Source organism: Triticum urartu, chromosome 7A, assembly GCF_056163025.1.
Source record: "Triticum urartu cultivar PI428250 chromosome 7A, HENAU_Tu73, whole genome shotgun sequence".
NCBI lineage: Eukaryota > Viridiplantae > Streptophyta > Magnoliopsida > Poales > Poaceae > Triticum > Triticum urartu.
Genome location: NC_141879.1, coordinates 90320337 through 90463898, shown reverse-complemented (window position 1 = coordinate 90463898; position 143562 = coordinate 90320337).

Genomic DNA, 143562 nt, shown 5'->3' with positions numbered 1-143562 from the left:
TCCGAAAAATTCCATCTACGCGGATTGCCCTTCGCGCGTCTACGGCTGTGGCCGGCGGCCTCCGGGGGCTAGCATGCCACCAAATCTTGCGTAGGCGGCCTCTCGCAAGTCTGGAAGTGTTGTGGCGGTTGCAAACGCCCGGCACGCGTGTCCGGGGTGTGCCCCCCCTCACGGACGGCGCCGCCGCCGGCACCTGGAGGGGGGTAACGGACGCGTGGGGTCTACACGGAGGGGATCTTGCTATGGGTCTGGCCCGGATGTTGCTCCAAAGTGTTCCTATGGGCTGACCTAACACAACCGGGTGGGGAGGTCCACTGGTCAAAGCCCGTCCGTGCAAAGTCAAAGGGCTAGATCCCGTGGTCAAACGCTACAGGGTTAGGCGGGACGGGGGCACTGGGGGGTAGCAATGCCACCGGAGCATCGCACCGGGCCCTCATACATGCGGGGTGGTGTGGTGGCATGTCCGAAGAGGCGGGACGCGTCTCCGGGGCGTGGCCCCCCCTCACAGACGGCGATGACACGGTAGTAGACGTTCTGTAGTAACGATGCGGCGTCAATATTACTAAATACTCGAAGCGCGATAAAATCATGAGTTTTTTTGCACGAAGTGGGCACATGTGCTATAGGGATGATGGTATTTTTTCATAATTTTTGGTGATGGAAAAGTATCCGAAAAATTCCCTCTACGCGGATTGCCCTTCGTGCGTCTACGGCTGTGGCCGGCGGCCTCCGGGGGCTAGCATGCCGCCAAATCTTGCGTAGGCGGCCTCTCGCAAGTCTGGAAGTGTTGTGGCTGTTGCAAACGCCCGACACGCGTGTCCGGGGTGTGCCCCCCCTCACGGACGGCGCCGCCGCCGGCACCTGGAGGGGGTGAACGGACGCGTGGGGTCTACACGGAGGGGATCTTGCTATGGGTCTGTCCCGGATGTTGCTCCAAAGTGTTCCTATGGGCTGACCTAACACAACCGGGTGGGGAGGTCCACTGGTCAAATCCCATCCGTGCAAAGTCAAAGGACTAGATCCCGTGGTCAAACGCTACAGGGTTAGGCGGGACGTGGGCACTGGGGGGTAGCAATGCCACCGGAGCATCGCACCGGGCCCTCATACATGCGGGATGGTGTGGTGGCATGTCCGAAGAGGCGGGACGCGTCTCCGGGGCGTGGCCCCCCCTCACAGACGGCGATGACACGGTAGTAGACGTTCTGTAGTAACGATGCGGCGTCAATATTACTAAATACTCGAAGCGCGATAAAATCATGAGTTTTTTTGCACGAAGTGGGCACATGTGCTATAGGGATGATGGTATTTTTTCATAATTTTTGGTGATGGAAAAGTATCCGAAAAATTCCCTCTACGCGGATTGCCCTTCGTGCGTCTACGGCTGTGGCCGGCGGCCTCCGGGGGCTAGCATGCCGCCAAATCTTGCGTAGGCGGCCTCTCGCAAGTCTGGAAGTGTTGTGGCGGTTGCAAACGCCCGACACGCGTGTCCGGGGTGTGCCCCCCCTCACGGACGGCGCCGCCGCCGGCACCTGGAGGGGGTGAACGGACGCGTGGGGTCTACACGGAGGGGATCTTGCTATGGGTCTGTCCCGGATGTTGCTCCAAAGTGTTCCTATGGGCTGACCTAACACAACCGGGTGGGGAGGTCCACTGGTCAAATCCCATCCGTGCAAAGTCAAAGGACTAGATCCCGTGGTCAAACGCTACAGGGTTAGGCGGGACGTGGGCACTGGGGGGTAGCAATGCCACCGGAGCATCGCACCGGGCCCTCATACATGCGGGATGGTGTGGTGGCATGTCCGAAGAGGCGGGACGCGTCTCCGGGGCGTGGCCCCCCCTCACAGACGGCGATGACACGGTAGTAGACGTTCTGTAGTAACGATGCGGCGTCAATATTACTAAATACTCGAAGCGCGATAAAATCATGAGTTTTTTTGCACGAAGTGGGCACATGTGCTATAGGGATGATGGTATTTTTTCATAATTTTTGGTGATGGAAAAGTATCCGAAAAATTCCCTCTACGCGGATTGCCCTTCGTGCGTCTACGGCTGTGGCCGGCGGCCTCCGGGGGCTAGCATGCCGCCAAATCTTGCGTAGGCGGCCTCTCGCAAGTCTGGAAGTGTTGTGGCGGTTGCAAACGCCCGACACGCGTGTCCGGGGTGTGCCCCCCCTCACGGACGGCGCCGCCGCCGGCACCTGGAGGGGGTGAACGGACGCGTGGGGTCTACACGGAGGGGATCTTGCTATGGGTCTGTCCCGGATGTTGCTCCAAAGTGTTCCTATGGGCTGACCTAACACAACCGGGTGGGGAGGTCCACTGGTCAAATCCCATCCGTGCAAAGTCAAAGGACTAGATCCCGTGGTCAAACGCTACAGGGTTAGGCGGGACGTGGGCACTGGGGGGTAGCAATGCCACCGGAGCATCGCACCGGGCCCTCATACATGCGGGATGGTGTGGTTGCATGTCCGAAGAGGCGGGACGCGTCTCCGGGGCGTGGCCCCCCCTCACGGACGGCGATGACACGGTAGTAGATGTTCTGCGGTAACGATGCGGCGTCAATATTACTAAATACTTGGAGCGCGATAAAATCATGAGTTTTTTTGCACGACATGGGCACATGTGCTATAGGGACGATGGTATTTTTTCATAATTTTTGGTGATGGAGAAGTATCCGAAAAATTCCCTCTACGCGGATTGCCCTTCGCGCGTCTACGGCTGTGGCCGGCGGCCTCCGGGGGCTAGCATGCCACCAAATCTTGCGTAGGCGGCCTCTCGCAAGTCTGGAAGTGTTGTGGCGGTTGCAAACGCCCGGCACGCGTGTCCGGGGTGTGCCCCCCCTCACGGACGGCGCCGCCGCCGGCACCTGGAGGGGGGTAACGGACGCGTGGGGTCTACACGGAGGGGATCTTGCTGTGGGTCTGTCCCGGATGTTGCTCCAAAGTGTTCCTATGGGCTGACCTAACACAACCGGGTGGGGAGGTCCACTGGTCAAAGCCCGTCCGTGCAAAGTCAAAGGGCTAGATCCCGTGGTCAAACGCTACAGGGTTAGGCGGGACGGGGGCACTGGGGGGTAGCAATGCCACCGGAGCATCGAACCGGGCCCTCATACATGCGGGGTGGTGTGGTGGCATGTCCAAAGAGGCGGGACGCGTCTCCGGGGCGTGGCCCCCCCTCACAGACGGCGATGACACAGTAGTAGACGTTCTGTAGTAACGATGCGGCGTCAATATTACTAAATACTCGAAGCGCGATAAAATCATGAGTTTTTTTGCACGAAGTGGGCACATGTGCTATAGGGATGATGGTATTTTTTCATAATTTTTGGTGATGGAAAAGTATCCGAAAAATTCCCTCTACGCGGATTGCCCTTCGTGCGTCTACGGCTGTGGCTGGCGGCCTCCGGGGGCTAGCATGCCGCCAAATCTTGCGTAGGCGGCCTCTCGCAAGTCTGGAAGTGTTGTGGCGGTTGCAAACGCCCGGCACGCGTGTCCGGGGTGTGCCCCCCCTCACGGACGGCGCCGCCGCCGGCACCTGGAGGGGGGTAACGGACGCGTGGGGTCTACACGGAGGGGATCTTGCTGTGGGTCTGGCCCGGATGTTGCTCCAAAGTGTTCCTATGGGCTGACCTAACACAACCGGGTGGGGAGGTCCACTGGTCAAAGCCCGTCCGTGCAAAGTCAAAGGGCTAGATCCCGTGGTCAAACGCTACAGGGTTAGGCGGGACGGGGGCACTGGGGGGTAGCAATGCCACCGGAGCATCGCACCGGGCCCTCATACATGCGGGATGGTGTGGTTGCATGTCCGAAGAGGCGGGACGCGTCTCCGGGGCGTGGCCCCCCCTCACGGACGGCGATGACACGGTAGTAGACGTTCTGCGGTAACGATGCGGCGTCAATATTACTAAATACTTGGAGCGCGATAAAATCATGAGTTTTTTTGCACGACATGGGCACATGTGCTATAGGGACGATGGTATTTTTTCATAATTTTTGGTGATGGAGAAGTATCCGAAAAATTCCATCTACGCGGATTGCCCTTCGCGCGTCTACGGCTGTGGCCGGCGGCCTCCGGGGGCTAGCATGCCACCAAATCTTGTGTAGGCGGCCTCTCGCAAGTCTGGAAGTGTTGTGGCGGTTGCAAACGCCCGGCACGCGTGTCCGGGGTGTGCCCCCCCTCACGGACGGCGCCGCCGCCGGCACCTGGAGGGGGGTAACGGACGCGTGGGGTCTACACGGAGGGGATCTTGCTATGGGTCTGGCCCGGATGTTGCTCCAAAGTGTTCCTATGGGCTGACCTAACACAACCGGGTGGGGAGGTCCACTGGTCAAAGCCCGTCCGTGCAAAGTCAAAGGGCTAGATCCCGTGGTCAAACGCTACAGGGTTAGGCGGGACGGGGGCACTGGGGGGTAGCAATGCCACCGGAGCATCGCACCGGGCCCTCATACATGCGGGGTGGTGTGGTGGCATGTCCGAAGAGGCGGGACGCGTCTCCGGGGCGTGGCCCCCCCTCACAGACGGCGATGACACGGTAGTAGACGTTCTGTAGTAACGATGCGGCGTCAATATTACTAAATACTCGAAGCGCGATAAAATCATGAGTTTTTTTGCACGAAGTGGGCACATGTGCTATAGGGATGATGGTATTTTTTCATAATTTTTGGTGATGGAAAAGTATCCGAAAAATTCCCTCTACGAGGATTGCCCTTCGTGCGTCTACGGCTGTGGCCGGCGGCCTCCGGGGGCTAGCATGCCGCCAAATCTTGCGTAGGCGGCCTCTCGCAAGTCTGGAAGTGTTGTGGCGGTTGCAAACGCCCGACACGCGTGTCCGGGGTGTGCCCCCCCTCACGGACGGCGACGCCGCCGGCACCTGGAGGGGGTGAACGGACGCGTGGGGTCTACACGGAGGGGATCTTGCTATGGGTCTGTCCCGGATGTTGCTCCAAAGTGTTCCTATGGGCTGACCTAACACAACCGGGTGGGGAGGTCCACTGGTCAAATCCCATCCGTGCAAAGTCAAAGGACTAGATCCCGTGGTCAAACGCTACAGGGTTAGGCGGGACGTGGGCACTGGGGGGTAGCAATGCCACCGGAGCATCGCACCGGGCCCTCATACATGCGGGATGGTGTGGTTGCATGTCCGAAGAGGCGGGACGCGTCTCCGGGGCGTGGCCCCCCCTCACGGACGGCGATGACACGGTAGTAGATGTTCTGCGGTAACGATGCGGCGTCAATATTACTAAATACTTGGAGCGCGATAAAATCATGAGTTTTTTTGCACGACATGGGCACATGTGCTATAGGGACGATGGTATTTTTTCATAATTTTTGGTGATGGAGAAGTATCCGAAAAATTCCCTCTACGCGGATTGCCCTTCGCGCGTCTACGGCTGTGGCCGGCGGCCTCCGGGGGCTAGCATGCCACCAAATCTTGCGTAGGCGGCCTCTCGCAAGTCTGGAAGTGTTGTGGCGGTTGCAAACGCCCGGCACGCGTGTCCGGGGTGTGCCCCCCCTCACGGACGGCGCCGCCGCCGGCACCTGGAGGGGGGTAACGGACGCGTGGGGTCTACACGGAGGGGATCTTGCTGTGGGTCTGGCCCGGATGTTGCTCCAAAGTGTTCCTATGGGCTGACCTAACACAACCGGGTGGGGAGGTCCACTGGTCAAAGCCCGTCCGTGCAAAGTCAAAGGGCTAGATCCCGTGGTCAAACGCTACAGGGTTAGGCGGGACGGGGGCACTGGGGGGTAGCAATGCCACCGGAGCATCGCACCGGGCCCTCATACATGCGGGGTGGTGTGGTGGCATGTCCGAAGAGGCGGGACGCATCTCCGGGGCGTGGCCCCCCCTCACAGACGGCGACGACACGGTAGTAGACGTTCTGTAGTAACGATGCGGCGTCAATATTACTAAATACTCGAAGCGCGATAAAATCATGAGTTTTTTTGCACGACGTGGGCACATGTGCTATAGGGATGATGGTATTTTTTCATAATTTTTGGTGATGGAAAAGTATCCGAAAAATTCCCTCTACGCGGATTGCCCTTCGTGCGTCTACGGCTGTGGCCGGCGGCCTCCGGGGGCTAGCATGCCGCCAAATCTTGCGTAGGCGGCCTCTCGCAAGTCTGGAAGTGTTGTGGCGGTTGCAAACGCCTGACACGCGTGTCCGGGGTGTGCCCCCCCTCACGGACGGCGCCGCCGCCGGCACCTGGAGGGGGTGAACGGACGCGTGGGGTCTACACGGAGGGGATCTTGCTATGGGTCTGTCCCGGATGTTGCTCCAAAGTGTTCCTATGGGCTGACCTAACACAACCGGGTGGGGAGGTCCACTGGTCAAAGCCCATCCGTGCAAAGTCAAAGGACTAGATCCCGTGGTCAAACGCTACAGGGTTAGGCGGGACGTGGGCGCTGGGGGGTAGCAATGCCACCGGAGCATCGCACCGGGCCCTCATACATGCGGGATGGTGTGGTTGCATGTCCGAAGAGGCGGGACGCGTCTCCGGGGCGTGGCCCCCCCTCACGGACGGCGATGACACGGTAGTAGACGTTCTGCGGTAACGATGCGGCGTCAATATTACTAAATACTTGGAGCGCGATAAAATCATGAGTTTTTTTGCACGACATGGGCACATGTGCTATAGGGACGATGGTATTTTTTCATAATTTTTGGGGATGGAGAAGTATCCGAAAAATTCCCTCTACGCGGATTGCCCTTCGCGCCTCTACGGCTGTGGCCGGCGGCCTCCGGGGGCTAGCATGCCACCAAATCTTGCGTAAGCGGCCTCTCGCAAGTCTGGAAGTGTTGTGGCGGTTGCAAACGCCCGGCACGCGTGTCCGGGGTGTGCCCCCCCTCACGGACGGCGCCGCCACCGGCACCTGGAGGGGGGTAACGGACGCGTGCAGTCTACACGGAGGGGATCTTGCTGTGGGCCTGGCCCGGATGTTGCTCCAAAGTGTTCCTATGGGATGACCTAACACAACCGGGTGGGGAGGTCCACTGGTCAAAGCCCGTCCGTGCAAAGTCAAAGGGCTAGATCCCGTGGTCAAACGCTACAGGGTTAGGCGGGACGGGGGCACTGGGGGGTAGCAATGCCACCGGAGCATCGCACCGGGCCCTCATACATGCGGGGTGGTGTGGTGGCATGTCCGAAGAGGCGGGACGCGTCTCCGGGGCGTGGCCCCCCCTCACAGACGGCGATGACACGGTAGTAGACGTTCTGTAGTAACGATGCGGCGTCAATATTACTAAATACTCGAAGCGCGATAAAATCATGAGTTTTTTTGCACGACGTGGGCACATGTGCTATAGGGATGATGGTATTTTTTCATAATTTTTGGTGATGGAAAAGTATCCGAAAAATTCCCTCTACGCGGATTGCCCTTCGTGCATCTACGGCTGTGGCCGGCGGCCTCCGGGGGCTAGCATGCCGCCAAATCTTGCGTAGGCGGCCTCTCGCAAGTCTGGAAGTGTTGTGGCGGTTGCAAACGCCCGACACGCGTGTCCGGGGTGTGCCCCCCCTCACGGACGGCGCCGCCGCCGGCACCTGGAGGGGGTGAACGGACGCGTGGGGTCTACACGGAGGGGATCTTGCTATGGGTCTGTCCCGGATGTTGCTCCAAAGTCTTCCTATGGGCTGACCTAACACAACCGGGTGGGGAGGTCCACTGGTCAAAGCCCATCCGTGCAAAGTCAAAGGACTAGATCCCGTGGTCAAACGCTACAGGGTTAGGCGGGACGTGGGCACTGGGGGGTAGCAATGCCACCGGAGCATCGCACCGGGCCCTCATACATGCGGGATGGTGTGGTTGCATGTCCGAAGAGGCGGGACGCGTCTCCGGGGCGTGGCCCCCCCTCACGGACGGCGATGACACGGTAGTAGACGTTCTGCGGTAACGATGCGGCGTCAATATTACTAAATACTTGGAGCGCGATAAAATCATGAGTTTTTTTGCACGATATGGGCACATGTGCTATAGGGACGATGGTATTTTTTCATAATTTTTGGTGATGGAGAAGTATCCGAAAAATTCCCTCTACGCGGATTGCCCTTCGCGCGTCTACGGCTGTGGCCGGCGGCCTCCGGGGGCTAGCATGCCACCAAATCTTGCGTAGGCGGCCTCTCGCAAGTCTGGAAGTGTTGTGGCGGTTGCAAACGCCCGGCACGCGTGTCCGGGGTGTGCCCCCCCTCACGGACGGCGCCGCCGCCGGCACCTGGAGGGGGGTAACGGACGCGTGGGGTCTACACGGAGGGGATCTTGCTGTGGGTCTGGCCCAGATGTTGCTCCAAAGTGTTCATATGGGCTGACCTAACACAACCGGGTGGGGAGGTCCACTGGTCAAAGCCCGTCCGTGCAAAGTCAAAGGGCTAGATCCCGTGGTCAAACGCTACCGGGTTAGGCGGGACGGGGGCACTGGGGGGTAGCAATGCCACCGGAGCATCGCACTGGGCCCTCATACATGCGGGGTGGTGTGGTGGCATGTCCGAAGAGGCGGGACGCGTCTCCGGGGCGTGGCCCCCCCTCACGGACGGCGATGACACGGTAGTAGACGTTCTGTGGTAACGATGCGGCGTCGATATTACTAAATACTCGAAGCGCGATAAAATCATTTGTTTTTTTGCACGACGTGGGCACATGTGCTATAGGGATGATGGTATTTTTTCATAATTTTTGGTGATGGAAAAGTATCCGAAAAATTCCCTCTACGCGGATTGCCCTTCGTGCGTCTACGGCTGTGGCCGGCGGCCTCCGGGGGCTAGCATGCCGCCAAATCTTGCGTAGGCGGCCTCTCGCAAGTCTGGAAGTGTTGTGGCGGTTGCAAACGCCCGGCACGCGTGTCCGGGGTGTGCCCCCCCTCACGGACGGCGCCGCCGCCGGCACCTGGAGGGGGTGAACGGACGCGTGGGGTCTACACGGAGGGGATCTTGCAATGGGTCTGTCCCGGATGTTGCTCCAAAGTGTTCCTATGGGCTGACCTAACACAACCGGGTGGGGAGGTCCACTGGTCAAAGCCCATCCCGCAAAGTCAAAGTACTAGATCCCGTGGTCAAACGCTACAGGGTTAGGCGGGACATGGGCACTGGGGGGTAGCAATGCCACCGGAGCATTGCACCGGGCCCTTATACATGCGGGGTGGTGTGGTGGCATGTCCGAAGAGGCGGGACGCGTCTCGGGGGCGTGGCCCCCCCTCACGGATGGCGATGACACGGTAGTAGACGTTCTGCGGTAACGATGCGGCGTCAATATTACTAAATACTCGGAGCGCGATAAAATCATGAGTTTTTTTGCACGACGTGGGCACATGTGCTATAGGGACGATGGTATTTTTTCATAATTTTTGGTGATGGAGAAGTATCCGAAAAATTCCCTCTACGCAGATTGCCCTTCGCGCGTCTACGGCTATGGCCGGCGGCCTCCGGGGGCTAGCATGCCGCCAAATCTTGCGTAGGGGCCTCTCGCAAGTCTGGAAGTGTTGTGGCGGTTGCAAACGCCCGGCACGCGTGTCCGGGGTGTGTCCCCCTCACGGACGGTGCCGCCGCCGGCACCTGGAGGGGGGGAACGGACGCGTGGGGTCTACACGGAGGGGATCTTGCTGTGGGTCTGGCCCGGATGTTGCTCCATAGTGTTCCTATGGGCTGACCTAACACAACCGGGTGGGGAGGTCCACTGGTCAAAGCCCGTCCGTGCAAAGTCAAAGGGCTAGATCCCGTGGTCAAACGCTAAAGGGTTAGGCGGGACGGGGGCACTGGGGGGTAGCAATGCCACCGGAGCGTCTCACCGGGCCCTCATACATGCGGGGTGGTGTGGTGGCATGTCCGAAGAGGCGGGACGCGTCTCCGGTGCGTGGCCCCCCCTCACGGACGGTGATGACACGGTAGTAGACGTTCTGCGGTAACGATGCGGCGTCAATATTACTAAATACTCGGAGCGCGATAAAATCATGAGTTTTTTTGCACGACGTGGACACATGTGCTATAGGGACGATGGTATTTTTTCATAATTTTTGGTGATGGAGAAGTATCCGAAAAATTCCCTCTACGCGGATTGCCCTTCGCGCGTCTACGGCTATGGCCGACGGCCTCTGGGGGCTAGCATGCCGCCAAATCTTGCGTAGGCGGCCTCTCGCAAGTCTGGAAGTGTTGTGGCGGTTGCCAACGCCCGGCACGCGTGTCCGGGGTGTGTCCCCCTCACGGACGGCGCCGCCGCCGGCACCTGGAGGGGGGAACGGACGCGTGGGGTCTACACGGAGGGGATCTTGCTGTGGGTCTGGCCCGGATGTTGCTCCAAAGTGTTCCTATGGGCTGACCTAACACAACCGGGTGGGGAGGTCCACTGGTCAAAGCCCATCCATGCAAGGTCAAAGGGCTAGATCCCGTGGTCAAACGCTACAGGGTTAGGCGGGACGGGGGCACTGGGGGGTAGCAATGCCACCGGAGCATCGCACCGGGCCCTCATACATGCGGGGTGGTGTGGTGGCATGTCCGAAGAGGCGGGACGCGTCTCCGGGGCGTGGCCCCCCCTCACAGACGGCGACGACACGGTAGTAGACGTTCTGTAGTAACGATGCGGCGTCAATATTACTAAATACTCGAAGCGCGATAAAATCATGAGTTTTTTTGCACGACGTGGGCACATGTGCTATAGGGATGATGGTATTTTGTCATAATTTTTGGTGATGGAAAAGTATCCGAAAAATTCCCTCTACGCGGATTGCCCTTCGTGCGTCTACGGCTGTGGCCGGCAGCCTCCGGGGGCTAGCATGCCGCCAAATCTTGCGTAGGCGGCCTCTCGCAAGTCTGGAAGTGTTGTGGCGGTTGCAAACGCCTGACACGCGTGTCCGGGGTGTGCCCCCCCTCACGGACGGCGCCGCCGCCGGCACCTGGAGGGGGTGAACGGACGCGTGGGGTCTACACGGAGGGGATCTTGCTATGGGTCTGTCCCGGATGTTGCTCCAAAGTGTTCCTATGGGCTGACCTAACACAACCGGGTGGGGAGGTCCACTGGTCAAAGCCCATCCGTGCAAAGTCAAAGGACTAGATCCCGTGGTCAAACGCTACAGGGTTAGGCGGGACGTGGGCGCTGGGGGGTAGCAATGCCACCGGAGCATCGCACCGGGCCCTCATACATGCGAGATGGTGTGGTTGCATGTCCGAAGAGGCGGGACACGTCTCCGGGGCGTGGCCCCCCCTCACGGACGGCGATGACACGGTAGTAGACGTTCTGCGGTAACGATGCGGCGTCAATATTACTAAATACTTGGAGCGCGATAAAATCATGAGTTTTTTTGCACGACATGGGCACATGTGCTATAGGGACGATGGTATTTTTTCATAATTTTTGGTGATGGAGAAGTATCCGAAAAATTCCCTCTACGCGGATTGCCCTTCGCGCGTCTACGGCTGTGGCCGGCGGCCTCCGGGGGCTAGCATGCCACCAAATCTTGCGTAGGCGGCCTCTCGCAAGTCTGGAAGTGTTGTGGCGGTTGCAAACGCCCGGCACGCGTGTCCGGGGTGTGCCCCCCCTCACGGACGGCGCCGCCGCCGGCACCTGGAGGGGGGTAACGGACGCGTGCGGTCTACACGGAGGGGATCTTGCTGTGGGTCTGGCCCGGATGTTGCTCCAAAGTGTTCCTATGGGCTGACCTAACACAACCGGGTGGGGAGGTCCACTGGTCAAAGCCCGTCCGTGCAAAGTCAAAGGGCTAGATCCCGTGGTCAAACGCTACAGGGTTAGGCGGGACGGGGGCACTGGGGGGTAGCAATGCCACCGGAGCATCGCACCGGGCCCTCATACATGCGGGGTGGTGTGGTGGCATGTCCGAAGAGGCGGGACGCGTCTCCGGGGCGTGGCCCCCCCTCACAGACGGCGATGACACGGTAGTAGACGTTCTGTAGTAACGATGCGGCGTCAATATTACTAAATACTCGAAGCGCGATAAAATCATGAGTTTTTTTGCACGACGTGGGCACATGTGCTATAGGGATGATGGTATTTTTTCATAATTTTTGGTGATGGAAAAGTATCCGAAAAATTCCCTCTACGCGGATTGCCCTTCGTGCATCTACGGCTGTGGCCGGCGGCCTCCGGGGGCTAGCATGCCGCCAAATCTTGCGTAGGCGGCCTCTCGCAAGTCTGGAAGTGTTGTGGCGGTTGCAAACGCCCGACACGCGTGTCCGGGGTGTGCCCCCCCTCACGGACGGCGCCGCCGCCGGCACCTGGAGGGGGTGAACGGACGCGTGGGGTCTACACGGAGGGGATCTTGCTATGGGTCTGTCCCGGATGTTGCTCCAAAGTGTTCCTATGGGCTGACCTAACACAACCGGGTGGGGAGGTCCACTGGTCAAAGCCCATCCGTGCAAAGTCAAAGGACTAGATCCCGTGGTCAAACGCTACAGGGTTAGGCGGGACGTGGGCACTGGGGGGTAGCAATGCCACCGGAGCATCGCACCGGGCCCTCATACATGCGGGATGGTGTGGTTGCATGTCCGAAGAGGCGGGACGCGTCTCCGGGGCGTGGCCCCCCCTCACGGACGGCGATGACACGGTAGTAGACGTTCTGCGGTAACGATGCGGCGTCAATATTACTAAATACTTGGAGCGCGATAAAATCATGAGTTTTTTTGCACGACATGGGCACATGTGCTATAGGGACGATGGTATTTTTTCATAATTTTTGGTGATGGAGAAGTATCCGAAAAATTCCCTCTACGCGGATTGCCCTTCGCGCGTCTACGGCTGTGGCCGGCGGCCTCCGGGGGCTAGCATGCCACCAAATCTTGCGTAGGCGGCCTCTCGCAAGTCTGGAAGTGTTGTGGCGGTTGCAAACGCCCGGCACGCGTGTCCGGGGTGTGCCCCCCCTCACGGACGGCGCCGCCGCCGGCACCTGGAGGGGGGTAACGGACGCGTGGGGTCTACACGGAGGGGATCTTGCTGTGGGTCTGGCCCAGATGTTGCTCCAAAGTGTTCCTATGGGCTGACCTAACACAACTGGGTGGGGAGGTCCACTAGTCAAAGCCCATCCGTGCAAAGTCAAAGGACTAGATCCCGTGGTCAAACGCTACAGGGTTAGGCGGGACGTGGGCACTGGGGCTAGCAATGCCACCGGGGCATCGCACCGGGCCCTCATACATGCGGGGTGGTGCGGTGGCATGTCCGAATAGGCGGGACGCGTCTCCGGGGCGTGGCCCCCCCTCACGGACGGCGATGACACGGTAGTAGACGTTCTGTGGTAAGGATGCGGCGTCAATATTACTAAATACTCGGAGCGCGATAAAATCATGAGTTTTTTTGCACGACGTGGGCACATGTGCTATAGGGACGATGGTATTTTTTCATAATTTTTGGTGATGGAAAAGTATCCGAAAAATTCCCTCTACGCGGATTGCCCTTCGCGCGTCTACGGCTGTGGCCGGAGGCCTCCGGGGGCTAGCATGCCGCCAAATCTTGCGTAGGCGACCTCTCGCAAGTCTGGAAGTGTTGTGGCGGTTGCAAACGCCCGGCACGCGTGTCCGGGGTGTGTCCCCCTCATGGACGGCGCCGCCGCCAGCACCTGGACGGGGGGAACGGACGCGTGGGGTCTACACGGAGGGGGTCTTGCTGTGGGTCTGGCCCGGATGTTGCTCCAAAGTGTTCCTATGGGCTGACCTAACACAACCGGGTGGGGAGGTCCACTGGTCAAAGCCCGTCCGTGCAAAGTCAAAGGGCTAGATCCCGTGGTCAAACGCTAAAGGGTTAGGCGGGACGGGGGCACTGGGGGGTAGCAATGCCACCGGAGCGTCTCACCGGGCCCTCATACATGCGGGGTGGTGTGGTGGCATGTCCGAAGAGGCGGGACGCGTCTCCGGTGCGTGGCCCCCCCTCACGGACGGCGATGACACGGTAGTAGACGTTCTGCGGTAACGATGCGGCGTCAATATTACTAAATACTCGGAGCGCGATAAAATCATGAGTTTTTTTGCACGACGTGGGCACATGTGCTATAGGGACGATGGTATTTTTTCATAATTTTTGGTGATGGAGAAGTATCCGAAAAATTCCCTCTACGCGGATTGCCCTTCGCGCGTCTACGGCTATGGCCGACGGCCTCTGGGGGCTAGCATGCCGCCAAATCTTGCGTAGGCGGCCTCTCGCAAGTCTGGAAGTGTTGTGGTGGTTGCCAACGCCCGGCACGCGTGTCCGGGGTGTGTCCCCCTCACGGACGGCGCCGCCGCCGGCACCTGGAGGGGGGAACGGACGCGTGGGGTCTACACGGAGGGGATCTTGCTGTGGGTCTGGCCCGGATGTTGCTCCAAAGTGTTCCTATGGGCTGACCTAACACAACCGGGTGGGGAGGTCCACTAGTCAAAGCCCATCCGTGCAAAGTCAAAGGACTAGATCCCGTGGTCAAACGCTACAGGGTTAGGCGGGACGTGGGCACTGGGGCTAGCAATGCCACCGGGGCATCGCACCGGGCCCTCATACATGCGGGGTGGTGCGGTGGCATGTCCGAATAGGCGGGACGCGTCTCCGGGGCGTGGCCCCCCCTCACGGACGGCGATGACACGGTAGTAGACGTTCTGTGGTAAGGATGCGGCGTCAATATTACTAAATACTCGGAGCGCGATAAAATCATGAGTTTTTTTGCACGACGTGGGCACATGTGCTATAGGGACGATGGTATTTTTTCATAATTTTTGGTGATGGAAAAGTATCCGAAAAATTCCCTCTACGCGGATTGCCCTTCGCGCGTCTACGGCTGTGGCCGGAGGCCTCCGGGGGCTAGCATGCCGCCAAATCTTGCGTAGGCGACCTCTCGCAAGTCTGGAAGTGTTGTGGCGGTTGCAAACGCCCGGCACGCGTGTCCGGGGTGTGTCCCCCTCATGGACGGCGCCGCCGCCAGCACCTGGACGGGGGGAACGGACGCGTGGGGTCTACACGGAGGGGGTCTTGCTGTGGGTCTGGCCCGGATGTTGCTCCAAAGTGTTCCTATGGGCTGACCTAACACAACCGGGTGGGGAGGTCCACTGGTCAAAGCCCGTCCGTGCAAAGTCAAAGGGCTAGATCCCGTGGTCAAACGCTACAGGGTTAGGCGGGACGGGGGCACTGGGGGGTAGCAATGCCATCGGAGCATCGCACCGGGCCCTCATACATGCGGGATGGTGTGGTTGCATGTCCGAAGAGGCGGGACGCGTCTCCGGGGCATGGCCCCCCCTCACGGACGGCGATGACACGGTAGTAGACGTTCTGCGGTAACGATGCGGCGTCAATATTACTAAATACTTGGAGCGCGATAAAATCATGAGTTTTTTTGCACGACGTGGGCACATGTGCTATAGGGATGATGGTATTTTTTCATAATTTTTGGTGATGGAAAAGTATCCGAAAAATTCCCTCTATGCGGATTGCCCTTCGTGCGTCTACGGCTGTGGCCGGCGGCCTCCGGGGGCTAGCATGCCGCCAAATCTTGCGTAGGCGGCCTCTCACAAGTCTGGAAATGTTGTGGCGGTTGCAAACGCCCGGCACGCGTGTCCGGGGTGTGCCCCCCCTCACGGACGGCGCCGCCGCCGGCACCTGGAGGGGGTGAACGGACGCGTGGGGTCTACACGGAGGGGATCTTGCTGTGGGTCTGGCCCGGATGTTGCTCCAAAGTGTTCCTATGGGCTGACCTAACACAACCGGGTGGGGAGGTCCACTGGTCAAAGCCCGTCCGTGCAAAGTCAAAGGGCTAGATCCCGTGGTCAAACGCTAAAGGGTTAGGCGGGACGGGGGCACTGGGGGTAGCAATGCCACCGGAGCGTCTCACCGGGCCCTCATACATGCGGGGTGGTGTGGTGGCATGTCCGAAGAGGCGGGACGCGTCTCCGGTGCGTGGCCCCCCCTCACGGACGGCGATGACACGGTAGTAGACGTTCTGCGGTAACGATGCGGCGTCAATATTACTAAATACTCAGAGCGCGATAAAATCATGAGTTTTTTTGCACGACGTGGGCACATGTGCTATAGGGATGATGGTATTTTTTCATAATTTTTGGTGATGGAAAAGTATCCGAAAAATTCCCTCTACGCGGATTGCCCTTCGTGCATCTACGGCTGTGGCCGGCGGCCTCCGGGGGCTAGCATGCCGCCAAATCTTGCGTAGGCGGCCTCTCGCAAGTCTGGAAGTGTTGTGGCGGTTGCAAACGCCCGACACGCGTGTCCGGGGTGTGCCCCCCCTCACGGACGGCGCCGCCGCCGGCACCTGGAGGGGGTGAACGGACGCGTGGGGTCTACACGGAGGGGATCTTGCTATGGGTCTGTCCCGGATGTTGCTCCAAAGTGTTCCTATGGGCTGACCTAACACAACCGGGTGGGGAGGTCCACTGGTCAAAGCCCATCCGTGCAAAGTCAAAGGACTAGATCCCGTGGTCAAACGCTACAGGGTTAGGCGGGACGTGGGCACTGGGGGGTAGCAATGCCACCGGAGCATCGCACCGGGCCCTCATACATGCGGGATGGTGTGGTTGCATGTCCGAAGAGGCGGGACGCGTCTCCGGGGCGTGGCCCCCCCTCACGGACGGCGATGACACGGTAGTAGACGTTCTGCGGTAACGATGCGGCGTCAATATTACTAAATACTTGGAGCGCGATAAAATCATGAGTTTTTTTGCACGACATGGGCACATGTGCTATAGGGACGATGGTATTTTTTCATAATTTTTGGTGATGGAGAAGTATCCGAAAAATTCCCTCTACGCGGATTGCCCTTCGCGCGTCTACGGCTGTGGCCGGCGGCCTCCGGGGGCTAGCATGCCACCAAATCTTGCGTAGGCGGCCTCTCGCAAGTCTGGAAGTGTTGTGGCGGTTGCAAACGCCCGGCACGCGTGTCCGGGGTGTGCCCCCCCTCACGGACGGCGCCGCCGCCGGCACCTGGAGGGGGGTAACGGACGCGTGGGGTCTACACGGAGGGGATCTTGCTGTGGGTCTGGCCCAGATGTTGCTCCAAAGTGTTCCTATGGGCTGACCTAACACAACCGGGTGGGGAGGTCCACTGGTCAAAGCCCGTCCGTGCAAAGTCAAAGGGCTAGATCCCGTGGTCAAACGCTACCGGGTTAGGCGGGACGGGGGCACTGGGGGGTAGCAATGCCACCGGAGCATCGCACCGGGCCCTTATACATGCGGGGTGGTGTGGTGGCATGTCCGAAGAGGCGGGACGCGTCTCGGGGGCGTGGCCCCCCCTCACAGATGGCGATGACACGGTAGTAGACGTTCTGCGGTAACGATGCGGCGTCAATATTACTAAATACTCGGAGCGCGATAAAATCATGAGTTTTTTTGCACGACGTGGGCACATGTGCTATAGGGACGATGGTATTTTTTCATAATTTTTGGTGATGGAGAAGTATCCGAAAAATTCCCTCTACGCCGATTGCCCTTCGCGCGTCTACGGCTATGCCCGGCGGCCTCCGGGGGCTAGCATGCCGCCAAATCTTGCGTAGGGGCCTCTCGCAAGTCTGGAAGTGTTGTGGCGGTTGCAAACGCCCGGCACGCGTGTCCGGGGTGTGTCCCCCTCACGGACGGTGCCGCCGCCGGCACCTGGAGGGGGGGAACGGACGCGTGGGGTCTACACGGAGGGGATCTTGCTGTGGGTCTGGCCCGGATGTTGCTCCATAGTGTTCCTATGGGCTGACCTAACACAACCGGGTGGGGAGGTCCACTGGTCAAAGCCCGTCCGTGCAAAGTCAAAGGGCTAGATCCCGTGGTCAAACGCTAAAGGGTTAGGCGGGACGGGGGCACTGGGGGGTAGCAATGCCACCGGAGCGTCTCACCGGGCCCTCATACATGCGGGGTGGTGTGGTGGCATGTCCGAAGAGGCGGGACGCGTCTCCGGTGCGTGGCCCCCCCTCACGGACGGCGATGACACGGTAGTAGACGTTCTGCGGTAACGATGCGGCGTCAATATTACTAAATACTCGGAGCGCGATAAAATCATGAGTTTTTTTGCACGACGTGGGCACATGTGCTATAGGGACGATGGTATTTTTTCATAATTTTTGGTGATGGAGAAGTATCCGAAAAATTCCCTCTACGCGGATTGCCCTTCGCGCGTCTACGGCTATGGCCGACGGCCTCTGGGGGCTAGCATGCCGCCAAATCTTGCGTAGGCGGCCTCTCGCAAGTCTGGAAGTGTTGTGGTGGTTGCCAACGCCCGGCACGCGTGTCCGGGGTGTGTCCCCCTCACGGACGGCGCCGCCGCCGGCACCTGGAGGGGGGAACGGACGCGTGGGGTCTACACGGAGGGGATCTTGCTGTGGGTCTGGCCCGGATGTTGCTCCAAAGTGTTCCTATGGGCTGACCTAACACAACCGGGTGGGGAGGTCCACTAGTCAAAGCCCATCCGTGCAAAGTCAAAGGACTAGATCCCGTGGTCAAACGCTACAGGGTTAGGCGGGACGTGGGCACTGGGGCTAGCAATGCCACCGGGGCATCGCACCGGGCCCTCATACATGCGGGGTGGTGCGGTGGCATGTCCGAATAGGCGGGACGCGTCTCCGGGGCGTGGCCCCCCCTCACGGACGGCGATGACACGGTAGTAGACGTTCTGTGGTAAGGATGCGGCGTCAATATTACTAAATACTCGGAGCGCGATAAAATCATGAGTTTTTTTGCACGACGTGGGCACATGTGCTATAGGGACGATGGTATTTTTTCATAATTTTTGGTGATGGAAAAGTATCCGAAAAATTCCCTCTACGCGGATTGCCCTTCGCGCGTCTACGGCTGTGGCCGGAGGCCTCCGGGGGCTAGCATGCCGCCAAATCTTGAGTAGGCGACCTCTCGCAAGTCTGGAAGTGTTGTGGCGGTTGCAAACGCCCGGCACGCGTGTCCGGGGTGTGTCCCCCTCATGGACGGCGCCGCCGCCAGCACCTGGACGGGGGGAACGGACGCGTGGGGTCTACACGGAGGGGGTCTTGCTGTGGGTCTGGCCCGGATGTTGCTCCAAAGTGTTCCTATGGGCTGACCTAACACAACCGGGTGGGGAGGTCCACTGGTCAAAGCCCGTCCGTGCAAAGTCAAAGGGCTAGATCCCGTGGTCAAACGCTACAGGGTTAGGCGGGACGGGGGCACTGGGGGGTAGCAATGCCACCGGAGCATCGCACCGGGCCCTCATACATGCGGGATGGTGTGGTTGCATGTCCGAAGAGGCGGGACGCGTCTCCGGGGCATGGCCCCCCCTCACGGACGGCGATGACACGGTAGTAGACGTTCTGCGGTAACGATGCGGCGTCAATATTACTAAATACTTGGAGCGCGATAAAATCATGAGTTTTTTTGCACGACGTGGGCACATGTGCTATAGGGATGATGGTATTTTTTCATAATTTTTGGTGATGGAAAAGTATCCGAAAAATTCCCTCTATGCGGATTGCCCTTCGTGCGTCTACGGCTGTGGCCGGCGGCCTCCGGGGGCTAGCATGCCGCCAAATCTTGCGTAGGCGGCCTCTCACAAGTCTGGAAATGTTGTGGCGGTTGCAAACGCCCGGCACGCGTGTCCGGGGTGTGCCCCCCCTCACGGACGGCGCCGCCGCCGGCACCTGGAGGGGGTGAACGGACGCGTGGGGTCTACACGGAGGGGATCTTGCTGTGGGTCTGGCCCGGATGTTGCTCCAAAGTGTTCCTATGGGCTGACCTAACACAACCGGGTGGGGAGGTCCACTGGTCAAAGCCCGTCCGTGCAAAGTCAAAGGGCTAGATCCCGTGGTCAAACGCTAAAGGGTTAGGCGGGACGGGGGCACTGGGGGGTAGCAATGCCACCGGAGCGTCTCACCGGGCCCTCATACATGCGGGGTGGTGTGGTGGCATGTCCGAAGAGGCGGGACGCGTCTCCGGTGCGTGGCCCCCCCTCACGGACGGCGATGACACGGTAGTAGACGTTCTGCGGTAACGATGCGGCGTCAATATTACTAAATACTCAGAGCGCGATAAAATCATGAGTTTTTTTGCACGACGTGGGCACATGTGCTATAGGGACGATGGTATTTTTTCATAATTTTTGGTGATGGAGAAGTATCCGAAAAATTCCCTCTACGCGGATTGCCCTTCGCGCGTCTACGGCTGTGGCCGACGGCCTCTGGGGGCTAGCATGCCGCCAAATCTTGCGTAGGCGGCCTCTCGCAAGTCTGGAAGTGTTGTGGCGGTTGCCAACGCCCGGCACGCGTGTCCGGGGTGTGTCCCCCTCACGGACGGCGCCGCCGCCGGCACCTGGAGGGGGGAACGGACGCGTGGGGTCTACACGGAGGGGATCTTGCTGTGGGTCTGGCCCGGATGTTGCTCCAAAGTGTTCCTATGGGCTGACCTAACACAACCGGGTGGGGAGGTCCACTAGTCAAAGCCCATCCGTGCAAAGTCAAAGGACTAGATCCCGTGGTCAAACGCTACAGGGTTAGGCGGGACGTGGGCACTGGGGCTAGCAATGCCACCGGGGCATCGCACCGGGCCCTCATACATGCGGGGTGGTGCGGTGGCATGTCCGAATAGGCGGGACGCGTCTCCGGGGCGTGGCCCCCCCTCACGGACGGCGATGACACGGTAGTAGACGTTCTGTGGTAAGGATGCGGCATCAATATTACTAAATACTCGGAGCGCGATAAAATCATGAGTTTTTTTGCACGACGTGGGCGCATGTGCTATAGGGACGATGGTATTTTTACATAATTTTTGGTGATGGAAAAGTATCCGAAAAATTCCCTCTACGCGGATTGCCCTTCGCGCGTCTACGGCTGTGGCCGGAGGCCTCCGGGGGCTAGCATGCCGCCAAATCTTGCGTAGGCGACCTCTCGCAAGTCTGGAAGTGTTGTGGCGGTTGCAAACGCCCGGCACGCGTGTCCGGGGTGTGTCCCCCTCATGGACGGCGCCGCCGCCAGCACCTGGACGGGGGGAACGGACGCGTGGGGTCTACACGGAGGGGGTCTTGCTGTGGGTCTGGCCCGGATGTTGCTCCAAAGTGTTCCTATGGGCTGACCTAACACAACCGGGTGGGGAGGTCCACTGGTCAAAGCCCGTCCGTGCAAAGTCAAAGGGCTAGATCCCGTGGTCAAACGCTACAGGGTTAGGCGGGACGGGGGCACTGGGGGGGTAGCAATGCCACCGGAGCATCGCACCGGGCCCTCATACATGCGGGATGGTGTGGTTGCATGTCCGAAGAGGCGGGACGCGTCTCCGGGGCGTGGCCCCCCCTCACGGACGGCGATGACACGGTAGTAGACGTTCTGCGGTAACGATGCGGCGTCAATATTACTAAATACTTGGAGCGCGATAAAATCATGAGTTTTTTTGCACGACGTGGGCACATGTGCTATAGGGATGATGGTATTTTTTCATAATTTTTGGTGATGGAAAAGTATCCGAAAAATTCCCTCTACGCGGATTGCCCTTCGTGCGTCTACGGCTATGGCCGGCGGCCTCCGGGGGCTAGCATGCCGCCAAATCTTGCGTAGGCGGCCTCTCGCAAGTCTGGAAATGTTGTGGCGGTTGCAAACGCCCGGCACGCGTGTCCGGGGTGTGCCCCCCCTCACGGACGGCGCCGCCCCCGGCACCTGGAGGGGGTGAACGGACGCGTGGGGTCTACACGGAGGGGATCTTGCTATGGGTTTGTCCCGGATGTTGCTCCAAAGTGTTCCTATGGGCTGACCTAACATAACCGGGTGGGGAGGTCCACTGGTCAAAGCCCATCCGTGCAAAGTCAAAGGACTAGATCCCGTGGTCAAACGCTACAGGGTTAGGCGGGACATGGGCACTGGGGGGTAGCAATGCCACCGGAGCATTGCACCGGACCCTCATACATGCGGGGTAGTGTGGTGGCATGTCCGAAGAGGCGGGACGCGTCTCGGGGGCGTGGCCCCCCCTCACGGATGGCGATGACACGGTAGTAGACGTTCTGCGGTAACGATGCGGCGTCAATATTACTAAATACTCGGAGCGCGATAAAATCATGAGTTTTTTTGCACGATGTGGGCACATGTGCTATAGGGACGATGGTATTTTTTCATAATTTTTGGTGATGGAGAAGTATCTGAAAAATTCCCTCTACGCAGATTGCCCTTCGCGCGTCTACGGCTGTGGCCGGCGGCCTCCGGGGGCTAGCATGCCGCCAAATCTTGCGTAGGCGGCCTCTCGCAAGTCTAGAAGTGTTATGGCGGTTGCAAACGCCCGGCACGCGTGTCCGGGGTGTGTCCCCCTCACGGACGGCACCGGTGCCGGCACCTGGAGGGGGGGAACGGACGCGTGGGGTCTACACGGAGGGGATCTTGCTGTGGGTCTGGCCCGGATGTTGCTCCAAAGTGTTCCTATGGGGTGACCTAACACAACCGGGTGGGGAGGTCCACTGGTCAAAGCCCGTCCGGGCAAAGTCAAAGGGCTAGATCCCGTGGTCAAACGCTACAGGGTTAGGCGGGACGGGGGCACTGGGGGGTAGCAATGCCACCGGAGCGTCTCACCGGGCCCTCATACATGCGGGGTGGTGTGGTGGCATGTCCGAAGAGGCGGGACGCGTCTCCGGTGCGTGGCCCCCCCTCACGGACGGCGATGACACGGTAGTAGACGTTCTGCGGTAACGATGCGGCGTCAATATTACTAAATACTAGGAGCGCGATAAAATCATGAGTTTTTTTGCACGACGTGGGCACATGTGCTATAGGGACGATGGTATTTTTTCATAATTTTTGGTGTTGGAGAAGTATCCGAAAAATTCCCTCTACGCGGATTGCCCTTCGCGCGTCTACGGCTGTGGCCGACGGCCTCCGGGGGCTAGCATGCTGCCAAATCTTGCGTAGGCGGCCTCTCGCAAGTCTGGAAGTGTTGTGGCGGTTGCAAACGCCCGGCACGCGTGTCCGGGGTGTGCCCCCCCTCACGGACGGCGCCGCCGCCGGCACCTGGAGGGGGGAACGGACGCGTGGGGTCTACACGGAGGGGATCTTGCTGTGGGTCTGGCCCGGATGTTGCTCCAAAGTGTTCCTATGGGCTGACCTAACACAACCGGGTGGGGAGGTCCACTAGTCAAAGCCCATCCGTGCAAAGTCAAAGGACTAGATCCCGTGGTCAAACGCTACAGGGTTAGGCGGGACGTGGGCACTGGGGGTAGCAATGCCACCGGGGCATCGCACCGGGCCCTCATACATGCGGGGTGGTGCGGTGGCATGTCCGAATAGGCGGGACGCGTCTCCGGGGCGTGGCCCCCCCTCACGGACGGCGATGACACGGTAGTAGACGTTCTGTGGTAAGGATGCAGCGTCAATATTACTAAATACTCGGAGCGCGATAAAATCATGAGTTTTTTTGCACGACGTGGGCACATGTGCTATAGGGACGATGGTATTTTTTCATAATTTTTGGTGATGGAAAAGTATCCGAAAAATTCCCTCTACGCGGATTGCCCTTCGCGCGTCTACGGCTGTGGCCGGAGGCCTCCGGGGGCTAGCATGCCGCCAAATCTTGCGTAGGCGACCTCTCGCAAGTCTGGAAGTGTTGTGGCGGTTGCAAATGCCCGGCACGCGTGTCCGGGGTGTGTCCCCCTCACGGACGGCGCCGCCGCCAGCACCTGGACGGGGGGAACGGACGCGTGGGGTCTACACGGAGGGGGTCTTGCTGTGGGTCTGGCCCGGATGTTGCTCCAAAGTGTTCCTATGGGCTGACCTAACACAACCGGGTGGGGAGGTCCACTGGTCAAAGCCCGTCCGTGCAAAGTCAAAGGGCTAGATCCCGTGGTCAAACGCTACAGGGTTAGGCGGGACGGGGGCACTGGGGGTAGCAATGCCACCGGAGCATCGCACCGGGCCCTCATACATGCGGGATGGTGTGGTTGCATGTCCGAAGAGGCGGGACGCGTCTCCGGGGCGTGGCCCCCCCTCACGGACGGCGATGACACGGTAGTAGACGTTCTGCGGTAACGATGCGGCGTCAATATTACTAAATACTTGGAGCGCGATAAAATCATGAGTTTTTTTGCACGACGTGGGCACATGTGCTATAGGGATGATGGTATTTTTTCATAATTTTTGGTGATGGAAAAGTATCCGAAAAATTCCCTCTACGCGGATTGCCCTTCGTGCGTCTACGGCTGTGGCCGGCGGCCTCCGGGGGCTAGCATGCCGCCAAATCTTGCGTAGGCGGCCTCTCGCAAGTCTGGAAGTGTTGTGGCGGTTGCAAACGCCCGGCACGCGTGTCCGGGGTGTGCCCCCCCTCACGGACGGCGCCGCCGCCGGCACCTGGAGGGGGTGAACGGACGCGTGGGGTCTACACGGAGGGGATCTTGCTATGGGTCTGTCCCGGATGTTGCTCCAAAGTGTTCCTATGGGCTGACCTAACACAACCGGGTGGGGAGGTCCACTGGTCAAAGCCCATCCGTGCAAAGTCAAAGAACTAGATCCCGTGGTCAAACGCTACAGGGTTAGGCGGGACGTGGGCACTGGGGGTAGCAATGCCACCGGAGCATTGCACCGGGCCCTCATACATGCGGGGTGGTGTGGTGGCATGTCCGAAGAGGCGGGACGCGTCTCGGGGGCGTGGCCCCCCCTCACGGATGGCGATGACACGGTAGTAGACGTTCTGCGGTAACGATGCGGCGTCAATATTACTAAATACTCGGAGCGCGATAAAATCATGAGTTTTTTTGCACGACGTGGGCACATGTGCTATAGGGACGATGGTATTTTTTCATAATTTTTGGTGATGGAGAAGTATCCGAAAAATTCCCTCTACGCGGATTGCCCTTCGCGCGTCTACGGCTATGGCCGACGGCCTCTGGGGGCTAGCATGCCGCCAAATCTGGCGTAGGCGGCCTCTCGCAAGTCTGGAAGTGTTGTGGCGGTTGCCAACGCCCGGCACGCGTGTCCGGGGTGTGTCCCCCTCACGGACGGCGCCGCCGCCGGCACCTGGAGGGGGGAACGGACGCGTGGGGTCTACACGGAGGGGATCTTGCTGTGGGTCTGGCCCGGATGTTGCTCCAAAGTGTTCCTATGGGCTGACCTAACACAACCGGGTGGGGAGGTCCACTAGTCAAAGCCCATCCGTGCAAAGTCAAAGGACTAGATCCCGTGGTCAAACGCTACAGGGTTAGGCGGGACGTGGGCACTGGGGCTAGCAATGCCACCGGGGCATCGCACCGGGCCCTCATACATGCGGGGTGGTGCGGTGGCATGTCCGAATAGGCGGGACGCGTCTCCGGGGCGTGGCCCCCCCTCACGGACGGCGATGACACGGTAGTAGACGTTCTGTGGTAAGGATGCGGCGTCAATATTACTAAATACTCGGAGCGCGATAAAATCATGAGTTTTTTTGCACGACGTGGGCACATGTGCTATAGGGACGATGGTATTTTTTCATAATTTTTGGTGATGGAAAAGTATCCGAAAAATTCCCTCTACGCGGATTGCCCTTCGCGCGTCTACGGCTGTGGCCGGAGGCCTCCGGGGGCTAGCATGCCGCCAAATCTTGCGTAGGCGACCTCTCGCAAGTCTGGAAGTGTTGTGGCGGTTGCAAACGCCCGGCACGCGTGTCCGGGGTGTGTCCCCCTCATGGACGGCGCCGCCGCCAGCACCTGGACGGGGGGAACGGACGCGTGGGGTCTACACGGAGGGGGTCTTGCTGTGGGTCTGGCCCGGATGTTGCTCCAAAGTGTTCCTATGGGCTGACCTAACACAACCGGGTGGGGAGGTCCACTGGTCAAAGCCCGTCTGTGCAAAGTCAAAGGGCTAGATCCCGTGGTCAAACGCTACAGGGTTAGGCGGGACGGGGGCACTGGGGGGTAGCAATGCCACCGGAGCATCGCACCGGGCCCTCATACATGCGGGATGGTGTGGTTGCATGTCCGAAGAGGCGGGACGCGTCTCCGGGGCGTGGCCCCCCCTCACGGACGGCGATGACACGGTAGTAGACGTTCTGCGGTAACGATGCGGCGTCAATATTACTAAATACTTGGAGCGCGATAAAATCATGAGTTTTTTTGCACGACGTGGGCACATGTGCTATAGGGATGATGGTATTTTTTCATAATTTTTGGTGATGGAAAAGTATCCGAAAAATTCCCTCTATGCGGATTGCCCTTCGTGCGTCTACGGCTGTGGCCGGCGGCCTCCGGGGGCTAGCATGCCGCCAAATCTTGCGTAGGCGGCCTCTCACAAGTCTGGAAATGTTGTGGCGGTTGCAAACGCCCGGCACGCGTGTCCGGGGTGTGCCCCCCCCTCACGGACGGCGCCGCCGCCGGCACCTGGAGGGGGTGAACGGACGCGTGGGGTCTACACGGAGGGGATCTTGCTGTGGGTCTGGCCCGGATGTTGCTCCAAAGTGTTCCTATGGGCTGACCTAACACAACCGGGTGGGGAGGTCCACTGGTCAAAGCCCGTCCGTGCAAAGTCAAAGGGCTAGATCCCGTGGTCAAACGCTAAAGGGTTAGGCGGGACGGGGGCACTGGGGGGTAGCAATGCCACCGGAGCGTCTCACCGGGCCCTCATACATGCGGGGTGGTGTGGTGGCATGTCCGAAGAGGCGGGACGCGTCTCCGGTGCGTGGCCCCCCCTCACGGACGGCGATGACACGGTAGTAGACGTTCTGCGGTAACGATGCGGCGTCAATATTACTAAATACTCGGAGCGCGATAAAATCATGAGTTTTTTTGCACGACGTGGGCACATGTGCTATAGGGACGATGGTATTTTTTCATAATTTTTGGTGATGGAGAAGTATCCGAAAAATTCCCTCTACGCGGATTGCCCTTCGCGCGTCTACGGCTGTGGCCGACGGCCTCTGGGGGCTAGCATGCCGCCAAATCTTGCGTAGGCGGCCTCTCGCAAGTCTGGAAGTGTTGTGGCGGTTGCCAACGCCCGGCACGCGTGTCCGGGGTGTGTCCCCCTCACGGACGGCGCCGCCGCCGGCACCTGGAGGGGGGAACGGACGCGTGGGGTCTACACGGAGGGGATCTTGCTGTGGGTCTGGCCCGGATGTTGCTCCAAAGTGTTCCTATGGGCTGACCTAACACAACCGGGTGGGGAGGTCCACTAGTCAAAGCCCATCCGTGCAAAGTCAAAGGACTAGATCCCGTGGTCGAACGCTACAGGGTTAGGCGGGACGTGGGCACTGGGGCTAGCAATGGCACCGGGGCATCGCACCGGGCCCTCATACACGCGGGGTGGTGCGGTGGCATGTCCGAATAGGCGGGACGCGTCTCCGGGGCGTGGCCCCCCCTCACGGACGGCGATGACACGGTAGTAGACGTTCTGTGGTAAGGATGCGGCATCAATATTACTAAATACTCGGAGCGCGATAAAATCATGAGTTTTTTTGCACGACGTGGGCGCATGTGCTATAGGGACGATGGTATTTTTACATAATTTTTGGTGATGGAAAAGTATCCGAAAAATTCCCTCTACGCGGATTGCCCTTCGCGCGTCTACGGCTGTGGCCGGAGGCCTCCGGGGGCTAGCATGCCGCCAAATCTTGCGTAGGCGACCTCTCGCAAGTCTGGAAGTGTTGTGGCGGTTGCAAACGCCCGGCACGCGTGTCCGGGGTGTGTCCCCCTCATGGACGGCGCCGCCGCCAGCACCTGGACGGGGGGAACGGACGCGTGGGGTCTACACGGAGGGGGTCTTGCTGTGGGTCTGGCCCGGATGTTGCTCCAAAGTGTTCCTATGGGCTGACCTAACACAACCGGGTGGGGAGGTCCACTGGTCAAAGCCCGTCCGTGCAAAGTCAAAGGGCTAGATCCCGTGGTCAAACGCTACAGGGTTAGGCGGGACGGGGGCACTGGGGGGTAGCAATGCCACCGGAGCATCGCACCGGGCCCTCATACATGCGGGATGGTGTGGTTGCATGTCCGAAGAGGCGGGACGCGTCTCCGGGGCGTGGCCCCCCCTCACGGACGGCGATGACACGGTAGTAGACGTTCTGCGGTAACGATGCGGCGTCAATATTACTAAATACTTGGAGCGCGATAAAATCATGAGTTTTTTTGCACGACGTGGGCACATGTGCTATAGGGATGATGGTATTTTTTCATAATTTTTGGTGATGGAAAAGTATCCGAAAAATTCCCTCTACGCGGATTGCCCTTCGTGCGTCTACGGCTGTGGCCGGCGGCCTCCGGGGGCTAGCATGCCGCCAAATCTTGCGTAGGCGGCCTCTCGCAAGTCTGGAAATGTTGTGGCGGTTGCAAACGCCCGGCACGCGTGTCCGGGGTGTGCCCCCCTCACGGACGGCGCCGCCCCCGGCACCTGGAGGGGGTGAACGGACGCGTGGGGTCTACACGGAGGGGATCTTGCTATGGGTCTGTCCCGGATGTTGCTCCAAAGTGTTCCTATGGGCTGACCTAACACAACCGGGTGGGGAGGTCCACTGGTCAAAGCCCATCCGTGCAAAGTCAAAGGACTAGATCCCGTGGTCAAACGCTACAGGGTTAGGCGGGACATGGGCACTGGGGGGTAGCAATGCCACCGGAGCATTGCACCGGACCCTCATACATGCGGGGTGGTGTGGTGGCATGTCCGAAGAGGCGGGACGCGTCTCGGGGGCGTGGCCCCCCCTCACGGATGGCGATGACACGGTAGTAGACGTTCTGCGGTAACGATGCGGCGTCAATATTACTAAATACTCGGAGCGCGATAAAATCATGAGTTTTTTTGCACGACGTGGGCACATGTGCTATAGGGACGATGGTATTTTTTCATAATTTTTGGTGATGGAGAAGTATCTGAAAAATTCCCTCTATGCAGATTGCCCTTCGCGCGTCTACGGCTGTGGCCGGCGGCCTCCGGGGGCTAGCATGCCGCCAAATCTTGCGTAGGCGGCCTCTCGCAAGTCTAGAAGTGTTATGGCGGTTGCAAACGCCCGGCACGCGTGTCCGGGGTGTGTCCCCCTCACGGACGGCACCGGTGCCGGCACCTGGAGGGGTGGAACGGACGCGTGGGGTCTACACGGAGGGGATCTTGCTGTGGGTCTGGCCCGGATGTTGCTCCAAAGTGTTCCTATGGGGTGACCTAACACAACCGGGTGGGGAGGTCCACTGGTCAAAGCCCGTCCGGGCAAAGTCAAAGGGCTAGATCCCGTGGTCAAACGCTACAGGGTTAGGCGGGACGGGGGCACTGGGGGGTAGCAATGCCACCGGAGCGTCTCACCGGGCCCTCATACATGCGGGGTGGTGTGGTGGCATGTCCGAAGAGGCGGGACGCGTCTCCGGTGCGTGGCCCCCCCTCACGGACGGCGATGACACGGTAGTAGACGTTCTGCGGTAACGATGCGGCGTCAATATTACTAAATACTAGGAGCGCGATAAAATCATGAGTTTTTTTGCACGACGTGGGCACATGTGCTATAGGGACGATGGTATTTTTTCATAATTTTTGGTGTTGGAGAAGTATCCGAAAAATTCCCTCTACGCGGATTGCCCTTCGCGCGTCTACGGCTGTGGCCGACGGCCTCCGGGGGCTAGCATGCTGCCAAATCTTGCGTAGGCGGCCTCTCGCAAGTCTGGAAGTGTTGTGGCGGTTGCAAACGCCCGGCACGCGTGTCCGGGGTGTGCCCCCCCTCACGGACGGCGCCGCCGCCGGCACCTGGAGGGGGGAACGGACGCGTGGGGTCTACACGGAGGGGATCTTGCTGTGGGTCTGGCCCGGATGTTGCTCCAAAGTGTTCCTATGGGCTGACCTAACACAACCGGGTGGGGAGGTCCACTAGTCAAAGCCCATCCGTGCAAAGTCAAAGGACTAGATCCCGTGGTCAAACGCTACAGGGTTAGGCGGGACGTGGGCACTGGGGGTAGCAATGCCACCGGGGCATCGCACCGGGCCCTCATACATGCGGGGTGGTGCGGTGGCATGTCCGAATAGGCGGGACGCGTCTCCGGGGCGTGGCCCCCCCTCACGGACGGCGATGACACGGTAGTAGACGTTCTGTGGTAAGGATGCAGCGTCAATATTACTAAATACTCGGAGCGCGATAAAATCATGAGTTTTTTTGCACGACGTGGGCACATGTGCTATAGGGACGATGGTATTTTTTCATAATTTTTGGTGATGGAAAAGTATCCGAAAAATTCCCTCTACGCGGATTGCCCTTCGCGCGTCTACGGCTGTGGCCGGAGGCCTCCGGGGGCTAGCATGCCGCCAAATCTTGCGTAGGCGACCTCTCGCAAGTCTGGAAGTGTTGTGGCGGTTGCAAATGCCCGGCACGCGTGTCCGGGGTGTGTCCCCCTCACGGACGGCGCCGCCGCCAGCACCTGGACGGGGGGAACGGACGCGTGGGGTCTACACGGAGGGGGTCTTGCTGTGGGTCTGGCCCGGATGTTGCTCCAAAGTGTTCCTATGGGCTGACCTAACACAACCGGGTGGGGAGGTCCACTGGTCAAAGCCCGTCCGTGCAAAGTCAAAGGGCTAGATCCCGTGGTCAAACGCTACAGGGTTAGGCGGGACGGGGGCACTGGGGGTAGCAATGCCACCGGAGCATCGCACCGGGCCCTCATACATGCGGGATGGTGTGGTTGCATGTCCGAAGAGGCGGGACGCGTCTCCGGGGCGTGGCCCCCCCTCACGGACGGCGATGACACGGTAGTAGACGTTCTGCGGTAACGATGCGGCGTCAATATTACTAAATACTTGGAGCGCGACAAAATCATGAGTTTTTTTGCACGACGTGGGCACATGTGCTATAGGGATGATGGTATTTTTTCATAATTTTTGGTGATGGAAAAGTATCCGAAAAATTCCCTCTACGCGGATTGCCCTTCGTGCGTCTACGGCTGTGGCCGGCGGCCTCCGGGGGCTAGCATGCCGCCAAATCTTGCGTAGGCGGCCTCTCGCAAGTCTGGAAGTGTTGTGGCGGTTGCAAACGCCCGGCACGCGTGTCCGGGGTGTGCCCCCCCTCACGGACGGCGCCGCCGCCGGCACCTGGAGGGGGTGAACGGACGCGTGGGGTCTACACGGAGGGGATCTTGCTATGGGTCTGTCCCGGATGTTGCTCCAAAGTGTTCCTATGGGCTGACCTAACACAACCGGGTGGGGAGGTCCACTGGTCAAAGCCCATCCGTGCAAAGTCAAAGAACTAGATCCCGTGGTCAAACGCTACAGGGTTAGGCGGGACGTGGGCACTGGGGGTAGCAATGCCACCGGAGCATTGCACCGGGCCCTCATACATGCGGGGTGGTGTGGTGGCATGTCCGAAGAGGCGGGACGCGTCTCGGGGGCGTGGCCCCCCCTCACGGATGGCGATGACACGGTAGTAGACGTTCTGCGGTAACGATGCGGCGTCAATATTACTAAATACTCGGAGCGCGATAAAATCATGAGTTTTTTTGCACGACGTGGGCACATGTGCTATAGGGACGATGGTATTTTTTCATAATTTTTGGTGATGGAGAAGTATCCGAAAAATTCCCTCTACGCAGATTGCCCTTCGCGCGTCTACGGCTGTGGCCGGCGGCCTCCGGGGGCTAGCATGCCGCCAAATCTAGCGTAGGCGGCCTCTCGCAAGTCTGGAAGTGTTGTGGCGGTTGCAAACGCCCGGCACGCGTGTCCGGGGTGTGTCCCCCTCACGGACGGCGCCGCCGCCGGCACCTGGAGGGGGGGAACGGACGCGTGGGGTCTACACGGAGGGGATCTTGCTGTGGGTCTGGCCCGGATGTTGCTCCAAAGTGTTCCTATGGGCTGACCTAACACAACCGGGTGGGGAGGTCCACTGGTCAAAGCCCGTCCGTGCAAAGTCAAAGGGCTAGATCCCGTGGTCAAACGCTACAGGGTTAGGCGGGACGGGGGCACTGGGGGGTAGCAATGCCACCGGAGCGTCTCACCGGGCCCTCATACATGCGGGGTGGTGTGGTGGAATGTCCGAAGAGGCGGGACGCGTCTCCGGTGCGTGGGCCCCCCTCACGGACGGCGATGACACGGTAGTAGACGTTCTGCGGTAACGATGCGGCGTCAATATTACTAAATACTCGGAGCGCGATAAAATCATGAGTTTTTTTGCACGACGTGGGCACATGTGCTATAGGGACGATGGTATTTTTTCATAATTTTTGGTGATGGAGAAGTATCCGAAAAATTCCCTCTACGCGGATTGCCCTTCGCGCGTCTACGGCTGTGGCCGACGGCCTCCGGGGGCTAGCATGCCGCCAAATCTTGCGTAGGCGGCCTCTCGCAAGTCTGGAAGTGTTGTGGCGGTTGCAAACGCCCGGCACGCGTGTCCGGGGTGTGCCCCCCTTCACGGACGGCGCCGCCGCCGGCACCTGGAGGGGGGAACGGACGCGTGGGGTCTACACGGAGGGGATCTTGCTGTGGGTCTGGCCCGGATGTTGCTCCAAAGTGTTCCTATGGGCTGACCTAACACAACCGGGTGGGGAGGTCCACTAGTCAAAGCCCATCCGTGCAAAGTCAAAGGACTAGATCCCGTGGTCAAACGCTACAGGGTTAGGCGGGACGTGGGCACTTGGGGGTAGCAATGCCACCGGGGCATCGCACCGGGCCCTCATACATGCGGGGTGGTGCGGTGGCATGTCCGAATAGGCAGGACGCGTCTCCGGGGCGTGGCCCCCCCTCACGGACGGCGATGACACGGTAGTAGACGTTCTGTGGTAAGGATGCGGCGTCAATATTACTAAATACTCGGAGCGCGATAAAATCATGAGTTTTTTTGCACGACGTGGGCACATGTGCTATAGGGACGACGGTATTTTTTCATAATTTTTGGTGATGGAAAAGTATCCGAAAAATTCCCTCTACGCGGATTGCCCTTCGCGCGTCTACGGCTATGGCCGGAGGCCTCCGGGGGCTAGCATGCCGCCAAATCTTGCGCAGGCGACCTCTTGCAAGTCTGGAATTGTTGTGGCGGTTGCAAACGCCCGACACGCGTGTCCGGGGTGTGTCCCCCTCACGGACGGCGCCGCCGCCAGCACCTGGACGGGGGGAACGGACGCGTGGGGTCTACACGGAGGGGGTCTTGCTGTGGGTCTGGCCCGGATGTTGCTCCAAAGTGTTCCTATGGGCTGACCTAACACAACCGGGTGGGGAGGTCCACTGGTCAAAGCCCGTCCGTGCAAAGTCAAAGGGCTAGATCCCGTGGTCAAACGCTACAGGGTTAGGCGGGACGGGGGCACTGGGGGTAGCAATGCCACCGGAGCATCGCACCGGGCCCTCATACATGCGGGATGGTGTGGTTGCATGTCCGAAGAGGCGGGACGCGTCTCCGGGGCGTGGCCCCCCCTCACGGACGGCGATGACACGGTAGTAGACGTTCTGCGGTAACGATGCGGCGTCAATATTACTAAATACTTGGAGCGCGATAAAATCATGAGTTTTTTTGCACGACATGGGCACATGTGCTATAGGGACGATGGTATTTTTTCATAATTTTTGGTGATGGAGAAGTATCCGAAAAATTCCCTCTACGCGGATTGCCCTTCGCGCGTCTACGGCTGTGGCCGGCGGCCTCCGGGGGCTAGCATGCCACCAAATCTTGCGTAGGCGGCCTCTCGCAAGTCTGGAAGTGTCGTAGCGGTTGCAAACGCCCGGCACGCGTGTCCGGGGTGTGCCCCCCCTCACGGACGGCGCCGCCGCCGGCACCTGGAGGGGGGTAACGGATGCGTGGGGTCTACACGCAGGGGATCTTGCTGTGGGTCTGGCCCGGATGTTGCTCCAAAGTGTTCCTATGGGCTGACCTAACACAACCGGGTGGCGAGGTCCACTGGTCAAAGCCCGTCCGTGCAAAGTCAAAGGGCTAGATCCCGTGGTCAAACGCTACAGGGTTAGGCGGGACGGGGGCACTGGAGGTAGCAATGCCACCGGAGCATCGCACCGGGCCCTCATACATGCGGGGTGGTGTGGTGGCATGTTCGAAGAGGCGGGACACGTCTCCGGGGCGTGGCCCCCCCTCACGGACGGCGATGACACGGTAGTAGACGTTCTGTGGTAACGATGCGGCGTCAATATTACTAAATACTCGAAGCGCGATAAAATCATGAGTTTTTTTGCACGACGTGGGCACATGTGCTATAGGGATGATGGTATTTTTTCATAATTTTTGGTGATGGAAAAGTATCCGAAAAATTCCCTCTACGCGGATTGCCCTTCGTGCGTCTACGGCTGTGGCCGGCGGCCTCCGGGGGCTAGCATGCCGCCAAATCTTGCGTAGGCGGCCTCTCGCAAGTCTGGAAGTGTTGTGGCGGTTGCAAACGCCCGGCACGCGTGTCCGGGGTGTGCCCCCCCTCACGGACGGCGCCGCCGCCGGCACCTGGAGGGGGTGAACGGACGCGTGGGGTCTACACGGAGGGGATCTTGCTATGGGTCTGTCCCGGATGTTGCTCCAAAGTGTTCCTATGGGCTGACCTAACACAACCGGGTGGGGAGGTCCACTGGTCAAAGCCCATCCGTGCAAAGTCAAAGGACTAGATCCCGTGGTCAAACGCTACAGGGTTAGGCGGGACGTGGGCACTGGGGGTAGCAATGCCACCGGAGCATTGCACCGGGCCCTCATACATGCGGGGTGGTGTGGTGGCATGTCCGAAGAGGCGGGACGCGTCTCGGGGGCGTGGCCCCCCCTCACAGATGGCGATGACACGGTAGTAGACGTTCTGCGGTAACGATGCGGCGTCAATATTACTAAATACTCGGAGCGCGATAAAATCATGAGTTTTTTTGCACGACGTGGGCACATGTGCTATAGGGACGATGGTATTTTTTCATAATTTTTGGTGATGGAGAAGTATCCGAAAAATTCCCTCTACGCAGATTGCCCTTCGCGCGTCTACGGCTGTGGCCGGCGGCCTCCGGGGGCTAGCATGCCGCCAAATCTAGCGTAGGCGGCCTCTCGCAAGTCTGGAAGTGTTGTGGCGGTTGCAAACGCCCGGCACGCGTGTCCGGGGTGTGTCCCCCTCACGGACGGCGCCGCCGCCGGCACCTGGAGGGGGGGAACGGACGCGTGGGGTCTACACGGAGGGGATCTTGCTGTGGGTCTGGCCCGGATGTTGCTCCAAAGTGTTCCTATGGGCTGACCTAACACAACCGGGTGGGGAGGTCCACTGGTCAAAGCCCGTCCGTGCAAAGTCAAAGGGCTAGATCCCGTGGTCAAACGCTACAGGGTTAGGCGGGACGGGGGCACTGGGGGGTAGCAATGCCACCGGAGCGTCTCACCGGGCCCTCATACATGCGGGGTGGTGTGGTGGCATGTCCGAAGAGGCGGGACGCGTCTCCGGTGCGTGGCCCCCCCCTCACGGACGGCGATGACACGGTAGTAGACGTTCTGCGGTAACGATGCGGCGTCAATATTACTAAATGCTCGGAGCGCGATAAAATCATGAGTTTTTTTGCACGACGTGGGCACATGTGCTATAGGGACGATGGTATTTTTTCATAATTTTTGGTGATGGAGAAGTATCCGAAAAATTCCCTCTACGCGGATTGCCCTTCGCGCGTCTACGGCTGTGGCCGACGGCCTCCGGGGGCTAGCATGCCGCCAAATCTTGCGTAGGCGGCCTCTCGCAAGTCTGGAAGTGTTGTGGTGGTTGCAAACGCCCGGCACGCGTGTCCGGGGTGTGCCCCCCCTCACGGACGGCGCCGCCGCCGGCACCTGGAGGGGGGAACGGACGCGTGGGGTCTACACGGAGGGGATCTTGCTGTGGGTCTGGCCCGGATGTTGCTCCAAAGTGTTCCTATGGGCTGACCTAACACAACCGGGTGGGGAGGTCCACTAGTCAAAGCCCATCCGTGCAAAGTCAAAGGACTAGATCCCGTGGTCAAACGCTACAGGGTTAGGCGGGACGTGGGCACTTGGGGGTAGCAATGCCACCGGGGCATCGCACCGGGCCCTCATACATGCGGGGTGGTGCGGTGGCATGTCCGAATAGGCAGGACGCGTCTCCGGGGCGTGGCCCCCCCTCACGGACGGCGATGACACGGTAGTAGACGTTCTGTGGTAAGGATGCGGCGTCAATATTACTAAATACTCGGAGCGCGATAAAATCATGAGTTTTTTTGCACGACGTGGGCACATGTGCTATAGGGACGACGGTATTTTTTCATAATTTTTGGTGATGGAAAAGTATCCGAAAAATTCCCTCTACGCGGATTGCCCTTCGCGCGTCTACGGCTGTGGCCGGAGGCCTCCGGGGGCTAGCATGCCGCCAAATCTTGCGCAGGCAACCTCTTGCAAGTCTGGAATTGTTGTGGCGGTTGCAAACGCCCGACACGCGTGTCCGGGGTGTGTCCCCCTCACGGACGGCGCCGCCGCCAGCACCTGGACGGGGGGAACGGACGCGTGGGGTCTACACGGAGGGGGTCTTGCTGTGGGTCTGGCCCGGATGTTGCTCCAAAGTGTTCCTATGGGCTGACCTAACACAACCGGGTGGGGAGGTCCACTGGTCAAAGCCCGTCCGTGCAAAGTCAAAGGGCTAGATCCCGTGGTCAAACGCTACAGGGTTAGGCGGGACGGGGGCACTGGGGGGTAGCAATGCCACCGGAGCATCGCACCGGTCCCTCATACATGCGGGATGGTGTGGTTGCATGTCCGAAGAGGCGGGACGCGTCTCCGGGGCGTGGCCCCCCCTCACGGACGGCGATGACACGGTAGTAGACGTTCTGCGGTAACGATGCGGCGTCAATATTACTAAATACTTGGAGCGCGATAAAATCATGAGTTTTTTTGCACGACATGGGCACATGTGCTATAGGGACGATGGTATTTTTTCATAATTTTTGGTGATGGAGAAGTATCCGAAAAATTCCCTCTACGCGGATTGCCCTTCGCGCGTCTACGGCTGTGGCCGGCGGCCTCCGGGGGCTAGCATGCCACCAAATCTTGCGTAGGCGGCCTCTCGCAAGTCTGGAAGTGTCGTAGCGGTTGCAAACGCCCGGCACGCGTGTCCGGGGTGTGCCCCCCCTCACGGACGGCGCCGCCGCCGGCACCTGGAGGGGGGTAACGGATGCGTGGGGTCTACACGCAGGGGATCTTGCTGTGGGTCTGGCCCGGATGTTGCTCCAAAGTGTTCCTATGGGCTGACCTAACACAACCGGGTGGCGAGGTCCACTGGTCAAAGCCCGTCCGTGCAAAGTCAAAGGGCTAGATCCCGTGGTCAAACGCTACAGGGTTAGGCGGGACGGGGGCACTGGAGGTAGCAATGCCACCGGAGCATCGCACCGGGCCCTCATACATGCGGGATGGTGTGGTTGCATGTCCGAAGAGGCGGGACACGTCTCTGGGGCGTGGCCCCCCCTCACGGACGGCGATGACACGGTAGTAGACGTTCTGTGGTAACGATGCGGCGTCAATATTACTAAATACTCGAAGCGCGATAAAATCATGAGTTTTTTTGCACGACGTGGGCACATGTGCTATAGGGATGATGGTATTTTTTCATAATTTTTGGTGATGGAAAAGTATCCGAAAAATTCCCTCTACGCGGATTGCCCTTCGTGCGTCTACGGCTGTGGCCGGCGGCCTCCGGGGGCTAGCATGCCGCCAAATCTTGCGTAGGCGGCCTCTCGCAAGTCTGGAAGTGTTGTGGCGGTTGCAAACGCCCGGCACGCGTGTCCGGGGTGTGCCCCCCCTCACGGACGGCGCCGCCGCCGGCACCTGGAGGGGGTGAACGGACGCGTGGGGTCTACACGGAGGGGATCTTGCTATGGGTCTGTCCGGGATGTTGCTCCAAAGTGTTCCTATGGGCTGACCTAACACAACCGGGTGGGGAGGTCCACTAGTCAAAGCCCATCCGTGCAAAGTCAAAGGACTAGATCCCGTGGTCAAACGCTACAGGGTTAGGCGGGACGTGGGCACTGGGGGGTAGCAATGCCACCGGAGCATCGCACCGGGCCCTCATTCATGCGGGGTGGTGTGGTGGCATGTCCGAAGAGGCGGGACGCGTCTCTGGGGCGTGGCCCCCCCTCACGGACGGCGATGACACGGTAGTAGACGTTCTGCGGTAATGATGCGGCGTCAATATTACTAAATACTCGGAGCGCGATAAAATCATGAGTTTTTTTGGACGACGTGGGCACATGTGCTATAGGGACGATGGTATTTTTTCATAATTTTTGGTGATGGAGAAGTATCCGAAAAATTCCCTCTACGCAGATTGCCCTTCGCGCGTCTACGGCTGTGGCCGGCGGCCTCCGGGGGCTAGCATGCCGCCAAATCTTGCGTAGGCGGCCTCTCGCAAGTCTGGAAGTGTTGTGGCGGTTGCAAACGCCCGGCACGCGTGTCCGGGGTGTGTCCCCCTCACGGACGGCGCCGCCGCCGGCACCTGGAGGTGGGGAACGGACGCGTGGGGTCTACACGGAGGGGATCTTGCTGTGGGTCTGGCCCGGATGTTGCTCCAAAGTGTTCCTATGGGCTGACCTAACACAACCGGGTGGGGAGGTCCACTGGTCAAAGCCCATCCGTGCAAAGTCAAAGGGCTAGATCCCGTGGTCAAACGCTACAGGGTTAGGCGGGACGGGGGCACTGGGGGGTAGCATTGCCACCGGAGCGTCTCACTGGGCCCTCATACATGCGGGGTGGTGTGGTGGCATGTCCGAAGAGGCGGGAGGCGTCTCCGGTGCGTGGGCCCCCCTCACGGACGGCGATGACACGGTAGTAGACGTTCTGCGGTAACGATGCGGCGTCAATATTACTAAATACTAGGAGCGCGATAAAATCATGAGTTTTTTTGCACGACGTGGGCACATGTGCTATAGGGACGATGGTATTTTTTCACAATTTTTGGTGATGGAGAAGTATCCGAAAAATTCCCTCTACGCGGATTGCCCTTCGCGCGTCTACGGCTGTGGCCGACGGCCTCCGGGGGCTAGCATGCTGCCAAATCTTGCGTAGGCGGCCTCTCGCCAGTCTGGAAGTGTTGTGGCGGTTGCAAATGCCCGGCACACGTGTCCGGGGTGTGCCCCCCCTCACGGACGGCGCCGCCGCCGGCACCTGGAGGGGGGAACGGACGCGTGGGGTCTACACGGAGGGGATCTTGCTGTGGGTCTGGCCCGGATGTTGCTCCAAAGTGTTCCTATGGGCTGACCTAACACAACCGGGTGGGGAGGTCCACTAGTCAAAGCCCATCCGTGCAAAGTCAAAGGACTAGATCCCGTGGTCAAATGCTACAGGGTTAGGCGGGACGTGGGCACTTGGGGGCAGCAATGCCACCGGGGCATCGCACCGGGCCCTCATACATGCGGGGTGGTGCGGTGGCATGTCCGAATAGGCGGGACGCGTCTCCGGGGCGTGGCCCCCCCTCACGGACGGCGATGACACGGTAGTAGACGTTCTGTGGTAAGGATGCGGCGTCAATATTACTAAATACTCGGAGCGCGATAAAATCATGAGATTTTTTGCACGACGTGGGCACATGTGCTATAGGGACGACGGTATTTTTTCATAATTTTTGGTGATGGAAAAGTATCCGAAAAATTCCCTCTACGCGGATTGCCCTTCGCGCATCTACGGCTGTGGCCGGAGGCCTCCGGGGGCTAGCATGCCGCCAAATCTTGCGTAGGCGACCTCTCGCAAGTCTGGAAGTGTTGTGGCGGTTGCAAACGCCCGGCACGCGTGTCCGGGGTGTGTCCCCCTCACGGACGGCGCCGCCGCCAGCACCTGGACGGGGGGGACGGACGCGTGGGGTCTACACAGAGGGGGTCTTGCTGTGGGTCTGGCCCGGATGTTGCTCCAAAGTGTTCCTATGGGCTGACCTAACACAACCGGGTGGGGAGGTCCACTGGTCAAAGCCCGTCCGTGCAAAGTCAAAGGGCTAGATCCCGTGGTCAAACGCTACAGGGTTAGGCGGGACGGGGGCACTGGGGGGGTATCAATGCCACCGGAGCATCGCACCGGGCCCTCATACATGCGGGATGGTGTGGTTGCATGTCCGAAGAGGCGGGACGCGTCTCCGGGGCGTGGCCCCCCCTCACGGACGGCGATGACACGGTAGTAGACGTTCTGCGGTAACGATGCGGCGTCAATATTACTAAATACTTGGAGCGCGATAAAATCATGAGTTTTTTTGCACGACATGGGCACATGTGCTATAGAGACGATGGTATTTTTTCATAATTTTTGGTGATGGAGAAGTATCCAAAAAATTCCCTCTACGCGGATTGCCCTTCGCGCGTCTACGGCTGTGGCCGGCGGCCTCCGGGGGCTAGCATGCCACAAAATCTTGCGTAGGCGGCCTCTCGCAAGTCTGGAAGTGTCATGGCGGTTGCAAACGCCCGACACGCGTGTCCGGGGTGTGCCCCCCTCACGGACGGCGCCGCCGCCGGCACCTGGAGGGGGGTAACGGACGCGTGGGGTCTACACGGAGGGGATCTTGCTGTGGGTCTGGCCCGGATGTTGCTCCAAAGTGTTCCTATGGGCTGACCTAACACAACCGGGTGGGGAGGTCCACTGGTCAAAGCCCGTCCGTGCAAAGTCAATGGGCTAGATCCCGTGGTCAAACGCTACAGGGTTAGGCGGGACGGGGGCACTGGGGGTAGCAATGCCACCGGAGCATCGCACCGGGCCCTCATACATGCGGGGTGGTGTGGTGGCATGTTCGAAGAGGCGGGACACGTCTCTGGGGCGTGGCCCCCCCTCACGGACGGCGATGACATGGTAGTAGACGTTCTGTGGTAACGATGCGGCGTCAATATTACTAAATACTCGAAGCGCGATAAAATCATGAGTTTTTTTGCACGACGTGGGCACATGTGCTATAGGGATGATGGTATTTTTTCATAATTTTTGGTGATGGAAAAGTATCCGAAAAATTCCCTCTACGCGGATTGCCCTTCGTGCGTCTACGGCTGTGGCCGGCGGCCTCCGGGGGCTAGCATGCCGCCAAATCTTGCGTAGGCGGCCTCTCGCAAGTCTGGAAGTGTTGTGGCGGTTGCAAACGCCCGGCACGCGTGTCCGGGGTGTGCCCCCCCTCACGGACGGTGCCGCCGCCGGCACCTGGAGGGGGTGAACGGACGCGTGGGGTCTACACGGAGGGGATCTTGCTATGGGTCTGTCCCGGATGTTGCTCCAAAGTGTTCCTATGGGCTGACCTAACACAACCGGGTGGGGAGGTCCACTAGTCAAAGCCCATCCGTGCAAAGTCAAAGGACTAGATCCCGTGGTCAAACGCTACAGGGTTAGGCGGGACGTGGGCACTGGGGGGGTAGCAATGCCACCGGAGCATCGCACCGGGCCCTCATACATGCGGGGTGGTGTGGTGGCATGTCCGAAGAGGCGGGACGCGTCTCTGGGGCGTGGCCCCCCCTCACGGACGGCGATGACACGGTAGTAGACGTTCTGCGGTAACGATGCGGCGTCAATATTACTAAATACTCGGAGCGCGATAAAATCATGAGTTTTTTTGCACGACGTGGGCACATGTGCTATAGGGACGATGGTATTTTTTCATAATTTTTGGTGATGGAGAAGTATCCGAAAAATTCCCTCTATGCAGATTGCCCTTCGCGCGTCTACGGCTGTTGCCGGCGGCCTCCGGGGGCTAGCATGCCGCCAAATCTTGCGTAGGCGGCCTCTCGCAAGTCTGGAAGTGTTGTGGCGGTTGCAAACGCCCGGCACGCGTGTCCGGGGTGTGTCCCCCTCACGGACGGCGCCGCCGCCGGCACCTGGAGGGGGGGAACGGACGCGTGGGGTCTACACGGAGGGGATCTTGCTGTGGGTCTGGCCCGGATGTTGCTCCAAAGTGTTCCTATGGGCTGACCTAACACAACCGGGTGGGGAGGTCCACTGGTCAAAGCCCGTCCGTGCAAAGTCAAAGGGCTAGATCCCGTGGTCAAACGCTACAGGGTTAGGCGGGACGGGGGCACTGGGGGGTAGCAATGCCACCGGAGCGTCTCACCGGGCCCTCATACATGCGGGGTGGTGTGGTGGCATGTCCGAAGAGGCGGGACGCGTCCCCGGTGCGTGGCCCCCCCTCACGGACGGCGATGACATGGTAGTAGACGTTCTGCGGTAACGATGCGGCGTCAATATTACTAAATACTTGGAGCACGATAAGATCATGAGTTTTTTTGCACGACGTTGGCACATGTGCTATAGGGACGATGGTATTTTTTCATAATTTTTGGTGATGGAGAAGTATCCGAAAAATTCCCTCTACGCGGATTGCCCTTCGCGCGTCTATGGCTGTGGCCGACGGCCTCCGGGGGCTAGCATGCCGCCAAATCTTGCGTAGGCGGCCTCTCGCAAGTCTGGAAGTGTTGTGGCGGTTGCAAACGCCCGGCACGCGTGTCCGGGGTGTGCCCCCCCCTCACGGACGGCGCCGCCCCCGGCACCTGGAGGGGGGAACGGACGCGTGGGGTCTACACGGAGGGGATCTTGCTGTGGGTCTGGCCCGGATGTTGCTCCAAAGTGTTCCTATGGGCTGACCTAACACAACCGGGTGGGGAGGTCCACTGGTCAAAGCCCGCCCGTGCAAAGTCAAAGGGCTAGGTCCCGTGGTCAAATGCTACAGGGTTAGGCGGGATGGGGGCACTAGGGGGTAGCAATGCCACCGGAGCGTCGCACCGGGCCCTCTTACATGCGGGGTGGTGTGGTGGCATGTCCGAAGAGGCGGGACGCGTCTCCGGTGCGTGGCCCCCCCTCACGGACGGCGATGACACGGTAGTAGACGTTCTGCGGTAACGATGCGGCGTCAATATTACTAAATACTCGGAGCGCGATAAAATCATGAGTTTTTTGCACGACGTGGGCACATGTGCTATAGGGACGATGGTATTTTTTCATAATTTTTGGTGATGGAGAAGTATCCGAAAAATTCCCTCTACGCGGATTGCCCTTCGTGCGTCTACGGCTGTGGCCGGCGGCCTCCGGGGGCTAGCATGCCGCCAAATCTTGCGTAGGAGGCCCCTCGCAAGTATGGAAGTGTTGTGGCGGTTGCAAACACCAGGCACGGGTGTCCGGGGTGTGCCCCCCCTCACGGACGGCGCCGCCGCCGGCACCTAGAGGGGGTGAACGGACGCGTGGGGTCTACACGGAGGGGATCTTGCTATGGGTCTGTCCCGGATGTTGCTCCAAAGTGTTCCTATGGGCTGACCTAAGACAACCGGGTGGGGAGGTCCACTGGTCAAAGCCCATCCGTGCAAAGTCAAAGGACTAGATCCCGTGGTCAAACGCTACAGGGTTAGGCGGGACGTGGGCACTGGTGGGTAGCAATGCCACCGGAGCATCGCACCGGGCCCTCATACATGCAGGGTGGTGTGGTGGCATGTCTGAAGAGGCGGGACGCGTCTCTGGGGCATGGCCCCCCCTCACGCACGGCGATGACACGGTAGTAGACGTTCTGCGGTAACGATGCGGCGTCAATATTACTAAATACTCGGAGCGCGATAAAATCATGAGTTTTTTTGCACGACGTGGGCACATGTGCTATAGGGACGATGGTATTTTTTCATAATTTTTGGTGATCGAGAAGTATCCGAAAATTCCCTCTACGCGGATTGCCCTTCGCGCGTCTACGGCTGTGGCCGGCGGCCTCCGGGGGCTAGCTTGCCGCCAAATCTTGTGTAGGCAGCCTCTCGCAAGTCTGGAAGTGTTGTGGCGGTTGCAAACGCCCGGCACGCGTGTCCGGGGTGTGTCCCCCGCACGGACGGCGCCGCCGCCGGCACCTGGAGGGGGGGAACGGACGTGTGGGGTCTACACGGAGGGGATCTTGCTGTGGGTCTGGCCCGGATGTTGCTCCAAAGTGTTCCTATGGGCTGACCTAACACAACCGGGTGGGGAGGTCCACTGGTCAAAGCCCGTCCGTGCAAAGTCAAAGGGCTAGATCCCGTGGTCAAACGCTACAGGGTTAGGCGGGACGGGGGCACTGGGGGTAGCAATGCCACCGGAGCGTCTCACCGGGCCCTCATACATGCGGGGTGGTGTGGTGGCATGTCCGAAGAGGCGGGACGCGTCTCCGGTGCGTGGCCCCCCCTCACGGACGGCGATGACACGGTAGTAGACGTTCTGCGGTAATGATGCAGCGTCAATATTACTAAATACTCGGAGCGCGATAAAATCATGAGTTTTTTGCACGACGTGGGCACATGTGCTATAGGGACGATGGTATTTTTTCATAATTTTTGGTGATGGAGAAGTATCCGAAAAATTCCCTCTACGCGAATTGCCCTTCGTGCGTCTACGGCTGTGGCCGGCGGCCTCCGGGGGCTAGCATGCCGCCAAATCTTGCGTGGGCGGCCCCTCGCAAGTCTGGAAGTGTTGTGGCGGTTGAAAACGCCCGGCACGCGTGTCCGGGGTGTGCCCCCCCTCACGGACGGCGCCGCCGCCGGCACCTAGAGGGGGGAAACGGACGTGTCGGGTCTACACGGAGGGGATCTTGCTGTGGGTCTGGCCCGGATGTTGCTCCAAAGTGTTCCTATGGGCTGACCTAACACAACCGGGTGGGGAGGTCCACTGGTCAAAGCCCGCCGTGCAAAGTCAAAGGGCTAGATCCCATGGTCAAATGCTACAGGGTTAGGCGGGATGGGGGCACTAGGGGTAGCAATGCCACCGGAGCGTCGCACCGGGCCCTCTTACATGTGGGGTGGTGTGGTGGCATGTCCGAAGAGGCGGGACGCGTCTCCGGGGCGTGCCCCCCCCTCATGGACGGCGATGACACGGTAGTAGACGTTCTGCGAGAACGATGCGGCGTCAATATTACTAAATACTCGGAGCGCGATAAAATCATGAGTTTTTTTGCACGACGTGGGCACATGTGCTATATGGACGATGGTATTTTTTTCATATTTTTGGTGATGGAGAAGTATCCGAAAAATTCCCTCTACGCGGATTGCCCTTCGCGCGTCTACGGCTGTGGCTGGCGGCCTCCGGGGGCTAGCATGCCGCCAAATCTTGCGTAGGCGGCCTCTCGCAAGTCTGGAAGTGTTGTGGCGGTTGAAAACGCCCGGCACGCGTGTCCGGGGTGTGCCCCCCCTCACGGAAGGTGCCGCCGCCGGCACCTGGAGTGGGGAAACGGACGTGTCGGGTCTACACGGAGGGGATCTTGTTGTAGGTCTGGCCCAGATGTTGCTCCAAAGTGTTCCTATGGGCTGACCTAACACAACCGGGTGGGGAGGTCCACCGGTCAAAGCCCGTCCGTGCAAAGTCAAAGGGCTAGATCACGTGGTCAAACGCTACAGGGTTAGGCGGGACGGGGGCACTGGGGGGTAGCAATGCCACCGGAGCGTCGCACCGGGCCCTCATACATGCGGGGTGGTGTGTTGGCATGTCCGAAGAGGCGGGACGCGTCTCCGGGGCGTGGCCCCCCCTCACGGACGGCGATGACACGGTAGTAGACGTTCTGCGTTAACGATGCGGCGTCAATATTACTCAATACTCGGAGCACGATAAAATCATGAGTTTTTTTGCACGACGTGGGCACATGTGCTATGGGGACGATGTAATTTTTTCATAATTTTTGGTGATGGAGAAGTATCCGAAAAATTCCCTCTACGCGGATTGCCCTTCGCGCGTCTACGGCTGTGGCCGGCGGCCTCCGTGGGCTAGCATGCCGCCAAATCTTGCGTAGGCGGCCTCTCGCAAGTCTGGAAGTGTTGTGGCGGTTGCAAACGCCCGGCACGCGTGTTCGGGGTGTGCCCCCCCTCACGGAAGGTGCCGCCGCCGGCACCTGGAGGGGGGAAACGGATGTGAGGGGTCTACACGGAGTGGATCTTGTTGTGGGTCTGGCCCGGATGTTGCTCCAAAGTGTTCCTATGGGCTGACCTAACACAACCGGGTGGGGGGGTCCACTGGTCAAAGCCCGTCCGTGCAAAGTCAAAGGGCTAGATCCCGTGGTCAAACGCTACAGGGTTAGGCGGGACGGGGGCACTGGCGGGTAGCAATGCCACCGGAGCGTCGCACCGGGCCCTCATACATGCGGGGTGGTGTGGTGGCATGTCCGAAGAGGCGGGACGCGTTTCCGGGGCGTGGCCCCCCTCACGGACGGCGATGACACGGTAGTAGACGTTCTGTGGTAACGATGCGGCGTCAATATTACTAAATACTCAGAGCACGATAAAATCATGAGTTGTTTTGCACGACGTGGGCACATGTGCTATAGGGACGATGGTATTTTTTCATAATTTTTGGTGATGGAGAAGTATCCGAAAAATTCCCTCTACGCGGATTGCGCTTCGCGCGTCTACGGCTGTGGCCGGCGGCCTCCGGGGGCTAGCATGCCGCCAAATCTTGCGTAGGCGGCCTCTCGCAAGTCTGGAAATGTTGTGGCGGTTGCAAACGCCCGGCACGCGTGTCCGGGGTGTGCCCCCCTCACGGACGACGCCGCCGCCGGCACCTGGAGGGGGGAAACGGACGTGTCGGGTCTACACGGAGGGGATCTTGCTGTGGGTCTGGCCCGGATGTTGCTCCAAAGTGTTCCTATGGGCTGACCTAACACAACCGGGTGGGGAGGTCCACTGGTCAAAGCCCGCCCGTGCAAAGTCAAAGGGCTAGATCCCGTGGTCAAATGCTACAGGGTTAGGCGGGATGGGGGCACTGGGGGTAGCAATGCCACCGGAGCGTCGCACCGGGCCCTCTTACATGTGGGGTGGTGTGGTGGCATGTCCGAAGAGGCGGGACGCGTCTCCGGGGCGTGCGCCCCCCTCACGGACGGCGATGACACGGTAGTAGACGTGCTGCGGGAACGATGCGGCGTCAATATTACTAAATACTCGGAGCGCGATAAAATCATGAGTTTTTTTGCACGACGTGGGCACATGTGCTATAGGGACGATGGTATTTTTTTCATATTTTTGGTGATGGAGAAGTATCCGAAAAATTCCCTCTACGCGGATTGTCCTTCGCGCGTCTACGGCTGTGGCCGGCGGCCTCCGGGGGCTAGCATGCCGCCAAATCTTGCGTAGGCGGCCTCTCGCAAGTCTGGAAGTGTTGTGGCGGTTGCAAACGCCCGGCACGCGTGTCCGGGGTGTGCCCCCCCAAACGGAAGGTGCTGCCGCTGGCACCTGGAGGGGGGAAACGGATGTGTGGGGTCTACACGGAGTGGATCTTGTTGTGGGTCTGGCCCGGATGTTGCTCCAAAGTGTTCCTATGGGCTGACCTAACACAACCGGGTGGGGAGGTCCACTGGTCAAAGCCCGTCCATGCAAAGTCAAAGGGCTAGATCCCGTGGTCAAACGCTACAGGGTTAGGCGGGACGGGGGCACTGGCGGGTAGCAATGCCACCGGAGCGTCGCACCGGGCCGTCATACATGCAGGGTGGTGTGGTGGCATGTCCGAAGAGGCGGGAGGCGTCTCCGGGGCGTGGCCCCCCCTCACGGACGGCGATGACACGGTAGTAGACGTTCTGCGGTAACGATGCGGCGTCAATATTACTAAATACTCGGAGCACGATAAAATCATGAGTTGTTTTGCACGACGTGGGCACATGTGCTATAGGGACGATGGTATTTTTTCATAATTTTTGGTGATGGAGAAGTATCCGAAAAATTCCCCTCTATGCGGATTGCCGTTCGCGCGTCTACGGCTGTGGCCGGCGGCCTCCGGGGGCTAGCATGCCGCCAAATCTTGCGTAGGCGGCCTCTCGCAAGTCTGGAAATGTTGTGGCGGTTGCAAACGCCCGGCACGCGTGTCCGGGGTGTGCCCCCCTCACGGACGGCGCCGCCGCCGGCACCTGGAGGGGGGAAACGGACGTGTAGGGTCTACACGGAGGGGATCTTGCTGTGGGTCTGGCCCGGATGTTGCTCCAAAGTGTTCCTATGGTCTGACCTAACACAACCGGGTTGGGAGGTCCACCGGTTAAAGCCCGTCCGTGCAAAGTCAAAGGGCTAGATCCCGTGATCAAACGCTACAGGGTTAGGCGGGACGGGGGCACTGGGGGTAGCAATGCCACCGGAGCGTCGCACCGGGCCCTCATACATGCGGGGTGGTGTGTTGGCATGTCCGAAGAGGCGGGACGCGTCTCCGGGGCGTGGCCCCCCTCACGGACGGCGATGACACGGTAGTAGACGTTCTGCGGTAACGATGAGGCATCAATATTACTAAATACTCGGAGCGCGATAAAATCATGAGTTTTTTTGCACGACGTGGGCACATGTGCTATAGGGACGATGGTATTTTTTCATAATTTTTGGTGATGGAGAAGTATCCGAAAAATTCCCTCTACGCGGATTGCCCTTCGCGCGTCTACGGCTGTGGCCTGCGGCCTCTGGGGGCTAGCATGCTGCCAAATCTTGCGTAGGCGGCCTCTCGCAAGTCTGGAAGTCTTGTGGCGGTTGCAAACGCCCGGCACGCGTGTCCGGGGTGTGCCCCCCCTCACGGACGGCGCCGCCGCCGGCACCTGGAGGGGGGAACGGACGCGTGGGGTCTACACGGAGGGGATCTTGCTGTGGGTCTGGCCCGGATGTTGCTCCAAAGTGTTCCAATGGGCTGACCTAACACAACCGGGTGGGGAGGTCCACTGGTCAAAGCCCGCCCGTGCAAAGTCAAAGGGCTAGATCCCGTGATCAAACGCTACAGGGTTAGGCGGGACGGGGGCACTGGGGTGTAGCAATGCCACCGGAGCGTCGCACCGGGCCCTCATACATGCGGGGTGGTGTGTTGGCATGTCCGAAGAGGCGGGACGCGTCTCCGGGGCGTGGCCCCCCCTCACGGACGGCGATGACACGGTAGTAGACGTTCTGCGGTAACGATGCGGCGTCAATATTACTAAATACTCGGAGCACGATAAAATCATGAGTTGTTTTGCACGACGTGGGCACGTGTGCTATAGGGACGATGGTATTTTTTCATAATTTTTGGTGATGGAGAAGTATCCGAAAAATTCCCTCTACGCGGATTGCCCTTCGTGCGTCTACGGCTGTGGCTGGCGGCCTCCGTGGGCTAGCATGCCGCCAAATCTTGCGTAGGCGGCCTCTCGCAAGTCTGGAAGTGTTGTGGCGGTTGCAAACGCCCGGCACGCGTGTTCGGGGTGTGCCCCCCCTCACGGAAGGTGCCGCCGCCGGCACCTGGAGGGGGGAAACGGATGTGTGGGGTCTACACGGAGGGGATCTTGCTGTGGGTCTGGCCCGGATGTTGCTCCAAAGTGTTCCTATGGGCTGACCTAACACAACCGGGTGGGGAGGTCCACTGGTCAAAGCCCGTCCGTGCAAAGTCAAAGGGCTAGATCCCGTGGTCAAACGCTATAGGGTTAGGCGGGACGGGGGCACTGGGGGTAGCAATGCCACCGGAGCGTCGCACCGGGCCCTCATACATGCGGGGTGGTGTGGTGGCATGTCCGAAGAGGCGGGACGTGTCTCCGGGGCGTGGCCCCCCCTCACGGACGACGATGACACGGTAGTAGACGTTCTGCGATAACGATGCGGCGTCAATATTACTAAATACTCGGAGCACGATAAAATCATGAGTTGTTTTGCACGACGCGGGCACATGTGCTATAGGGACGATGGTATTTTTTCATAATTTTTGGTGATGGAGAAGTATCCGAAAAATACCCTCTACGCGGATTGCCCTTCGCGCGTCTACGGCTGTGGCCGGCGGCCTCCGGGGGCTAGCATGCCACCAAATCTTGCGTAGGCGGCCTCTCGCAAGTCTGGAAATGTTGTGGCGGTTGCAAACGCCCGGCACGCGTGTCCGGGGTGTGCCCCCCTCACGGACGGCGCCGCCGCCGGCACCTGGAGGGGGGAAACGGACGTGTAGGGTCTACACGTAGGGGATCTTGTTGTGGGTATGGCCCGGATGTTGCTCCAAAGTGTTCTTATGGTCTGACCTAACACAACCGGGTGGGGAGGTCCACCGGTCAAAGCCCGTCCGTGCAAAGTCAAAGGGCTAGATCCCGTGGTCAAACGCTACAGGGTTAGGCGGGACGGGGGCACTGGCGGGTAGCAATGCCACCGGAGCGTCGCACCGGGCCCTCATACATGCGGGGTGGTGTGTTGGCATGTCCGAAGAGGCAGGACGCGTCTCCGGGGCGTGGCCCCCCCTCACCGACGGCGATGACACGGTAGTAGACGTTCTGCGGTAACGATGCGGCGTCAATATTACTAAATACTCGGAGCACGATAAAATCATGAGTTGTTTTGCACGACGTGGGCACATGTGCTATAGGGACGATGGTATTTTTTCATAATTTTTGGTGATGGAGAAGTATCCGAAAAATTCCCTCTACGCGGATTGCCCTTCGCGCGTCTACGGCTGTGGCCGGCGGCCTCCGGGGGCTAGCATGCCGCCAAATCTTGCGTAGGCGGCCTCTCGCAAGTCTGGAAGTGTTGTGGCGGTTGCAAACGCCCGGCACGCGTATCCGGGGTGTGCCCCCCTCACGGACGGCGCCGCCGCCGGCACCTGGAGGGGGGGAACGGACGCGTGGGGTCTACACGGAGGGGATCTTGCTGTGGGTCTGGCCCGGATGTTGCTCCAAAGTGTTCCTATGGGCTGACCTAACACAACCGGGTGGGGAGGTCCACTGGTCAAAGCCCGTCCGTGCAAAGTCAAAGGGCTAGATCCCGTGGTCAAACGCTATAGGGTTAGGCGGGACGGGGGCACTGGGGGTAGCAATGCCACCGGAGCGTCGCACCGGGCCCTCATACATGCGGGGTGGTGTGGTGGCATGTCCGAAGAGGCGGGACGCGTTTCCGGGGCGTGGCCCCCCCTCACGGACGGCGATGACACGGTAGTAGACGTTCTGTGGTAACGATGCGGCGTCAATATTACTAAATACTCAGAGCACGATAAAATCATGAGTTGTTTTGCACGACGCGGGCACATGTGCTATAGGGACGATGGTATTTTTTCATAATTTTTGGTGATGGAGAAGTATCCGAAAAATTCCCTCTACGCGGATTGCCCTTCGCGCGTCTACGGCTGTGGCCGGCGGCCTCCGGGGGCTAGCATGCCACCAAATCTTGCGTAGGCGGCCTCTCGCAAGTCTGGAAATGTTGTGGCGGTTGCAAACGCCCGGCACGCGTGTCCGGGGTGTGCCCCCCTCACGGACGGCGCCGCCGCCGGCACCTGGAGGGGGGAAACGGACGTGTAGGGTCTACACGTAGGGGATCTTGTTGTGGGTATGGCCCGGATGTTGCTCCAAAGTGTTCTTATGGGCTGACCTAACACAACCGGGTGGGGAGGTCCACTGGTCAAAGCCCGTCCGTGCAAAGTCAAAGGGCTAGATCCCGTGGTCAAACGCTACAGGGTTAGGCGGGACGGGGGCACTGGCGGGTAGCAATGCCACCGGAGCGTCGCACCGGGCCCTCATACATGCGGGGTGGTGTGTTGGCATGTCCGAAGAGGCAGGACGCGTCTCCGGGGCGTGGCCCCCCCTCACCGACGGCGATGACACGGTAGTAGACGTTCTGCGGTAACGATGCGGCGTCAATATTACTAAATACTCGGAGCACGATAAAATCATGAGTTGTTTTGCACGACGTGGGCACATGTGCTATAGGGACGATGGTATTTTTTCATAATTTTTGGTGATGGAGAAGTATCCGAAAAATTCCCTCTACGCGGATTGCCCTTCGCGCGTCTACGACTGTGGCCGGCGGCCTCCGGGGGCTAGCATGCCGCCAAATCTTGCGTAGGCGGCCTCTCGCAAGTCTGGAAGTGTTGTGGCGGTTGCAAACGCCCGGCACGCGTATCCGGGGTGTGCCCCCCTCACGGACGGCGCCGCCGCCGGCACCTGGAGGGGGGGAACGGACGCGTGGGGTCTACACGGAGGGGATCTTGCTGTGGGTCTGGCCCGGATGTTGCTCCAAAGTGTTCCTATGGGCTGACCTAACACAACCGGGTGGGGAGGTCCACTGGTCAAAGCCCGTCCGTGCAAAGTCAAAGGGCTAGATCCCGTGGTCAAACGCTATAGGGTTAGGCGGGACGGGGGCACTGGGGGTAGCAATGCCACCGGAGCGTCGCACCGGGCCCTCATACATGCGGGGTGGTGTGGTGGCATGTCCGAAGAGGCGGGACGTGTCTCCGGGGCGTGGCCCCCCCTCACGGACGACGATGACACGGTAGTAGACGTTCTGCGGTAACGATGCGGCATCAATATTACTAAATACTCGGAGCGCGATAAAATCATGAGTTTTTTTGCACGACGTGGGCACATGTGCTATAGGGACGATGGTATTTTTTCATAATTTTTGGTGATGGAGAAGTATCCGAAAAATTCCCTCTACGCGGATTGCCCTTCGCGCGTCTACGGCTGTGGCCGGCGGCCTCCGAGGGCTAGCATGCCGCCAAATCTTGCATAGGCGGCCTCTCGCAAGTCTGGAAGTGTTGTGGCGGTTGCAAACGCCAGGCACGCGTGTCCGGGGTGTGCCCCCCTCACGGACGGCGCCGCCGCCGGCACCTGGAGGGGGGGAACGGACGTGTGGGGTCTACACGGAGGGGATCTTGCTGTGGGTCTGGCCCGGATGTTGCTCCAAAGTGTTCCTATGGTCTGACCTAACACAACCGGGTGGGGAGGTCCACCGGTCAAAGCCCGTCCGTGCAAAGTCAAAGGGCTAGATCCCGTGATCAAACGCTACAGGGTTAGGCGGGACGGGGGCACTGGGGTGTAGCAATGCCACCGGAGCGTCGCACCGGGCCCTCATACATGCGGGGTGGTGTGTTGGCATGTCCGAAGAGGCGGGACGCGTCTCCGGGGCGTGGCCCCCCCTCACGGACGGCGATGACACGGTAGTAGACGTTCTGCGGTAACGATGCGGCGTCAATATTACTAAATACTCGGAGCACGATAAAATCATGAGTTGTTTTGCACGACGTGGGCACGTGTGCTATAGGGACGATGGTATTTTTTCATAATTTTTGGTGATGGAGAAGTATCCGAAAAATTCCCTCTACGCGGATTGCCCTTCGTGCGTCTACGGCTGTGGCCGGCGGCCTCCGTGGGCTAGCATGCCGCCAAATCTTGCGTAGGCGGCCTCTCGCAAGTCTGGAAGTGTTGTGGCGGTTGCAAACGCCCGGCACGCGTGTTCGGGGTGTGCCCCCCCTCACGGAAGGTGCCGCCGCCGGCACCTGGAGGGGGGAAACGGATGTGTGGGGTCTACACGGAGTGGATCTTGTTGTGGGTCTGGCCCGGATGTTGCTCCAAAGTGTTCCTATGGGCTGACCTAACACAACCGGGTGGGGAGGTCCACTGGTCAAAGCCCGTCCGTGCAAAGTCAAAGGGCTAGATCCCGTGGTCAAACGCTACAGGGTTAGGCGGGACGGGGGCACTGGCGGGTAGCAATGCCACCGGAGCGTCGCACCGGGCCCTCATACATGCGGGGTGGTGTGGTGGCATGTCCGAAGAGGCGGGACGCGTTTCCGGGGCGTGGCCCCCCCTCACGGACGGCGATGACACGGTAGTAGACGTTCTGTGGTAACGATGCGGCGTCAATATTACTAAATACTCAGAGCACGATAAAATCATGAGTTGTTTTGCACGACGCGGGCACATGTGCTATAGGGACGATGGTATTTTTTCATAATTTTTGGTGATGGAGAAGTATCCGAAAAATTCCCTCTACGCGGATTGCCCTTCGCGCGTCTACGGCTGTGGCCGGCGGCCTCCGGGGGCTAGCATGCCACCAAATCTTGCGTAGGCGGCCTCTCGCAAGTCTGGAAATGTTGTGGCGGTTGCAAACGCCCGGCACGCGTGTCCGGGGTGTGCCCCCCTCACGGACGGCGCCGCCGCCGGCACCTGGAGGGGGGAAACGGACGTGTAGGGTCTACACGTAGGGGATCTTGTTGTGGGTATGGCCCGGATGTTGCTCCAAAGTGTTCTTATGGGCTGACCTAACACAACCGGGTGGGGAGGTCCACTGGTCAAAGCCCGTCCGTGCAAAGTCAAAGGGCTAGATCCCGTGGTCAAACGCTACAGGGTTAGGCGGGACGGGGGCACTGGCGGGTAGCAATGCCACCGGAGCGTCGCACCGGGCCCTCATACATGCGGGGTGGTGTGTTGGCATGTCCGAAGAGGCAGGACGCGTCTCCGGGGCGTGGCCCCCCCTCACCGACGGCGATGACACGGTAGTAGACGTTCTGCGGTAACGATGCGGCGTCAATATTACTAAATACTCGGAGCACGATAAAATCATGAGTTGTTTTGCACGACGTGGGCACATGTGCTATAGGGACGATGGTATTTTTTCATAATTTTTGGTGATGGAGAAGTATCCGAAAAATTCCCTCTACGCGGATTGCCCTTCGCGCGTCTACGACTGTGGCCGGCGGCCTCCGGGGGCTAGCATGCCGCCAAATCTTGCGTAGGCGGCCTCTCGCAAGTCTGGAAGTGTTGTGGCGGTTGCAAACGCCCGGCACGCGTATCCGGGGTGTGCCCCCCTCACGGACGGCGCCGCCGCCGGCACCTGGAGGGGGGGAACGGACGCGTGGGGTCTACACGGAGGGGATCTTGCTGTGGGTCTGGCCCGGATGTTGCTCCAAAGTGTTCCTATGGGCTGACCTAACACAACCGGGTGGGGAGGTCCACTGGTCAAAGCCCGTCCGTGCAAAGTCAAAGGGCTAGATCCCGTGGTCAAACGCTATACGGTTAGGCGGGACGGGGGCACTGGGGGTAGCAATGCCACCGGAGCGTCGCACCGGGCCCTCATACATGCGGGGTGGTGTGGTGGCATGTCCGAAGAGGCGGGACGTGTCTCCGGGGCGTGGCCCCCCCTCACGGACGGCGATGACACGGTAGTAGACGTTCTGCGGTAACGATGCGGCGTCAATATTACTAAATACTCAGAGCGCGATAAAATCATGAGTTTTTTTGCACGACGTGGGCACATGTGCTATAGGGACGATGGTTTTTTCATAATTTTTGGTGATGGAGAAGTATCCGAAAAATTCCCTCCACGCGGATTGCCCTTCGCGCGTCTACGGCTGTGGCCGGCGGCCTCCGAGGGCTAGCATGCCGCCAAATCTTGCGTAGGCGGCCTCTCGCAAGTCTGGAAGTGTTGTGGCGGTTGCAAACGCCCGGCACGCGTGTCCGGGGTGTGCCCCCCCTCACGGACGGCGCCGCCGCCGGCACCTGGAGGGGGGGAACGGACGTGTGGGGTCTACACGGAGGGGATCTTGCTGTGGGTCTGGCCCGGATGTAGCTCCAAAGTGTTCCTATGGTCTGACCTAACACAACCGGGTGGGGAGGTCCACCGGTCAAAGCCCGTCCGTGCAAAGTCAAAGGGCTAGATCCCGTGATCAAACGCTACAGGGTTAGGCGGGACGGGGGCACTGGGGGGTAGCAATGCCACCGGAGCGTCGCACCGGGCCCTCATACATGCGGGGTGGTGTGTTGGCATGTCCGAAGAGGCGGGACGCATCTCCGGGGCGTGGCCCCCCCTCACGGACGGTGATGACACGGTAGTAGACGTTCTGCGGTAACGATGCGGCGTCAATATTACTAAATACTCGGAGCACGATAAAATCATGAGTTGTTTTGCACGACGTGGGCACGTCTGCTATAGGGACGATGGTATTTTTTCGTAATTTTTGGTGATGGAGAAGTATCCGAAAAATTCCCTCTACGCGGATTGCCCTTCGCGCGTCTACGGCTGTGGCCGGCGGCCTCCGGGGGCTAGCATGGCGCCAAATCTTGCGTAGGCGGCCTCTCGCAAGTCTGGAAGTGTTGTGGCGGTTGCAAACGCCCGGCACGTGTGTCCGGGGTGTGCCCCCCTCACGGACGGCGCCGCCGCCGGCACCTGGAGGGGGGGAACGAATGCGTGGGGTCTACACAGAGGGGATCTTACTGTGGGTCTGGCCCGGATGTTGCTCCAAAGTGTTCCTATGGGCTGACCTAACACAACCGGGTGGGGAGGTCCACTGGTCAAAGCCCGTCCGTGCAAAGTCAAAGGGCTAGATCCCGTGGTCAAACGCTATAGGGTTAGGCGGGATGGGGGCACTGGGGTAGCAATGCGACCGGAGCGTCGCACCGGGCCCTCATACATGCGGGGTGGTGTGATGGCATGTCCGAAGAGGCGGGACGCGTCTCCGGGGCGTGGCCCCACCTCACGGACGGCAATGACACAGTAGTAGACGTTCTGCGGTAACGATGTGGCGTCAATATTACTAAATACTCGGAGCGCGATAAAATCATGAGTTTTTTTGCACGACGTGGGCACATGTGCTATAGGGACGATGGTATTTTTTCATAATTTTTGGTGATGGAGAAGTATCCGAAAAATTCCCTCTACGTGGATTGCCCTTCGCGCGTCTACGGCTGTGGCCGGCGGCCTCCGGGGGCTAGCATGCCGCCAAATCTTGCATAGGCGGCCTCTCGCAAGTCTGGAAGTGTTGTGGCGGTTGCAAACGCCCGACACGCGTGTCCGGGGTGTGCCCCCCCTCACGGACGGCGCTGCCGCCGGCTCCTGGAGGGGGGTAACGGACGCGTGGTGTCTACACGGAGGGGATCTTGCTGTGGGTCTGGCCCGGATGTTGCTCCAAAGTGTTCCTATGGGCTGACCTAACACAACCGGGTGGGGAGGTCCACTGGTCAAAGCCCGTCCGTGCAAAGACAAAGGGCTAGATCCCGTGGTCAAACGATACAGGGTTAGGCGGGACGGGGCACTAGGGGGTAGCAATGCCACCGGAGCATCGCACCGGGCCCTCATACATGCGGGGTGGTGTGGTGGCATGTCCGAAGAGGCGGGACGCGTCTCCGGTGCGTGGCCCCCCCTCATGGACGGCGATGACATGGTAGTAGACGTTCTGCGGTAACGATGCGGCGTCAATATTACTAAATACTCAGAGCGCGATAAAATCATGAGTTTTTTTGCACGACGTGGGCACATGTGCTATAGGGACGATGGTATTTTTTCATAATTTTTGGTGATGGAGAAGTATCCGAAAAATTCCCTCTACGCGGATTGCCCTTCGTGCGTACACGGCTGTGGCCGGCGGCCTCCGGGGGCTAGCATGCCGCCAAATCTTGCGTAGGCGGCCTCTCGCAAGTCTGGAAGTGTTGTGGCAGTTGTAAACACCCGGCACGCGTGTTCGGGGTGTGCCCCCCCTCACGGACGGCGCCGCCGCCGGCACCTGGAGGGGGGGAACGGACGTGTGGGGTCTACACGGAGGGGATCTTGTTGTGGGTCTGGCCCGGATGTTGCTCCAAAGTGTTCCTATGTGCTGACCTAACACAACCGGGTGGGTGGTCCACTGGTCAAAGCCCGTCCGTGCAAAGTCAAAGGGCTAGATCCCGTGGTCAAACGCTACAGGGTTAGGCGGGACGGGGGCACTGCGGGGTAGCAATGCCACCGGAGCGTCGCACCGGGCCCTCATACATGCGGGGTGGTGTGTTGGCATGTCCGAAGAGGCGGGACGCGTCTCCGGGGCGTGGCCCCCCCTCACGGACGGCGATGACACGGTAGTAGACGTTCTGCGGTAACGATGCGGCGTCAATATTACTAAATACTCAGAGCACGATAAAATCATGAGTTGTTTTGCACGACGTGGGCACATGTGCTATAGGGACGATGGTATTTTTTCATAATTTTTGGTGATGGAGAAGTATCCGAAAAATTCCCTCTACGCGGATTGCCCTTCGCGCGTCTACGGCTGTGGCCGGCGGCCTCCGGGGGCTGGCATGCCGCCAAATCTTGCGTAGGCGGCCTCTCGCAAGTCTGGAAGTGTTGTGGCGGTTGCAAATGCCTGGCACGCGTGTCCGGGGTGTGCCCCCCCTCACGGACGGCGCCGCCGCCGGCACCTGGAGGGGGGGAACGGACGTGTGGGGTCTACACGGAGGGGATCTTGCTGTGGGTCTGGCCCGGATGTTGCTCCAAAGTGTTCCTATGGTCTGACCTAACACAACCGGGTGGGGAGGTCCACCGGTCAAAGCCCGTCCGTGCAAAGTCAAAGGGCTAGATCCCGTGGTCAAACGCTACAGGGTTAGGCGGGACGGGGGCACTGGGGGGTAGCAATGCCACCGGAGCATCGCACCGGGCCCTCATACATGCGGGGTGGTGTGTTGGCATGTCCGAAGAGGCGGGACGCGTCTCCGGGGCGTGGCCCCCCCTCACGGACGGCGATGACACGGTAGTAGACGTTCTGCGGTAACGATGCGGCGTCAATATTACTAAATACTCGGAGAACGATAAAATCATGAGTTGTTTTGCACGACGTGGGCACGTGTGCTATAGGGACGATGGTATTTTTTCATAATTTTTGGTGATGGAGAGGTATCCGAAAAATTCCCTCTACGCGGATTGCCCTTCGCGCGTCTACGGCTGTGGCCGGCGGCCTCCGGGGGCTAGCATGCCGCCAAATCTTGCGTAGGCGGCCTCTCGCAAGTCTGGAAGTGTTGTGGCGGTTGCAAACGCCCGGCACGCGTGTCCGGGGTGTGCCCCCCTCACGGACGGCGCCGCCGCCGGCACCTGGAGGGGGGGAACGGATGCGTGGGGTCTACACAGAGGGGATCTTACTGTGGGTCTGGCCCGGATGTTGCTCCAAAGTGTTCCTATGGGCTGACCTAACACAACCGGGTGGGGAGGTCCACTGGTCAAAGCCCGTCCGTGCAAAGTCAAAGGGCTAGATCCCGTGGTCAAACGCTATAGGGTTAGGCGGGATGGGGGCACTGGGGGTAGCTATGCCACCGGAGCGTCGCACCGGGCCCTCATACATGCGGGGTGGTGTGGTGGCATGTCCGAAGTGGCGGGACGCGTCTCCGGGGCGTGGCCCCACCTCACGGACGGCGATGACACGGTAGTAGACGTTCTGGGTAACGATGTGGCGTCAATATTACTAAATACTCGGAGCGCGATAAAATCATGAGTTTTTTTGCACGACGTGGGCACATGTGCTATAGGGACGATGGTATTTTTTCATAATTTTTGGTGATGGAGAAGTATCCGAAAAATTCCCTCTACGTGGATTGCCCTTCGCGCGTCTACGGCTATGGCCGACGGCCTCCGGGGGCTAGCATGCCGCCAAATCTTGCATAGGCGGCCTCTCGCAAGTCTGGAAGTGTTGTGGCGGTTGCAAACGCCCGGCACGCATGTCCGGGGTGTGCCCCCCCTCACGGACGGCGCCGCCGCCGGCTCCTGGAGGGGGGTAACGGACGCGTGGTGTCTACACGGAGGGGATCTTGCTGTGGGTCTGGCCCGGATGTTGCTCCAAAGTGTTCCTATGGGCTGACCTAACACAACCGGGTGGGGAGGTCCACTGGTCAAAGCCCGTCCGTGCAAAGACAAAGGGCTAGATCCCGTAGTCAAACGATACAGGGTTAGGCGGGACGGGGCACTAGGGGGTAGCAATGCCACCGGAGCGTCGCACCGGGCCCTCATACATGCGGGGTGGTGTGGTGGCATGTCCGAAGAGGCGGGACGCGTCTCCGGTGCGTGGCCCCCCCTCACGGACGGCGATGACACGGTAGTAGACGTTCTGCGGTAACGATGCGGCGTCAATATTACTAAATACTCGGAGCGCGATAAAATCATGAGTTTTTTTGCACGACGTGGGCACATGTGCTATAGGGACGATGGTATTTTGTCATAATTTTTGGTGATGGAGAAGTATCCGAAAAATTCCCTCTACGCGGATTGCCCTTCGCGCGTCTACGGCTATGGCCGGCGGCCTCCGGGGGCTAGCATGCCGCCAAATCTTGCGTAGGCGGCCTCTCGCAAGTCCGGAAGTGTTGTGGCAGTTGCAAACACCCGGCACGCGTGTTCGGGGTGTGCCCCCCCTCACGGACGGCGCCGCCGCCGGCACCTGGAGGGGGGGAACGGACGTGTGGGGTCTACACGGAGGGGATCTTGTTGTGGGTCTGGCCCGGATGTTGCTCCAAAGTGTTCCTATGTGCTGACCTAACACAACCGGGTGGGTGGTCCACTGGTCAAAGCCCGTCCGTGCAAAGTCAAAGGGCTAGATCCCGTGGTCAAACGCTACAGGGTTAGGCGGGACGGGGGCACTGCAGGGTAGCAATGCCACCGGAGCGTCGCACCGGGCCCTCATACATGCGGGGTGGTGTGTTGGCATGTCCGAAGAGGCGGGACGCGTCTCCGGGGCGTGGCCCCCCCTCACGGACGGCGATGACACGGTAGTAGACGTTCTGCGGCAACGATGCGGCGTCAATATTACTAAATACTCAGAGCGCGATAAAATCATGAGTTTTTCTGCACGACGTGGGCACATGTGCTATACGGACGATGGTATTTTTTCATAGTTTCTGGTGATGGAGAAGTATCCGAAAAATTCCCTCTACGCGGATTGCCCTTTGCGCGTCTACGGCTGTGGCCGGCGGCCTCCGGGGGCTAGGATGCCGCCAAATCTTGCGTAGGCGGCCTCTCGCAAGTTTGGAAGTGTTGTGGCGGTTGCAAACGCCCGGCACGCGTGTCCGGGGTGTGCCCCCCTCACGGACGGCGCCACCGCCGGCACCTGGAGGGGGGGAACGGACGTGTGGGGTCTACACGGAGGGGATCTTGCTGTGGGTCTGGCCCGGATGTTGCTCCAAAGTGTTCCTATGGTCTGACCTAACACAACCGGGTGGGGAGGTCCACCGGTCAAAGCCCGTCCGTGCAAAGTCAAAGGGCTAGATCCCGTGATCAAACGCTACAGGGTTAGGCGGGACGGGGGCACTGGGGGGTAGCAATGCCACCGGAGCGTCGCACCGGGCCCTCATACATGCGGGGTGGTGTGTTGGCATGTCCGAAGAGGCGGGACGCGTCTCCGGGGCGTGGCCCCCCCTCACGGACGGCGATGACACGGTAGTAGACGTTCTGCGGTAATGATGCGGCGTCAATATTACTAAATACTCGGAGCGCGATAAAATCATGAGTTTTTTTGCACAACGTGGGCACATGTGCTATAGGGACGATGGTATTTTTTCATAATTTTTGGTGATGGAGAAGTATCCGAAAAATTCCCTCTACGCGGATTGCCCTTCGCGCGTCTACGGCTGTGGCCGGCGGCCTCCGGGGGCTAGCATGCCGCCAAATCTTGCGTAGGGGGCCTCTCGCAAGTCTGGAAGTGTTGTGGCGGTTGCAAACGCCCGACACGCGTGTCCGGGGTGTGCCCCCCCTCACGGACGGCGCCGCCGCCGGCACCTGGAGGGGGGTAACGGACGCGTGGGGTCTACCCGGAGGGGATCTTGCTGTGGGTCTGGCCCGGATGTTGCTCCAAAGTGTTCCTATGGGCTGACCTAACACAACCGGGTGGGGAGGTCCACTGGTCAAAGCCCATCCATGCAAGGTCAAAGGGCTAGATCCCGTGGTCAAACGCTACAGGGTTGGGCGGGACGGGGGCACTGGGGGTAGCAATGCCACCGGAGCGTCGCACCGGGCCCTCATACATGCGGGGTGGTGTGGTGCATTTCCGAAGAGGCGGGACGCGTCTCCGGGTCGTGGCCCCCCCTCACGGACGACGATGACACGGTAGTAGACGTTCTGCGGTAACGATGCGGCGTCAATATTACTAAATACTCGGAGCGCGATAAAATCATGAGTTTTTTTGCACGACGTGGGCACATGTGCTATAGGAACGATGGTATTTTTTCATAATTTTTGGTTATGGAGAAGTATCCGAAAAATTCCCTCTACGCGGATTGCCCTTCGCGCGTCTACGGCTGTGGACGGCGGCCTCCGGGGGCTAGCATGCCGCCAAATCTTGCGTAGGCGGCCTCTCGCAAGTCTGGAAGTGTTGTGGCGGTTGCAAACGCCCGGCACGCGTGTCCGGGGTGTGCCCCCCCTCACGGACGGCGCCGCCGCCGGCTCCTGGAGGGGGGTAACGGACGCGTGGTGTCTACACGGAGGGGATCTTGCTGTGGGTCTGGCCCGGATGTTGCTCCAAAGTGTTCCTATGGGCTGACCTAACACAACCGGGTGGGGAGGTCCACTGGTCAAATTCCGTCCGTGCAAAGACAAAGGGCTAGATCCCGTGGTCAAACGATACAGGGTTAGGCGGGACGGGGCACTAGGGGGTAGCAATGCCACCGGAGCGTCGCACCGGGCCCTCATACATGCGGGGTGGTGTGGTGGCATGTCCGAAGAGGCGGGACGCGTCTCCGGTGCGTGGCCCCCCCTCACGGACGGCGATGACACGGTAGTAGACGTTCTGCGGTAACGATGCGGCGTCAATATTACTAAATACTCGGAGCGCGATAAAATCATGAGTTTTTTTGCACGACGTGGGCACATGTGCTATAGGGACGATGGTATTTTGTCATAATTTTTGGTGATGGAGAAGTATCCGAAAAATTCCCTCTACGCGGATTGCCCTTCGCGCGTCTACGGCTATGGCCGGCGGCCTCCGGGGGCTAGCATGCCGCCAAATCTTGCGTAGGCGGCCTCTTGCAAGTCTGGAAGTGTTGTGGCAGTTGCAAACACCCGGCACGCGTGTTCGGGGTGTGCCCCCCCTCACGGACGGCGCCGCCGCCGGCACCTGGAGGGGGGGAACGGACGTGTGGGGTCTACACGGAGGGGATCTTGTTGTGGGTCTGGCCCGGATGTTGCTCCAAAGTGTTCCTATGTGCTGACCTAACACAACCGGGTGGGTGGTCCACTGGTCAAAGCCCGTCCGTGCAAAGTCAAAGGGCTAGATCCCGTGGTCAAACGCTACAGGGTTAGGCGGGACGGGGGCACTGCGGGGTAGCAATGCCACCGGAGCGTCGCACCGGGCCCTCATACATGCGGGGTGGTGTGTTGGCATGTCCGAAGAGGCGGGACGCGTCTCCGGGGCGTGGCCCCCCCTCACGGACGGCGATGACACGGTAGTAGACGTTCTGCGGCAACGATGCGGCGTCAATATTACTAAATGCTCAGAGCGCGATAAAATCATGAGTTTTTCTGCACGACGTGGGCACATGTGCTATACGGACGATGGTATTTTTTCATAATTTCTGGTGATGGAGAAGTATCCGAAAAATTCCCTCTACGCGGATTGCCCTTTGCGCGTCTACGGGTGTGGCCGGCGGCCTCCGGGGGCTAGGATGCCGCCAAATCTTGCGTAGGCGGCCTCTCGCAAGTTTGGAAGTGTTGTGGCGGTTGCAAACGCCCAGCACGCGTGTCCGGGGTGTGCCCCCCCTCACGGACGGCGCCGCCGCCGGCACCTGGAGGGGGGGAACGGACGTGTGGGGTCTACACGGAGGGGATCTTGCTGTGGGTCTGGCCCGGATGTTGCTCCAAAGTGTTCCTATGGTCTGACCAAACACAACCGGGTGGGGAGGTACACCGGTCAAAGCCCGTCCGTGCAAAGTCAAAGGGCTAGATCCCGTGATCAAACGCTACAGGGTTAGGCGGGACGGGGGCACTGTGGGGTAGCAATGCCACCGGAGCGTCGCACCGGGCCCTCATACATGCGGGGTGGTGTGGTGGCATGTCCGAAGAGGCGGGACGCGTCTCCGGTGCGTGGCCCCCCTCACGGACGGCGATGACACGGTAGTAGACGTTCTGCGGTAACGATGCGGCGTCAATATTACTAAATACTCAGAGCGCGATCAAATCATGAGTTTTTTGAATGACGTGGGAACATGTGCTATAGGGACGGTGGTATTTTTTCATAATTTCTGGTGATGGAGAAGTATCCGAAAAATTCCCTCTACGCGGATTGCCCTTCGCGCGTCTACGGCTATGGCCGGCGGCCTCCGGGGGCTAGCATGCCGCCAAATCTTGCGTAGGCGGCCTCTCGCAAGTCTGGAAGTGTTGTGGCGTTTGCGAACGCCCGGCACGCGTGTCCGGGGTGTGCCCCCCCTCACGGACGGCGCCGCCGCCGGCACCTGGAGGGGGGTAACGGACGCGTGGGGTCTACACGGAGGGGATCTTGCTGTGGGTCTGGCCCGGATGTTGCTCCAAAGTGTTCCTATGGGCTGACCTAACACAACCGGGTGGGGAGGTCCACTGGTCAAAGCCCATCCATGCAAGGTCAAAGGGCTAGATCCCGTGGTCAAACGCTACAGGGTTGGGCGGGACGGGGGCACTGGGGGTAGCAATGCCACCGGAGCGTCGCACCGGGCCCTCATACATGCGGGGTGGTGTGGTGCATTTCCGAAGAGGCGGGACGCGTCTCCGGGTCGTGGCCCCCCCTCACGGACGACGATGACACGGTAGTAGACGTTCTGCGGTAACGATGCGGCGTCAATATTACTAAATACTCGGAGCGCGATAAAATCATGAGTTTTTTTGCACGACGTGGGCACATGTGCTATAGGAACGATGGTATTTTTTCATAATTTTTGGTTATGGAGAAGTATCCGAAAAATTCCCTCTACGCGGATTGCCCTTCGCGCGTCTACGGCTGTGGACGGCGGCCTCCGGGGGCTAGCATGCCGCCAAATCTTGCGTAGGCGGCCTCTCGCAAGTCTGGAAGTGTTGTGGCGGTTGCAAACGCCCGGCACGCGTGTCCGGGGTGTGCCCCCCCTCACGGACGGCGCCGCCGCCGGCTCCTGGAGGGGGGTAACGGACGCGTGGTGTCTACACGGAGGGGATCTTGCTGTGGGTCTGGCCCGGATGTTGCTCCAAAGTGTTCCTATGGGCTGACCTAACACAACCGGGTGGGGAGGTCCACTGGTCAAATTCCGTCCGTGCAAAGACAAAGGGCTAGATCCCGTGGTCAAACGATACAGGGTTAGGCGGGACGGGGCACTAGGGGGTAGCAATGCCACCGGAGCGTCGCACCGGGCCCTCATACATGCGGGGTGGTGTGGTGGCATGTCCGAAGAGGCGGGACGCGTCTCCGGTGCGTGGCCCCCCCTCACGGACGGCGATGACACGGTAGTAGACGTTCTGCGGTAACGATGCGGCGTCAATATTACTAAATACTCGGAGCGCGATAAAATCATGAGTTTTTTTGCACGACGTGGGCACATGTGCTATAGGGACGATGGTATTTTGTCATAATTTTTGGTGATGGAGAAGTATCCGAAAAATTCCCTCTACGCGGATTGCCCTTCGCGCGTCTACGGCTATGGCCGGCGGCCTCCGGGGGCTAGCATGCCGCCAAATCTTGCGTAGGCGGCCTCTCGCAAGTCTGGAAGTGTTGTGGCAGTTGCAAACACCCGGCACGCGTGTTCGGGGTGTGCCCCCCCTCACGGACGGCGCCGCCGCCGGCACCTGGAGGGGGGGAACGGACGTGTGGGGTCTACACGGAGGGGATCTTGTTGTGGGTCTGGCCCGGATGTTGCTCCAAAGTGTTCCTATGTGCTGACCTAACACAACCGGGTGGGTGGTCCACTGGTCAAAGCCCGTCCGTGCAAAGTCAAAGGGCCAGATCCCGTGGTCAAACGCTACAGGGTTAGGCGGGACGGGGGCACTGCGGGGTAGCAATGCCACCGGAGCGTCGCACCGGGCCCTCATACATGCGGGGTGGTGTGTTGGCATGTCCGAAGAGGCGGGACGCGTCTCCGGGGCGTGGCCCCCCCTCACGGACGGCGATGACACGGTAGTAGACGTTCTGCGGCAACGATGCGGCGTCAATATTACTAAATGCTCAGAGCGCGATAAAATCATGAGTTTTTCTGCACGACGTGGGCACATGTGCTATACGGACGATGGTATTTTTTCATAATTTCTGGTGATGGAGAAGTATCCGAAAAATTCCCTCTACGCGGATTGCCCTTTGCGCGTCTACGGGTGTGGCCGGCGGCCTCCGGGGGCTAGGATGCCGCCAAATCTTGCGTAGGCGGCCTCTCGCAAGTTTGGAAGTGTTGTGGCGGTTGCAAACGCCCAGCACGCGTGTCCGGGGTGTGCCCCCCCTCACGGACGGCGCCGCCGCCGGCACCTGGAGGGGGGGAACGGACGTGTGGGGTCTACACGGAGGGGATCTTGCTGTGGGTCTGGCCCGGATGTTGCTCCAAAGTGTTCCTATGGTCTGACCAAACACAACCGGGTGGGGAGGTACACCGGTCAAAGCCCGTCCGTGCAAAGTCAAAGGGCTAGATCCCGTGATCAAACGCTACAGGGTTAGGCGGGACGGGGGCACTGGGGGGTAGCAATGCCACCGGAGCGTCGCACCGGGCCCTCATACATGCGGGGTGGTGTGGTGGCATGTCCGAAGAGGCGGGACGCGTCTCCGGTGCGTGGCCCCCCTCACGGACGGCGATGACACGGTAGTAGACGTTCTGCGGTAACGATGCGGCGTCAATATTACTAAATACTCAGAGCGCGATAAAATCATGAGTTTTTTGAATGACGTGGGAACATGTGCTATAGGGACGGTGGTATTTTTTCATAATTTCTGGTGATGGAGAAGTATCCGAAAAATTCCCTCTACGCGGATTGCCCTTCGCGCGTCTACGGCTATGGCCGGCGGCCTCCGGGGGCTAGCATGCCGCCAAATCTTGCGTAGGCGGCCTCTCGCAAGTCTGGAAGTGTTGTGGCGTTTGCGAACGCCCGGCACGCGTGTCCGGGGTGTGCCCCCCCTCACGGACGGCGCCGCCGCCGGCACCTGGAGGGGGGTAACGGACGCGTGGGGTCTACACGAAGGGGATCTTGCTGTGGGTCTGGCCCGGATGTTGCTCCAAAGTGTTCCTATGGGCTGACCTAACACAACCGGGTGGGGAGGTCCACTGGTCAAAGCCCATCCATGCAAGGTCAAAGGGCTAGATCCCGTGGTCAAACGCTACAGGGTTGGGCGGGACGGGGGCACTAGGGGTAGCAATGCCACCGGAGCGTCGCACCGGGCCCTCATACATGCGGGGTGGTGTGGTGCATTTCCGAAGAGGCGGGACGCGTCTCCGGGTCGTGGCCCCCCCTCACGGACGACGATGACACGGTAGTAGACGTTCTGCGGTAACGATGCGGCGTCAATATTACTAAATACTCGGAGCGCGATAAAATCATGAGTTTTTTTGCACGACGTGGGCACATGTGCTATAGGAACGATGGTATTTTTTCATAATTTTTGGTTATGGAGAAGTATCCGAAAAATTCCCTCTACGCGGATTGCCCTTCGCGCGTCTACGGCTGTGGACGGCGGCCTCCGGGGGCTAGCATGCCACCAAATCTTGCGTAGGCGGCCTCTCGCAAGTCTGGAAGTGTTGTGGAGGTTGCAAACGCCCGGCACGCGTGTCCGGGGTGTGCCCCCCCTCACGGACGGCGCCGCCGCTGGCTCCTGGAGGGGGGTAACGGACGCGTGGTGTCTACACGGAGGGGATCTTGCTGTGGGTCTGGCCCGGATGTTGCTCCAAAGTGTTCCTATGGGCTGACCTAACACAACCGGGTGGGGAGGTCCACTGGTCAAAGCCTGTCCGTGCAAAGACAAAGGGCTAGATCCCGTGGTCAAACGATACAGGGTTAGGCGGGACGGGGCACTAGGGGGTAGCAATGCCACCGGAGCGTCGCACCGGGCCCTCATACATGCGGGGTGGTGTGGTGGCATGTCCGAAGAGGCGGGACGCGTCTCCGGTGCGTGGCCCCCCCTCACGGACGGCGATGACACGGTAGTAGACGTTCTGCGGTAACGATGCCGCGTCAATATTACTAAATACTCGGAGCGCGATAAAATCATGAGTTTTTTTGCACGACGTGGGCACATGTGCTATAGGGACGATGGTATTTTGTCATAATTTTTGGTGATGGAGAAGTATCCGAAAAATTCCCTCTACGCGGATTGCCCTTCGCGCGTCTACGGCTATGGCCGGCGGCCTCCGGGGGCTAGCATGCCGCCAAATCTTGCGTAGGCGGCCTCTCGCAAGTCTGGAAGTGTTGTGGCAGTTGCAAACACCCGGCACGCGTGTTCGGGGTGTGCCCCCCCTCACGGACGGCGCCGCCGCCGGCACCTGGAGGGGGGGAACGGACGTGTGGGGTCTACACGGAGGGGATCTTGCTGTGGGTCTGGCCCGGATGTTGCTCCAAAGTGTTCCTATGTGCTGACCTAACACAACCGGGTGGGTGGTCCACTGGTCAAAGCCCGTCCGTGCAAAGTCAAAGTGCTAGATCCCGTGGTCAAACGCTACAGGGTTAGGCGGGACGGGGGCACTGCGGGGTAGCAATGCCACCGGAGCGTCGCACCGGGCCCTCATACATGCGGGGTGGTGTGTTGGCATGTCCGAAGAGGCGGGACGCGTCTCCGGGGCGTGGCCCCCCCTCACGGACGGCGATGACACGGTAGTAGACGTTCTGCGGCAACGATGCGGCGTCAATATTACTAAATACTCAGAGCGCGATAAAATCATGAGTTTTTCTGCACGACGTGGGCACATGTGCTATACGGACGATGGTATTTTTTCATAATTTCTGGTGATGGAGAAGTATCCGAAAAATTCCCTCTACGCGGATTGCCCTTTGCGCGTCTACGGCCGTGGCCGGCGGCCTCCGGGGGCTAGGATGCCGCCAAATCTTGCGTAGGCGGCCTCTCGCAAGTTTGGAAGTGTTGTGGCGGTTGCAAACGCCCGGCACGCGTGTCCGGGGTGTGCCCCCCCTCACGGATGGCGCCGCCGCCGGCACCTGGAGGGGGGGAACGGACGTGTGGGGTCTACACGGAGGGGATCTTGCTGTGGGTCTGGCCCGGATGTTGGTCCAAAGTGTTCCTATGGTCTGACCTAACGCAACCGGGTGGGGAGGTCCACCGGTCAAAGCCCGTCCGTGCAAAGTCAAAGGGCTAGATCCCGTGATCAAACGCTACAGGGTTAGGCGGGACGGGGGCACTGGGGGGTAGCAATGCCACCGGAGCGTCGCACCGGGCCCTCATACATGCGGGGTGGTGTGTTGGCATGTCCGAAGAGGCGGGACGCGTCTCCGGGGCATGGCCCCCCCTCACGGACGGCGATGACACGGTAGTAGATGTTCTGCGGTAACGATGCGGCGTCAATATTACTAAATACTCGGAGCGCGATAAAATCATGAGTTTTTTTGCACGACGTGGGCACATGTGCTATAGGGACGATGGTATTTTTTCATAATTTTTGGTGATGGAGAAGTATCCGAAAAATTCCCTCTACGCGGATTGCCCTTCGCGCGTCTACGGCTATGGCCGGCGGCCTCCGGGGGCTAGCATGCCGCCAAATCTTGCGTAGGCGGCCTCTCGCAAGTCTGGAAGTGTTGTGGCGGTTGCAAACGCCCGACACGCGTGTCCGGGGTGTGCCCCCCCTCACGGACGGCGCCGCCGCCGGCACCTGGAGGGGGGTAACGGACGCGTGGGGTCTACCCGGAGGGGATCTTGCTGTGGGTCTGGCCCGGATGTTGCTCCAAAGTGTTCCTATGGGCTGACCTAACACAACCGGGTGGGGAGGTCCACTGGTCAAAGCCTGTCCGTGCAAAGTCAAAGGGCTAGATCCCGTGGTCAAACGCTACAGGGTTAGGCGGGACGGGGGCACTAGGGGGTAGCAATGCCACCGGAGCGTCGCACCGGGCCCTCATACATGCGGGGTGGTGTGGTGGCATGTCCGAAGAGGCGGGACGCGTCTCCGGTGCGTGGCCCCCCTCACGGACGGCGATGACACGGTAGTAGACGTTCTGCGGTAACGATGCGGCGTCAATATTACTAAATACTCAGAGCGCGATAAAATCATGAGTTTTTCTGCACGACGTGGGCACATGTGCTATACGGACGATGGTATTTTTTCATAATTTCTGGTGATGGAGAAGTATTCGAAAAATTCCCTCTACGCGGATTGCCCTTTGCGCGTCTACGGCTGTGGCCGGCAGCCTCCGGGGGCTAGGATGCCGCCAAATCTTGCGTAGGCGGCCTCTCGCAAGTTTGGAAGTGTTGTGGCGGTTGCAAACGCCCGGCACGCGTGTCTGGGGTGTGCCCCCCCTCACGGACGGCGCCGCCGCCGGCACCTGGAGGGGGGGAACGGACGCGTGGGGTCTACACGGAGGGGATCTTGCAGTGGGTCTGGCCCGGATGTTGCTCCAAAGTGTTCCTATGGGCTGACCTAACACAACCGTTTGGGGAGGTCCACTGGTCAAAGCCCGTCCGTTTAAAGTCAAAGGACTAGATCCCGTGGTCAAACGCTACAGGGTTAGGCGGGACGTGGGCACTAGGGGGTAGCAATGCCACCGGAGTGTCGCACCGGGCCCTCATACATGCGGGGTGGTGTGGTGGCATGTCCGAAGAGGCGGGACGCGTCTCCGGGGCATGGCCCCCCCTCACGGATGGCGATGACACGGTAGTAGACGTTCTGCGGTAACGATGCGGCGTCAATATTACTAAATACTCGGAGCGCGATAAAATCATGAGTTTTTTTGCACGACGTGGGCACATGTGCTATAGGGACGATGGCATTTTTTCATAATTTTTGGTGATGGAGAAGTATCCGAAAAATTCCCTCTACGCGGATTGCCCTTCGCGCGTCTACGGCTATGGCCGGCGGCCTCCAGGGGCTAGCATGCCGCCAAATCTTGCGTAGGCGGCCTCTCGCAAGTCTGGAAGTGTTGTGGCGGTTGCAAACGCCCGGCACGCGTGTCCGGGGTGTGCCCCCCCTCACGGACGGCGCCGCCGCCGGCACCTGGAGGGGGGTAACGGACGCGTGGGGTCTACCCGGAGGGGATCTTGCTGTGGGTCTGGCCCGGATGTTGCTCCAAAGTGTTCCTATGGGCTGACCTAACACAACCGGGTGGGGAGGTCCACTGCTCAAAGCCTGTCCGTGCAAAGTCAAAGGGCTAGATCCCGTGGTCAAACGCTACAGGGTTAGGCGGGACGGGGGCACTGGGGGGTAGCAATGCCACCGGAGCGTCGCACCGGGCCCTCATACATGCGGGGTGGTGTGGTGGCATGTCCGAAGAGGCGGGACGCGTCTCCGGTGCGTGGCCCCCCTCACGGACGGCGATGACACGGTAGTAGACGTTCTGCGGTAACGATGCGGCGTCAATATTACTAAATACTCAGAGCGCGATAAAATCATGAGTTTTTCTGCACGACGTGGGCACATGTGCTATAGGGACGATGGTATTTTTTCATAATTTTTGGTGATGGAGAAGTATCCGAAAAATTCCCTCTACGCGGATTGCCCTTCGTGCGTCTACGGCTGTGGCCGGCGGCCTCCGGGGGCTAGGATGCCGCCAAATCTTGCGTAGGCGGCCTCTCGCAAGTTTGGAAGTGTTGTGGCGGTTGCAAACGCCCGGCACGCGTGTCCGGGGTGTGCCCCCCTCACGGACGGCGCCGCCGCCGGCACCTGGAGGGGGGGAACGGACGCGTGGGGTCTACACGGAGGGGATCTTGAAGTGGGTCTGGCCCGGATGTTGCTCCAAAGTGTTCCTATGGGCTGACCTAACACAACCGGGTGGGGAGGTCCACTGGTCAAAGCCCGTCCGTGCAAAGTCAAAGGACTAGATCCCGTGGTCAAACGCTACAGGGTTAGGCGGGACGTGGGCACTGGGGGTAGCAATGCCACCGGAGCGTCGCACCGGGCCCTCATACATGCGGGGTGGTGTGGTGGCATGTCCGAAGAGGCGGGACGCGTCTCCGGGGCGTGGCCCCCCCTCACGGACGGCGATGACACGGTAGTAGACGTTCTGCGGTAACGATGCGGCGTCAATATTACTAAATACTCGGAGCGCGATAAAATCATGAGTTTTTTTGCACGACGTGGGCACATGTGCTATAGGAACGATGGTATTTTTTCATAATTTTTGGTTATGGAGAAGTATCCGAAAAATTCCCTCTACGCGGATTGCCCTTCGCGCGTCTACGGCTGTGGACGGCGGCCTCCGGGGGCTAGCATGCTGCCAAATCTTGCGTAGGCGGCCTCTCGCAAGTCTGGAAGTGTTGTGGCGGTTGCAAACGCCCGGCACGCGTGTCCGGGGTGTGCCCCCCCTCACGGACGGCGCCGCCGCCGGCACCTGGAGAGGGGGAACGGACGCGTGGGGTCTACACGGAGGGGATCTAGCTGTGGGTCTGGCCCGGATGTTGCTCCAAAGTGTTCCTATGGGCTGACCTAACACAACCGGGTGGGGAGGTCCACTGGTCAAAGCCCGTCCGTGCAAAGTCAAAGGGCTAGATCCCGTGGTCAAACGCTACAGGGTTAGGCGGGACGGGGGCACTGTGGGGTAGCAATGCCACCGGAGCGTCGCACCGGGCCCTCATACATGCGGGGTGGTGTGTTGGCATGTCCGAAGAGGCGGGACGCGTCTCCGGGGCGTGGCCCCCCCTCACGGACGGCGATGACACGGTAGTAGACGTTCTGCGGCAACGATGCGGCGTCAATATTACTAAATACTCAGAGCGCGATAAAATCATGAGTTTTTCTGCACGACGTGGGCACATGTGCTATACGGACGATGGTATTTTTTCATAATTTCTGGTGATGGAGAAGTATCCGAAAAATTCCCTCTACGCGGATTGCCCTTTGCGCGTCTACGGGTGTGGCCAGCGGCCTCCGGGGGCTAGGATGCCGCCAAATCTTGCGTAGGCGGCCTCTCGCAAGTTTGGAAGTGTTGTGGCGGTTGCAAACGCCCAGCACGCGTGTCCGGGGTGTGCCCCCCCTCACGGACGGCGCCGCCGCCGGCACCTGGAGGGGGGGAACGGACGTGTGGGGTCTACACGGAGGGGATCTTGCTGTGGGTCTGGCCCGGATGTTGCTCCAAAGTGTTCCTATGGTCTGACCAAACACAACCGGGTGGGGAGGTACACCGGTCAAAGCCCGTCCGTGCAAAGTCAAAGGGCTAGATCCCGTGATCAAACGCTACAGGGTTAGGCGGGACGGGGGCACTGGGGGGTAGCAATGCCACCGGAGCGTCGCACCGGGCCCTCATACATGCGGGGTGGTGTGGTGGCATGTCCGAAGAGGCGGGACGCGTCTCCGGTGCGTGGCCCCCCTCACGGACGGCGATGACATGGTAGTAGACGTTCTGCGGTAACGATGCGGCGTCAATATTACTAAATACTCAGAGCGCGATAAAATCATGAGTTTTTTGAATGACGTGGGAACATGTGCTATAGGGACGGTGGTATTTTTTCATAATTTCTGGTGATGGAGAAGTATCCGAAAAATTCCCTCTACGCGGATTGCCCTTCGCGCGTCTACGGCTATGGCCGGCGGCCTCCGGGGGCTAGCATGCCGCCAAATCTTGCGTAGGCGGCCTCTCGCAAGTCTGGAAGTGTTGTGGCGTTTGCGAACACCCGGCACGCGTGTTCGGGGTGTGCCCCCCCTCACGGACGGCGCCGCCGCCGGCACCTGGAGGGGGGGAACGGACGTGTGGGGTCTACACGGAGGGGATCTTGCTGTGGGTCTGGCCCGGATGTTGCTCCAAAGTGTTCCTATGTGCTGACCTAACACAACCGGGTGGGTGGTCCACTGGTCAAAGCCCGTCCGTGCAAAGTCAAAGTGCTAGATCCCGTGGTCAAACGCTACAGGGTTAGGCGGGACGGGGGCACTGCGGGGTAGCAATGCCACCGGAGCGTCGCACCGGGCCCTCATACATGCGGGGTGGTGTGTTGGCATGTCCGAAGAGGCGGGACGCGTCTCCGGGGCGTGGCCCCCCCTCACGGACGGCGATGACACGGTAGTAGACGTTCTGCGGCAACGATGCGGCGTCAATATTACTAAATACTCAGAGCGCGATAAAATCATGAGTTTTTCTGCACGACGTGGGCACATGTGCTATACGGACGATGGTATTTTTTCATAATTTCTGGTGATGGAGAAGTATCCGAAAAATTCCCTCTACGCGGATTGCCCTTTGCGCGTCTACGGCTGTGGCCGGCGGCCTCCGGGGGCTAGGATGCCGCCAAATCTTGCGTAGGCGGCCTCTCGCAAGTTTGGAAGTGTTGTGGCGGTTGCAAACGCCCGGCACGCGTGTCCGGGGTGTGCCCCCCCTCACGGATGGCGCCGCCGCCGGCACCTGGAGGGGGGGAACGGACGTGTGGGGTCTACACGGAGGGGATCTTGCTGTGGGTCTGGCCCGGATGTTGGTCCAAAGTGTTCCTATGGTCTGACCTAACGCAACCGGGTGGGGAGGTCCACCGGTCAAAGCCCGTCCGTGCAAAGTCAAAGGGCAAGATCCCGTGATCAAACGCTACAGGGTTAGGCTGGACGGGGGCACTGGGGGGTAGCAATGCCACCGGAGCGTCGCACCGGGCCCTCATACATGCGGGGTGGTGTGTTGGCATGTCCGAAGAGGCGGGACGCGTCTCCGGGGCGTGGCCCCCCCTCACGGACGGCGATGACACGGTAGTAGATGTTCTGCGGTAACGATGCGGCGTCAATATTACTAAATACTCGGAGCGCGATAAAATCATGAGTTTTTTTGCACGACGTGGGCACATGTGCTATAGGGACGATGGTATTTTTTCATAATTTTTGGTGATGGAGAAGTATCCGAAAAATTCACTCTACGCGGATTGCCCTTCGTGCGTCTACGGCTGTGGCCGGCGGCCTCCGGGGGCTAGCATGCCGCCAAATCTTGCATAGGCGGCCTCTCGCAAGTCTGGAAGTGTTGTGGCGGTTGCAAACGCCCGACACGCGTGTCCGGGGTGTGCCCCCCCTCACGGACGGCGCCGCCGCCGGCACCTGGAGGGGGGTAACGGACGCGTGGGGTCTACCCGGAGGGGATCTTGCTGTGGGTCTGGCCCGGATGTTGCTCCAAAGTGTTCCTATGGGCTGACCTAACACAACCGGGTGGGGAGGTCCACTGGTCAAAGCCTGTCCGTGCAAAGTCAAAGGGCTAGATCCCGTGGTCAAACGCTACAGGGTTAGGCGGGACGGGGGCACTAGGGGGTAGCAATGCCACCGGAGCGTCGCACCGGGCCCTCATACATGCGGGGTGGTGTGGTGGCATGTCCGAAGAGGCGGGACGCGTCTCCGGTGCGTGGCCCCCCTCACGGACGGCGATGACACGGTAGTAGACGTTCTGCGGTAACGATGCGGCGTCAATATTACTAAATACTCAGAGCGCGATAAAATCATGAGTTTTTCTGCACGACGTGGGCACATGTGCTATACGGACGATGGTATTTTTTCATAATTTCTGGTGATGGAGAAGTATCCGAAAAATTCCCTCTACGCGGATTGCCCTTTGCGCGTCTACGGCTGTGGCCGGCAGCCTCCGGGGGCTAGGATGCCGCCAAATCTTGCGTAGGCGGCCTCTCGCAAGTTTGGAAGTGTTGTGGCGGTTGCAAACGCCCGGCACGCGTGTCTGGGGTGTGCCCCCCCTCACGGACGGCGCCGCCGCCGGCACCTGGAGGGGGGGAACGGACGCGTGGGGTCTACACGGAGGGGATCTTGCAGTGGGTCTGGCCCGGATGTTGCTCCAAAGTGTTCCTATGGGCTGACCTAACACAACCGGTTGGGGAGGTCCACTGGTCAAAGCCCGTCCGTGCAAAGTCAAAGGACTAGATCCCGTGGTCAAACGCTACAGGGTTAGGCGGGACGTGGGCACTAGGGGGTAGCAATGCCACCGGAGTGTCGCACCGGGCCCTCATACATGCGGGGTGGTGTGGTGGCATGTCCGAAGAGGCGGGACGCGTCTCCGGGGCATGGCCCCCCCTCACGGATGGCGATGACACGGTAGTAGACGTTCTGCGGTAACGATGCGGCGTCAATATTACTAAATACTCGGAGCGCGATAAAATCATGAGTTTTTTTGCACGACGTGGGCACATGTGCTATAGGGACGATGGTATTTTTTCATAATTTTTGGTGATGGAGAAGTATCCGAAAAATTCCCTCTACGCGGATTGCCCTTCGCGCGTCTACGGCTATGGCCGGCGGCCTCCAGGGGCTAGCATGCCGCCAAATCTTGCGTAGGCGGCCTCTCGCAAGTCTGGAAGTGTTGTGGCGGTTGCAAACGCCCGGCACGCGTGTCCGGGGTGTGCCCCCCCTCACGGACGGCGCCGCCGCCGGCACCTGGAGGGGGGTAACGGACGCGTGGGGTCTACCCGGAGGGGATCTTGCTGTGGGTCTGGCCCGGATGTTGCTCCAAAGTGTTCCTATGGGCTGACCTAACACAACCGGGTGGGGAGGTCCACTGCTCAAAGCCTGTCCGTGCAAAGTCAAAGGGCTAGATCCCGTGGTCAAACGCTACAGGGTTAGGCGGGACGGGGGCACTGGGGGGTAGCAATGCCACCGGAGCGTCGCACCGGGCCCTCATACATGCGGGGTGGTGTGGTGGCATGTCCGAAGAGGCGGGACGCGTCTCCGGTGCGTGGCCCCCCTCACGGACGGCGATGACACGGTAGTAGACGTTCTGCGGTAACGATGCGGCGTCAATATTACTAAATACTCAGAGCGCGATAAAATCATGAGTTTTTCTGCACGACGTGGGCACATGTGCTATAGGGACGATGGTATTTTTTCATAATTTTTGGTGATGGAGAAGTATCCGAAAAATTCCCTCTACGCGGATTGCCCTTCGTGCGTCTACGGCTGTGGCCGGCGGCCTCCGGGGGCTAGGATGCCGCCAAATCTTGCGTAGGCGGCCTCTCGCAAGTTTGGAAGTGTTGTGGCGGTTGCAAACGCCCGGCACGCGTGTCCGGGGTGTGCCCCCCTCACGGACGGCGCCGCCGCCGGCACCTGGAGGGGGGGAACGGACGCGTGGGGTCTACACGGAGGGGATCTTGAAGTGGGTCTGGCCCGGATGTTGCTCCAAAGTGTTCCTATGGGCTGACCTAACACAACCGGGTGGGGAGGTCCACTGGTCAAAGCCCGTCCGTGCAAAGTCAAAGGACTAGATCCCGTGGTCAAACGCTACAGGGTTAGGCGGGACGTGGGCACTGGGGGTAGCAATGCCACCGGAGCGTCGCACCGGGCCCTCATACATGCGGGGTGGTGTGGTGGCATGTCCGAAGAGGCGGGACGCGTCTCCGGGGCGTGGCCCCCCCTCACGGACGGCGATGACACGGTAGTAGACGTTCTGCGGTAACGATGCGGCGTCAATATTACTAAATACTCGGAGCGCGATAAAATCATGAGTTTTTTTGCACGACGTGGGCACATGTGCTATAGGAACGATGGTATTTTTTCATAATTTTTGGTTATGGAGAAGTATCCGAAAAATTCCCTCTACGCGGATTGCCCTTCGCGCGTCTACGGCTGTGGACGGCGGCCTCCGGGGGCTAGCATGCTGCCAAATCTTGCGTAGGCGGCCTCTCGCAAGTCTGGAAGTGTTGTGGCGGTTGCAAACGCCCGGCACGCGTGTCCGGGGTGTGCCCCCCCTCACGGACGGCGCCGCCGCCGGCACCTGGAGAGGGGGAACGGACGCGTGGGGTCTACACGGAGGGGATCTAGCTGTGGGTCTGGCCCGGATGTTGCTCCAAAGTGTTCCTATGGGCTGACCTAACACAACCGGGTGGGGAGGTCCACTGGTCAAAGCCCGTCCGTGCAAAGTCAAAGGGCTAGATCCCGTGGTCAAACGCTACAGGGTTAGGCGGGACGGGGGCACTGTGGGGTAGCAATGCCACCGGAGCGTCGCACCGGGCCCTCATACATGCGGGGTGGTGTGTTGGCATGTCCGAAGAGGCGGGACGCGTCTCCGGGGCGTGGCCCCCCCTCACGGACGGCGATGACACGGTAGTAGACGTTCTGCGGCAACGATGCGGCGTCAATATTACTAAATACTCAGAGCGCGATAAAATCATGAGTTTTTCTGCACGACGTGGGCACATGTGCTATACGGACGATGGTATTTTTTCATAATTTCTGGTGATGGAGAAGTATCCGAAAAATTCCCTCTACGCGGATTGCCCTTTGCGCGTCTACGGGTGTGGCCAGCGGCCTCCGGGGGCTAGGATGCCGCCAAATCTTGCGTAGGCGGCCTCTCGCAAGTTTGGAAGTGTTGTGGCGGTTGCAAACGCCCAGCACGCGTGTCCGGGGTGTGCCCCCCCTCACGGACGGCGCCGCCGCCGGCACCTGGAGGGGGGGAACGGACGTGTGGGGTCTACACGGAGGGGATCTTGCTGTGGGTCTGGCCCGGATGTTGCTCCAAAGTGTTCCTATGGTCTGACCAAACACAACCGGGTGGGGAGGTACACCGGTCAAAGCCCGTCCGTGCAAAGTCAAAGGGCTAGATCCCGTGATCAAACGCTACAGGGTTAGGCGGGACGGGGGCACTGGGGGGTAGCAATGCCACCGGAGCGTCGCACCGGGCCCTCATACATGCGGGGTGGTGTGGTGGCATGTCCGAAGAGGCGGGACGCGTCTCCGGTGCGTGGCCCCCCTCACGGACGGCGATGACATGGTAGTAGACGTTCTGCGGTAACGATGCGGCGTCAATATTACTAAATACTCAGAGCGCGATAAAATCATGAGTTTTTTGAATGACGTGGGAACATGTGCTATAGGGACGGTGGTATTTTTTCATAATTTCTGGTGATGGAGAAGTATCCGAAAAATTCCCTCTACGCGGATTGCCCTTCGCGCGTCTACGGCTATGGCCGGCGGCCTCCGGGGGCTAGCATGCCGCCAAATCTTGCGTAGGCGGCCTCTCGCAAGTCTGGAAGTGTTGTGGCGTTTGCGAACACCCGGCACGCGTGTTCGGGGTGTGCCCCCCCTCACGGACGGCGCCGCCGCCGGCACCTGGAGGGGGGGAACGGACGTGTGGGGTCTACACGGAGGGGATCTTGCTGTGGGTCTGGCCCGGATGTTGCTCCAAAGTGTTCCTATGTGCTGACCTAACACAACCGGGTGGGTGGTCCACTGGTCAAAGCCCGTCCGTGCAAAGTCAAAGTGCTAGATCCCGTGGTCAAACGCTACAGGGTTAGGCGGGACGGGGGCACTGCGGGGTAGCAATGCCACCGGAGCGTCGCACCGGGCCCTCATACATGCGGGGTGGTGTGTTGGCATGTCCGAAGAGGCGGGACGCGTCTCCGGGGCGTGGCCCCCCCTCACGGACGGCGATGACACGGTAGTAGACGTTCTGCGGCAACGATGCGGCGTCAATATTACTAAATACTCAGAGCGCGATAAAATCATGAGTTTTTCTGCACGACGTGGGCACATGTGCTATACGGACGATGGTATTTTTTCATAATTTCTGGTGATGGAGAAGTATCCGAAAAATTCCCTCTACGCGGATTGCCCTTTGCGCGTCTACGGCTGTGGCCGGCGGCCTCCGGGGGCTAGGATGCCGCCAAATCTTGCGTAGGCGGCCTCTCGCAAGTTTGGAAGTGTTGTGGTGGTTGCAAACGCCCGGCACGCGTGTCCGGGGTGTGCCCCCCCTCACGGACGGCGCCGCCGCCGGCACCTGGAGGGGGGGAACGGACGTGTGGGGTCTACACGGAGGGGATCTTGCTGTGGGTCTGGCCCGGATGTTGGTCCAAAGTGTTCCTATGGTCTGACCTAACACAACCGGGTGGGAGGTCCACCGGTCAAAGCCCGTCCGTGCAAAGTCAAAGGGCTAGATCCCGTGATCAAACGCTACAGGGTTAGGCGGGACGGGGGCACTGGGGGTAGCAATGCCACCGGAGCGTCGCACCGGGCCCTCATACATGCGGGGTGGTGTGTTGGCATGTCCGAAGAGGCGGGACGCGTCTCCGGGGCGTGGCCCCCCCTCACGGACGGCGATGACACGGTAGTAGACGTTCTGCGGTAACGATGCGGCGTCAATATTACTAAATACTCGGAGCGCGATAAAATCATGAGTTTTTTTGCACGACGTGGGCACATGTGCTATAGGGACGATGGTATTTTTTCATAATTTTTGGTGATGGAGAAGTATCCGAAAAATTCCCTCTACGCGGATTGCCCTTCGCGCGTCTACGGCTATGGCCGGCGGCCTCCGGGGGCTAGCATGCCGCCAAATCTTGCGTAGGCGGCCTCTCGCAAGTTTGGAAGTGTTGTGGCGGTTGCAAACGCCCGGCACGCGTGTCCGGGGTGTGCCCCCCCTCACGGACGGCGCCGCCGCCGGCACCTGGAGGGGGGGAACGGACGTGTGGGGTCTACACAGAGGGGATCTTGCTGTGGGTCTGGCCCGGATGTTGGTCCAAAGTGTTCCTATGGTCTGACCTAACACAACCGGGTGGGAGGTCCACCGGTCAAAGCCCGTCCGTGCAAAGTCAAAGGGCTAGATCCCGTGATCAAACGCTACAGGGTTAGGCGGGACGGGGGCACTGGGGGTAGCAATGCCACCGGAGCGTCGCACCGGGCCCTCATACATGCGGGGTGGTGTGTTGGCATGTCCGAAGAGGCGGGACGCGTCTCCGGGGCGTGGCCCCCCCTCACTGACGGCGATGACACGGTAGTAGACGTTCTGCGGTAACGATGCGGCGTCAATATTACTAAATACTCGGAGCGCGATAAAATCATGAGTTTTTTTGCACGACGTGGGCACATGTGCTATAGGGACGATGGTATTTTTTCATAATTTTTGGTGATGGAGAAGTATCCGAAAAATTCCCTCTACGCGGATTGCCCTTCGCGCATCTACGGCTATGGCCGGCGGCCTCCGGGGGCTAGCATGCCGCCAAGTCTTGCGTAGGCGGCCTCTCGCAAGTCTGGAAGTGTTGTGGCGGTTGCAAACGCCCGACACGCGTGTCCGGGGTGTGCCCCCCCTCACGGACGGCGCCGCCGCCGGCACCTGGAGGGGGGTAACGGACGCGTGGGGTCTACCCGGAGGGGATCTTGCTGTGGGTCTGGCCCGGATGTTGCTCCAAAGTGTTCCTATGGGCTGACCTAACACAACCGGGTGGGGAGGTCCACTGGTCAAAGCCTGTCCGTGCAAAGTCAAAGGGTTAGATCCCGTGGTCGAACGCTACAGGGTTAGGCGGGACGGGGGCACTAGGGGGTAGCAATGCCACCGGAGCGTCGCACCGGGCCCTCATACATGCGGGGTGGTGTGGTGGCATGTCCGAAGAGGCGGGACGCGTCTCCGGTGCGTGGCCCCCCTCACGGACGGCGATGACACGGTAGTAGACGTTCTGCGGTAACGATGCGGCGTCAATATTACTAAATACTCGCAGCGCGATAAAATCATGAGTTTTTTTGCACGACGTGGGCACATGTGCTATAGGGACGATGGTATTTTTTCATAATTTTTGGTGATGGAGAAGTATCCGAAAAATTCACTCTACGCGGATTGCCCTTCGTGCGTCTACGGCTGTGGCCGGCGGCCTCCGGGGGCTAGCATGCCGCCAAATCTTGCATAGGCGGCCTCTCGCAAGTCTGGAAGTGTTGTGGCGGTTGCAAACTCCCGGCACGCGTGTCCGGGGTGTGCCCCCCCTCACGGACGGCGCCGCCGCCGGCACCTGGAGGGGGGAACGGACGCGTGGGGTCTACACGGAGGGGATCTTGCTGTGGGTCTGGCCCGGATGTTGCTCCAAAGTGTTCCTATGGGCTGACCTAACACAACTGGGTGGGGAGGTCCGCTGGTCAAAGCCCGTCCGTGCAAAGTCAAAGGGCTAGATCCCGTGGTCAAACGCTACAGGGTTAGGCGGGACGTGGGCACTGGGGGGTAGCAATGCCACCGGAGCGTCGCACCGGGCCCTCATACATGCGGGGTGGTGTGGTGGCATGTCCGAAGAGGCGGGACGCGTCTCCGGGGCATGGCCCCCCTCACGGACGGCGATGACACGCTAGTAGACGTTCTGCGGTAACGATGCGGTGTCAATATTACTAAATACTCGGAGCGCGATAAAATCATGAGTTTTTTTGCACGAGTGGGCACATGTGCTATAGGGACGATGGTATTTTTTCATAATTTTTGGTGATGGAGAAGTATCCGAAAAATTCCCTCTACGCGGATTGCCCTTCGCGCGTCTACGGCTGTGCCCGGCGGCCTCCGGGGGCTAGCATGCCGCCAAATCTTGCGTAGGCGGCCTCTCGCAAGTCTGGAAGTGTTGTGGCGGTTGCAAACGCCCGGCACGCGTGTCCGGGGTGTGCCCCCCTCACGGACGGCGCCGCCGCCAGCACCTGGAGGGGGGTAACGGACGCGTAGGGTCTACACGGAGGGGATCTTGCTGAGGGTCTGGCCCGGATGTTGCTCCAAAGTGTTCCTATGGGCTGACCTAACACAACCGGGTGGGGAGGTCCACTGGTCAAAGCCCGTCCGTGCAAAGTCAAAGGGCTAGATCCCGTGGTCAAACGCTACAGGGTTAGGCGAGACGGGGGCACTGGGGGTAGCAATGCCACGGGAGCGTCGCACCGGGCCCTCATACATGCGGGGTGGTGTGGTGGCATGTCCGAAGAGGCGGGACGCGTCTCCGGTGCGTGGCCCCCCCTCACGGACGGCGATGACACGGTAGTAGACGTTCTGCGGTAACGATGCGGCGTCAATATTACTAAATACTCGGAGCGCGATAAAATCATGAGTTTTTTTGCACGACGTGGGCACATGTGCTATAGGGACGATGGTATTTTTTCATAATTTTTGGTGATGGAGAAGTATCCGAAAAATTCCCTCTACGCGGATTGCCCTTCGCGCGTCTACGGCTGTGGCCGGCGGCCTCCGGGGGCTAGCATGCCGCCAAATCTTGCGTAGGCGGCCTCACGCAAGTCTGGAAGTGTTGTGGCGGTTGCAAACGCCCGGCACGCGTGTCCGGGGTGTGCCCCCCCTCACGGACGGCGCCGCCGCCGGCACCTGGAGGGGGGGAACGGACGCGTGGGGTCTACACGGAGGGGATCTTGCTGTGGGTCTGGCCCGGATGTTGCTCCAAAGTGTTCCTATGGGCTGACCTAACACAACCGGGTGGGGAGGTCCGCTGGTCAAAGCCCGTCCGTGCAAAGTCAAAGGGCAAGATCCCGTGGTCAAACGCTACAGGGTTAGGCAGGACGTGGGCACTGGGGGGTAGCAATGCCACCGGAGCGTCGCACCGGGCCCTCATACATGCGGGGTGGTGTGGTGGCATGTCCGAAGAGGCGGGACGCGTCTCCGGGTCGTGGCCCCCCCTCACGGACAGCGATGACATGGTAGTAGATGTTCTGCGGTAACGATGCGGCGTCAATATTACTAAATACTCGGAGCGCGATAAAATCATGAGTTTTTTTGCACGACGTGGGCACATGTGCTATAGGGACGATGGTATTTTTTCATAATTTTTGGTGATGGAGAAGTATCCGAAAAATTCCCTCTACGCGGATTGCCCTTCGCGCGTCTACGGCTGTTGCCGGCGGCCTCCGGGGGCTAGCATGCCGCAAATCTTGCGTACGCGGCCTCTCGCAAGTCTGGAAGTGTTGTGGCGGTTGCAAACGCCCGGCACGCGTGTCCGGGGTGTGCCCCCCCTCACGGACGGCGCCGCCGCCAGCACCTGGAGGGGGGTAACGGACGCGTGGGGTCTACACGGAGGGGATTTTGCTGTGGGTCTGGCCCGGATGTTGCTCCAAAGTGTTCCTATGGGCTGACCTAACACAACCGGGTGGGGAGGTCCACTGGTCAAATCCTGTCCGTGCAAAGTCAAAGGGCTAGATCCCGTGGTCAAACGCTACAGGGTTAGGCGAGACGGGGGCACTGGGGGTAGCAATGCCACCGGAGCGTCGCATCGGGCCCTCATACATGCGGGGTGGTGTGGTGGCATGTCCGAAGAGGCGGGAAGGTCTCCGGTGCGTGGCCCCCCCTCACGGACGGCGATGACACGGTAGTAGACGTTCTGCGGTAACGATGCGGCGTCAATATTACTAAATACTCGGAGCGCGATAAAATCATGAGTTTTTTTGCACGACGTGGGCACATGTGCTATAGGGACGATGGTATTTTTTCATAATTTTTGGTGATGGAGAAGTATCCGAAAAATTCCCTCTACGCGGATTGCCCTTCGTGCGTCTACGGCTGTGGACGGCGGCCTCCGGGGGCTAGCATGCCGCCAAATCTTGCGTAGGCGGCCTCTCGCAAGTCTGGAAGTGTTGTGGTGGTTGCAAACGCCCGGCACGCGTGTCCGGGGTGTGCCCCCCCTCACGGACGGCGGCGCCGCTAGCACCTGGAGGGGGGGAACGGACGCGTGGGGTCTACACGGAGGGGATCTTGCTGTGGGTCTGGCCCGGATGTTGCTCCAAAGTGCTCCTATGGGCTGACCTAACACAACCGGGTGGGGAGGTCCACTGGTCAAAGCCCGTCCGTGCGAAGTCAAAGGGCTAGATCCCGTGGTCAACCGCTATAGGGTTAGGCGGGACGTGGGCACTGGGGGTAGCAATGCCACCGGAGCGTCGCACCGGGCCCTCATACATGCGGGGTGGTGTGGTGGCATGTCCGAAGAGGCGGGACGCGTCTCCAGGGCGTGGCCCCCCCTCACGGACGGCGATGACACGGTAGTAGACGTTCTGCGGTAACGATGCGGCGTCAATATTACTAAATACTCGGAGCGCGATAAAATCATGAGTATTTTTGCACGACGTGGGCACATGTGCTATAGGGACGATGGTATTTTTTCATAATTTTTGGTGATGGAGAAGTATCCGAAAAATTCCCTCTACGCGGATTGCCCTTCGCGCGTCTACGGCTGTGGCCGGCGGCCTCCGGGGGCTAGCATGCCGCCAAATCTTGCGTAGGCGGCCTCTCGCAAGTCTGGAAGTGTTGTGGCGGTTGCAAACGCCCGGCACGCGTGTCCGGGGTGTGCCCCCCCTCACGGACGGCGCCGCCGCCGGCACCTGGAGGGGGGGAACGGACGCGTGGGGTCTACACGGAGGGGATCTTGCTGTGGGTCTGGCCCGGATGTTGCTCCAAAGTGTTCCTATGGGCTGACCTAACACAACCGGGTGGGGAGGTCCACTGGTCAAAGCCCGTCCGTGCAAAGTCAAAGGGCAAGATCCCGTGGTCAAACGCTACAGGGTTAGGCAGGACGTGGGCACTGGGGGGTAGCAATGCCACCGGAGCGTCGCACCGGGCCCTCATACATGCGGGGTGGTGTGGTGGCATGTCCGAAGAGGCGGGACGCGTCTCCGGGTCGTGGCCCCCCCTCACGGACGGCGATGACACGGTAGTAGATGTTCTGCGGTAACGATGCGGCGTCAATATTACTAAATACTCGGAGCGCGATAAAATCATGAGTTTTTTTGCACGACGTGGGCACATGTGCTATAGGGACGATGGTATTTTTTCATAATTTTTGGTGATGGAGAAGTATCCGAAAAATTCCCTCTACGCGGATTGCCCTTCGCGCGTCTACGGCTGTGCCCGGCGGCCTCCGGGGGCTAGCATGCCGCCAAATCTTCCGTAGGCGGCCTCTCGCAAGTCTGGAAGTGTTGTGGCGGTTGCAAACGCCCGGCACGCGTGTCCGGGGTGTGAGGCCCCTCACGGACGGCGCCGCCGCCGGCACCTGGAGGGGGGTAACGGACGCGTGGGGTCTACACGGAGGGGATCTTGCTGTGGGTCTGGCCCGGATGTGGCTCCAAAGTGTTCCTATGGGCTGACCTAACACAACCGGGTGGGGAGGTCCACTGGTCAAAGACCGTCCGTGCAAAGTCAAAGGGCTAGATCCCGTGGTCAAACGCTACAGGGTTAGGCGAGACGGGGGCACTGGGGGTAGCAATGCCACCGGAGCATCGCACCGGGCCCTCATACATGCGGGGTGGTGTGGTGGCATGTCCGAAGAGGCGGGACGCGTCTCCGCTGCGTGCCCCCCCCCCCTCACGGACGGCGATGACACGGTAGTAGACGTTCTGCGGTAACGATGCGGCGTCAATATTACTAAATACTCGCAGCGCGATAAAATCATGAGTTTTTTTGCACGACGTGGGCACATGTGCTATAGGGACGATGGTATTTTTTCATAATTTTTGGTGATGGAGAAGTATCCGAAAAATTCCCTCTACGCGGATTGCCCTTCGTGCGTCTACGGCTGTTGCCGGCGGCCTCCGGGGGCTAGCATGCCGCCAAATCTTGCGTACGCGGCCTCTCGCAAGTCTGGAAGTGTTGTGGCGGTTGCAAACGCCCGGCACGCATGTCCGGGGTGTGCCCCCCCTCACGGACGGCGCCGCCGCCGGCACCTGGAGGGGGGTAACGGACGCGTGGGGTCTACACGGAGGGGATCTTGCTGTGGGTCTGGCCCGGATGTTGCTCCAAAGTGTTCCTATGGGCTGACCTAACACAACCGGGTGGGGAGGTCCACTGGTCAAATCCCGTCCGTGCAAAGTCAAAGGGCTAGATCCCGTGGTCAAACGCTACAGGGTTAGGCGAGACGGGGGCACTGGGGGTAGCAATGCCACCGGAGCGTCGCACCGGGCCCTCATACATGCGGGGTGGTGTGGTGGCATGTCCGAAGAGGCGGGAAGGTCTCCGGTGCGTGGCCCCCCCTCACGGACGGCGATGACACGGTAGTAGACGTTCTGCGGTAACGATGCGGCGTCAATATTACTAAATACTCGGAGCGCGATAAAATCATGAGTTTTTTTACACGACGTGGGCACATGTGCTATAGGGACGATGGTATTTTTTCATAATTTTTGGTGATGGAGAAGTATCTGAAAAATTCCCTCTACGCGGATTGCCCTTCGTGCGTCTACGGCTGTGGACGGCGGCCTCCGGGGGCTAGCATGCCGCCAAATCTTGCGTAGGCGGCCTCTCGCAAGTCTGGAAGTGTTGTGGTGGTTGCAAACGCCCGGCACGCGTGTCCGGGGTGTGCCCCCCCTCACGGACGGCGGCGCCGCTAGCACCTGGAGGGGGGGAACGGACGCGTGGGGTCTACACGGAGGGGATCTTGCTGTGGGTCTGGCCCGGATGTTGCTCCAAAGTGCTCCTATGGGCTGACCTAACACAACCGGGTGGGGAGGTCCACTGGTCAAAGCCCGTCCGTGCGAAGTCAAAGGGCTAGATCCCGTGGTCAACCGCTACAGGGTTAGGCGGGACGTGGGCACTGGGGGGTAGCAATGCCACCGGAGCGTCGCACCGGGCCCTCATACATGCGGGGTGGTGTGGTGGCATGTCCGAAGAGGCGGGACGCGTCTCCAGGGCGTGGCCCCCCCTCACGGACGGCGATGACACGGTAGTAGACGTTCTGCGGTAACGATGCGGCGTCAATATTACTAAATACTCGGAGCGCGATAAAATCATGAGTTTTTTTGCACGACGTGGGCACATGTGCTATAGGGACGATGGTATTTTTTCATAATTTTTGGTGATGGAGAAGTATCCGAAAAATTCCCTCTACGCGGATTGCCCTTCGCGCGTCTACGGCTGTGGCCGGCGGCCTCCGGGGGCTAGCATGCCGCCAAATCTTGCGTAGGCGGCCTCTCGCAAGTCTGGAAGTGTTGTGGCGGTTGCAAACGCCCGGCACGCGAGTCCGGGGTGTGCCCCCCCTCACGGACGGCGCCGCCGCCGGCACCTGGAGGGGGGGAACGGACGCGTGGGGTCTACACGGAGGGGATCTTGCTGTGGGTCTGGCCCGGATGTTGCTCCAAAGTGTTCTTATGGGCTGACCTAACACAACCGGGTGGGGAGGTCCACTGGTCAAAGCCCGTCCGTGCAAAGTCAAAGGGCAAGATCCCGTGGTCAAACGCTACAGGGTTAGGCAGGACGTGGGCACTGGGGGGTAGCAATGCCACCGGAGCGTCGCACCGGGCCCTCATACATGCGGGGTGGTGTGGTGGCATGTCCGAAGAGGCGGGACGCGTCTCCGGGTCGTGGCCCCCCCTCACGGACGGCGATGACACGGTAGTAGATGTTCTGCGGTAACGATGCGGCGTCAATATTACTAAATACTCGGAGCGCGATAAAATCATGAGTTTTTTTGCACGACGTGGGCACATGTGCTATAGGGACGATGGTATTTTTTCATAATTTTTGGTGATGGAGAAGTATCCGAAAAATTCCCTCTACGCGGATTGCCCTTCGTGCGTCTACGGCTGTGGACGGCGGCCTCCGGGGGCTAGCATGCCGCCAAATCTTGCGTAGGCGGCCTCTCGCAAGTCTGGGAGTGTTGTGGTGGTTGCAAACGCCCGGCACGCGTGTCCGGGGTGAGCCCCCCCTCACGGACGGCGGCGCCGCTAGCACCTGGAGGGGGGGAACGGACGCGTGGGGTCTACACGGAGGGGATCTTGCTGTGGGTCTGGCCCGGATGTTGCTCCAAAGTGCTCCTATGGGCTGACCTAACACAACCGGGTGGGGAGGTCCACTGGTCAAAGCCCGTCCGTGCGAAGTCAAAGGGCTAGATCCCGTGGTCAACCGCTACAGGGTTAGGCGGGACGTGGGCACTGGGGGTAGCAATGCCACCGGAGCGTCGCACCGGGCCCTCATACATGCGGGGTGGTGTGGTGGCATGTCCGAAGAGGCGGGACGCGTCTCCAGGGCGTGGCCCCCCCTCACGGACGGCGATGACACGGTAGTAGACGTTCTGCGGTAACGATGCGGCGTCAATATTACTAAATACTCGGAGCGCGATAAAATCATGAGTATTTTTGCACGACGTGGGCACATGTGCTATAGGGACGATGGTATTTTTTCATAATTTTTGGTGATGGAGAAGTATCCGAAAAATTCCCTCTACGCGGATTGCCCTTCGCGCGTCTACGGCTGTGGCCGGCGGCCTCCGGGGGCTAGCATGCCGCCAAATCTTGCGTAGGCGGCCTCTCGCAAGTCTGGAAGTGTTGTGGCGGTTGCAAACGCCCGGCACGCGTGTCCGGGGTGTGCCCCCCCTCACGGACGGCGCCGCCGCCGGCACCTGGAGGGGGGGAACGGACGCGTGGGGTCTACACGGAGGGGATCTTGCTGTGGGTCTGGCCCGGATGTTGCTCCAAAGTGTTCCTATGGGCTGACCTAACACAACCGGGTGGGGAGGTCCACTGGTCAAAGCCCGTCCGTGCAAAGTCAAAGGGCAAGATCCCGTGGTCAAACGCTACAGGGTTAGGCAGGACGTGGGCACTGGGGGGTAGCAATGCCACCGGAGCGTCGCACCGGGCCCTCATACATGCGGGGTGGTGTGGTGGCATGTCCGAAGAGGCGGGACGCGTCTCCGGGTCATGGCCCCCCCTCACGGACGGCGATGACACGGTAGTAGATGTTCTGCGGTAACGATGCGGCGTCAATATTACTAAATACTCGGAGCGCGATAAAATCATGAGTTTTTTTGCACGACGTGGGCACATGTGCTATAGGGACGATGGTATTTTTTCATAATTTTTGGTGATGGAGAAGTATCCGAAAAATTCCCTCTACGCGGATTGCCCTTCGCGCGTCTACGGCTGTGCCCGGCGGCCTCCGGGGGCTAGCATGCCGCCAAATCTTCCGTAGGCGGCCTCTCGCAAGTCTGGAAGTGTTGTGGCGGTTGCAAACGCCCGGCACGCGTGTCCGGGGTGTGAGGCCCCTCACGGACGGCGCCGCCGCCGGCACCTGGAGGGGGGTAACGGACGCGTGGGGTCTACACGGAGGGGATCTTGCTGTGGGTCTGGCCCGGATGTGGCTCCAAAGTGTTCCTATGGGCTGACCTAACACAACCGGGTGGGGAGGTCCACTGGTCAAATCCCGTCCGTGCAAAGTCAAAGGGCTAGATCCCGTGGTCAAACGCTACAGGGTTAGGCGAGACGGGGGCACTGGGGGTAGCAATGCCACCGGAGCATCGCACCGGGCCCTCATACATGCGGGGTGGTGTGGTGGCATGTCCGAAGAGGCGGGACGCGTCTCCGCTGCGTGCCCCCCCCCTCACGGACGGCGATGACACGGTAGTAGACGTTCTGCGGTAACGATGCGGCGTCAATATTACTAAATACTCGCAGCGCGATAAAATCATGAGTTTTTTTGCACGACGTGGGCACATGTGCTATAGGGACGATGGTATTTTTTCATAATTTTTGGTGATGGAGAAGTATCCGAAAAATTCCCTCTACGCGGATTGCCCTTCGTGCGTCTACGGCTGTTGCCGGCGGCCTCCGGGGGCTAGCATGCCGCCAAATCTTGCGTACGCGGCCTCTCGCAAGTCTGGAAGTGTTGTGGCGGTTGCAAACGCCCGGCACGCATGTCCGGGGTGTGCCCCCCCTCACGGACGGCGCCGCCGCCGGCACCTGGAGGGGGGTAACGGACGCGTGGGGTCTACACGGAGGGGATCTTGCTGTGGGTCTGGCCCGGATGTTGCTCCAAAGTGTTCCTATGGGCTGACCTAACACAACCGGGTGGGGAGGTCCACTGGTCAAATCCCGTCCGTGCAAAGTCAAAGGGCTAGATCCCGTGGTCAAACGCTACAGGGTTAGGCGAGACGGGGGCACTGGGGGTAGCAATGCCACCGGAGCGTCGCACCGGGCCCTCATACATGCGGGGTGGTGTGGTGGCATGTCCGAAGAGGCGGGAAGGTCTCCGGTGCGTGGCCCCCCCTCACGGACGGCGATGACACGGTAGTAGACGTTCTGCGGTAACGATGCGGCGTCAATATTACTAAATACTCGGAGCGCGATAAAATCATGAGTTTTTTTACACGACGTGGGCACATGTGCTATAGGGACGATGGTATTTTTTCATAATTTTTGGTGATGGAGAAGTATCTGAAAAATTCCCTCTACGCGGATTGCCCTTCGTGCGTCTACGGCTGTGGACGGCGGCCTCCGGGGGCTAGCATGCCGCCAAATCTTGCGTAGGCGGCCTCTCGCAAGTCTGGAAGTGTTGTGGTGGTTGCAAACGCCCGGCACGCGTGTCCGGGGTGTGCCCCCCCTCACGGACGGCGGCGCCGCTAGCACCTGGAGGGGGGGAACGGACGCGTGGGGTCTACACGGAGGGGATCTTGCTGTGGGTCTGGCCCGGATGTTGCTCCAAAGTGCTCCTATGGGCTGACCTAACACAACCGGGTGGGGAGGTCCACTGGTCAAAGCCCATCCGTGCGAAGTCAAAGGGCTAGATCCCGTGGTCAACCGCTACAGGGTTAGGCGGGACGTGGGCACTGGGGGGTAGCAATGCCACCGGAGCGTCGCACCGGGCCCTCATACATGCGGGGTGGTGTGGTGGCATGTCCGAAGAGGCGGGACGCGTCTCCAGGGCGTGGCCCCCCCTCACGGACGGCGATGACACGGTAGTAGACGTTCTGCGGTAACGATGCGGCGTCAATATTACTAAATACTCGGAGCGCGATAAAATCATGAGTTTTTTTGCACGACGTGGGCACATGTGCTATAGGGACGATGGTATTTTTTCATAATTTTTGGTGATGGAGAAGTATCCGAAAAATTCCCTCTACGCGGATTGCCCTTCGCGCGTCTACGGCTGTGGCCGGCGGCCTCCGGGGGCTAGCATGCCGCCAAATCTTGCGTAGGCGGCCTCTCGCAAGTCTGGAAGTGTTGTGGCGGTTGCAAACGCCCGGCACGCGAGTCCGGGGTGTGCCCCCCCTCACGGACGGCGCCGCCGCCGGCACCTGGAGGGGGGGAACGGACGCGTGGGGTCTACACGGAGGGGATCTTGCTGTGGGTCTGGCCCGGATGTTGCTCCAAAGTGTTCTTATGGGCTGACCTAACACAACCGGGTGGGGAGGTCCACTGGTCAAAGCCCGTCCGTGCAAAGTCAAAGGGCAAGATCCCGTGGTCAAACGCTACAGGGTTAGGCAGGACGTGGGCACTGGGGGGTAGCAATGCCACCGGAGCGTCGCACCGGGCCCTCATACATGCGGGGTGGTGTGGTGGCATGTCCGAAGAGGCGGGACGCGTCTCCGGGTCGTGGCCCCCCCTCACGGACGGCGATGACACGGTAGTAGATGTTCTGCGGTAACGATGCGGCGTCAATATTACTAAATACTCGGAGCGCGATAAAATCATGAGTTTTTTTGCACGACGTGGGCACATGTGCTATAGGGACGATGGTATTTTTTCATAATTTTTGGTGATGGAGAAGTATCCGAAAAATTCCCTCTACGCGGATTGCCCTTCGCGCGTCTACGGCTGTGCCCGGCGGCCTCCGGGGGCTAGCATGCCGCCAAATCTTGCGTAGGCGGCCTCTCGCAAGTCTGGAAGTGTTGTGGCGGTTGCAAACGCCCGGCACGCGTGTCCGGGGTGTGAGCCCCCTCACGGACGGCGCCGCCGCCGGCACCTGGAGGGGGGTAACGGACGCGTGGGGTCTACACGGAGGGGATCTTGCTGTGGGTCTGGCCCGGATGTGGCTCCAAAGTGTTCCTATGGGCTGACCTAACACAACCGGGTGGGGAGGTCCACTGGTCAAAGCCCGTCCGTGCGAAGTCAAAGGGCTAGATCCCGTGGTCAAACGCTACAGGGTTAGGCGAGACGGGGGCACTGGGGGTAGCAATGCCACCGGAGCATCGCACCGGGCCCTCATACATGCGGGGTGGTGTGGTGGCATGTCCGAAGAGGCGGGACGCGTCTCCGCTGCGTGCCCCCCTCTCACGGACGGCGATGACACGGTAGTAGACGTTCTGCGGTAACGATGCGGCGTCAATATTACTAAATACTCGCAGCGCGATAAAATCATGAGTTTTTTTGCACGACGTGGGCACATGTGCTATAGGGACGATGGTATTTTTTCATAATTTTTGGTGATGGAGAAGTATCCGAAAAATTCACTCTACGCGGATTGCCCTTCGTGCGTCTACGGCTGTGGCCGGCGGCCTCCGGGGGCTAGCATGCCGCCAAATCTTGCATAGGCGGCCTCTCGCAAGTCTGGAAGTGTTGTGGCGGTTGCAAACTCCCGGCACGCGTGTCCGGGGTGTGCCCCCCCTCACGGACGGCGCCGCCGCCGGCACCTGGAGGGGGGAACGGACGCGTGGGGTCTACACGGAGGGGATCTTGCTGTGGGTCTGGCCCGGATGTTGCTCCAAAGTGTTCCTATGGGCTGACCTAACACAACCGGGTGGGGAGGTCCGCTGGTCAAAGCCCGTCCGTGCAAAGTCAAAGGGCTAGATCTCCTGGTCAAACGCTACAGGGTTAGGCGGGACGTGGGCACTGGGGGGTAGCAATGCCACCGGAGCGTCGCACCGGGCCCTCATACATGCGGGGTGGTGTGGTGGCATGTCCGAAGAGGCGGGACGCGTCTCCGGGGCATGGCCCCCCCTCACGGACGGCGATGACACGCTAGTAGATGTTCTGCGGTAACGATGCGGCGTCAATATTACTAAATACTCGGAGCGCGATAAAATCATGAGTTTTTTTGCACGACGTGGGCACATGTGCTATAGGGACGATGGTATTTTTTCATAATTTTTGGTGATGGAGAAGTATCCGAAAAATTCCCTCTACGCGGATTGCCCTTCGCGCGTCTACGGCTGTGCCCGGCGGCCTCCGGGGGCTAGCATGCCGCCAAATCTTCCGTAGGCGGCCTCTCGCAAGTCTGGAAGTGTTGTGGCGGTTGCAAACGCCCGGCACGCGTGTCCGGGGTGTGAGGCCCCTCACGGACGGCGCCGCCGCCGGCACCTGGAGGGGGGTAACGGACGCGTGGGGTCTACACGGAGGGGATCTTGCTGTGGGTCTGGCCCGGATGTGGCTCCAAAGTGTTCCTATGGGCTGACCTAACACAACCGGGTGGGGAGGTCCACTGGTCAAAGACCGTCCGTGCAAAGTCAAAGGGCTAGATCCCGTGGTCAAACGCTACAGGGTTAGGCGAGACGGGGGCACTGGGGGTAGCAATGCCACCGGAGCATCGCACCGGGCCCTCATACATGCGGGGTGGTGTGGTGGCATGTCCGAAGAGGCGGGACGCGTCTCCGCTGCGTGCCCTCCCCCCCTCACGGACGGCGATGACACGGTAGTAGACGTTCTGCGGTAACGATGCGGCGTCAATATTACTAAATACTCGCAGCGCGATAAAATCATGAGTTTTTTTGCACGACGTGGGCACATGTGCTATAGGGACGATGGTATTTTTTCATAATTTTTGGTGATGGAGAAGTATCCGAAAAATTCCCTCTACGCGGATTGCCCTTCGTGCGTCTACGGCTGTTGCCGGCGGCCTCCGGGGGCTAGCATGCCGCCAAATCTTGCGTACGCGGCCTCTCGCAAGTCTGGAAGTGTTGTGGCGGTTGCAAACGCCCGGCACGCATGTCCGGGGTGTGCCCCCCCTCACGGACGGCGCCGCCGCCGGCACCTGGAGGGGGGTAACGGACGCGTGGGGTCTACACGGAGGGGATCTTGCTGTGGGTCTGGCCCGGATGTTGCTCCAAAGTGTTCCTATGGGCTGACCTAACACAACCGGGTGGGGAGGTCCACTGGTCAAATCCCGTCCGTGCAAAGTCAAAGGGCTAGATCCCGTGGTCAAACGCTACAGGGTTAGGCGAGACGGGGGCACTGGGGGTAGCAATGCCACCGGAGCGTCGCACCGGGCCCTCATACATGCGGGGTGGTGTGGTGGCATGTCCGAAGAGGCGGGAAGGTCTCCGGTGCGTGGCCCCCCCTCACGGACGGCGATGACACGGTAGTAGACGTTCTGCGGTAACGATGCGGCGTCAATATTACTAAATACTCGGAGCGCGATAAAATCATGAGTTTTTTTACACGACGTGGGCACATGTGCTATAGGGACGATGGTATTTTTTCATAATTTTTGGTGATGGAGAAGTATCTGAAAAATTCCCTCTACGCGGATTGCCCTTCGTGCGTCTACGGCTGTGGACGGCGGCCTCCGGGGGCTAGCATGCCGCCAAATCTTGCGTAGGCGGCCTCTCGCAAGTCTGGAAGTGTTGTGGTGGTTGCAAACGCCCGGCACGCGTGTCCGGGGTGTGCCCCCCCTCACGGACGGCGGCGCCGCTAGCACCTGGAGGGGGGGAACGGACGCGTGGGGTCTACACGGAGGGGATCTTGCTGTGGGTCTGGCCCGGATGTTGCTCCAAAGTGCTCCTATGGGCTGACCTAACACAACCGGGTGGGGAGGTCCACTGGTCAAAGCCCGTCCGTGCGAAGTCAAAGGGCTAGATCCCGTGGTCAACCGCTACAGGGTTAGGCGGGACGTGGGCACTGGGGGGTAGCAATGCCACCGGAGCGTCGCACCGGGCCCTCATACATGCGGGGTGGTGTGGTGGCATGTCCGAAGAGGCGGGACGCGTCTCCAGGGCGTGGCCCCCCCTCACGGACGGCGATGACACGGTAGTAGACGTTCTGCGGTAACGATGCGGCGTCAATATTACTAAATACTCGGAGCGCGATAAAATCATGAGTTTTTTTGCACGACGTGGGCACATGTGCTATAGGGACGATGGTATTTTTTCATAATTTTTGGTGATGGAGAAGTATCCGAAAAATTCCCTCTACGCGGATTGCCCTTCGCGCGTCTACGGCTGTGGCCGGCGGCCTCCGGGGGCTAGCATGCCGCCAAATCTTGCGTAGGCGGCCTCTCGCAAGTCTGGAAGTGTTGTGGCGGTTGCAAACGCCCGGCACGCGAGTCCGGGGTGTGCCCCCCCTCACGGACGGCGCCGCCGCCGGCACCTGGAGGGGGGGAACGGACGCGTGGGGTCTACACGGAGGGGATCTTGCTGTGGGTCTGGCCCGGATGTTGCTCCAAAGTGTTCTTATGGGCTGACCTAACACAACCGGGTGGGGAGGTCCACTGGTCAAAGCCCGTCCGTGCAAAGTCAAAGGGCAAGATCCCGTGGTCAAACGCTACAGGGTTAGGCAGGACGTGGGCACTGGGGGGTAGCAATGCCACCGGAGCGTCGCACCGGGCCCTCATACATGCGGGGTGGTGTGGTGGCATGTCCGAAGAGGCGGGACGCGTCTCCGGGTCGTGGCCCCCCCTCACGGACGGCGATGACACGGTAGTAGATGTTCTGCGGTAACGATGCGGCGTCAATATTACTAAATACTCGGAGCGCGATAAAATCATGAGTTTTTTTGCACGACGTGGGCACATGTGCTATAGGGACGATGGTATTTTTTCATAATTTTTGGTGATGGAGAAGTATCCGAAAAATTCCCTCTACGCGGATTGCCCTTCGCGCGTCTACGGCTGTGCCCGGCGGCCTCCGGGGGCTAGCATGCCGCCAAATCTTGCGTAGGCGGCCTCTCGCAAGTCTGGAAGTGTTGTGGCGGTTGCAAACGCCCGGCACGCGTGTCCGGGGTGTGAGCCCCCTCACGGACGGCGCCGCCGCCGGCACCTGGAGGGGGGTAACGGACGCGTGGGGTCTACACGGAGGGGATCTTGCTGTGGGTCTGGCCCGGATGTGGCTCCAAAGTGTTCCTATGGGCTGACCTAACACAACCGGGTGGGGAGGTCCACTGGTCAAAGCCCGTCCGTGCGAAGTCAAAGGGCTAGATCCCGTGGTCAAACGCTACAGGGTTAGGCGAGACGGGGGCACTGGGGGTAGCAATGCCACCGGAGCATCGCACCGGGCCCTCATACATGCGGGGTGGTGTGGTGGCATGTCCGAAGAGGCGGGACGCGTCTCCGCTGCGTGCCCCCCCCTCACGGACGGCGATGACACGGTAGTAGACGTTCTGCGGTAACGATGCGGCGTCAATATTACTAAATACTCGCAGCGCGATAAAATCATGAGTTTTTTTGCACGACGTGGGCACATGTGCTATAGGGACGATGGTATTTTTTCATAATTTTTGGTGATGGAGAAGTATCCGAAAAATTCACTCTACGCGGATTGCCCTTCGTGCGTCTACGGCTGTGGCCGGCGGCCTCCGGGGGCTAGCATGCCGCCAAATCTTGCATAGGCGGCCTCTCGCAAGTCTGGAAGTGTTGTGGCAGTTGCAAACTCCCGGCACGCGTGTCCGGGGTGTGCCCCCCCTCACGGACGGCGCCGCCGCCGGCACCTGGAGGGGGGAACGGACGCGTGGGGTCTACACGGAGGGGATCTTGCTGTGGGTCTGGCCCGGATGTTGCTCCAAAGTGTTCCTATGGGCTGACCTAACACAACCGGGTGGGGAGGTCCGCTGGTCAAAGCCCGTCCGTGCAAAGTCAAAGGGCTAGATCTCCTGGTCAAACGCTACAGGGTTAGGCGGGACGTGGGCACTGGGGGGTAGCAATGCCACCGGAGCGTCGCACCGGGCCCTCATACATGCGGGGTGGTGTGGTGGCATGTCCGAAGAGGCGGGACACGTCTCCGGGGCATGGCCCCCCCTCACGGACGGCGATGACACGCTAGTAGATGTTCTGCGGTAACGATGCGGCGTCAATATTACTAAATACTCGGAGCGCGATAAAATCATGAGTTTTTTTGCACGAGTGGGCACATGTGCTATAGGGACGATGGTATTTTTTCATAATTTTTGGTGATGGAGAAGTATCCGAAAAATTCCCTCTACGCGGATTGCCCTTCGCGCGTCTACGGCTGTGCCCGGCGGCCTCCGGGGGCTAGCATGCCGCCAAATCTTGCGTAGGCGGCCTCTCGCAAGTCTGGAAGTGTTGTGGCGGTTGCAAACGCCCGGCACGCGTGTCCGGGGTGTGCCCCCCCTCACGGACGGCGCCGCCGCCAGCACCTGGAGGGGGGTAACGGACGCGTGGGGTCTACACGGAGGGGATCTTGCTGAGGGTCTGGCCCGGATGTTGCTCCAAAGTGTTCCTATGGGCTGACCTAACACAACCGGGTGGGGAGGTCCACTGGTCAAAGCCCGTCCGTGCAAAGTCAAAGGGCTAGATCCCGTGGTCAAACGCTACAGGGTTAGGCGAGACGGGGGCACTGGGGGTAGCAATGCCACCGGAGCGTCGCACCGGGCCCTCATACATGCGGGGTGGTGTGGTGGCATGTCCGAAGAGGCGGGACGCGTCTCCGCTGCGTGCCCCCCCCTCACGGACGGCGATGACACGGTAGTAGACGTTCTGCGGTAACGATGCGGCGTCAATATTACTAAATACTCGCAGCGCGATAAAATCATGAGTTTTTTTTCACGACGTGGGCACATGTGCTATAGGGACGATGGTATTTTTTAATAATTTTTGGTGATGGAGAAGTATCCGAAAAATTCCCTCTACGCGGATTGCCCTTCGTGCGTCTACGGCTGTGGCCGGCGGCCTCCGGGGGCTAGCATGCCGCCAAATCTTGCGTAGGCGGCCTCTCGCAAGTCTGGAAGTGTTGTGGCGGTTGCAAACTCCCGGCACGCGTCTCCGGGGTGTGCCCCCCCTCACGGACGGCGCCGCCGCCGGCACCTGGAGGGGGGAACGGACGCGTGGGGTCTACACGGAGGGGATCTTGCTGTGGGTCTGGCCCGGATGTTGCTCCAAAGTGTTCCTATGGGCTGACCTAACACAACCGGGTGGGGAGGTCCGCTGGTCAAAGCCCGTCCGTGCAAAGTCAAAGGGCTAGATCCCGTGGTCAAACGCTACAGGGTTAGGCGGGACGTGGGCACTGGGGGGTAGCAATGCCACCGGAGCGTCGCACCGGGCCCTCATACATGCGGGGTGGTGTGGTGGCATGTCCGAAGAGGCGGGACGCGTCTCCGGGGCATGGCCCCCCCTCACGGACGGCGATGACACGCTAGTAGATGTTCTGCGGTAACGATGCGGCGTCAATATTACTAAATACTCGGAGCGCGATAAAATCATGAGTTTTTTTGCACGACGTGGGCACATGTGCTATAGGGACGATGGTATTTTTTCATAATTTTTGGTGATGGAGAAGTATCCGAAAAATTCCCTCTACGCGGATTGCCCTTCACGCGTCTACGGCTGTGCCCGGCGGCCTCCGGGGGCTAGCATGCCGCCAAATCTTGCGTAGGCGGCCTCTCGCAAGTCTGGAAGTGTTGTGGCGGTTGCAAACGCCCGGCACGCGTGTCCGGGGTGTGCCCCCCCTCACGGACGGCGCCGCCGCCAGCACCTGGAGGGGGGTAACGGACGCGTGGGGTCTACACGGAGGGGATCTTGCTGAGGGTCTGGCCCGGATGTTTCTCCAAAGTGTTCCTATGGGCTGACCTAACACAACCGGGTGGGGAGGTCCACTGGTCAAAGCCCGTCCGTGCAAAGTCAAAGGGCTAGATCCAGTGGTCAAACGCTACAGGGTTAGGCGAGACGGGGGCACTGGGGGTAGCAATGCCACCGGAGCGTCGCACCGGGCCCTCATACATGCGGGGTGGTGTGGTGGCATGTCCGAAGAGGCGGGACGCGTCTCCGGTGCGTGGCCCCCCCTCACGGACGGCGATGACACGGTAGTAGACGTTCTGCGGTAACGATGCAGCGTCAATATTACTAAATACTCGGAGCGCGATAAAATCATGAGTTTTTTTGCACGACGTGGGCACATGTGCTATAGGGACGATGGTATTTTTTCATAATTTTTGGTGATGGAGAAGTATCCGAAAAATTCCCTCTACGCGGATTGCCCTTCGCGCGTCTACGGCTGTTGCCGGCGGCCTCCGGGGGCTAGCATGCCGCCAAATCTTGCGTACGCGGCCTCTCGCAAGTCTGGAAGTGTTGTGGCGGTTGCAAACGCCCGGCACGCGTGTCCGGGGTGTGCCCCCCCTCACGGACGGCGCCGCCGCCAGCACCTGGAGGGGGGTAACGGACGCGTGGGGTCTACACGGAGGGGATCTTGCTGTGGGTCTGGCCCGGATGTTGCTCCAAAGTGTTCCTATGGGCTGACCTAACACAACCGGGTGGGGAGGTCCACTGGTCAAAGCCCGTCCGTGCAAAGTCAAAGGGCTAGATCCCATGGTCAAATGCTACAGGGTTAGGCGAGACGGGGGCACTGGGGGTAGCAATGCCACCGGAGCGTCGCACCGGGCCCTCATACATGCGGGGTGGTGTGGTGGCATGTCCGAAGAGGCGGGACGCGTCTCCGGTGCGTGCCCCCCCCTCACGGACGGCGATGACACGGTAGTAGACGTTCTGCGGTAACGATGCGGCGTCAATATTACTAAATACTCGGAGCGCGACAAAATCATGAGTTTTTTTGCACGACGTGGGCACATGTGCTATAGGGACGATGGTATTTTTTCATAATTTTTGGTGATGGAGAAGTATCCGAAAAATTCCCTCTACGCGGATTGCCCTTCGCGCGTCTACGGCTATGGCCGGCGGCCTCCGGGGGCTAGCATGCTGCCAAATCTTGCGTAGGCGGCCTCTCGCAAGTCTGGAAGTGTTGTGGCGGTTGCAAACGCCCGGCACGCGTGTCCGGGGTGTGCCCCCCCTCACGGACGGCGCCGCCGCCGGCACCTGGAGGGGGGGAACGGACGTGTGGGGTCTACACGGAGGGGATCTTGCTGTGGGTCTGGCCCGGATGTTGCTCCAAAGTGTTCCTATGGGCTGACCTAACACAACCGGGTGGGGAGGTCCACTGGTCAAAGCCCGTCCGTGCAAAGTCAAAGGGCAAGATCCCGTGGTCAAACGCTACAGGGTTAGGCAGGACGTGGGCACTGGGGGGTAGCAATGCCACCGGAGCGTCGCACCGGGCCCTCATACATGCGGGGTGGTGTGGTGGCATGTCCGAAGAGGCGGGACGCGTCTCCGGGTCGTGGCCCCCCCTCCCGGACGGCGATGACACGGTAGTAGATGTTCTGCGGTAACGATGCGGCGTCAATATTACTAAATACTCGGAGCGCGATAAAATCATGAGTTTTTTTGCACGACGTGGGCACATGTGCTATAGGGACGATGGTATTTTTTCATAATTTTTGGTGATGGAGAAGTATCCAAAAAATTCCCTCTACGCGGATTGCCCTTCGCGCGTCTACGGCTGTGCCCGGCGGCCTCCGAGGGCTAGCATGCCGCCAAATCTTGCGTAGGCAGCCTCTCGCAAGTCTGGAAGTGTTGTGGCGGTTGCAAACGCCCGGCACGCGTGTCCGGGGTGTGAGCCCCCTCACGGACGGCGCCGCCGCCGGCACCTGGAGGGGGGTAACGGACGTGTGGGGTCTACACGGAGGGAATCTTGCTGTGGGTCTGGCCCGGATGTGGCTCCAAAGTGTTCCTATGGGCTGACCTAACACAACCGGGTGGGGAGGTCCACTGGTCAAAGCCCGTCCGTGCAAAGTCAAAGGGCTAGATCCCGTGGTCAAACGCTACAGGGTTAGGCGAGACGGGGGCACTGGGGGTAGCAATGCCACCGGAGCATCGCACCGGGCCCTCATACATGCGGGGTGGTGTGGTGGCATGTCCGAAGAGGCGGGACGCGTCTCCGCTGCGTGCCCCCCCCTCACGGACGGCGATGACACGGTAGTAGACGTTCTGCGGTAACGATGCGGCGTCAATATTACTAAATACTCGCAGCGCGATAAAATCATGAGTTTTTTTGCACGACGTGGGCACATGTGCTATAGGGACGATGGTATTTTTTCATAATTTTTGGTGATGGAGAAGTATCCGAAAAATTCACTCTACGCGGATTGCCCTTCGTGCGTCTACGGCTGTGGCCGGCGGCCTCCGGGGGCTAGCATGCCGCCAAATCTTGCGTAGGCGGCCTCTCGCAAGTCTGGAAGTGTTGTGGCGGTTGCAAACTCCCGGCACGCGTGTCCGGGGTGTACCCCCCCTCAAGGACGGCGCAGCCGCCGGCACCTGGAGGGGGGAACGGACGCGTGGGGTCTACACGGAGGGGATCTTGCTGTGGGTCTGGCCCGGATGTTGCTCCAAAGTGTTCCTATGGGCTGACCTAACACAACCGGGTGGGGAGGTCCGCTGGTCAAAGCCCGTCCGTGCAAAGTCAAAGGGCTAGATCTCGTGGTCAAACGCTACAGGGTTAGGCGGGACGTGGGCACTGGGGGTAGCAATGCCACCGGAGCGTCGCACCGGGCCCTCATACATGCGGGGTGGGGTGGTGGCATGTCAGAAGTGGCGGGACGCGTCTCCGGGGCATGGCCCCCCCTCACGGACGGCGATGACACAGTAGTAGACGTTCTGCGGTAACGATGCGGCGTCAATATTACTAAATACTCGGAGCGCGATAAAATCATGAGTTTTTTTGCACGACGTGGGCACATGTGCTATAGGGACGATGGTATTTTTTCATAATTTTTGGTGATGGAGAAGTATCCGAAAAATTCCCTCTACGCGGATTGCCCTTCGCGCGTCTACGGCTGTGCCCGGCGGCCTCCGGGGGCTAGCATGCCGCCAAATCTTGCGTAGGCGGCCTCTCGCAAGTCTTGAAGTGTTGTGGCGGTTCCAAACGCCCGGCACGCGTGTCCGGGGTGTGCCCCCCTCACGGACGGCGCCGCCGCCGGCACCTGGAGGGGGGGAACGGACGCGTGGGGTCTACACGGAGGGGATCTTGCTGTGGGTCTGGCCCGGATGTTGCTCCAAAGTGTTCCTATGGGCTGACCTAACACAACCGGGTGGGGAGGTCCACTGGTCAAAGCCCATCCGTGCAAAGTCAAAGGACTAGATCCCGTGGTCAAACGCTACAGGGTTAGGCGGGACGTGGGCACTGGGGGGTAGCAATGCCACCGGAGCGTCGCACCGGGCCCTCATACATGCGGGGTGGTGTGGTGGCATGTCCGAAGAGGCGGGACGCGTCTCCGGTGCGTGCCCCCCCCTCACGGACGGCGATGACACGGTAGTAGACGTTCTGCGGTAACGATGCGGCGTCAATATTACTAAATACTCGGAGCGCGACAAAATCATGAGTTTTTTTGCACGACGTGGGCACATGTGCTATAGGGACGATGGTATTTTTTCATAATTTTTGGTGATGGAGAAGTATCCGAAAAATTCCCTCTACGCGGATTGCCCTTCGCGCGTCTACGGCTATGGCCGGCGGCCTCCGGGGGCTAGCATGCTGCCAAATCTTGCGTAGGCGGCCTCTCGCAAGTCTGGAAGTGTTGTGGCGGTTGCAAACGCCCGGCACGCGTGTCCGGGGTGTGCCCCCCCTCACGGACGGCGCCGCCGCCGGCACCTGGAGGGGGGGAACGGACGTGTGGGGTCTACACGGAGGGGATCTTGCTGTGGGTCTGGCCCGGATGTTGCTCCAAAGTGTTCCTATGGGCTGACCTAACACAACCGGGTGGGGAGGTCCACTGGTCAAAGCCCGTCCGTGCAAAGTCAAAGGGCAAGATCCCGTGGTCAAACGCTACAGGGTTAGGCAGGACGTGGGCACTGGGGGGTAGCAATGCCACCGGAGCGTCGCACCGGGCCCTCATACATGCGGGGTGGTGTGGTGGCATGTCCGAAGAGGCGGGACGCGTCTCCGGGTCGTGGCCCCCCCTCCCGGACGGCGATGACACGGTAGTAGATGTTCTGCGGTAACGATGCGGCGTCAATATTACTAAATACTCGGAGCGCGATAAAATCATGAGTTTTTTTGCACGACGTGGGCACATGTGCTATAGGGACGATGGTATTTTTTCATAATTTTTGGTGATGGAGAAGTATCCAAAAAATTCCCTCTACGCGGATTGCCCTTCGCGCGTCTACGGCTGTGCCCGGCGGCCTCCGAGGGCTAGCATGCCGCCAAATCTTGCGTAGGCAGCCTCTCGCAAGTCTGGAAGTGTTGTGGCGGTTGCAAACGCCCGGCACGCGTGTCCGGGGTGTGAGCCCCCTCACGGACGGCGCCGCCGCCGGCACCTGGAGGGGGGTAACGGACGTGTGGGGTCTACACGGAGGGAATCTTGCTGTGGGTCTGGCCCGGATGTGGCTCCAAAGTGTTCCTATGGGCTGACCTAACACAACCGGGTGGGGAGGTCCACTGGTCAAAGCCCGTCCGTGCAAAGTCAAAGGGCTAGATCCCGTGGTCAAACGCTACAGGGTTAGGCGAGACGGGGGCACTGGGGGTAGCAATGCCACCGGAGCATCGCACCGGGCCCTCATACATGCGGGGTGGTGTGGTGGCATGTCCGAAGAGGCGGGACGCGTCTCCGCTGCGTGCCCCCCCCTCACGGACGGCGATGACACGGTAGTAGACGTTCTGCGGTAACGATGCGGCGTCAATATTACTAAATACTCGCAGCGCGATAAAATCATGAGTTTTTTTGCACGACGTGGGCACATGTGCTATAGGGACGATGGTATTTTTTCATAATTTTTGGTGATGGAGAAGTATCCGAAAAATTCACTCTACGCGGATTGCCCTTCGTGCGTCTACGGCTGTGGCCGGCGGCCTCCGGGGGCTAGCATGCCGCCAAATCTTGCGTAGGCGGCCTCTCGCAAGTCTGGAAGTGTTGTGGCGGTTGCAAACGCCCGGCACGCGTGTCCGGGGTGTGAGCCCCCTCACGGACGGCGCCGCCGCCGGCACCTGGAGGGGGGTAACGGACGCGTGGGGTCTACACAGAGGGGATCTTGCTGAGGGTCTGGCCCGGATGTTTCTCCAAAGTGTTCCTATGGGCTGACCTAACACAACCGGGTGGGGAGGTCCACTGGTCAAAGCCCGTCCGTGCAAAGTCAAAGGGCTAGATCCAGTGGTCAAACGCTACAGGGTTAGGCGAGACGGGGGCACTGGGGGTAGCAATGCCACCGGAGCGTCGCACCGGGCCCTCATACATGCGGGGTGGTGTGGTGGCATGTCCGAAGAGGCGGGACGCGTCTCCGGTGCGTGGCCCCCCCTCACGGACGGCGATGACACGGTAGTAGACGTTCTGCGGTAACGATGCGGCGTCAATATTACTAAATACTCGGAGCGCGATAAAATCTTGAGTTTTTTTGCACGACGTGGGCACATGTGCTATAGGGACGATGGTATTTTTTCATAATTTTTGGTGATGGAGAAGTATCCGAAAAATTCCCTCTACGCGGATTGCCCTTCGCGCGTCTACGGCTGTTGCCGGCGGCCTCCGGGGGCTAGCATGCCGCCAAATCTTGCGTACGCGGCCTCTCGCAAGTCTGGAAGTGTTGTGGCGGTTGCAAACGCCCGGCACGCGTGTCCGGGGTGTGCCCCCCCTCACGGACGGCGCCGCCGCCAGCACCTGGAGGGGGGTAACGGACGCGTGGGGTCTACACGGAGGGGATCTTGCTGTGGGTCTGGCCCGGATGTTGCTCCAAAGTGTTCCTATGGGCTGACCTAACACAACCGGGTGGGGAGGTCCACTGGTCAAAGCCCGTCCGTGCAAAGTCAAAGGGCTAGATCCCATGGTCAAATGCTACAGGGTTAGGCGAGACGGGGGCACTGGGGGTAGCAATGCCACCGGAGCGTCGCACCGGGCCCTCATACATGCGGGGTGGTGTGGTGGCATGTCCGAAGAGGCGGGACGCGTCTCCGGTGCGTGCCCCCCCCTCACGGACGGCGATGACACGGTAGTAGACGTTCTGCGGTAACGATGCGGCGTCAATATTACTAAATACTCGGAGCGCGACAAAATCATGAGTTTTTTTGCACGACGTGGGCACATGTGCTATAGGGACGATGGTATTTTTTCATAATTTTTGGTGATGGAGAAGTATCCGAAAAATTCCCTCTACGCGGATTGCCCTTCGCGCGTCTACGGCTATGGCCGGCGGCCTCCGGGGGCTAGCATGCTGCCAAATCTTGCGTAGGCGGCCTCTCGCAAGTCTGGAAGTGTTGTGGCGGTTGCAAACGCCCGGCACGCGTGTCCGGGGTGTGCCCCCCCTCACGGACGGCGCCGCCGCCGGCACCTGGAGGGGGGGAACGGACGTGTGGGGTCTACACGGAGGGGATCTTGCTGTGGGTCTGGCCCGGATGTTGCTCCAAAGTGTTCCTATGGGCTGACCTAACACAACCGGGTGGGGAGGTCCACTGGTCAAAGCCCGTCCGTGCAAAGTCAAAGGGCAAGATCCCGTGGTCAAACGCTACAGGGTTAGGCAGGACGTGGGCACTGGGGGGTAGCAATGCCACCGGAGCGTCGCACCGGGCCCTCATACATGCGGGGTGGTGTGGTGGCATGTCCGAAGAGGCGGGACGCGTCTCCGGGTCGTGGCCCCCCCTCCCGGACGGCGATGACACGGTAGTAGATGTTCTGCGGTAACGATGCGGCGTCAATATTACTAAATACTCGGAGCGCGATAAAATCATGAGTTTTTTTGCACGACGTGGGCACATGTGCTATAGGGACGATGGTATTTTTTCATAATTTTTGGTGATGGAGAAGTATCCAAAAAATTCCCTCTACGCGGATTGCCCTTCGCGCGTCTACGGCTGTGCCCGGCGGCCTCCGAGGGCTAGCATGCCGCCAAATCTTGCGTAGGCAGCCTCGCGCAAGTCTGGAAGTGTTGTGGCGGTTGCAAACGCCCGGCACGCGTGTCCGGGGTGTGAGCCCCCTCACGGACGGCGCCGCCGCCGGCACCTGGAGGGGGGTAACGGACGTGTGGGGTCTACACGGAGGGAATCTTGCTGTGGGTCTGGCCCGGATGTGGCTCCAAAGTGTTCCTATGGGCTGACCTAACACAACCGGGTGGGGAGGTCCACTGGTCAAAGCCCGTCCGTGCAAAGTCAAAGGGCTAGATCCCGTGGTCAAACGCTACAGGGTTAGGCGAGACGGGGGCACTGGGGGTAGCAATGCCACCGGAGCATCGCACCGGGCCCTCATACATGCGGGGTGGTGTGGTGGCATGTCCGAAGAGGCGGGACGCGTCTCCGCTGCGTGCCCCCCCCTCACGGACGGCGATGACACGGTAGTAGACGTTCTGCGGTAACGATGCGGCGTCAATATTACTAAATACTCGCAGCGCGATAAAATCATGAGTTTTTTTGCACGACGTGGGCACATGTGCTATAGGGACGATGGTATTTTTTCATAACTTTTGGTGATGGAGAAGTATCCGAAAAATTCACTCTACGCGGATTGCCCTTCGTGCGTCTACGGCTGTGGCCGGCGGCCTCCGGGGGCTAGCATGCCGCCAAATCTTGCGTAGGCGGCCTCTCGCAAGTCTGGAAGTGTTGTGGCGGTTGCAAACTCCCGGCACGCGTGTCCGGGGTGTACCCCCCCTCAAGGACGGCGCAGCCGCCGGCACCTGGAGGGGGGAACGGACGCGTGGGGTCTACACGGAGGGGATCTTGCTGTGGGTCTGGCCCGGATGTTGCTCCAAAGTGTTCCTATGGGCTGACCTAACACAACCGGGTGGGGAGGTCCGCTGGTCAAAGCCCGTCCGTGCAAAGTCAAAGGGCTAGATCTCGTGGTCAAACGCTACAGGGTTAGGCGGGACGTGGGCACTGGGGGGTAGCAATGCCACCGGAGCGTCGCACCGGGCCCTCATACATGCGGGGTGGGGTGGTGGCATGTCAGAAGTGGCGGGACGCGTCTCCGGGGCATGGCCCCCCCTCACGGACGGCGATGACACAGTAGTAGACGTTCTGCGGTAACGATGCGGCGTCAATATTACTAAATACTCGGAGCGCGATAAAATCATGAGTTTTTTTGCACGACGTGGGCACATGTGCTATAGGGACGATGGTATTTTTTCATAATTTTTGGTGATGGAGAAGTATCCGAAAAATTCACTCTACGCGGATTGCCCTTCGTGCGTCTACGGCTGTGGCCGGCGGCCTCCGGGGGCTAGCATGCCGCCAAATCTTGCATAGGCGGCCTCTCGCAAGTCTGGAAGTGTTGTGGCGGTTGCAAACTCCCGGCACGCGTCTCCGGGGTGTGCCCCCCCTCACGGACGGCGCCGCCGCCGGCACCTGGAGGGGGGAACGGACGCGTGGGGTCTACACGGAGGGGATCTTGCTGTGGGTCTGGCCCGGATGTTGCTCCAAAGTGTTCCTATGGGCTGACCTAACACAACCGGGTGGGGAGGTCCGCTGGTCAAAGCCCGTCCGTGCAAAGTCAAAGGGCTAGATCCCGTGGTCAAACGCTACAGGGTTAGGCGGGACGTGGGCACTGGGGGTAGCAATGCCACCGGAGCGTCGCACCGGGCCCTCATACATGCGGGGTGGTGTGGTGGCATGTCCGAAGAGGCGGGACGCGTCTCCGGGGCATGGCCCCCCCTCACGGACGGCGATGACACGCTAGTAGATGTTCTGCGGTAACGATGCGGCGTCAATATTACTAAATACTCGGAGCGCGATAAAATCATGAGTTTTTTTGCACGACGTGGGCACATGTGCTATAGGGACGATGGTATTTTTTCATAATTTTTGGTGATGGAGAAGTATCCGAAAAATTCCCTCTACGCGGATTGCCCTTCGCGCGTCTACGGCTGTGCCCGGCGGCCTCCGGGGGCTAGCATGCCGCCAAATCTTGCGTAGGCGGCCTCTCGCAAGTCTGGAAGTGTTGTGGCGGTTGCAAACGCCCGGCACGCGTGTCCGGGGTGTGCCCCCCCTCACGGACGGCGCCGCCGCCAGCACCTGGAGGGGGGTAACGGACGCGTGGGGTCTACACGGAGGGGATCTTGCTGTGGGTCTGGCCCGGATGTTGCTCCAAAGTGTTCCTATGGGCTGACCTAACACAACCGGGTGGGGAGGTCCACTGGTCAAAGCCCGTCCGTGCAAAGTCAAAGGGCTAGATCCAGTGGTCAAACGCTACAGGGTTAGGCGAGACGGGGGCACTGGGGGTAGCAATGCCACCGGAGCGTCGCACCGGGCCCTCATACATGCGGGGTGGTGTGGTGGCATGTCCGAAGAGGCGGGACGCATCTCCGGTGCGTGCCCCCCCCTCACGGACGGCGATGACACGGTAGTAGACGTTCTACGGTAACGATGCGGCGTCAATATTACTAAATACTCGGAGCGCGATAAAATCATGAGTTTTTTTGCACGACGTGGGCACATGTGCTATAGGGACGATGGTATTTTTTCATAATTTTTGGTGATGGAGAAGTATCCGAAAAATTCCCTCTACGCGGATTGCCCTTCGCGCGTCTACGGCTGTGGCCGGCGGCCTCCGGGGGCTAGCATGCTGCCAAATCTTGCGTAGGCGGCCTCTCGCAAGTCTGGAAGTGTTGTGGCGGTTGCAAACGCCCGGCACGCGTGTCCGGGGTGTGCCCCCCCTCACGGACGGCGCCGCCACCAGCACCTGGAGGGGGGGAACGGACGTGTGGGGTCTACACGGAGGGGATCTTGCTGTGGGTCTGGCCCGGATGTTGCTCCAAAGTGTTCCTATGGGCTGACCTAACACAACCGGGTGGGGAGGTCCACTGGTCAAAGCCCGTCCGTGCAAAGTCAAAGGGCAAGATCCCGTGGTCAAACGCTACAGGGTTAGGCAGGACGTGGGCACTGGGGGGTAGCAATGCCACCGGAGCGTCGCACCGGGCCCTCATACATGCGGGGTGGGGTGGTGGCATGTCAGAAGTGGCGGGACGCGTCTCCGGGGCATGGCCCCCCCTCACGGACGGCGATGACACAGTAGTAGACGTTCTGCGGTAACGATGCGGCGTCAATATTACTAAATACTCGGAGCGCGATAAAATCATGAGTTTTTTTGCACGACGTGGGCACATGTGCTATAGGGACGATGGTATTTTTTCATAATTTTTGGTGATGGAGAAGTATCCGAAAAATTCACTCTACGCGGATTGCCCTTCGTGCGTCTACGGCTGTGGCCGGCGGCCTCCGGGGGCTAGCATGCCGCCAAATCTTGCATAGGCGGCCTCTCGCAAGTCTGGAAGTGTTGTGGCGGTTGCAAACTCCCGGCACGCGTCTCCGGGGTGTGCCCCCCCTCACGGACGGCGCCGCCGCCGGCACCTGGAGGGGGGAACGGACGCGTGGGGTCTACACGGAGGGGATCTTGCTGTGGGTCTGGCCCGGATGTTGCTCCAAAGTGTTCCTATGGGCTGACCTAACACAACCGGGTGGGGAGGTCCGCTGGTCAAAGCCCGTCCGTGCAAAGTCAAAGGGCTAGATCCCGTGGTCAAACGCTACAGGGTTAGGCGGGACGTGGGCACTGGGGGTAGCAATGCCACCGGAGCGTCGCACCGGGCCCTCATACATGCGGGGTGGTGTGGTGGCATGTCCGAAGAGGCGGGACGCGTCTCCGGGGCATGGCCCCCCCTCACGGACGGCGATGACACGCTAGTAGATGTTCTGCGGTAACGATGCGGCGTCAATATTACTAAATACTCGGAGCGCGATAAAATCATGAGTTTTTTTGCACGACGTGGGCACATGTGCTATAGGGACGATGGTATTTTTTCATAATTTTTGGTGATGGAGAAGTATCCGAAAAATTCCCTCTACGCGGATTGCCCTTCGCGCGTCTACGGCTGTGCCCGGCGGCCTCCGGGGGCTAGCATGCCGCCAAATCTTGCGTAGGCGTCCTCTCGCAAGTCTGGAAGTGTTGTGGCGGTTGCAAACGCCCGGCACGCGTGTCCGGGGTGTGCCCCCCCTCACGGACGGCGCCGCCGCCAGCACCTGGAGGGGGGTAACGGACGCGTGGGGTCTACACGGAGGGGATCTTGCTGTGGGTCTGGCCCGGATGTTGCTCCAAAGTGTTCCTATGGGCTGACCTAACACAACCGGGTGGGGAGGTCCACTGGTCAAAGCCCGTCCGTGCAAAGTCAAAGGGCTAGATCCAGTGGTCAAACGCTACAGGGTTAGGCGAGACGGGGGCACTGGGGGTAGCAATGCCACCGGAGCGTCGCACCGGGCCCTCATACATGCGGGGTGGTGTGGTGGCATGTCCGAAGAGGCGGGACGCATCTCCGGTGCGTGCCCCCCCCTCACGGACGGCGATGACACGGTAGTAGACGTTCTACGGTAACGATGCGGCGTCAATATTACTAAATACTCGGAGCGCGATAAAATCATGAGTTTTTTTGCACGACGTGGGCACATGTGCTATAGGGACGATGGTATTTTTTCATAATTTTTGGTGATGGAGAAGTATCCGAAAAATTCCCTCTACGCGGATTGCCCTTCGCGCGTCTACGGCTGTGGCCGGCGGCCTCCGGGGGCTAGCATGCTGCCAAATCTTGCGTAGGCGGCCTCTCGCAAGTCTGGAAGTGTTGTGGCGGTTGCAAACGCCCGGCACGCGTGTCCGGGGTGTGCCCCCCCTCACGGACGGCGCCGCCACCAGCACCTGGAGGGGGGGAACGGACGTGTGGGGTCTACACGGAGGGGATCTTGCTGTGGGTCTGGCCCGGATGTTGCTCCAAAGTGTTCCTATGGGCTGACCTAACACAACCGGGTGGGGAGGTCCACTGGTCAAAGCCCGTCCGTGCAAAGTCAAAGGGCAAGATCCCGTGGTCAAACGCTACAGGGTTAGGCAGGACGTGGGCACTGGGGGGTAGCAATGCCACCGGAGCGTCGCACCGGGCCCTCATACATGCGGGGTGGTGTGGTGGCATGTCCGAAGAGGCGGGACGCGTCTCCGGGTCGTGGCCCCCCCTCACGGACGGCGATGACACGGTAGTAGATGTTCTGCGGTAACGATGCGGCGTCAATATTACTAAATACTCGGAGCGCGATAAAATCATGAGTTTTTTTGCACGACGTGGGCACATGTGCTATAGGGACGATGGTATTTTTTCATAATTTTTGGTGATGGAGAAGTATCCAAAAAATTCCCTCTACGCGGATTGCCCTTCGCGCGTCTACGGCTGTGCCTGGCGGCCTCCGAGGGCTAGCATGCCGCCAAATCTTGCGTAGGCGGCCTCTCGCAAGTCTGGAAGTGTTGTGGCGGTTGCAAACGCCCGGCACGCGTGTCCGGGGTGTGAGCCCCCTCACGGACGGCGCCGCCGCCGGCACCTGGAGGGGGGTAACGGACGTGTGGGGTCTACACGGAGGGGATCTTGCTGTGGGTCTGGCCCGGATGTGGCTCCAAAGTGTTCCTATGGGCTGACCTAACACAACCGGGTGGGGAGGTCCACTGGTCAAAGCCCGTCCGTGCAAAGTCAAAGGGCTAGATCCCGTGGTCAAACGCTACAGGGTTAGGCGAGACGGGGGCACTGGGGGTAGCAATGCCACCGGAGCATCGCACCGGGCCCTCATACATGCGGGGTGGTGTGGTGGCATGTCCGAAGAGGCGGGACGCGTCTCCGCTGCGTGCCCCCCCCTCACGGACGGCGATGACACGGTAGTAGACGTTCTGCGGTAACGATGCGGCGTCAATATTACTAAATACTCGCAGTGCGATAAAATCATGAGTTTTTTTGCACGACGTGGGCACATGTGCTATAGGGACGATGGTATTTTTTCATAATTTTTGGTGATGGAGAAGTATCCGAAAAATTCACTCTACGCGGATTGCCCTTCGTGCGTCTACGGCTGTGGCCGGCGGCCTCCGGGGGCTAGCATGCCGCCAAATCTTGCGTAGGCGGCCTCTCGCAAGTCTGGAAGTGTTGTGGCGGTTGCAAACTCCCGGCACGCGTGTCCGGGGTGTACCCCCCCTCAAGGACGGCGCCGCCGCCGGCACCTGGAGGGGGGAACGGACGCGTGGGGTCTACACGGAGGGGATCTTGCTGTGGGTCTGGCCCGGATGTTGCTCCAAAGTGTTCCTATGGGCTGACCTAACACAACCGGGTGGGGAGGTCCGCTGGTCAAAGCCCGTCCGTGCAAAGTCAAAGGGCTAGATCTCGTGGTCAAACGCTACAGGGTTAGGCGGGACGTGGGCACTGGGGGGTAGCAATGCCACCGGAGCGTCGCACCGGGCCCTCATATATGCGGGGTGGGGTGGTGGCATGTCAGAAGAGGCGGGACGCGTCTCCGGGGCATGGCCCCCCCTCACGGACGGCGATGACACAGTAGTAGACGTTCTGCGGTAACGATGCGGCGTCAATATTACTAAATACTCGGAGCGCGATAAAATCATGAGTTTTTTTGCACGACGTGGGCACATGTGGTATAGGGACGATGGTATTTTTTCATAATTTTTGGTGATGGAGAAGTATCCGAAAAATTCCCTCTACGCGGATTGCCCTTCGCGCGTCTACGGCTGTTGCCGGCAGCCTCCGGGGGCTAGCATGCCGCCAAATCTTGCGTAGGCGGCCTCTCGCAAGTCTGGAAGTCTTGTGGCGGTTGCAAACGCCCGGCACGCGTGTCCGGGGTGTGCCCCCCCTCACGGACGGCGCCGCCGCCAGCACCTGGAGGGGGGTAACGGACGCGTGGGGTCTACACGGAGGGGATCTTGCTGTGGGTCTGGCCCGGATGTTGCTCCAAAGTGTTCCTATGGGCTGACCTAACACAACCGGGTGGGGAGGTCCACTGGTCAAAGCCCATCCGTGCAAAGTCAAAGGGCTAGATCCCTTGGTCAAACGCTACAGGGTTAGGCGAGACGGGGGCACTGGGGGTAGCAATGCCACCGGAGCGTCGCACCGGGCCCTCATACATGCGGGGTGGTGTGGTGGCATGTCCGAAGAGGCGGGACGCGTCTCCGGTGCATGGCCCTCCCTCACGGACGGCGATGACACGGTAGTAGACGTTCTGCGGTAACGATGCGGCGTCAATATTACTAAATACTCGGAGCGCGATAAAATCATGAGTTTTTTTGCACGACGTGGGCACATGTGCTATAGGGACGATGGTATTTTTTCATAATTTTTGGTGATGGAGAAGTATCCGAAAAATTCCCTCTACGCGGATTGCCCTTCGCGCGTCTACAGCTGTGGACGGCGGCCTCCGGGGGCTAGCATGCCGCCAAATCTTGCGTAGGCGGCCTCTCGCAAGTCTGGAAGTGTTGTGGCGGTTGCAAACGCCCGGCACGCGTGTCCGGGGTGTGCCCCCCCTCACGGACGGCGGCGCCGCTGGCACCTAGAGGGGGGGAACGGACGAGTGGGGTCTACACGGAGGGGATCTTGCTGTGGGTCTGGCCCGGATGTTGCTCCAAAGTGCTCCTATGGGCTGACCTAACACAACCGGGTGGGGAGGTCCACTGGTCAAAGCCCGTCCGTGCGAAGTCAAAGGGCTAGATCCCGTGGTCAAACGCTACAGGCTTAGGCGGGACGTGGGCACTGGGGGGTAGCAATGCCACCGGAGCGTCGCACCGGGCCCACATACATGCGGGGTGGTGTGGTGGCATGTCCGAAGAGGCGGGACGCGTCTCCAGGGCGTGGCCCCCCCTCACGGACGGCGATGACACGGTAGTAGACGTTCTGCGGTAACGATGCGGCGTCAATATTACTAAATACTCGGAGCGCGATAAAATCATGAGTTTTTTTGCACGACGTGGGCACATGTGCTATAGGGACAATGGTATGTTTTCATAATTTTTGGTGATGGAGAAGTATCCGAAAAATTCCCTCTACGCGGATTGCCCTTCGCGCGTCTACGGCTGTGGCCGGCGGCCTCCGGGGGCTAGCATGCCGCCAAATCTTGCGTAGGCGGCCTCTCGCAAGTCTGGAAGTGTGGTGGCAGTTGCAAACGCCCGGCACGCGTGTCCGGGGTGTGCCCCCCCTCACGGACGGCGCCGCCGCTGGCACCTGGAGGGGGGGAACGGACGCGTGGGGTCTACACGGAGGGGATCTTGCTGTGGGTCTGGCCCGGATGTTGCTCCAAAGTGCTCCTATGGGCTGACCTAACACAACCGGGTGGGGAGGTCCACTGGTCAAAGCCCGTCCGTGCGAAGTCAAAGGGCTAGATCCCGTGGTCAAACGCTACAAGCTTAGGCGGGACGGGGGCACTGGGGGGTAGCAATGCCACCGGAGCATCGCACCGGGCCCTCATACATGCGGGGTGGTGTGGTGGCATGTCCGAAAAGGCGGGACGCGTCTCCGGGGCGTGGCCCCCCCTCACGGACGGCGATGACACGGTAGTAGACGTTCTGCGGTAACGATGCGGCGTCAATATTACTAAATACTCGGAGCGCGATAAAATGATGAGTTTTTTTGCACGACGTGGGCACATGTGCTATAGGTACGATGGTATGTTTTCATAATTTTTGGTGATGGAGAAGTATCCGAAAAATTCCCTCTACGCGGATTGCCCTTCGCGCGTCTACGGCTGTGGCCGGCGGCCTCCGGGGGCTAGCATGCCGCCAAATCTTGCGTAGGCGGCCTCTCGCAAGTCTGGAAGTATTGTGGCGGTTGCAAACGCCCGGCACGCGTGTCCGGGGTGTGCCCCCCCTCACGGACGGCGCCGCCGCTGGCACCTGGAGGGGGGGAACGGACGCGTGGGTTCTACACGGAGGGGATCTTGCTGTGGGTCTGGCCCGGATGTTGCTCCAAAGTACTCCTATGGGCTGACCTAACACAACCGGGTGGGGAGGTCCACTGGTCAAAGCCCGTCCGTGCGAAGTCAAAGGGCTAGATCCCGTGGTCAAACGCTACAGGCTTAGGCGGGACGGGGGCACTGGGGGGTAGCAATGCCACCGGAGCATCGCACCGGGCCCTCATACATGCGGGGTGGTGTGGTGGCATGTCCAAAAAGGCGGGACGCGTCTCCGGGGCGTGGCCCCCCCTCACGGACGGCGATGACACGGTAGTAGACGTTCTGCGGTAACGATGCGGCGTCAATATTACTAAATACTCGGAGCGCGATAAAATCATGAGTTTTTTTGCACGACGTGGGCACATGTGCTATAGGGACGATGGTATTTTTTCATAATTTTTGGTGATGGAGAAGTATCCGAAAAATTCCCTCTACGCGGATTGCCCTTCGCGCGTCTACGGCTATGGACGGCGGCCTCCGGGGGCTAGCATGCCGCCAAATCTTGCGTAGGCGGCCTCTCGCAAGTCTGGAAGTGTTGTGGCGGTTGCAAACGCCCGGCACGCGTGTCCGGGGTGTGCCCCCCCTCACGGACGGCGCCGCCGCTGGCACCTGGAGGGGGGGAACGGACGAGTGGGGTCTACACGGAGGGGATCTTGCTGTGGGTCTGGCCCGGATGTTGCTCCAAAGTGCTCCTATGGGCTGACCTAACACAACCGGGTGGGGAGGTCCACTGGTCAAAGCCCGTCCGTGCGAAGTCAAAGGGCTAGATCCCGTGGTCAAACGCTACAGGCTTAGGCGGGACGTGGGCACTGGGGGTAGCAATGCCACCGGAGCGTCGCACCGGGCCCACATACATGCGGGGTGGTGTGGTGGCATGTCCGAAGAGGCGGGACGCGTCTCCAGGGCGTGGCCCCCCCTCACGGACGGCGATGACACGGTAGTAGACGTTCTGCGGTAACGATGCGGCGTCAATATTACTAAATACTCGGAGCGCGATAAAATCATGAGTTTTTTTGCACGACGTGGGCACATGTGCTATAGGGACAATGGTATGTTTTCATAATTTTTGGTGATGGAGAAGTATCCGAAAAATTCCCTCTACGCGGATTGCCCTTCGCGCGTCTACGGCTGTGGCCGGCGGCCTCCGGGGGCTAGCATGCCGCCAAATCTTGCGTAGGCGGCCTCTCGCAAGTCTGGAAGTGTGGTGGCAGTTGCAAACGCCCGGCACGCGTGTCCGGGGTGTGCCCCCCCTCACGGACGGCGCCGCCGCTGGCACCTGGAGGGGGGGAACGGACGCGTGGGGTCTACACGGAGGGGATCTTGCTGTGGGTCTGGCCCGGATGTTGCTCCAAAGTGCTCCTATGGGCTGACCTAACACAACCGGGTGGGGAGGTCCACTGGTCAAAGCCCGTCCGTGCGAAGTCAAAGGGCTAGATCCCGTGGTCAAACGCTACAAGCTTAGGCGGGACGGGGGCACTGGGGGGTAGCAATGCCACCGGAGCATCGCACCGGGCCCTCATACATGCGGGGTGGTGTGGTGGCATGTCCGAAAAGGCGGGACGCGTCTCCGGGGCGTGGCCCCCCCTCACGGACGGCGATGACACGGTAGTAGACGTTCTGCGGTAACGATGCGGCGTCAATATTACTAAATACTCGGAGCGCGATAAAATGATGAGTTTTTTTGCACGACGTGGGCACATGTGCTATAGGGACGATGGTATTTTTTCATAATTTTTGGTGATGGAGAAGTATCCGAAAAATTCCCTCTACGCGGATTACCCGTCGCGCGTCTACGGCTATGGACGGCGGCCTCCGGGGGCTAGCATGCCGCCAAATCTTGCGTAGGCGGCCTCTCGCAAGTCTGGAAGTGTTGTGGCGGTTGCAAACGCCCGGCACGCGTGTCCGGGGTGTGCCCCCCCTCACGGACGGCGCCGCCGCTGGCACCTGGAGGGGGGTAACGGACGCATGGGGTCTACACGGAGGGGATCTTGCTGTGGGTCTGGCCCGGATGTTGCTCCAAAGTGTTCCTATGGGCTGACCTAACACAACCGGGTGGGGAGGTCCACTGGTCAAAGCCCGTCCGTGCAAAGTCAAAGGGCTAGATCCCGTGGTCAAACGCTACAGGGTTAGGCGAGACGGGGGCACTGGGGGTAGCAATGCCACCGGAGCGTCGCACCGGGCCCTCATACATGCGGGGTGGTGTGGTGGCATGTCCGAAGAGGCGGGACGCGTCTCCGGTGCGTGGCCCCCCCTCACGGACGGCGATGACACGGTAGTAGACGTTCTGCGGTAACGATGCGGCGTCAATATTACTAAATACTCGGAGCGCGATAAAATCATGAGTTTTTTTGCACGACGTGGGCACATGTGCTATAGGGACGATGGTATTTTTTCATAATTTTTGGTGATGGAGAAGTATCCGAAAAATTCCCTCTGCGCGGATTGCCCTTCGCGCGTCTACGGCTGTGGACGGCGGCCTCCGGGGGCTAGCATGCCGCCAAATCTTGCGTAGGCGGCCTCTCGCAAGTCTGGAAGTGTTGTGGCGGTTGCAAACGCCCGGCACGCGTGTCCGGGGTGTGCCCCCCCTCACGGACGGCGGCGCTGCTGGCACCTAGAGGGGGGGAACAGACGAGTGGGGTCTACACGGAGGGGATCTTGCTGTGGGTCTGGCCCGGATGTTGCTCCAAAGTGCTCCTATGGGCTGACCTAACACAACCGGGTGGGGAGGTCCACTGGTCAAAGCCCGTCCGTGCGAAGTCAAAGGGCTAGATCCCGTGGTCAAACGCTACAAGCTTAGGCGGGACGGGGGCACTGGGGGGTAGCAATGCCACCGGAGCATCGCACCGGGCCCTCATACATGCGGGGTGGTGTGGTGGCATGTCCGAAAAGGCGGGACGCGTCTCCGGGGCGTGGCCCCCCCTCACGGACGGCGATGACACGGTAGTAGACGTTCTGCGGTAACGATGCGGCGTCAATATTACTAAATACTCGGAGCGCGATAAAATGATGAGTTTTTTTGCACGACGTGGGCACATGTGCTATAGGGACGATGGTATTTTTTCATAATTTTTGGTGATGGAGAAGTATCCGAAAAATTCCCTCTACGCGGATTGCCCTTCGCGCGTCTACGGCTATGGACGGCGGCCTCCGGGGGCTAGCATGCCGCCAAATCTTGCGTAGGCGGCCTCTCGCAAGTCTGGAAGTGTTTTGGCGGTTGCAAACGCCCGGCACGCGTGTCCGGGGTGTGCCCCCCCTCACGGACGGCGCCGCCACTGGCACCTGGAGGGGGGTAACGGACGCGTGGGGTCTACACGGAGGGGATCTTGCTGTGGGTCTGGCCCGGATGTTGCTCCAAAGTGTTCCTATGGGCTGACCTAACACAACCGGGTGGGGAGGTCCACTGGTCAAAGCCCGTCCGTGCAAAGTCAAAGGGCTAGATCCCGTGGTCAAACGCTACAGGGTTAGGCGAGACGGGGGCACTGGGGGTAGCAATGCCACCGGAGCGTCGCACCGGGCCCTCATACATGCGGGGTGGTGTGGTGGCATGTCCGAAGAGGCGGGACGCGTCTCCGGTGCGTGGCCCCCCCTCACGGACGGTGATGACACGGTAGTAGACGTTCTGCGGTAACGATGCGGCGTCAATATTACTAAATACTCGGAGCGCGATAAAATCATGAGTTTTTTTGCACGACGTGGGCACATGTGCTATAGGGACGATGGTATTTTTTCATAATTTTTGGTGATGGAGAAGTATCCGAAAAATTCCCTCTACGCGGATTGCCCTTCGCGCGTCTACGGCTGTGGACGGCGGCCTCCGGGGGCTAGCATGCCGCCAAATCTTGCGTAGGCGGCCTCTCGTAAGTCTGGAAGTGTTGTGGCGGTTGCAAACGCCCGGCACGCGTGTCCGGGGTGTGCCCCCCCTCACGGACGGCGGCGCCGCTGGCACCTAGAGGGGGGGAACGGACGAGTGGGGTCTACACGGAGGGGATCTTGCTGTGGGTCTGGCCCGGATGTTGCTCCAAAGTGCTCCTATGGGCTGACCTAACACAACCGGGTGGGGAGGTCCACTGGTCAAAGCCCGTCCGTGCGAAGTCAAAGGGCTAGATCCCGTGGTCAAACGCTATAGGCTTAGGCGGGACGTGGGCACTGGGGGGTAGCAATGCCACCGGAGCGTCGCACCGGGCCCTCATACATGCGGGGTGGTGTGGTGGCATGACCGAAGAGGCGGGACGCGTCTCCAGGGCGTGGCCCCCCTCACGGACGGCGATGACACGGTAGTAGACGTTCTGCGGTAACGATGCGGCGTCAATATTACTAAATACTCGGAGCGCGATAAAATCATGAGTTTTTTTGCACGACGTGGGCACATGTGCTATAGGTACGATGGTATGTTTTCATAATTTTTGGTGATGGAGAAGTATCCGAAAAATTCCCTCTACGCGGATTGCCCTTCGCGCGTCTACGGCTGTGGCCGGCGGCCTCCGGGGGCTAGCATGCCGCCAAATCTTGCGTAGGCGGCCTCTCGCAAGTCTGGAAGTGTTGTGGCGGTTGCAAACGCCCGGCACGCGTGTCCGGGGTGTGCCCCCCCTCACGGACGGCGCCGCCGCTGGCACCTGGAGGGGGGGAACGGACGCGTGGGGTCTACACGGAGGGGATCTTGCTGTGGGTCTGGCCCGGATGTTGCTCCAAAGTACTCCTATGGGCTGACCTAACACAACCGGGTGGGGAGGTCCACTGGTCAAAGCCCGTCCGTGCGAAGTCAAAGGGCTAGATCCCGTGGTCAAACGCTACAGGCTTAGGCGGGACGGGGGCACTGGGGGGTAGCAATGCCACCGGAGCATCGCACCGGGCCCTCATACATGCGGGGTGGTGTGGTGGCATGTCCGAAAAGGCGGGACGCGTCTCCGGGGCGTGGCCCCCCCTCACGGACGGCGATGACACGGTAGTAGATGTTCTGCGGTAACGATGCGGCGTCAATATTACTAAATACTCGGAGCGCGATAAAATCATGAGTTTTTTTGTACGACGTGGGCACATGTGCTATAGGGACGATGGTATTTTTTCATAATTTTTGGTGATGGAGAAGTATCCGAAAAATTCCCTCTACGCGGATTGCCCTTCGCGCGTCTACGGCTATGGACGGCGGCCTCCGGGGGCTAGCATGCCGCCAAATCTTGCGTAGGCGGCCTCTCGCAAGTCTGGAAGTGTTGTGGCGGTTGCAAACGCCCGGCACGCGTGTCCGGGGTGTGCCCCCCCTCACGGACGGCGCCGCCGCTGGCACCTGGAGGGGGGTAACGGACGCGTGGGGTCTACACGGAGGGGATCTTGCTGTGGGTCTGGCCCGGATGTTGCTCCAAAGTGTTCCTATGGGCTGACCTAACACAACCGGGTGGGGAGGTCCACTGGTCAAAGCCCGTCCGTGCAAAGTCAAAGGGCTAGATCCCGTGGTCAAACGCTACAGGGTTAGGCGAGACGGGGGCACTGGGGGTAGCAATGCCACCGGAGCGTCGCACCGGGCCCTCATACATGCGGGGTGGTGTGGTGGCATGTCCGAAGAGGCGGGACGCGTCTCCGGTGCGTGGCCCCCCCTCACGGACGGCGATGACACGGTAGTAGACGTTCTGCGGTAACGATGCGGCGTCAATATTACTAAATACTCGGAGCGCGATAAAATCATGAGTTTTTTTGCACGACGTGGGCACATGTGCTATAGGGACGATGGTATTTTTTCATAATTTTTGGTGATGGAGAAGTATCCGAAAAATTCCCTCTACGCGGATTGCCCTTCGCGCGTCTACGGCTGTGGACGGCGGCCTCCGGGGGCTAGCATGCCGCCAAATCTTGCGTAGGCGGCCTCTCGCAAGTCTGGAAGTGTTGTGGCGGTTGCAAACGCCCGGCACGCGTGTCCAGGGTGTGCCCCCCCTCACGGACGGCGGCGCCACTGGCACCTAGAGGGGGGGAACGGACGAGTGGGGTCTACACGGAGGGGATCTTGCTGTGGGTCTGGCCCGGATGTTGCTCCAAAGTGCTCCTATGGGCTGACCTAACACAACCGGGTGGGGAGGTCCACTGGTCAAAGCCCGTCCGTGCGAAGTCAAAGGGCTAGATCCCGTGGTCAAACGCTACAGGCTTAGGCGGGACGTGGGCACTGGGGGGTAGCAATGCCACCGGAGCGTCGCACCGGGCCCTCATACATGCGGGGTGGTGTGGTGGCATGGCCGAAGAGGCGGGACGCGTCTCCAGGGCGTGGCCCCCCTCACGGACGGCGATGACACGGTAGTAGACGTTCTGCGGTAACGATGCGGCGTCAATATTACTAAATACTCAGAGCGCGATAAAATCATGAGTTTTTTTGCACGACGTGGGCACATGTGCTATAGGGACGATGGTATGTTTTCATAATTTTTGGTGATGGAGAAGTATCCGAAAAATTCCCTCTACGCGGATTGCCCTTCGCGCGTCTACGGCTGTGGCCGGCGGCCTCCGGGGGCTAGCATGCCGCCAAATCTTGCGTAGGCGGCCTCTCGCAAGTCTGGAAGTGTTGTGGCGGTTGCAAACGCCCGGCACGCGTGTCCGGGGTGTGCCCCCCCTCACGGACGGCGCCGCCGCTTGCACCTGGAGGGGGGGAACGGACGCGTGGGGTCTACACGGAGGGGATCTTGCTGTGGGTCTGGCCCGGATGTTGCTCCAAAGTGCTCCTATGGGCTGACCTAACACAACCGGGTGGGGAGGTCCACTGGTCAAAGCCCGTCCGTGCGAAGTCAAAGGGCTAGATCCCGTGGTCAAACGCTACAGGCTTAGGCGGGACGGGGGCACTGGGGGGTAGCAATGCCACCGGAGCATCGCACCGGGCCCTCATACATGCGGGGTGGTGTGGTGGCATGTCCGAAAAGGCGGGACGCGTCTCCGGGGCGTGGCCCCCCCTCACGGACGGCGATGACACGGTAGTAGACGTTCTGCGGTAACGATGCGGCGTCAATATTACTAAATACTCGGAGCGCGATAAAATCATGAGTTTTTTTGCACGACGTGGGCACATGTGCTATAGGGACGATGGTATTTTTTCATAATTTTTGGTGATGGAGAAGTATCCGAAAAATTCCCTCTACGCGGATTGCCCTTCGCGCGTCTACGTCTGTGGACGGCGGCCTCCGGGGGCTAGCATGCCGCCAAATCTTGCGTAGGCGGCCTCTCGCAAGTCTGGAAGTATTGTGGCGGTTGCAAACGCCCGGCACGCGTGTCCGGGGTGTGCCCCCCCTCACGGACGGCGCCGCCGCCGGCACCTGGAGGGGGGGGAACGGACGCGTGGGGTCTACACGGAGGGGATCTTGCTGTGGGTCTCGCCCGGATGTTGCTCCAAAGTGTTCCTATGGGCTGACCTAACACAACCGGGTGGGGAGGTCCACTGGTCAAAGCCCGTCCGTGCAAAGTCAAAGGGCTAGATCCCGTGGTCAAACGCTACAGGGTTAGGCAGGACGTGGGCACTGGGGGGTAGCAATGCCACCGGATCGTCGCACCGGGCCCTCATACATGCGGGGTGGTGTGGTGGCATGTCCGAAGAGGCGGGACGCGTCTCCGGGTCGTGGCCCCCCCTCACGGACGGCGATGACACGGTAGTAGACGTTCTGCGGTAACGATGCGGCGTCAATATTACTAAATACTCGGAGCGCGATAAAATCATGAGTTCTTTTGCACGACGTGGGCACATGTGCTATAGGGACGATGGTATTTTTTCATAATTTTTGGTGATGGAGAAGTATCCGAAAAATTCCCTCTACGCAGATTGCCCTTCGCGCGTCTACGGCTGTGGACGGCGGCCTCCGGGGGCTAGCATGCCGCCAAATCTTGCGTAGGCGGCCTCTCGCAAGTCTGGAAGTGTTGTGGCGGTTGCAAACGCCCGGCACGCGTGTCCGGGGTGTGCCCCCCCTCACGGACGGCGGCGCCGCCAGCACCTGGAGGGGGGTAACGGACGCGTGGGGTCTACACGGAGGGGATCTTGCTGTGGGTCTGGCCCGGATGTTGCTCCAAAGTGCTCCTATGGGCTGACCTAACACAACCGGGTGGGGAGGTCCGCTGGTCAAAGCCCGTCCGTGCGAAGTCAAAGGGCTAGATCCCGTGGTCAAACGCTACAGGCTTAGGCGGGACGTGGGCACTGGGGGGTAGCAATGCCACCGGAGCGTCGCACCGGGCCCTCATACATGCGGGGTGGTGTGGTGGCATGTCCGAAGAGGCGGGACGCGTCTCCAGGGCGTGGCCCCCCCTCACGGACGGCGATGACACGGTAGTAGACGTTCTGCGGTAACGATGCGGCGTCAATATTACTAAATACTCGGAGCGCGATAAAATCATGAGTTTTTTTTGCACGACGTGGGCACATGTGCTATAGGGACGATGGTATTTTTTCATAATTTTTGGTGATGGAGAAGTATCCGAAAAATTCCCTCTACGCGGATTGCCCTTCGCGCGTCTACGGCTGTGGCCGGCGGCCTCTGGGGGCTAGCATGCCGCCAAATCTTGCGTAGGCGGCCTCTCGCAAGTCTGGAAGTGTTGTGGCGGTTGCAAACGCCCGGCACGCGTGTCCGGGGTGTGCCCCCCCTCACGGACGGCGCCGCCGCTGGCACCTGGAGGGGGGGAACGGACGCGTGGGGTCTACACGGAGGGGATCTTGCTGTGGGTCTGGCCCGGATGTTGCTCCAAAGTGCTCCTATGGGCTGACCTAACACAACCGGGTGGGGAGGTCCACTGGTCAAAGCCCGTCTGTGCGAAGTCAAAGGGCTAGATCCCGTGGTCAAACGCTACAGGCTTAGGCGGGACGGGGGCACTGGGGGGTAGCAATGCCACCGGAGCATCGCACCGGGCCCTCATACATGCGGGGTGGTGTGGTGGCATGTCCGAAGAGGCGGGACGCATCTCCGGGGCGTGGCCCCCCCTCACGGACGGCGATGACACGGTAGTAGACGTTCTGCGGTAACGATGCGGCGTCAATATTACTAAATACTCGGAGCGCGATAAAATCATGAGTTTTTTTGCACGACGTGGGCACATGTGCTATAGGGACGATGGTATTTTTTCATAATTTTTGGTGATGGAGAAGTATCCGAAAAATTCCCTCTACGCGGATTGCCCTTCGCGCGTCTACGGCTGTGGACGGCGGCCTCCGGGGGCTAGCATGCCGCCAAATCTTGCGTAGGCGGCCTCTCGCAAGTCTGGAAGTGTTGTGGCGGTTGCAAACGCCCGGCACGCGTGTCCGGGGTGTGCCCCCCCTCACGGACGGCGCCGCCGCCGGCACCTGGAGGGGGGGAACGGACGCGTGGGGTCTACACGGAGGGGATCTTGCTATGGGTCTGGCCCGAATGTTGCTCCAAAGTGTTCCTATGGGCTGACCTAACACAACCGGGTGGGGAGGTCCACTGGTCAAAGCCCGTCCGTGCAAAGTCAAAGGGCTAGATCCCGTGGTCAAACGCTACAGGGTTAGGCAGGACGTGGGCACTGGGGGGTAGCAATGCCACCGGAGCGTCGCACCGGGCCCTCATCCATGCGGGGTGGTGTGGTGGCATGTCCGAAGAGGCGGGACGCGTCTCCGGGTCGTGGCCCCCCCCTCACGGACGGCGATGACACGGTAGTAGATGTTCTGCGGTAACGATGCGGCGTCAATATTACTAAATACTCGGAGCGCGATAAAATCATGAGTTTTTTTGCACGACGTGGGCACATGTGCTATAGGGACGATGGTATTTTTTCATAATTTTTGGTGATGGAGAAGTATCCGAAAAATTCCCTCTACGCGGATTGCCCTTCGCGCGTCTACGGCTGTGGCCGGCGGCCTGCGGGGGCTAGCATGCCGCCAAATCTTGCGTAGGCGGCCTCTCGCAAGTCTAGAAGTGTTGTGGCGGTTGCAAACGCCCGGCACGCGTGTCCGGGGTGTGAGCCAGCTCACGGACGGCGCCGCCGCCGGCACCTGCAGGGGGGTAACGGACGCGTGGGGTCTACACGGAGGGGATCTTGCTGTGGGTCTGGCCCGGATGTGGCTCCAAAGTGTTCCTATGGGCTGACCTAACACAACCGGGTGGGGAGGTCCACTGGTCAAAGCCCGTCCGTGCAAAGTCAAAGGGCTAGATCCCGTGGTCAAACGCTACAGGGTTAGGCGAGACGGGGGCACTGGGGGTAGCAGTGCCACCAGAGCATCTCACCGGGCCCTCATACATGCGGGGTGGTGTGGTGGCATGTCCGAAGAGGCGGGACGCGTCTCCGCTGCGTGCCCCCCCCTCACGGACGGCGATGACACGGTAGTAGACGTTCTGCGGTAACGATGTGGCGTCAATATTACTAAATACTCAGAGCGCGATAAAATCATGAGTTTTTTTGCACGACGTGGGCACATGTGCTATAGGGACGATGGTATTTTTTCATAATTTTTGGTGATGGAGAAGTATCCGAAAAATTCCCTCTACGCGGATTGCCCTTCGTGCGTCTACGGCTGTGGCCGGCGGCCTCCGGGGGCTAGCATGCCGCCAAATCTTGCGTAGGCGGCCTCTCGCAAGTCTGGAAGTGTTGTGGTGGTTGCAAACGCCCGGCACGCGTGTCCGGGGTGTGCCCCCCCTCACGGACGGCGCCGCCGCCGGCACCTGGAGGGGGGAACGGACGCGTGGTGTCTACACGGAGGGGATCTTGCTGTGGGTCTGGCCCGGATGTTGCTCCAAAGTGTTCCTATGGGCTGACCTAACACAACCGGGTGGGGAGGTCCGCTGGTCAAAGCCCGTCCGTGCAAAGTCAAAGGGCTAGATCCCGTGGTCAAACGCTACAGGGTTAGGCGGGACGTGGGCACTGGGGGGGTAGCAATACCACCGGAGCGTCGCACCGGGCCCTCATACATGCGGGGTGGTGTGGTGGCATGTCCGAAGAGGCGGGACGCGTCTCCGGGGCGTGGCCCCCCCTCACGGACGGCAATGACACGGTAGTAGACGTTCTGCGGTAACGATGCGGCGTCAATATTACTAAATACTCGGAGCGCGATAAAATCATGAGTTTTTTTGCACGACGTGGGCACATGTGCTATAGGGACGATGGTATTTTTTCATAATTTTTGGTGATGGAGAAGTATCCGAAAAATTCCCTCTACGCGGATTGCCCTTCGCGCGTCTACGGCTGTGGCCGGCGGCCTCCGGGGGCTAGCATGCCGCCAAATCCTGCGTAGGCGGCCTCTCGCAAGTCTGGAAGTGTTGTGGCGGTTGCAAACGCCCGGCACACGTGTCCGGGGTGTGCCCCCCTCACGGACGGCACCGCCGCCGGCACCTGGAGGGGGGGAACAGACGCGTGGGGTCTACACGGAGGGGATCTTGCTGCGGGTCTCGCCCGGATGTTGCTCCAAAGTGTTCCTATGGGCTGACCTAACACAACCGGGTGGGGAGGTCCACTGGTCAAAGCCCGTCCGTGCAAAGTCAAAGGGCTAGATCCCGTGGTCAAACGCTACAGGGTTAGGCGGGACGTGGGCACTGGGGGTAGCAATGCCACCGGAGCGTCGCACCGGGCCCTCATACATGCGGGGTGGTGTGGTGGCATGTCCGAAGAGGCGGGACGCGTCTCCGGGGCATGGCCCCCCCTCAGGGACGGCGATGACACGGTAGTAGACGTTCTGCGGTGACGATGCGGCGTCAATATTACTAAATACTCGGAGCGCGATAAAATCATGAGTTTTTTTGCACGACATGGGCACATGTGCTATAGGGACGATGGTACTTTTTCATAATTTTTGGTGATGGAGAAGTATCCGAAAAATTCCCTCTACGCGGATTGCCATTCGCGCGTCTACGGCTGTGGCCGGCGGCCTCCGGGGGCTAGCATGCCGCCAAATCTTGCGTAGGCGGCCTATCGCAAGTCTGGAAGTGTTGTGGCAGTTGCAAACGCCCGGCACGCGTGTTCGAGGTGTGCCCCCCCTCACGGACGGCGCCGCCGCCGGCACCTGGTGGGGGGGAACGGACGCGTGGGGTCTACACGGAGGGGATCTTGCTGTGGGTCTGGCCCGGATGTTGCTCCAAAGTGTTCCTATGGGCTGACCTAACACAACCGGGTGGGGAGGTCCACTGGTCAAAGCCCATCCGTGCAAAGTCAAAGGACTAGATCCCGTGGTCAAACGCTACAGGGTTAGGCGGGACGTGGGCACTAGGGTAGCAATGCCACCGGAGCGTCGCACCGGGCCCTCATACATGCGGGGTGGTGTGGTGGCATGTCCGAAGAGGCAGGACGCGTCTCCGGGGCGTGGCCCCCCCTCACGGACGGCGATGACACGGTAGTAGACGTTCTGTGGTAACAATGCGGCGTCAATATTACTAAATACACGGAGCGCGATAAAATCATGAGTTTTTTTGCACGACGTGGGCACATGTGCTATACGGACGATGGTATTTTTTCATAATTTTTGGTGATGGAGAAGTATCCGAAAAATTCCCTCTACGCGGATTGCCCTTCGCGCGTCTACGGCTGTGGCCGGCGGCCTCCGGGGGCTAGCATGCCGCCAAATCCTGCGTAGGCGGCCTCTCGCAAGTCTGGAAGTGTTGTGGCGGTTGCAAACGCCCGGCACGCGTGTCCGGGGTGTGCCCCCCTCACGGACGGCGCCGCCGCCGGCACCTAGAGGGGGGGAACAGACGCGTGGGGTCTACACGGAGGGGATCTTGCTGCGGGTCTGGCCCGGATGTTGCTCCAAAGTGTTCCTATGGGCTGACCTAACACAACCGGGTGGGGAGGTCCACTGGTCAAAGCCCGTCCGTGCAAAGTCAAAGGGCTAGATCCCGTGGTCAAACGCTACAGGGTTAGGCGGGACGTGGGCACTGGGGGGTAGCAATGCCACCGGAGCGTCGCACCGGGCCCTCATACATGCGGGGTGGTGTGGTGGCATGTCCGAAGAGGCGGGACGCGTCTCCGGGGCATGGCCCCCCCTCACGGACGGCGATGACACGGTAGTAGACGTTCTGTGGTAACGATGCGGCGTCAATATTACTAAATACTCGGAGCGCGATAAAATCATGAGTTTTTTTGCACGATGTGGGCACATGTGCTATAGGGACGATGGTATTTTTTCATAATTTTTGGTGATGGAGAAGTATCCGAAAAATTCCCTCTACGCGGATTGCCCTTCGCGCGTCTACGGCTGTGGACGGCGGCCTCCGGGGGCTAGCATGCCGCCAAATCTTGCGTAGGCGGCCTCTCGCAAGTCTGGAAGTCTTGTGGCGGTTGCAAACGCCCGGCACGCGTGTCCGGGGTGTGCCCCCCCTCACGGACGGCGCCGCCGCCGGCACCTAGAGGGGGGGAATGGACGCGTGGGGTCTACACGGAGGGGATCTTGCTGTGGGTCTGGCCCGGATGTTGCTCCAAAGTGTTCCTATGGGCTGACCTAACACAACCGGGTGGGGAGGTCCACTGGTCAAAGCCCGTCCGTGCAAAGTCAAAGGGCTAGATCCCGTGGTCAAACGCTACAGGGTTAGGCAGGACGTGGGCACTGGGGGTAGCAATGCCACCGGAGCGTCGCACCGGGCCCTCATACATGCGGGGTGGTGTGGTGGCATGTCCGAAGAGGCGGGACGCGTCTCCGGGTCGTGGCCCCCCCCTCACGGACGGCGATGACACGGTAGTAGATGTTCTGCGGTAACGATGCGGCATCAATATTACTAAATACTCGGAGCGCGATAAAATCATGAGTTTTTTTGCACGACGTGGGCACATGTGCTATAGGGACGATGGTATTTTTTCATAATTTTTGGTGATGGAGAAGTATCCGAAAAATTCCCTCTACGCGGATTGCCCTTCGCGCGTCTACGGCTGTGGCCGGCGGCCTGCGGGGGCTAGCATGCCGCCAAATCTTGCATAGGCGGCCTCTCGCAAGTCTGGAAGTGTTGTGGCGGTTGCAAACGCCCGGCACGCGTGTCCGGGGTGTGAGCCCCCTCACGGACGGCGCCGCCGCCGGCACCTGGAGGGGGGTAACGGACGCGTGGGGTCTACACGGAGGGGATCTTGCTGTGGGTCTGGCCCGGATGTGGCTCCAAAGTGTTCCTATGGGCTGACCTAACACAACCGGGTGGGGAGGTCCACTGGTCAAAGCCCGTCCGTGCAAAGTCAAAGGGCTAGATCCCGTGGTCAAACGCTACAGGGTTAGGCGAGACGGGGGCACTGGGGTAGCAATGCCACCAGAGCATCGCACCGGGCCCTCATACATGCGGGGTGGTGTGGTGGCATGTCCGAAGAGGCGGGACGCGTCTCCGCTGCGTGCCCCCCCCTCACAGACGGCGATGACACGGTAGTAGACGTTCTGCGGTAACGATGCGGCGTCAATATTACTAAATACACAGAGCGCGATAAAATCATGAGTTTTTTTGCACGACGTGGGCACATGTGCTATAGGGACGATGGTATTTTTTCATAATTTTTGGTGATGGAGAAGTATCCGAAAAATTCCCTCTACGCGGATTGCCCTTCGTGCGTTTACGGCTGTGGCCGGCAGCCTCCGGGGGCTAGCATGCCGCCAAATCTTGCGTAGACGGCCTCTCGCAAGTCTGGAAGTGTTGTGGTGGTTGCAAACGCCCAGCACGCGTGTCCGGGGTGTGCCCCCCCTCACGGACGGCGCCGCCGCCGGCACCTAGAGGGGGGAACGGACGCGTGGTGTCTACACGGAGGGGATCTTGCTGTGGGTCTGGCCCGGATGTTGCTCCAAAGTGTTCCTATGGGCTGACCTAACACAACCGGGTGGGGAGGTCCGCTGGTCAAAGCCCGTCTGTGCAAAGTCAAAGGGCTAGATCCCGTGGTCAAACGCTACAGGGTTAGGCGGGACGTGGGCACTGGGGGGGTAGCAATACCACCGGAGCGTCGCACCGGGCCCTCATACATGCGGGGTGGTGTGGTGGCATGTCCGAAGAGGCGGGACGCGTCTCCGGGGCGTGGCCCCCCCTCACGGACGGCAATGACACGGTAGTAGACGTTCTGCGGTAACGATGCGGCGTCAATATTACTAAATACTCGGAGCGCGATAAAATCATGAGTTTTTTTGCACGACGTGGGCACATGTGCTATAGGGACGATGGTATTTTTTCATAATTTTTGGTGATGGAGAAGTATCCGAAAAATTCCCTCTACGCGGATTGCCCTTCGCGCGTCTACGGCTGTGGCCGGCGGCCTCCGGGGGCTAGCATGCCACCAAATCCTGCGTAGGCGGTCTCTCGCAAGTCTGGAAGTGTTGTGGCGGTTGCAAACGCCCGGCACGCGTGTCCGGGGTGTGCCCCCCTCACGGACGGCGCCGCCGCCGGCACCTGGAGGGGGGGAACAGACGCGTGGGGTCTACACGGAGGGGATCTTGCTGCGGGTCTGGCCCGGATGTTGCTCCAAAGTGTTCCTATGGGCTGACCTAACACAACCGGGTGGGGAGGTCCACTGGTCAAAGCCCGTCCGTGCAAAGTCAAAGGGCTAGATCCCGTGGTCAAACGCTACAGGGTTAGGCGGGACGTGGGCACTGGGGGTAGCAATGCCACCGGAGCGTCGCACCGGGCCCTCATACATGCGGGGTGGTGTGGTGGCATGTCCGAAGAGGCGGGACGCGTCTCCGGGGCATGGCCCCCCCTCACGGACGGCGATGACACGGTAGTAGACGTTCTGCGGTAACGATGCGGCGTCAATATTACTAAATACTCGGAGCGCGATAAAATCATGAGTTTTTTTGCACGACATGGGCACATGTGCTATAGGGACGATGGTACTTTTTCATAATTTTTGGTGATGGAGAAGTATCCGAAAAATTCCCTCTACGCGGATTGCCATTCGCGCGTCTACGGCTGTGGCCGGCGGCCTCCGGGGGCTAGCATGCCGCCAAATCTTGCGTAGGCGGCCTCTCGCAAGTCTGGAAGTGTTGTGGCAGTTGCAAACGCCCGGCACGCGTGTTCGAGGTGTGCCCCCCCTCACGGACGGCGCCGCCGCCGGCACCTGGTGGGGGGGAACGGACGCGTGGGGTCTACACGGAGGGGATCTTGCTGTGGGTCTGGCCCGGATGTTGCTCCAAAGTGTTCCTATGGGCTGACCTAACACAACCGGGTGGGGAGGTCCACTGGTCAAAGCCCATCCGTGCAAAGTCAAAGGACTAGATCCCGTGGTCAAACGCTACAGGGTTAGGCGGGACGTGGGCACTAGGGTAGCAATGCCACCGGAGCGTCGCACCGGGCCCTCATACATGCGGGGTGGTGTGGTGGCATGTCCGAAGAGGCAGGACGCGTCTCCGGGGCGTGGCCCCCCCTCACGGACGGCGATGACACGGTAGTAGACGTTCTGTGGTAACAATGCGGCATCAATATTACTAAATACTCGGAGCGCGATAAAATCATGAGTTTTTTTGCACGACGTGGGCACATGTGCTATACGGACGATGGTATTTTTTCATAATTTTTGGTGATGGAGAAGTATCCGAAAAATTCCCTCTACGCGGATTGCCCTTCGCGCGTCTACGGCTGTGGCCGGCGGCCTCCGGGGGCTAGCATGCCGCCAAATCCTGCGTAGGCGGCCTCTCGCAAGTCTGGAAGTGTTGTGGCGGTTGCAAACGCCCGGCACGCGTGTCCGAGGTGTGCCCCCCTCACGGACGGCGCCGCCGCCGGCACCTGGAGGGGGGGAACAGACGCGTGGGGTCTACACGGAGGGGATCTTGCTGCGGGTCTGGCCCGGATGTTGCTCCAAAGTGTTCCTATGGGCTGACCTAACACAACCGGGTGGGGAGGTCCACTGGTCAAAGCCCGTCCGTGCAAAGTCAAAGGGCTAGATCCCGTGGTCAAACGCTACAGGGTTAGGCGGGACGTGGGCACTGGGGGGTAGCAATGCCACCGGAGCGTCGCACCGGGCCCTCATACATGCGGGGTGGTGTGGTGGCATGTCCGAAGAGGCGGGACGCGTCTCCGGGGCATGGCCCCCCCTCACGGACGGCGATGACACGGTAGTAGACGTTCTGCGGTAACGATGCGGCGTCAATATTACTAAATACTCGGAGCGCGATAAAATCATGAGTTTTTTGCACGACATGGGCACATGTGCTATAGGGACGATGGTACTTTTTCATAATTTTTGGTGATGGAGAAGTATCCGAAAAATTCCCTCTACGCGGATTGCCCTTCGCGCGTCTACGGCTGTGGCCGGCGGCCTCCGGGGGCTAGCATGCCGCCAAATCTTGCGTAGGCGGCCTCTCGCAAGTCTGGAAGTGTTGTGGCAGTTGCAAACGCCCGGCACGCGTGTTCGAGGTGTGCCCCCCCTCACGGACGGCGCCGCCGCCGGCACCTGGTGGGGGGGAACGGACGCGTGGGGTCTACACGGAGGGGATCTTGCTGTGGGTCTGGCCCGGATGTTGCTCCAAAGTGTTCCTATGGGCTGACCTAACACAACCGGGTGGGGAGGTCCACTGGTCAAAGCCCATCCGTGCAAAGTCAAAGGACTAGATCCCGTGGTCAAACGCTACAGGGTTAGGCGGGACGTGGGCACTGGGGGTAGCAATGCCACCGGAGCGTCGCACCGGGCCCTCATACATGCGGGGTGGTGTGGTGGCATGTCCGAAGAGGCGGGACGCGTCTCCGGGGCATGGCCCCCCCTCACGGACGGCGATGACACGGTAGTAGACGTTCTGCGGTAACGATGCGGCGTCAATATTACTAAATACTCGGAGCGCGATAAAATCATGAGTTTTTTTGCACGACATGGGCACATGTGCTATAGGGACGATGGTACTTTTTCATAATTTTTGGTGATGGAGAAGTATCCGAAAAATTCCCTCTACGCGGATTGCCATTCGCGCGTCTACGGCTGTGGCCGGCGGCCTCCGGGGGCTAGCATGCCGCCAAATCTTGCGTAGGCGGCCTCTCGCAAGTCTGGAAGTGTTGTGGCAGTTGCAAACGCCCGGCACGCGTGTTCGAGGTGTGCCCCCCCTCACGGACGGCGCCGCCGCCGGCACCTGGTGGGGGGGAACGGACGCGTGGGGTCTACACGGAGGGGATCTTGCTGTGGGTCTGGCCCGGATGTTGCTCCAAAGTGTTCCTATGGGCTGACCTAACACAACCGGGTGGGGAGGTCCACTGGTCAAAGCCCATCCGTGCAAAGTCAAAGGACTAGATCCCGTGGTCAAACGCTACAGGGTTAGGCGGGACGTGGGCACTAGGGTAGCAATGCCACCGGAGCGTCGCACCGGGCCCTCATACATGCGGGGTGGTGTGGTGGCATGTCCGAAGAGGCAGGACGCGTCTCCGGGGCGTGGCCCCCCCTCACGGACGGCGATGACACGGTAGTAGACGTTCTGTGGTAACAATGCGGCATCAATATTACTAAATACTCGGAGCGCGATAAAATCATGAGTTTTTTTGCACGACGTGGGCACATGTGCTATACGGACGATGGTATTTTTTCATAATTTTTGGTGATGGAGAAGTATCCGAAAAATTCCCTCTACGCGGATTGCCCTTCGCGCGTCTACGGCTGTGGCCGGCGGCCTCCGGGGGCTAGCATGCCGCCAAATCCTGCGTAGGCGGCCTCTCGCAAGTCTGGAAGTGTTGTGGCGGTTGCAAACGCCCGGCACGCGTGTCCGGGGTGTGCCCCCCTCACGGACGGCGCCGCCGCCGGCACCTGGAGGGGGGGAACAGACGCGTGGGGTCTACACGGAGGGGATCTTGCTGCGGGTCTGGCCCGGATGTTGCTCCAAAGTGTTCCTATGGGCTGACCTAACACAACCGGGTGGGGAGGTCCACTGGTCAAAGCCCGTCCGTGCAAAGTCAAAGGGCTAGATCCCGTGGTCAAACGCTACAGGGTTAGGCGGGACGTGGGCACTGGGGGGTAGCAATGCCACCGGAGCGTCGCACCGGGCCCTCATACATGCGGGGTGGTGTGGTGGCATGTCCGAAGAGGCGGGACGCGTCTCCGGGGCATGGCCCCCCCTCACGGACGGCGATGACACGGTAGTAGACGTTCTGCGGTAACGATGCGGCGTCAATATTACTAAATACTCGGAGCGCGATAAAATCATGAGTTTTTTGCACGACATGGGCACATGTGCTATAGGGACGATGGTACTTTTTCATAATTTTTGGTGATGGAGAAGTATCCGAAAAATTCCCTCTACGCGGATTGCCCTTCGCGCGTCTACGGCTGTGGCCGGCGGCCTCCGGGGGCTAGCATGCCGCCAAATCTTGCGTAGGCGGCCTCTCGCAAGTCTGGAAGTGTTGTGGCAGTTGCAAACGCCCGGCACGCGTGTTCGAGGTGTGCCCCCCCTCACGGACGGCGCCGCCGCCGGCACCTGGTGGGGGGGAACGGACGCGTGGGGTCTACACGGAGGGGATCTTGCTGTGGGTCTGGCCCGGATGTTGCTCCAAAGTGTTCCTATGGGCTGACCTAACACAACCGGGTGGGGAGGTCCACTGGTCAAAGCCCATCCGTGCAAAGTCAAAGGACTAGATCCCATGGTCAAACGCTACAGGGTTAGGCGGGACGTGGGCACTAGGGTAGCAATGCCACCGGAGCGTCGCACCGGGCCCTCATACATGCGGGGTGGTGTGGTGGCATGTCCGAAGAGGCAGGACGCGTCTCCGGGGCGTGGCCCCCCCTCACGGACGGCGATGACACGGTAGTAGACGTTCTGTGGTAACAATGCGGCGTCAATATTACTAAATACTCGGAGCACGATAAAATCATGAGTTTTTTTGCACGACGTGGGCACATGTGCTATACGGACGATGGTATTTTTTCATAATTTCTGGTGATGGAGAAGTATCCGAAAAATGCCCTCTACGCGGATTGCCCTTCGCGCGTCTACGGCTGTGGCCGGCGGCCTCCGGGGGCTAGCATGCCGCCAAATCTTGCGTAGGCGGACTCTCGCAAGTCTGGAAGTGTTGTGGCGGTTGCAAACGCCCGGCACGCGTGTCCGGGGTGTGCCCCCCTCACGGACGGCGCCACCGCCGGCACCTGGAGAGGGGGAACGGACGCGTGGGGTCTACACAGAGGGGATCTTGTTGTGTGTCTGGCCCGGATGTTGCTCCAAAGTGTTCCTATGGGCTGACCTAACACAACCGGGTGGGGAGGTCCATTGGTCAAAGCCCGTCCGTGCAAAGTCAAAGGGCTAGATCCCGTGGTCAAACGCTACAGGGTTAGGCGGGACGGGGGCACTATGGGGTAACAATGCCACCGGAGCGTCGCACCGGGCCCTCATACATGCGGGGTGGTGTGGTGGCATGTCCGAAGAGGCGGGACCCGTCTCCGGTGCGTGGCCCCCCCTCACAGACGGCGATGACAGGGTAGTAGACGTTCTGCGGTAACGATGCGGCGTCAATATTACTAAATACTCGGAGCACGATAAAATCATGAGTTTTTTGCACGACGTGGGAACATGTGCTATAGGGATGGTGGTATTTTTTCATAATTTTTGGTGCTGGAGAAGTATCCGAAAAATTCCCTCTACGCGGATTGCCCTTCGTGCGTCTACGGCTGTGGCCGGCGGCCTCTGGGGGCTAGCATGCCACCAAATCTTGCGTAGGCGGCATCTCGCAAGTCTGGAAGTGTTGTGGCGGTTGCAAACGCCCGACATGCATGCCCGGGGTGTGCCCCCCCTCACGGACGGCGCCGCCGCCGGCACCTGGAGGGGGGGAACGTACGCGTGGGGTCTACACGGAGGGGATCTTGCAGTGGGTCTGGCCCGGATGTTGCTCCAAAGTGTTCCTATGGGCTGACCTAACACAACCGGGTGGGGAGGTCCGCTGGTCAAAGCCCGTCCGTGCAAAGTCAAAGGGCTAGATCCCGTGGTCAAACGCTACAGGGTTAGGCGGGACGTGGGCACTGGGGGGGTAGCAATGCCACCGGAGCGTCGCACCGGGCCCTCATACATGCGGGGTGGTGTGGTGGCATGTCCGAAGAGGCGGGACGCGTCTCCGGGGCGTGGCCCCCCCTCACGGACGGCAATGACACGGTAGTAGACGTTCTGCGGTAACGATGCGGCGTCAATATTACTAAATACTCGGAGCGCGATAAAATCATGAGTTTTTTTGCACGACATGGGCACATGTGCTATAGGGAAGATGGTACTTTTTCATAATTTTTGGTGATGGAGAAGTATCCGAAAAATTCCCTCTACGCGGATTGCCCTTCGCGCGTCTACGGCTGTGGCCGGCGGCCTCCGGGGGCTAGCATGCCGCCAAATCTTGCGTAGGCGGCCTCTCGCAAGTCTGGAAGTGTTGTGGCAGTTGCAAACGCCCGGCACGCGTGTTCGAGGTGTGCCCCCCCTCACGGACGGCGCCGCCGCCGGCACCTGGTGGGGGGGAACGGACGCGTGGGGTCTACACGGAGGGGATCTTGCTGTGGGTCTGGCCCGGATGTTGCTCCAAAGTGTTCCTATGGGCTGACCTAACACAACCGGGTGGGGAGGTCCACTGGTCAAAGCCCATCCGTGCAAAGTCAAAGGACTAGATCCCGTGGTCAAACGCTACAGGGTTAGGCGGGACGTGGGCACTAGGGTAGCAATGCCACCGGAGCGTCGCACCGGGCCCTCATACATGCGGGGTGGTGTGGTGGCATGTCCGAAGAGGCAGGACGCGTCTCCGGGGCGTGGCCCCCCCTCACGGACGGCGATGACACGGTAGTAGACGTTCTGTGGTAACAATGCGGCGTCAATATTACTAAATACTCGGAGCGCGATAAAATCATGAGTTTTTTTGCACGACGTGGGCACATGTGCTATACGGACGATGGTATTTTTTCATAATTTCTGGTGATGGAGAAGTATCCGAAAAATGCCCTCTACGCGGATTGCCCTTCGCGCGTCTACGGCTGTGGCCGGCGGCCTCCGGGGCTAGCATGCCGCCAAATCTTGCGTAGGCGGACTCTCGCAAGTCTGGAAGTGTTGTGGCGGTTGCAAACGCCCGGCACGCGTGTCCGGGGTGTGCCCCACTCAAGGACGGCGCCACCGCCGGCACCTGGAGAGGGGGAACGGACGCGTGGGGTCTACACGGAGGGGATCTTGTTGTGGGTCTGGCCCGGATGTTGCTCCAAAGTGTTCCTATGGGCTGACCTAACACAACCGGGTGGGGAGGTCCATTGGTCAAAGCCCGTCCGTGCAAAGTCAAAGGGCTAGATCCCGTGGTCAAACGCTACAGGGTTAGGCGGGACGGGGGCACTGTGGGGTAACAATGCCACCGGAGCGTCGCACCGGGCCCTCATACATGCGGGGTGGTGTGGTGGCATGTCCGAAGAGGCGGGACCCGTCTCCGGTGCGTGGCCCCCCCTCACAGACGGCGATGACACGGTAGTAGACGTTCTGCGGTAACGATGCGGTGTCAATATTACTAAATACTCGGAGCACGATAAAATCATGAGTTTTTTGCACGACGTGGGAACATGTGCTATAGGGACGGTGGTATTTTTTCATAATTTTTGGTGCTGGAGAAGTATCCGAAAAATTCCCTCTACGCGGATTGCCCTTCGTGCGTCTACGGCTGTGGCCGGCGGCCTCTGGGGGCTAGCATGCCACCAAATCTTGCGTAGGCGGCATCTCGCAAGTCTGGAAGTGTTGTGGCGGTTGCAAACGCCCGACATGCATGTCCGGGGTGTGCCCCCCCTCACATACGGCGCCGCCGCCGGCACCTGGAGGGGGGGAACGTACGCGTGGGGTCTACACGGAGGGGATCTTGCAGTGGGTCTGGCCCGGATGTTGCTCCAAAGTGTTCCTATGGGCTGACCTAACACAACCGGGTGGGGAGGTCCGCTGGTCAAAGCCCGTCCATGCAAAGTCAAAGGGCTAGATCCCGTGGTCAAACGCTACAGGGTTAGGCGGGACGTGGGCACTGGGGGGTAGCAATGCCACCGGAGCGTCGCACCGGGCCCTCATACATGCGGGGTGGTGTGGTGGCATGTCCGAAGAGGCGGGACGCGTCTCCGGGGCGTGGCCCCCCCTCACGGACGGCAATGACACGGTAGTAGACGTTCTGCGGTAACGATGCGGCGTCAATATTACTAAATACTCGGAGTGCGATAAAATCATGAGTTTTTTTGCACGACGTGGGCACATGTGCTATAGGGACGATGGTATTTTTTCATAATTTTTGGTGATGGAGAAGTATCCGAAAAATTCCCTCTACGCGGATTGCCCTTCGCGCGTCTACGGCTGTGGCCGGCGGCCTCCGAGGGCTAGCATGCCGCCAAATCTTGCGTAGGCGGCCTCTCGCAAGTCTGGAAGTGTTGTGGCGGTTGCAAACGCCCGGCACGCGTGTACGGGGTGTGAGCCCCCTCACGGACGGCGCCGCCGCCGGCACCTGGAGGGGGGTAACGGACGCGTGGGGTCTACACGGAGGGGATCTTGCTGTGGGTCTGGCCCGGATGTGGCTCCAAAGTGTTCCTATGGGCTGACCTAACACAACCGGGTGGGGAGGTCCACTGGTCAAAGCCCGTCCGTGCAAAGTCAAAGGGCTAGATCCCGTGGTCAAACGCTACAGGGTTAGGCGAGACGGGGGCACTGGGGGTAGCAATGCCACCGGAGCATCGCACCGGGCCCTCATACATGCGGGGTGGTGTGGTGGCATGTCCGAAGAGGCGGGACGCGTCTCCGCTGCGTACCCCCCCTCACGGACGGCGATGACACGGTAGTAGACGTTTTGCGGTAACGATGCGGCGTCAATATTACTAAATACTCAGAGCGCGATAAAATCATGAGTTTTTTTGCACGACGTGGGCACATGTGCTATAGGGACGATGGTATTTTTTCATAATTTTTGGTGATGGAGAAGTATCCGAAAAATTCCCTCTACGCGGATTGCCCTTCGTGCGTCTACGGCTGTGGCCGGCGGCCTCCGGGGGCTAGCATGCCGCCAAATCTTGCGTAGGCGGCCTCTCGCAAGTCTGGAAGTGTTGTGGCGGTTGCAAACGCCCGGCACGCGTGTCCGGGGTGTGCCCCCCCTCACGGACGGCGCCGCCGCCGGCACCTGGAGGGGGGAACGGACGCGTGGGGTCTACACGGAGGGGATCTTGCTGTGGGTCTGGCCCGGATGTTGCTCCAAAGTGTTCCTATGGGCTGACCTAACACAACCGGGTGGGGAGGTCCGCTGGTCAAAGCCCGTCCGTGCAAAGTCAAAGGGCTAGATCCCGTGGTCAAACGCTACAGGGTTAGGCGGGACGTGGGCACTGGGGGGGTAGCAATACCACCGGAGCGTCGCACAGGGCCCTCATACATGCGGGGTGGTGTGGTGGCATGTCTGAAGAGGCGGGACGCGTCTCCGGGGCGTGGCCCCCCTCACGGACGGCAATGACACGGTAGTAGACGTTCTGCGGTAACGATGCGGCGTCAATATTACTAAATACTCGGAGCGCGATAAAATCATGAGTTTTTTTGCATGACGTGGGCACATGTGCTATAGGGACGATGGTATTTTTTCATAATTTCTGGTGATGGAGAAGTATCCGAAAAATTCCCTCTACGCGGATTGCCCTTCGCGCGTCTACGGCTGTGGCCGGCGGCCTCCGGGGGCTAGCATGCCGCCAAATCCTGCGTAGGCGGCCGCTCGCAAGTCTGGAAGTGTTGTGGCGGTTGCAAACGCCCGGCACGCGTGTCCGGGGTGTGCCCCCCTCATGGACGGCGCCGCCGCCGGCACCTGGAGGGGGGGAACAGACGCGTGGGGTCTACACGGAGGGGATCTTGCAGTGGGTCTGGCCCGGATGTTGCTCCAAAGTGTTCCTATGGGCTGACCTAACACAACCGGGTGGGGAGGTCCGCTGGTCAAAGCCCGTCCGTGCAAAGTCAAAGGGCTAGATCCCGTGGTCAAACGCTACAGGGTTAGGCGGGACGTGGGCACTGGGGGGTAGCAATGCCACCAGAGCGTCGCGCCGGGCCCTCATACATGCGGGGTGGTGTGGTGGCATGTCCGAAGAGGCAGGACGCGTCTCCGGGGCGTGGCCCCCCCTCACGGACGGCGATGACACGGTAGTAGACGTTCTGTGGTAACAATGCGGCGTCAATATTACTAAATACTCGGAGCGCGATAAAATCATGAGTTTTTTTGCACGACGTGGGCACATGTGCTATACGGACGATGGTATTTTTTCATAATTTCTGGTGATGGAGAAGTATCCGAAAAATGCCCTCTACGCGGATTGCCCTTCGCGCGTCTACGGCTGTGGCCGGCGGCCTCCGGGGGCTAGCATGCCGCCAAATCTTGCGTAGGCGGACTCTCGCAAGTCTGGAAGTGTTGTGGCGGTTGCAAACGCCCGGCACGCGTGTCCGGGGTGTGCCCCCCTCACGGACGGCGCCACCGCCGGCACCTGGAGAGGGGGAACGGACGCGTGGGGTCTACACGGAGGGGATCTTGTTGTGTGTCTGGCCCGGATGTTGCTCCAAAGTGTTCCTATGGGCTGACCTAACACAACCGGGTGGGGAGGTCCATTGGTCAAAGCCCGTCCATGCAAAGTCAAAGGGCTAGATCCCGTGGTCAAACGCTACAGGGTTAGGCGGGACGGGGGCACTGTGGGGTAACAATGCCACCGGAGCGTCGCACCGGGCCCCCATACATGCGGGGTGGTGTGGTGGCATGTCCGAAGAGGCAGGACCCGTCTCCGGTGCGTGGCCCCCCCTCACAGACGGCGATGACACGGTAGTAGACGTTCTGCGGTAACGATGCGGTGTCAATATTACTAAATACTCGGAGCACGATAAAATCATGAGTTTTTTGCACGACGTGGGAACATGTGCTATAGGGACGGTGGTATTTTTTCATAATTTTTGGTGCTGGAGAAGTATCCGAAAAATTCCCTCTACGCGGATTGCCCTTCGTGCGTCTACGGCTGTGGCCGGCGGCCTCTGGGGGCTAGCATGCCACCAAATCTTGCGTAGGCGGCATCTCGCAAGTCTGGAAGTGTTGTGGCGGTTGCAAACGCCCGACATGCATGTCCGGGGTGTGCCCCCCCTCACGGACGGCGCCGCCGCCGACACCTGGAGGGGGGGAACGTACGCGTGGGGTCTACACGGAGGGGATCTTGCAGTGGGTCTGGCACGGATGTTGCTCCAAAGTGTTCCTATGGGCTGACCTAACACAACCGGGTGGGGAGGTCCGCTGGTCAAAGCCCGTCCGTGCAAAGTCAAAGGGCTAGATCCCGTGGTCAAACGCTACAGGGTTAGGCGGGACGTGGGCACTGGGGGGTAGCAATGCCACCGGAGCGTCGCACCGGGCCCTCATACATGCGGGGTGGTGTGGTGGCATGTCCGAAGAGGCGAGACGCGTCTCCGGGGCGTGGCCCCCCCTCACGGACGGCAATGACACGGTAGTAGACGTTCTGCGGTAACGATGCGGCGTCAATATTACTAAATACTCGGAGCGCGATAAAATCATGAGTTTTTTTGCACGACGTGGGCACATGTGCTATAGGGACGATGGTATTTTTTCATAATTTTTGGTGATGGAGAAGTATCCGAAAAATTCCCTCTACGCGGATTGCCCTTCGCGCGTCTACGGCTGTGGCCGGCGGCCTCCGGGGGCTAGCATGCCGCCAAATCTTGCGTAGGCGGCCTCTCGCAAGTCTGGAAGTGTTGTGGCGGTTGCAAACGCCCGGCACGCGTGTACGGGGTGTGAGCCCCCTCACGGACGGCGCCGCCGCCGGCACCTGGAGGGGGGTAACGGACGCGTGGGGTCTACACGGAGGGGATCTTGCTGTGGGTCTGGCCCGGATGTGGCTCCAAAGTGTTCCTATGGGCTGACCTAACACAACCGGGTGGGGAGGTCCACTGGTCAAAGCCCGTCCGTGCAAAGTCAAAGGGCTAGATCCCGTGGTCAAACGCTACAGGGTTAGGCGAGACGGGGGCACTGGGGGTAGCAATGCCACCGGAGCATCGCACCGGGCCCTCATACATGCGGGGTGGTGTGGTGGCATGTCCGAAGAGGCGGGACGCGTCTCCGCTGCGTACCCCCCCTCACGGACGGCGATGACACGGTAGTAGACGTTTTGCGGTAACGATGCGGCGTCAATATTACTAAATACTCAGAGCGCGATAAAATCATGAGTTTTTTTGCACGACGTGGGCACATGTGCTATAGGGACGATGGTATTTTTTCATAATTTTTGGTGATGGAGAAGTATCCGAAAAATTCCCTCTACGCGGATTGCCCTTCGTGCGTCTACGGCTGTGGCCGGCGGCCTCCGGGGGCTAGCATGCCGCCAAATCTTGCGTAGGCGGCCTCTCGCAAGTCTGGAAGTGTTGTGGCGGTTGCAAACGCCCGGCACGCGTGTCCGGGGTGTGCCCCCCCTCACGGACGGCGCCGCCGCCGGCACCTGGAGGGGGGAACGGACGCGTGGGGTCTACACGGAGGGGATCTTGCTGTGGGTCTGGCCCGGATGTTGCTCCAAAGTGTTCCTATGGGCTGACCTAACACAACCGGGTGGGGAGGTCCGCTGGTCAAAGCCCGTCCGTGCAAAGTCAAAGGGCTAGATCCCGTGGTCAAACGCTACAGGGTTAGGCGGGACGTGGGCACTGGGGGGTAGCAATACCACCGGAGCGTCGCACCGGGCCCTCATACATGCGGGGTGGTGTGGTGGCATGTCTGAAGAGGCGGGACGCGTCTCCGGGGCGTGGCCCCCCCTCACGGACGGCAATGACACGGTAGTAGACGTTCTGCGGTAACGATGCGGCGTCAATATTACTAAATACTCGGAGCGCGATAAAATCATGAGTTTTTTTGCACGACGTGGGCACATGTGCTATAGGGACGATGGTATTTTTTCATAATTTCTGGTGATGGAGAAGTATCCGAAAAATTCCCTCTACGCGGATTGCCCTTCGCGCGTCTACGGCTGTGGCCGGCGGCCTCCGGGGGCTAGCATGCCGCCAAATCCTGCGTAGGCGGCCGCTCGCAAGTCTGGAAGTGTTGTGGCGGTTGCAAACGCCCGGCACGCTTGTCCGGGGTGTGCCCCCCTCATGGACGGCGCCGCCGCCGGCACCTGGAGGGGGGGAACAGACGCGTGGGGTCTACACGGAGGGGATCTTGCAGTGGGTCTGGCCCGGATGTTGCTCCAAAGTGTTCCTATGGGCTGACCTAACACAACCGGGTGGGGAGGTCCGCTGGTCAAAGCCCGTCCGTGCAAAGTCAAAGGGCTAGATCCCGTGGTCAAACGCTACAGGGTTAGGCGGGACGTGGGCACTGGGGGGTAGCAATGCCACCGGAGCGTCGCACCGGGCCCTCATACATGCGGGGTGGTGTGGTGGCATGTCCGAAGAGGCGGAACGCGTCTCCGGGGCGTGGCCCCCCCTCACGGACGGCAATGACACGGTAGTAGACGTTCTGCGGTAATGATGCGGCGTCAATATTACTAAATACTCGGAGCGCGATAAAATCATGAGTTTTTTTGCACGACGTGGGCACATGTGCTATAGGGACGATGGTATTTTTTCATAATTTTTGGTGATGGAGAAGTATCCGAAAAATTCCCTCTACGCGGATTGCCCTTCGCGCGTCTACGGCTGTGGCCGGCGGCCTCCGGGGGCTAGCATGCCGCCAAATCTTGCGTAGGCGGCCTCTCGCAAGTCTGGAAGTGTTGTGGCGGTTGCAAACGCCCAGCACGCGTGTACGGGGTGTGAGCCCCCTCACGGACGGCGCCGCCGCCGGCACCTGGAGGGGGGTAACGGACGCGTGGGGTCTACACGGAGGGGATCTTGCTGTGGGTCTGGCCCGGATGTGGCTCCAAAGTGTTCCTATGGGCTGACCTAACACAACCGGGTGGGGAGGTCCACTGGTCAAAGCCCGTCCGTGCAAAGTCAAAGGGCTAGATCCCGTGGTCAAACGCTACAGGGTTAGGCGAGACGGGGGCACTGGGGGTAGCAATGCCACCGGAGCATCGCACCGGGCCCTCATACATGCGGGGTGGTGTGGTGGCATGTCCGAAGAGGCGGGACGCGTCTCCGCTGCGTACCCCCCCTCACGGACGGCGATGACACGGTAGTAGACGTTTTGCGGTAACGATGCGGCGTCAATATTACTAAATACTCAGAGCGCGATAAAATCATGAGTTTTTTTGCACGACGTGGGCACATGTGCTATAGGGACGATGGTATTTTTTCATAATTTTTGGTGATGGAGAAGTATCCGAAAAATTCCCTCTACGCGGATTGCCCTTCGTGCGTCTACGGCTGTGGCCGGCGGCCTCCGGGGGCTAGCATGCCGCCAAATCTTGCGTAGGCGGCCTCTCGCAAGTCTGGAAGTGTTGTGGCGGTTGCAAACGCCCGGCACGCGT